The 144,179-nt window shown below is 41.2% G+C and overlaps 1 protein-coding gene across 2 annotated transcripts; it reads right to left on the reverse strand.

The window, feature by feature from the left end:
- Window positions 1-1,162: 1,162 nt before the first annotated feature.
- LOC138768152 (steryl-sulfatase-like) lies at window positions 1,163-113,903 on the reverse strand. Of its 2 annotated transcripts, none has more exons than XM_069946261.1 (10): window positions 113,860-113,903; window positions 86,316-86,454; window positions 85,943-86,064; window positions 79,649-79,771; window positions 72,537-72,960; window positions 58,422-58,558; window positions 45,165-45,302; window positions 42,890-43,049; window positions 35,551-35,672; window positions 1,163-2,221 (listed from the first exon to the last, which is right to left on the reverse strand). In XM_069946261.1, the coding sequence occupies exons 2-10, from the start codon at window positions 86,450-86,452 to the stop codon at window positions 1,854-1,856; spliced, it is 1,731 nt and encodes a 576-aa protein (XP_069802362.1). In that variant the 5' UTR covers window positions 86,453-86,454; window positions 113,860-113,903; the 3' UTR covers window positions 1,163-1,853. The 2 variants fall into 2 exon arrangements, with proteins under 2 accessions (XP_069802362.1, XP_069802361.1); XM_069946260.1 differs by lacking the exon at window positions 113,860-113,903 and adding an exon at window positions 109,895-110,134.
- Between the last annotated feature and the right edge of the window lie 30,276 nt (window positions 113,904-144,179).

Below are 144,179 nucleotides of genomic sequence, written 5' to 3' on the forward strand. Positions count from 1 at the left end.
ATCATATATCTGATATATAGTTTTGCTCTGCAATCTAAGGCTATGCTCACACAACAGTGATTCTATCCTGGAAAAGGGGGCAACTTAAACAAGCTAACACAACTTTCCATTACCAGGACATCAACATGTGATTGTACAAAATATCCAAATTCCTTTATTGCCTAATTGTTAGCAACGCAAGGTATAAAAAACACCCTCAGACACCCTACACTTGTGGGGGTCTGCCAGTGGGGTCACTTTTATATACTCCTCACCTGTCATAGTGACATAGTATTACACTGACAGGTATAGAAGAACAGATTCTGCCTCAAGGAGGAGCCTGATCATCTTCTTTAGCTGGCTTCCGAAGCCACTCCAGTTGCTGTGGCTACTATAGGCCCTTAATGATTGCATAGTGGGGTCTCAATAGTAAACAGGGGGAGATTTCTCGCCCTGCAACCCTGCTAGATGCTGCAGTCGCAGTGACCACATTCCTGATCCTGCAAAGGTGTGTAAATGCAAAAAATATCAAATTCCAATATTGCCTCTTTTTGGTCATGTTACAAACCAGAAAAAATGGGATAAAAGTGGTCAACAAGTTGCTTTCTTCTTTGTAATCATATCAATGAAAACTACAGACCATGGCACAAAAAATAAGCCCGAAAAATATAAAGTTACAGGGATCACTTTTTTCCCCCAAAGTTTTTGTTTTTTTATAGTAAACCAAAACAAAACTTAACAAAAGTTGATATAATTGGATTAGTACTGATTCATGGAATAAAGTCAGCATGCAGGTTTTACTGTCCAGTAAAGGGAAAAGAATGGTTCAAATGCAACAAGACTATTTACAATAGGAACTGTAAACTGTGAAATAGACAACCTCAAAGTTGGTTGGAGAACTAACAGTTGAGGGCTTCAAATATTTAAATGGTTTCTTAGAATAAAATAAGATCAATGCTTTTGTGCATTTATAGAATTCTTTTTGAATCTGTTTACTTGGAATCGGGAGGGAAATTTTTCTCTTTCAGGGCAGATTGCCCAATTCCTTTGGATTAATGAGGAAAGAACGTTCTTAGATTCTTTTCATCCACGTCATTGCCTATTTCTTGGTTGTACTTGATCGACATATGTCTTTTCAACTGTTGTATCTGTGTAACATCAGGAAATGAAATGGAGAGTAATATAAATGCCGATTGTTTTTATTGAAAGAAGACTCTAACATATGCTTACTTGATGTTTGAAATGCACCAGTGTGTTTTTAACGGTGTTAGAATAAAGGAATGACAATGACATATTTTCTGCTGCAGCCGTCTTTTGTTATGTAAAAGCCTCCGATTATTTTCCATTATTTTATAAAAGAAAAAAAAATATTGGAATATTTGCTGAGCTTTAATTTGTTCATTACTTTGGTCAAACTTGACTTACTTCCTAAAGTATAAAAGACATCTGGAAGATTGTTTTCCGGTTTAGTGTAGCAGAAAGAAAGTAATATTTTGTTCTCAAACATCACACACATTCAAAGAACGCTGATGTATGTCTTAGCATCTGATGTGCCAAAGTGAATCATATCCCTGACAGAAGGATGGTAACAAAATATAAGTGCACACGCTGCAGGGTAAATACATAAAACGGGCATGCGGTATTGTAAAACTGATGTATGTTAGTGGGTCTCACCAAGAAGAGAAAAATGTGATGAAATGTGTTAGTTACAGCCTGAGGTGTGTTTTTAAAATCAAAACACCACCTACAAAGTATGCAATCCATACATCTGAGAAGACAAAAGAAATAATGCTTTGACTTTTTATCTCAGGGACATGAAATCCAATATTTAAGATTGTATTCTCCATTCCTTTTTATTTATATATTAGGGTAGATCATTCCAAGACTAATTTTTCATCATAGTCACAGTAACAAAACTCAATCCAAGATGAGCAGCAAGCCTGAAGCCATGGTTTCCAAATAACATTCTTCACTGTCAGCTGATTATCAACCTCTGGAATATTTGCTCTATGATTCTTTGTTGCTTCTTCTATTGTCCTAAGAATATTATAAAAATTAGGTTCAGTCTGTGGTGTAAGAGGATTCTCCTCACCCGGGTCTCTGGACAAATCAAAAAGTAATGGAGGATTGTGTTGCATGATGTTCTGTCCGAAGCATGGACAGACGTGACTATTGAAACAGCCTTCGGATTCTTCTGGATTAAAGATCGGAGAAAAGAAAAAAGCCTTCCAAATAGATGAACCTAAAATGTCAAAAATAAATAAATAAATAACGTGAGAAGACTATTAAAAAAAAAGTAAAACATAAACCACAAAGTTGCAAAACTTGGCTTTACAGTTGGGTAATAAGATGACCACAATATCAAGAACATGATATGCAGCCGGAAGTAAACGAGTGCTGAGCCGGGGACGGCGCCATCTTGCAGCGGTCCCCGGCCGGTTTCAGAAACGGAGATCGCTCCTCCGAGATAACATCCCGGAGGAGCGATCTCCGCCACTAGACACCAGGGAACAGCTGAATCCGGTAATCGGATGCAGCTGTCATGTTTGACAGCTGCATCTGATTACTGTATTAGCGGGCACGGCGATCGGACCGTGCCCGCTAATACCTGCGGTCCCGGGCTACAAGCGGCACCCGGGACCGCCGCGGTTCAGAGCGGGGTCGCCGCGCGGCCCCGCTCTGAACGTCCTTACCGGCATCAGGGCGTAAATATACGCCCGATGTCGTTAAGGGGTTAATTGCAACAATAACGACCATCTTTTTAAAAAGAAAAAGTGGATGCCCTTTCTCTTTTTTTGACATTGAGTGAACATAGACATAATCTGTAATTTTATGTGCAATTTTGTGCCTGAATGAAAGTGTTCTGATTCATAAATTCTGCTACACATGGCAAAAGATGCTTTCCCTTCAGGTGTATTTAAAAATCGCACTAGTTGTGTAACTCAAAAAGCCACATATCTTTGCCCCATAAGGCCCCCATCACATGTCCGGAAAAACCACCTGGATTTCCTGACCCATAGACTTTAATTAGTCACGGACACCCTTCCGGCTGCACCGCTGGACCCCTGTTCTGCACCCTCCATCCACCCCGGACTTGAGCCACTGCTACCGGAACCCCCCACCCCCAAACCTCAGCTGCACCACCGCACCCCGTTCACCCCCACCCCCCCGGACCTGAGCAGCTGCTGCCCAACCAACCCCCACTCAGACCCCGGAACTCTGCTGCATCCGATCCCCTGAACATGTCGACCGAAGGCCCCCCTCAGCGTTTAGATGAATAAGTCTTAGAAAAATAGTTAAAAAATTTGTAAGAAGAATCGTTATTGCGATTGTTTTTAAGATCGCTTAAGCCCATCTTTTACATAGGGTGAATCTTTGAAACACTGTTTACATGAAGTGATCTGCGAATTTTTAGCAAACAACGATTTGAGAATATGTTAAAAGATCAAAATAAATGATTTCTCGCTTGTCGCTTGATTGTTTGCTGTGTTTACATGGAACGATTATCACTCAAATGCGATCGTTATTGCAAAAATTCGAACGGTAATCGTTCCGTGTAAAGGCCGCATAACAGTGTTAGCAATTAGCTGAGGAGTCGGAAAACTCCTGCTCATCATCTGATTGCATCTTTTGAGCAGCTTCAACATTTTAAGCTATTGGCCACACTTCTCCCGGTGTAAACAAGGAATGTGCGGCTGATAGCAATATATTTAAGTGGACGTGCAAATGATACAGTGATCGTTTGTGCGGCCTGGCCGCACAATTAATCATTCCTTCTGGAGGCACTGCAAATGAGCACTGATCTTGCTGATCGGTGCTCGCTTGAGTCCTTGCACAGCCCCATACAATAATGTGCAATCATGTGCAATCAAAGCCACACCCACACATGATGTCCAATAGCTGCACAGTGTCTCTGATGTCACAAAACAATGCCCACACACAATGGTCGGGGCTTAGACCAGCCTTTCCTCATCTCGAAAAGAGGATGGCAAAGTGAAAAACATTCTGCATCGGGAAACAGAAAGCTTTAACCATCTTCTCATTCAGCCCCTCTGCCCCTAAGTGCAGATGTTTATATCTGACAATGACCTGTATATTTCAAATACCTATGCCAGCTCCAGGTCTTTTGTTGGCCTCAGTGGGCCCTTCATCCATCCACACATCAATCTGCAATCACTTGAGACACCACTAATATACACAAATACACATTTCTGACACACACATTACTGACTGACACACATACACTGACACACACACATACACACATTACTGACTGACATACACATTCTGATTGACACACACAAAAACACACATTACTGACTGATACACACTTACTGACTTACACACAAAGACACACACACATGCACACAGCACTTACAGCTCTTCCCCCCTCTTCCTCTCTGTTGGGCTGCTTTTTACACTGTAGTACTGAGAACCTGCTGGTCATGTGATCAGGTCCTTCATCCCTCTCTCTCTCTGCAGGATGCTGGCAGTTCCTGCTCCTCTGTCTTCTGATGTTCAGCCCTCTCACCCTGCACTACAGTGAGCGGGCTGAACATCAGAACACCATGCCCCTGCTCTCTCTGGGTCCTTGGAGGAGCTGTCCTTGCCCAGGTAAGCCCTGTGCTTAGGAAAAACTGGGGAAAACTAATGAATACAGTTGATTCTTAATTAAGAGTCCATTTTATTCCCACAAAGTTGCTTTTGGCCCAGTGGCACTTATCAGTAGCCGTATTCTGCCTTTACATTGGGCACTATACAAAATTCAACGGAAAGATGCCTATTATAAAACGTATATTTTCAGTAGTTTTTATTTATTAAATGGTTACTAAGAAGAACCATCCACTAAATGATTACCACCAGTGTGCCAACATATACTGTGCCAATGACATTTAATGATGGTTATACTTTTTTTCCTTCTGTAGTTAGAAATCAAAGGCGTGAAATATGAGCTATGAAATATACTGTACACCCAGAAGAGGAGAGGCAGCAATGAATACAAAATGAACACTGCAAAAGAGATCTGAATTACACGTGTTGCATGAAAATACATTAGTTATTTAAATGATTTGAGGCAAGGAAAGATACTTGTGTTAATGCTTAAAACATTCAGATATTCAGTACTAGAAAATGTTTAAATACAATACAAAGATGTAAGAGAATATCTATAAAAGGATATCCGAACATTTATAACATTAAAAAGATTCTATTTTTATTTGTAGACAACTTTTTATAGTTTAGGCAATGTGCCCTGCCCTGGTAATCTACTGATAGTAAATTAGGGATAAAGCATCCCTAATTTACTGTCCCCATTGTCATTTCTACAGCACCCTATGCTAATAAAGTAGGTAGTCATGAATCCCTGCAAAGGAGTACTGAGATCTGACAAATGCAGATGTCCCTATTTCTTGTAAAACACTTTATGGTAATAGCATAGCATGGTTTAGTTCAGATGATAACGTGAAAACTATCATATTGAGGCTTACTACATCTGTATATATTGCTATGTCTTAAAAACTACTCACTGGCATAGCACCGGATACATTACATTGTAAAGCAAATAATAACAGTCCATGAAATAAAAAATAACGGACGTTATCTGCACAATGATGGCCGTTGTTATCAAAGACAAACATCCTTTTTACATATTGTAAACCTAGGAATATGCCCTACTGGATGATGGTTTGAATGAAACCACCCTTGGTGAAACCTTAGATTTGTTTGGGATAAGCAAAGCAAATCTGGCGAATCAAAATTTGCTGTGAATCGCACTAAATTTGCTTTGTTCTGAGAAATAAATTACTGCCACTTTGTTAAGGAAATTTGCAAAAAAAACCAAAATGGCGTCTGCACGTGGTGTCTGAGGAGTCACTGGGCGAGAGAAAGGGATAACTTATAATCCCTAGCACCTGTCCAATCAGCCGCAGGCCCCTCTGTGATGTCAGCACCTCCCCCTCACCTTCTATATAAGATGATTTGTTAAAAGAGGTGTCCAGTCGGCTGTGTGTGGAGGAGATAGCAGGATGGCAGCAGGCAGTTATAGCAGAGCAGGGAGAGACTAACAGAGTGATATAGGGACAGAGAGGAGAGGAATGGTTGAAATTGGATGACTGGCTGATCGACATTTTTTTTTTATTGTGATTTTCCGATTTTTTAAACTTGTACTTGTAATTGGCTGCAAGCTCGTCATTGTACTGTATTTTTGCATTTTTATATCAGTACTGTCTTTATGATGTGAATAGTGTCCAGTTCTATGTGATATTCTTACTTGAATATTTAGGTGGGAGTGTTGGCTCTTTATCATTGTATTTGGGTTGTCTCCTTTCCTCCTCACTTACAATTACTTGTCTTTTTTACATATTTGTGATGGATTCATTAAATAAAATATATTTTTATAAGATAAAACTTGGTATGATGTTTAGGAGTATCATGGTGTGTGAACATAGCCTTATTGTGATCATTATCCATCATGTCACATGACTAGCATTCAAGAACGAAAAAATAATTAAAAAAGAAAACAAAACATAAAATACAACCAACATAATATTTTTATTCAAAAGTTATTGGCCTAGATATATCAAAGAGTGCTAAGGTTGTGTACTCCTTATCTCCCATTTGCTTGCATGAGAGATAAGGAGTCCTAACATTAGCCCCCTTTGATAAATCTAGTTCTTTGAAGTTTAACTTCAGAGCGAGATTTCTTGTTCTAGCATTCATTTTTCTCTATCCCTGTTCCTCAGCGATAGCCGTGATTTATTTGAGAATTTTGATCACATTGTGATTACAGATTATGTATGGTTAAGAACTAGAACTCCAATTCAGACATTTGCAATTATTACTGAACCAGTCTCTGTTATACTATCAAGTGAAAACGCATTTATTCTTCTTAATTACATTACATTTTTGAACTTTTATCTATAATAAGCAGTATCATGTAGCTCATTCAAGCTCGACCCACAGGGTAAATTTCAAATGCAGTCCATCAGTAGTGGAGAAGTTGTAATTTGTCATTGTGGCTTGGATAGTCGAAGTCTTTGCATGTTTGCAAAGTGAAGTGCCATTAAAAAGAAGCCAAATTCAAATACAAAAAAAAAAAAAAAAGTTTTCCCTCCAAATTTTACATGTGCTGCTTGTGATGTTTATCTTTGAGACATCATGTGTGCCATGTCAGAAAATGTGTAATTTGGTATCTATTACTTTCCTCAGGTACAGTGTTAGGCTATTGTCATACTGCGTATGAGACCGGCCGTTCCGTGACCCGGCCAGGTCACGGAACGGCCGGTCTCTGAAAAGATCAGTTCTGATGCGGGCGCATCCAAGCGTGCCCGCATCAGAACTCCCCACAGCACACTATGGAGCGTGCAGCCGTAGCCGCTCGCTCCATAGTGTACACTGACAGGGTTTTCTGCGGCCACCATTCACTGAATAGCGGCCAAAGAAAACTGACATGTCAGTTTTATACGGCGCCGCTAGGGATCCTAGGTTTAACAAAAATTATGCTGTGAAAACAAGAAAAGGTATTTGCACTGTGAAATTGGAAAAAAAAGCTATTTTTTTAAATGTTATCTATATAACTTAAGTCTGTATGATTACAGCAATAATCAATTTATATAACTTATTTTACTACTTTAAAAAAAATGTCAACTTAAAAAAATAAATAAATGTTTTTGAGGTTATTTTCACGCTCTGTATGAACAACAGCCATTCCCTGAATTGCCATCGTTTAGCTCTACCTACGGTCAGAATTATTGACCATGATCATAAATTTGTAATTTATTAGATTTGTAATTTACTTCTGATAAAAAAAATCTCAAGTCTTACAAAACTTTTGTTGCTGAATGTCCTGCAGGAAGTGGTGTATTCTTTGCAGTCTTACACAGTGCTCTTTGCTACTACCTCTGTCCATGTCAGGAACTGTCCAGAGCAGTAGCATATCTCGATAGAAAACCTCTCCTGCTCTCCAGACTATAAAGAATACACCACTTCCTGTAGGACATACAGCAACAAAAGTTCTGGAAGACTTGCGATTTTTTAATAGAAGTAAATTACAAATCTTTGGCAATTTCTGGCACCAGCTGATATGAAAGATTTTTTTTTATTTTTGTTCCTACTAAATTATCCTTTTAATCAAACTTGAAATAAGGTAGGTGTGGATTTATGTATTCTTGAGATTTCATTACGCGTATGATAGAATAAAATTATAGAATGAAGGCTTCTATTGGCGATACCAGTGTCAATAATTTTGCTAATGGGACCAATGATTACATTACAGTCTCCCTTGGAGATCAGATGTTTCACCGATATCAGCAGTTCTACCTGCCAATGATATTGTGGGTGTACCAACAACATCCCTGAGAATTATAACAGTATACATTATGGTGCAGCAATCAACAGTAGTCCATGGCATACGTTTTTTGCATCAGTCAACAACCAGTTAAACTTTCTTGTTAAATGTTTTATGCAAATTAATATGTTATGTAAATGTAACGTATTTCCAAGAGGATTGTACGACAGTGAAAAACTTCTATGTAAGTCAACACGATCACCCACATAGTGATTCGTCATCACTTCCATATAAATATTATATATGTAGTTTGTGTATATTCAAGGTACACATGTAATTAAGGGATTCAGTTCACTAAATTATAACCTAGCAACCATATTTTTTATATCCACCATTCCCCAACAAAACCTAAATTGATTGAAACTATTAAATATATTGTGAGTCATAGAAGAGTAAGTTTAGATATGATAGTAAAGACCACCTAATGTGCAAAGAAAATGGTATAATTTTTCTTCTGTTTTATTCCATTTTCTGAAATGTATATTTGTTTGTAATATTATCTATATCCAATATGTTCTGTTCAATAATAAGTTTATCTTAACCTATTAATGAACATAATATTTTGGTTATAAATGGCCAGACAATTAAAAGGGAACTCCCTGATAGGAAAATAATTTTCAAAAATACATTAAAAGTTACTGGCATCACATAAAGTGGTGCTATACAAAACCAGGGATACAAGGCTATTAGAAATAAACCCTGATAAGCACAAAGGGCCACTGAGCCCACTAAAACCTAGATTATCCCCATTGAGGATAAAACATAACTTTTAATAATATAGCGTAGAATAAACAATAGTAAAATGTGGTTCTTAGAAACTTCTTCACTAAAGCCTTTGGATGCCAATCAAAAAGTATGCTAGGCGTCCACCAGCCGGTGGGTTATTATATCTCAGGTGTTCTGTGTTGGTAATTAGAGTAGCTGCAGTCTATCTAGATACCCTGTTTCCCCGAAAATAAGACATCCTCAGAAAATAAGGCATAGTTGGGGATTTACAGGATAGCTTAAAATAAGGACTCCCCCTGAAAATAAGGCATCCCCCGAAAGTAAGATCCCTCCGCCACCCTCTACCGCTAAGGGGAGGGAGGTGGTGGGTTGTCTGGTTATGCTTGTTTGTGATGACAACTACTTTAAAATATATCTACATATAATAAATGTTTATTTTTTTCTTGTTCAACAATAAGCGTTAATTCTTCTTCAAGGAAAAATTAGATATCTCCTGAAAATAAGACATATTTCATCTCTGGAAGCAAAAATTATTATAAGACACTCTTATTTTAAGGGAAACACAGTATACACTGTATAGGGCAATAGGACAGGTATTAAAAATTAGCCTCCACTGGAATATCTCCTTAATGACTGGCTCATTTTTATTGTTTATTATTATTATTTCCTGTTTTTGTTTTTTTCATACTCTTTTTCATTTTGTAAATTTTTTTATTAAATTTATTTTTTTATCCTAATAAAGGTTTTCTATTTATTAACTTTATTTTAACTTTAATTTTTTGGTTAACTTTTTTTTTATTAGATTTCTATTTAAAAACTTTATTTTAAAGTAATAATCTATTAACATACTCTTGTATACTAAAACATTATCTCTGTGTCTCTGTGACACGGGCTGCTGCTACAGCTACACTTACTGTACCCTAGGAGCAGGCAGAACAGACAGACAGACTGCCCTGTGGTCTTTTCTAGGACTGTGGAGCATTTTCCCAGGACTGTGGAGCATTTTCCCGATGTCTGATCGAGTCACTGGGGAAACCTAGAGACTTCATCAGAGCAGGGAATCCCCATTGATAATGCTGTTATCACAGATCACTCAAAGGGTTAAAGGGGCAGGTTATATTTTGGTTTGGTCTCAAACCCTCATCTTGAAACTATTTTCACCAGATTTTTGCTTCAAAAGTGTCGCACAGGACTTTTCTCTGGGCATGGCCTAATTTGCCCCAAAAATGCACCTGAATCTACATGAAAATTTTGGCGTACTTTAAGAAAAGTAATAGGTGGTGTAAATTACAAATCGACGATCCTTAAGTACAACAGATTTATATAAAAAAAAAACCTGATAAATCGGGCACATTTAAAGATTGTCATTGTGTGTTCCAAAACTGGTCAAAATTTTACCTTTCTACCTCACCCGCCATGGAATGCAAATATTATTTAGTGCCATTATCTAGTTAACAACAAAATGATGGCTATTAAAGCTAATATCAACTGCACACAGCAGACATTAATTTTATTTTCTGACTTTGGCCAAAAATGTGACAAATTTATTGAGTAGCCGTTTAATAAATTTGATGCACTTCACGCAAACAATTTTCTTCTTTAAACTGATATGGGAAACGCCAGTCTTAATAAATAGAAACTTAACTCTAATGGAATGAAAATTAAGTACCTTAGACATTCCCTTTAAGTAAATAAAGCAACACTGACATGTAATTTAAGCCATTCGGGTTGACAATGTTATTAGCTAAATTAGCTTACTCTTTTCATTTTCCAATATGAATACTTAATCCTCAGTCTATTTATCTATTGATTAGAAATGTATAGCTCTCTCACTTCCAGGACTGTTCCTTTCATTATACAGCTTTGCCTTAAATGGTCTATATTTTCACATAAATACTCCGATACAAACCCTATACCAGACTATATATAACATCTTAACATTTTCTGGGAAATTCTGAAAAATAATAATGGTAATTTGGATTATTATGCCAGTGCTTGACATACAGTAGTATTGATTTTTTTACAGTATATACTCATGCAAGCTACATATATATATATCTATACATATCATATTAAATCCTGACTGTTCATTCGCACAAGTTTACTTTGGTGCTATCACCAGTATAATACAAAATTGAAAATTAGTTATTTTTAGAAGTGGAATGCTCGAGGGATTCTAGCTCTAGTTTTTATGAGTGTCATTAAGCGGAAAGTCTGCTCAGCTTTGGGGGGGAGCGCATTTTCTTTCCTACATTTTGAGAGCTAATTTAGTATACCTGCTGTTCATTTCAGAATGTAATTTTTTTTTTTAAATATGTCCTCACTTACAGTTTGTTTTTGAAAATGTAGGCTGTAAATCCTATGAATTGCAGTTCCCTTAAGGCTTGTCTCTTAATGTTTTAGCTGTGTCAAGGTGTGACAATATTCCAATTACCATATGTTGAAATGGGATAGAATTACTCCCTTAAAGATTTCAAAGCTTCTGTAAAACCATTCAGAGCTGACATTTTGTCACAGTTCAATCAGGACGCCTCTAATTCCGGCAACTAATTTCCGACACAATAGAAACAGACACAAATAGATGGTTTGTTGGTTATAGGGAAGGGATGCTGAATAAGCTGTGCAGAGATTCTTTTGCAACACTTACATGTTAAAGCTGATGCCTGCAATTGTATCCTAGGTTAACTATACATACAAGAAGTAAAATGTCTATAATTGCACACTATACAGTAAGTAACCGAATGGTAAAGAGATCTTATATATACGTTATGTATAAATATTGATAGTTAATTACACATTACTTCCAAAGGGCTTCAATAAAGTGATTCAATCTGCAACAGATGTTGTTCTGATTAGACTCCTTGATAATAAACAATGTGCGTGTCATTCAATTATATCATTTGGCTGATGTCTGTACTTAGCATGAACCCAGACAGGAAGTTATACGTTTTTTAAAAAAAAAATACTGTTTAAAAGCTGTGGACAATCAAAATGTATGTTTTCTAAATGGTTTTGTGCTGTACCCTGCAATATTTAGAGGTATAATGCCTTTGTCTTGATTGTAATTTTTTTCTAGTGGTCCAGTGCGAGTGTTGCCTCTTGGTTAATATATTAGTATTGTGCCCTAGTCAATCCTTACATGAGCTCAGTACATAGGTACTGCATTGATCTATGTAATTGGCACTCGATTACTGTGGGTTGCTGGAGCCCATAGTAAGAGAATTCTGATCCGGGATCAGCGTCATTGCAGTGCTGACAGGTAGCACAGATCATCCCCCTGCAATCACTTTGGAGGAGGGTAGTATTTAAAAAAATAAAAATAAGCAACACGTTCATCATTAATGTATACTTGATTTTTTTTTTAACCCATGGTTAGGAATTCATTACTAAATTATCACTTATTTCCTTCAGTTTACTTTGGTTCATTTCAATACTTAGGCTTATTCAACATACACAGTGCACCGTTTCAAATCCCAATCAAGAATATGCTCCTGTTTTCATAAGGAATTTTAAATGTAGGGACCTGCTGGTCTTGAGTTTCTGTTAACAGGTAAGTTACCTTAATGAGCATAATACAATCCACTCCCTACCCTGTACCTGGAACCCCAGGAACCACTCAGCCCCCCCAATAACCAAGGGCAACAGGTTATCAAAACCAGGGCAGACACATGGGAGATTACCATGTCTGTGTATCTTAATCATTTTCAGAAATGCTTGTCCATTTGAAATATTTTATTTCACAAAATGCATCAGTTTATACCTAGTTTTCATAACAGCAAAACCCCTTTAAGGTCCGGACAAATTTTCACTTTAGCATTTTCTTTTTTTCCTGCTTTGAATCTGGAACTTCAAATCTGCTGCTGATCCTGTACGTGTGAATGCACCCTAACTTTGTACAGGGGCAATACAGGAGCAAGATTGTGCTTCATTAAATACTTTATTAGATGCCGTCCCCAATGCTAGAGAAATGCTAGAAATGCTAGAGATATGGCACCGCAGATTATAATGATGTTCTTGGACTTTAATAATAGAGATATGGCACCATAAACAACTGTCTGAGCAGTGCAGATAAACTACTGTTCTCTACTAGTGCTGCAGGGAATAGCAGAGTCATGCCTGCACAGGGTGCTCAGCTGTTTTTCGGGTCTCCCTACATAGCTTTCCATAATGCCTTATGGGTGCACATCTAGTAACATATTTAGAGATGCACAGCACCAGGAGTAGGGAGGGAGAGTGCAGCTGTGCTCCTATTTACAAAAACTGTGTAGGGGTTTAGCATACCAACACCTATTTAAGAGGGGGGGGGGGGGTTGCTGCATTTTCTTATAGAACCACCCTGAAGAGGTTAATAAAGGTTATTGAAGATACTTTTTAAAACGCACCTCGCTTCCTTGAATATAATTCCTTAGATGTTGCAATCACTAAAGGCTGAGAGGTATAAAGTTACTCTAAACTAATTTAACTGGTATTTTCCTATCTTGGCCATAACCATAGCAGGCCAACTGTCAATTATAGGCCTTGTACCCATGTCATCAATGTCCATTTCGTTCCTTTTAAAAGTGAGGCAAGGGGGCGTGGTTTGTGCACTGTGGTGTATGGCCGCTTAGAGAAGGAGCTCCGGTCCTACAGCGACGAATCTTAGCACTAGCCTGCCGCAAATCAGCTGGAAACTCAGCCACCTTACAGGGGAACGATGTCGGATCGCAGCGGCACCCTTAGAAAGGGGAAGGGGGATCAGAATCCACCAAAAATGATGGATTTCTTCTCACCGGCTTCCTCTCAAGATGGCGCCGCCGCGTCCAGCAGACACAGTGAGTGTACTGAACCTGCAGCAGCCCGCTCTGCAGCGGCGCCAAACAGAACATTAGAGGTCCCCCTGCAAAACAGATTTGAGGTACTCTCCCCCTTGTCACTCGGGGATGAGACCAGCAATGAAGAGGGAAGCCCGGCAGAAGCCCTGAATAATTCTCTGGTTCGAAGGCATAGAGAGGGAAACATAACAGACTCCCCTCCCCCCTCCCCTACCAGCAGGAGCCCAGTGAAACAATAGGCAAGGCAGACTGCAGCTGCTGACATAGAATGTGCTGACATTCCAACTGACCCTTCTATGTATATGGCAGACTTTCCAAATGATGACACCCCTGCTACTAATGCCTCTCTGAGGAAGATGATGTCTACATTGATCAGTCTCCATAACAATTACCAGGCATCTATCACACCTATAAAGTGAGCAGTACGTGCTTTGGAAACTACTGTGGAGAGACATGACCACAAACTGAAAGAACTAGTAGAATCCCAGAATACAGTGATTGACTCTCACAATAATCTTGAGGAAGAAGTCAAATACCTTAAAGGGAAGGTGATCGATTTGGAAGGCCGCTCCCGCCGCAACAATATAAAACTCAGAGGCATTCCAGAGTCGGTCACCCCAAAGGAACTGACCCATTATGTCCATCGCTTTGTTAAAGACATTCTTCCCGAGTACCCTCATAGGGAGATGGTTGTAGACAGGGCTCACAGAGTCCCTCGCCCCAGGCACTTGCCCTCAGACACCCCCAGAGACACGTTAGTCCGCCTCCACTTCTACCACGTGAAAGAGGCGTTCATGGCAGCTACACGCAATAGAGAATCGGTTCCTGAGAAATACAAAGAAATAGCCATGTTTGTTGACTTTTCGGCTGCCACACTACAATGGCGCAGGTCTCTGGGTCCCGTTACTAGAGCTTTGAGGGAGAACAAAATAATGTACAAATGGGGCTTCCCCAATAAACTGCTTGTCACTAGGAATGGCAAAGTGTCAATTATCCGCAACCTTGCAGAGGGTCAAGCATTGATGGACGCATGGGACATTCCGATTTCAAGCCCTTCTGCTGAGACGAACCAGAGATCGACCAAGATGCGTCGCCCCGACTAAAACTCTGACTCCACTAATCGCTAAGGCTACCAACATGACACATTGAATGGACCAACCTGCTCAATACCTGATGTTTATTTCTCCTGTTTCTCCCCAGCGGAAAAACAGACTTTTGAGCCCCTACTGTCCATTACGGGCTACTTTCTTTTCAATGCCCGACAGACTTTTGTTGTCTAAGTCCTTCGTGGACCCTTTTGTTGTTGTAGTTGTGTTAATCGCCATTATGTTTTGTGGTTATGGTTTTGCACAGGCATGAACACCACCTCATGGTTCTCCTATCCTTCTACATGGTACACCAGGATGTCACTGAGCTCAAGTCCTCTCCTTTCCATCTTCGGTAATGTATATTACACATACGCCTCTCAGCACTACATTATCCAACCATGGTTGTCAAACTTGTGACCTACAATGTGAGAGGCTTGAACTCGCCAGCACGCCGCTCACATTTATGGTCAGAGGCACGCAAATTGGATGCAGACATTCTATGTCTAGTGGAAACGCACCTTATAAGCAAAGACACACATAGATTGAAACATTTTTCGTACCCTGTACTCTTTCATTCTACTTATAAATCCAAGACAAGGGGAGTTTCTATAGCCGTGCATAATACTGTCGCCTTTTCTGTAGTAAAGGAAGTAATTGACCCTATGGGGCACTATATTATATTAATATGTAACATAAATAACGTTCTGTATACACTAGCTACCTTATACGCTCCAAATCATGGACAAAGCGGTTTCATTAGGAAGGTCCTGAGACTAGTCAAAAAACATAGACAAGATAAACTCCTCATCACAGGAGACTTTAACATAGTCCCAGACCTTAAACTTGATGCCTCCCAAAACTACACTCGCACACAACCCTCCCTTGACAAAATATTGTGGCAAGAGGAACTGATAGATGTTTGGCGAGCCCATAATAGTACAGAAATAGACTACAGCTATTATTCGGCTCCTCATAATAGTTACTCACGAATAGATCTCATCCTTGCCGAGTCCGACACATTATTGTTGACAGAGAAACCCAAAATAGAATTTAAGACTTGGTCTGACCACTGCCCTGTTACCTGTATACTAAAAGAAAAAGATCAGTCTCCCAGGTCATACTTATGGAGATGTAATTCTTACCTTATAACACAACCGCGGTATAAAGCGGAAGTTGAGAAGACTCTTATTGAGTATTTTCAACACAACACCACAGAACAGGTCAGTGCTGAGACCCTTTGGAACGCCCATAAGGCTGTAATTAGGGGCATATTGATCAAACTGGGTCTCAGAGCCAAGAAAGAAAGGGAAAAAACTGTGACCTCGCTGACTACTGAGATTAAAAAACTAGAAGCTGCCCATAAAAAATCCCCAACTGCCTTTCTGACTGACAAGCTCCGCAACCTCCGCATAGCTTTAAAAGATGCCCTTCTCATAGACTACGAGTTTAAACTCCGTAAATCTAAAGCCACATATTACACTTTAGGCGACAAAGCAGGAAGATTACTTGCCCAGAAATTAAAAGTGCAACACCATAAAGCTCGGATACCTTACCTCATAGACCCCAAATCTAAAGGGAAATTAGTAGCTCCCAGAGATATTGCCATATGCTTTAAAGAATTCTATGAATCCCTTTACAACCTAAATACTGATCCGGCCACTCCACAACCATCCCAACCTAACATAGATGCGTTTCTTAACAAGATAACTCTCCCAAAACTTTCCACTGACCAATCGGACTCCCTTAATGCTCCATTCACAGAATCTGAAATTTCTGAAGTCATAAAGACACTACCCCTGAATAAGTCCCCAGGCCCTGATGGCCTAACAAATTATTACTATAAAAATTTCTCCCATATACTCTCGCCACACATGCTCTCTTTCTTTCAATCAGCTAGTTCCTCAGGTTTACTTCCAGCAGAAACACAGGCTGCTATTGTTGTTACCCTTCCTAAACCGGGAAAGGACCCAGACTCACCAAAAAACTTTCGTCCGATCTCCTTGTTGAACTAGGACGCAAAGATTTACGCAAAACTCATAGCTAACCGGTTAGCCTCAGTCCTCCCCTCCCTGATCAACATGGATCAAACAGGATTTGTGCGCGTCAAGCATATGACAACACTAGAAGAGTTTTAGACTTAGTGCACCAAGTACATTCCCACAGAATACCATCTGTTTTAGTTTCTCTGGACGCCGAGAAGGCATTCGACCACATTTCCTGGGCCTACGTCTTCTCGGTGCTCCAGAGAATGGGAATAGAGGGCGCTATGCTTCAGTGCATCAAAGCCTTGTACTCAGCCCCTTCAGCGCAATTCTTCACTAATGGAACAATCTCCCCTCCCTTTAAAATAACTAATGGTACAAGACAAGGGTGTCCCCTTTCCCCCCTAATCTTTATAATTTCCCTAGAACCCCTTGCCCAGCTGCTGAGGACCCATCCCGAGGTTAAAGGAATAACAATAGGACCCAAGGAACATACCCTGTCATTATATGCGGACGACATAATACTGACGTTGACCTCCCCTATGACTTCATTAACTGCAGCCATTAACATTCTCGAAGAATTTAGCTCAATTTCATATTACAAATTAAATACACAAAAATCTGAAATCCTTCCAATTCATGTTCCTCCATCTCTTTTAACTGACATGAAAGCCAAATTTCCCTTGGACTGGCAAACAAAAGCGATTAAATATTTAGGCACCCAAATTACTGCCAATCCCGACCTCTTATTCCAGACTAACTACATTCCTCTACTAGCCGAGCTACAGAAACAAGCAGATCAGATGACCAAATTTGAAACAGCCTGGACAGGCCGCATTGCCGCCTTTAAGATGCTCTTACTGCCCAAGCTACTGTACTTGTTCAGGACCCTTCCTATAGTGATCCCAAAAAGCTATTTTAAATCCGTCAGGACATTAATCTCCAAGTTCATATGGGCAAGTCGACCGCCCCGCTTAGCCTACCATATCTTAACACGTCCCATAGCTCAAGGAGGCCTAGGAATACCGAACCCATATACCTATTACTCCTCTACAGTGATAGCTCAAGTGAGAGAATGGTGGAAAGGGACAACCCACAAGAATTGGTTACAAATAGAATCATACCTAGCTGCAGGAGACCTTACATTATTACTTTATGCCCAGGTGTGGTCGCCCACTCCTCTGAATGATTTCCCTCCCCCCATGGTCGCTGGACTAAAATGTTGGTGTCTGGCCCATGCCAATAAGGGTCTTACTCTTCACTTTTTGTCTGCTATTCTCCCTTTTAACATCTTCTTACATATCCTACCAGCTTCATCTCACCAAGCGGTGCTTAGGTGGCACTCCCTAGGAATTAATTATATTGCTGATCTATTAGATGGAAATACATTGCTAACCTTCTCCCAACTGGCAAAGGAATTTTCTCTCCCTTCGCAAGACTTCTTTTTATACTTACAACTTAGACATTCCCTATCTAAATTAATGTCCAAACAGGTTAAATGGAACTCCCAACTAATTATTCTATTTACTTTGAAAATTAAGGGGCTGAAACCTTTGTACCATAAGCTTGGTGGGTTAGAGGATTAAGAGAAGACCCCAGCAATGTTGGCTTGGGAATCCTCTCTCAATTCAACATACACTATGAAGCAATGGGAACAGGCCTGTATGAGATCACTTAAATCAGTGATCAGTACGTCTCAAAGAGAAGCAGTGCTAAAAACAAGATTGCATTGGTACTACACTCCCCAACGATTGCAACACATGTATCCATCCGCTAGCCCATTATGTTGGAGGGGGTGTGGACAAACAGGCTCTCTACACCACATACTTTGGGGCTGTCCCCTACTTAGGCTGTTTTGGGAGCAAGTACAACACACAGTAAACTCAATTTTCCACACACGCCTTAAATTAACCCCTGCCATGGCTTTACTATATCTCGACTTAGACTGTATCCCTAGGAAGCATATTCCTCTATTTTGCAAATTGATCACTATAGCACGTTTAGCCATTACGAGAAAATGGAAATCTCCCATACCTCCTGTAGCTTACCACCTACTTCCTGAAATCAGATGTATATACAATTTAGAGAGATATATAGCATTTGGAAGAGGGAACCTTAAGTCCTTTTCGTCTCAATGGTCTGCCTGGGAGAACAGCTTGTTCCATATACCCAATGTCCCACAAGCCCTTCCACTAAGTAGAACTCCTCCAGATGTAACATGACGTAAGGCCTCCGATTGACAATTATCATGTTAATGTTATTGATGTTATTAGCGGCAACTAGACCTCCATAAGTTTTTAGTTCTTGTCATCCTGGTGTCCCACAAACCCTACCAGTTACGACTCTAGAAGTTTTTCATCCATTAACCCTACGTGGATGTTTTAGCTCTCGATTGCCTGTACCACCTGTTTTATCTGCTTATTTGTTTATTGTTTATTTTTCTGATTGTTTATTTACTGTTTGTTTTGTTTATTGTCTTTTTGTTTACTTGTTGATATCACGTGGCTATTTGTGCCACCATGATCATAAAGGCTTACCACATATTATGTATCTCTATGTTCATTGCTCTTTATACCATTGTTTATTAACATTGATGCATACCTGCTTTCTATTTCTGATTAATACATGTTTGTATGAAAAATTTGAAAAATGTACAATAAAAATCTATTAAAACATTAAAAGTGAGGCAAAGGTCTTTAGGGAGTTAAACCCAACCTGTCTAAAGAGTAGTACATTGGTCCACACTGACTGGACACTACTGCTTTCTTCCTGACTGTTTCCAGTATGTTCTGCTTTACATAGCTCTATTATAAATGCTTAAAGGGAACCTGTAATCATGTAAATATCACCATCATGTTATAGAGCATGGGGAGCTGAACGGATTGATATATACCTTTATGGGGAAAAATTTATTAAATTGAAATCTCTGCTCTTTCTCTTGCTAAAGAGTCCAGTTCATTCAGTGACACCAACCACTGGACTCCTTTACATAGAATGAGCAGATATTTCAATCAATATGTTAGAAGTTATACTGAATCTTTTCCCACAAAGATATATATCAATCTGCTCAGTTCTTCCTGCTCTATAACATAATGGTGATAGATCTGATAGCCTTGTCTAGGCGACAGGTTCCCTTTAAGATAATTCATTACCAGTAACTGCACTAAATACATAATATATAAAAACTTTGAATAATTCTTCATCAAAAGAGAGATACTGATTGCTGCAATAAATAATTTTGTTTATTGTCTAGGTGACAAAGTTCGTATTCTTCCAAATAAAACTCGTACACGTAACATGGCGCCATTCATCTTCCTGCTAAATTTGTGAGATTTATGAATTCAAATGAGAAAGGATAGGTCTCTGAAAATAAGTCATCTATGGATTGGTGACACCTTTCTAATGCAATATCAAGGTTAGCATCTTTCATTACCATGCCGGCAATTTCAAGAACTGTTATTTTAAGTTAAATATTTAATGGCATTCAGACCTTAATACAAAAAACAGGCAGCTAATGTATTTATGCATGATTAATTATGCATTTCAAACTTTTCCCTACAAAGATATTTTCTTGGCATATAAAAAATGTTTAGAATACTCCTTAGGGCTACAACCGTTACTTTTATGCAAGTATTTTATATTACAAGTGTGACTAAACATGCTGCATTATTTATATAATATGTTCGCTCCCATATGAAACCATATATGACTGTATAAATTATGACCATAGTCTGGTTGTGCTGAATATTTGTTACAGAATATATAAAGCCTCTAGATAGAAAGGAGAGGTTACACCTTTAAAAATAATAACAATAATAACATACACTGTAGATTTAAGACGTATGTATACACCAACAAAAATGGCTTCTTTTCATGTGTATGTAGCTTATTTTTGAGATGCGAAAATAGGCAGAAAGGTGGAGAAACAATAAAGGGGTTGTCGGTCGGACAACCTTTTTTTAATATATTGCTGCTTGTTCATATAAAACAATAAACATGTTATTCTTACCTCTTCATGCTCCCTCTGTGTCCTCCTATTGTGCCACCGGTGTCCCCTGCTGACTATAGAGCCTTAAATTACAAGATGAACTTATCTGGGAAGTGACAGCCTGCTTAGCCCATCACTGGCTGTGGGGCTGTCCCGTCTTAGTCAGTGATTGGCTGGGCAGGCTGTCACTCCAGAGATGAGTTTTTTTTGGAAGTAGAGGCTCTGCGGTCAGCGGTGGACACCAGCGTCACAATAGTAGGACAATAGGGAGACAGATCACCAGCTGAACACCCTGTGCAGACACGACTCTGCTATTCCCTGCAGCAGCCTGTACTCATCAGTACAAACTGCAGTAGGGAACAGTAGTTCAGCTGCACTGCTCAAAAATACCCACCAAAGTGCAAGGTTCACAATTTTGGGTTACGTCAAATCTGTAAAAATTGTAATAAAAAGTGTTCAAAAAGTTGCACATATGCAAGCAAGATACCAATAGAAAGTACAGATTGAGGAACAAAATAAATATAAGACCCTGCCTTATTTTTGAGGAAAAAACAAGGTATTAGACCATCACCATCCTTCCCTTTAGGTGATTCTATATCTTAACATTAGGTGATTCCATAACTTTCCCTTCTATTTCACCTGTGCTTGAGCTATGTTTGTATATGTTTTTTTATGCTTTACACTGTAATCAAATTTTGTAATTGCTACACAAAGTGTATCTGTCATTGGTCATAAGGTCTCCATGCAACTTTATGAAGACACATTTATGAAGACTGACGTACGAGTATGCCAGCCTTAAATTATGCCCCGCCCCTAATTACCCCACTGGATTCACCAAGACCTGCGCCTGCCATTCGGCATAAATCAAGGTAAATCTGGCGCCTCCCCCATGCCTTGCTGCATCCTTCTGCCCTCCCATCAGGTAAGCAAGGGATAACTCTGGCATACGCCAGAGAGAAGGGGCTAATCTGCACCTTCTCCATAGTGTATGCCAGGGAGTGCAAAATTCATAAATCTACCCCCATATTTTTTAAATGTGTCACTATTTGACATAAACCTAAATTTACGTAATTCAGATTTTTTTACCAGTAGCATGTTACTTTGTATGGTATTTTCTAATAAATAGGAATTAAAAAGAAGTCACACGAAATTAAAATAAAAAAGCAGGAAAGCTGGGTCCAGCTGACAGCTTTCAGGCCTTCCAGCTGCAAGGTCACATACACGTCTGATCAATTACCCACTCAGCCAATCAGTGAGTAAGGGGGGACACCACACCTGTCACTGACTGGTTGAGTAGGCAATCAATCAGGTAGTTATGTTGCAGCTAGAAGTACCGAGATTCCAGACGAAAATGACAGCCAGCGGCCATTAGCGAGACCCAGGAGCACCGCTATGGAGAACTGGTAAAGTATACATTGTTTAGAAAGTTCCCACACACCCCTGCCGGCCTTTAAAAAAAAACTTTCATGGGACATCTCTTTTAAGGGTAGAACATTAAAAAAAGGGTAGAATTCAAATGGCAAATAGATTACACAGTAATGCCTCCCAAAATGTTGCCACTAAAGCTACCTTAACAAACAGACTGTATCTGGCGTTAGGCAGCAATTCCAAAGCTGATAACTTAACAGTAGATTTATTTTAAGAAGGTCTTTTCGCTTTGTTGCAAATGACTATGAGCATTTCATAGCCCATGTGCTCCTTGAAGCATATTGGTATAATGGTCACTGTTTTGTTGTGCGTTACCCATGCCTCATGCAGTTTAATTAAATTTTATTGGTGCTCAACTTAGCATGACATAAAAACACAAGTGGTCTCTTAGTTCATGATAAACTATAAGATGATATATGTAGAATACCCTTTTATTGTTCTTAATCATAAATTTAAATATTTTTTGTGAAAGATGAATACACATACAGTATTTCATAGTACTGCTGTATGTGTAAGCCTACGATAACCAAATAAAATCACCCAGAAATTCTTTAACCCCCTAAGGTCAATGCCTATTTTAGTTTTTACATTTTGCTTTTTCCTCTCCATGTTTATAAGGCCATAGCGCTTGCATTTTTTCACCTACAGACCCACATGAGCCCTTATTTTTTGCTGTCAATTAAAAAAAAAAGAATTTGTTTTTATTTCAGAGTTTCGTGTTTACATCATTCAACCTATGGTAAAACTGACATGTTATCTATGTTTATCAAAACAGTACGACTACAACAATATGTAACTTGTATAACTATTATTTTATTTGATGGCTTTTAAAAAATTTAAACCTTTTTATAAAAATAAACTAAAAATGGGGGAGATTTATGAAAGGGTGTAAATATACACCTGGTGTAAACTTCCCACAGCAACCAATCACAGCTCAGCTTTCAGCTCTGGTAAAATATAAAAGGAGCTGTGATTGGTTGCTGTGGGCAGTTTACACCAGGTGTATATTCACACCCTTTCATAAATCTCCCCCATTGTGTTTAAAATTGCTCTATTCCCATCTTTATAACGTTTTTCATTTTTAGTCTATGGTGCTACGGGAGGTGTCGTTTTTTGCACCATGATCTGTACTTTCTATCAGTTGTTAGATTACATATATGCGACTTTTTGATCACTTTTCATTTAAAATTTTCTGAATTTGATGTGACCAAAAATGTGCAATTTTACACTTTGGAATTTTTTTGCGCTTACAACTTTTCTCGTACAAGCAATCATAGGAATGTGATAATTGAATAGTTCTGGAAATCATGCACGCAATGATACAAAACATGTTTGTTTATTATTTATTCGTTTGTTTATATTTATAAAATGGAAAAGGGGGGGGTAATTCAGACTTTTATTAGGGGAGAGGATTTTTTATTAATAAAAGCACTTTTTTTAACACTAACTAGAAGTCCCCCTGGGGGACTTGAATATACACAGCATTGATCTCTCATAGAGAACAATGCTGTTTATATACACAGCACTGATCCATTAGATCAGCGCTTCTCAAACTTTTTCTACTGGAGCCTCACCCAACAGACAAAACGATGCCTGGGCCTCACCAGACTGACCAAGAGGATGCTGGGGCCTCATCTATGGTAGAAGTCCATGCAAATATAAAAACTAATGCTCAGTCTACCCTCCATTAGTCTCCTAATCTCTATATAACATAAAATAAGTACAAAATAAGTCAATAATGTTACTAAAGCAGATATTGTTGCAGTCAGGCAAAGGGATGGGCAGCTTATGGTCACTGTTGTGAGAACTACATCCCTAGCTGCGCCTCACCAGCAACTAGGGGGCGCCTCACTGGTGAGGCCCACCTCACAGTTTGAGAAGCACTGCATTAGATCATTGATACATTGGTTTGGGCTGCTGGAGGGTTGAAGAACGGTTCTGTCCCAATAGACACCAAGGACATCAGGTATAGAGCATTTAAAGATGATGTACTATCAGGTACATCCACGGATTGAACCCTGGCCCGGTTCCCGTGTACAGCATGGGTACCGGGCAAGGGCTGAAGCACAGGAGGCGGGAATCCCCCGCCCCTCTATGACGCGGCTCGATTAATTCAAATGGAGGTCATAGCGGGGCGGGGGATTCCTGTGCTTCAGCCCCGGCCTGGTACCCGAGCATAGAACGGCGCCGTACACGGGAACCAGCGGACCATGGCACCGGCTTCCCCATGAAGGTGCCTTTCTATCCGTGGGTCGGATTAAAGAGGATGGACCTGATAGTACATCGTCTTTAAATGCAGCTGCAGATAAATTCAAATGCAGCGATAATGGACGTCTTTTTAAAAAGTAAAAGCGGACACCTTTAAACTTTTTTTTTTTACTTAGTGTGAACAAACTACTGGACATGACTAGTTACATACTATTGGTTAAAACATGTACTTTATTTGTATGGATAGCTATGCTATTTACTATAACTACTATTACTACTATATTTCAGAAGACAAATCCTGAAGAAACGACAGATATGAATATTAGAAATAAAATATAGGAAATATTAGGAAAAAATAGCTAACTCACAGCCATAAAATGTTATGTTTTCTTCTGATCTGCTGCATCTCTAATAGAAAACTATAACTAGTTCTTTAAATAAAAACATTAAGTTGGCCACAAATGTCAAATTGTTCCATCTGTGTGCAATACAAGCACTAATATATAATATATAGCACAGGTATGTTGGATGCTTACAAAAGTCAATACTGAATTAAACCTATAATTTGCAGCTCTAACCAATAGAAAAGGTAATGCTTCATATGTAATCTAGCAAATACAGCTCGCTCTGATCTCAAGGTTATTACATCCTATTGTTCTTACAAAATGCTGTCCCGTATTAGTTATAACCTAAGTATTATTAAAGGCATTTATAACAAACAGTATATTATTTACTCCTGCAGCTGCTTAAAATTGTATTTAATATAAATGTCTTGTAGCTTAAAGGGTATTTCCATCTCATCTCTGGGACCTGCGCTTATCTCTAGAACTAGGTGCATATCCCTAAATGTTTGGCCTCCATTAATCGCTATAACAAAGGGAGAAAAGTGCATGTCTAAGAGTTGTGTCTTTTTGTTTTTAAACTCTGTTCTTAAAAGCAGAATAAGCAGTATATAAATTCAATGAATTTAAATCTGTATACCACTCACACTTTCATAAGCAGAAAAATCAAGGATGTCATGCTGAGCAATTCTGCCACTTCATTTTTTATTAATCCGTGGTGGTCTTAGCACCTGAACCTCCGCTGATCACAATTTCTGGCATGTTACTACGGCCCTAATGCTATATTTTGTTAAGACAGATATTAATAGTAGATATGCCCTCATTGTTGATCAGCAGAGGATCAAGATCCTAGCTACAAGTGAGCAAACCGAACTTCCCAATGAGATTCGTTCAGAAATTTGCAATTTTTTGAAAAGATGGCAGTGATACGTTCGGGGGAAAAAATGTTTTCTTTCAAATCAACTGGTATCAGAAAGTGCCAGAGATCTTATTTGTTTCTTTAAAAAAAAAAAATCAAAAGTCTTCCAATACTTATCAGCTGTTGAATGTCCTGCAGAAAGTGGTGTTGTATTTCCAGTCTGACACAGTGCTCTCTGCTGCCACCTCTGTCCATGTCAGGAACTGTCCAGAGCAGTATCAGACCCCCATAGAAAACCTATCCTGCTCTCTAGACTTTAAAGAATACAACTTCCTATAGGACAATCAGCAGCTGATAAGTACTAGAAGACCTGAGATTTTTTACTTTCTGGCACCAGTTGATTTGAAAGGTTTTTATTTATTTATTTATTTTGCAATAGCTATATTGCACTAAAACAGCTCTTCTAGACACCTTCTCTAGCCCCTCCCCCCTCCCCCCCCAAGTGCCACCTGATTGCCTAAAAACTTCCAAGATTACATTGCAAAGAGGGAGGGAGTGAATGACATACAGTAAGAGCCCCCACCCGATGATTTTGATGGGAAGGCACTATTGACTAAAGCATTTAAGCAGTTAAATAGCTGGAATCAAAGATATGTATCCTCATGGGATAAAAGATGATCAATACTTTCCATCTACACAAATATGATACAAATAAAATCTAGAGATGATGGCACAAAAAATGACGCACCATACAGCCCAATAGGTGAAAAAATAAAAACCTTATAAGAGTCACAACACGGCTATTGTAATTATACCTATTTGCAAAAAATAAAATTTTACTGTTAAAAAAAAAAAATTGGAAAACACTGGAAAAGCTACAGTATATAAACATGCATATCGCTGTATACAGACTGACCTATAGAATGAATATAAATATATCATATCAGTTTTACCATTAACTGCATTACGTAAACAAGAAACCCGCCATGATTTGCAGGATTGCATTTTTTCCCCAATTTCCCCACATAAATAATATTTAGGGGGTTTCGTCATTCATTTTATGGTAGATTAAAAGATGCCATGACAAAGTACACCTGTTCCTGAAAGAGGATGTACCATCAGGTAAACTCTTTAAAATTACGCATGAATCGGAAGGCGCTGGCATGGGGAAGCCAGAGCTGCGGTCCTTTTGTTGAACCGCAGCATGGTTCCAGCGTACGACACCTCTCTAATCATGGTTACTGGGCCGGGGGTGAAGCACTGGAGGCGGCCGCCCCCACTGGTAGGAAACCTCAACCCCCCTATGACAAAACTCCATTGATTCCCCGTAACCATGAATAGAGCAGTGCCACACGCGGGAATCGGGCCACAGTTCAAAAAAAGGACTGCGGCACTGGTTTCTCCATGCCGGTGCCGTTCAATTCATGTGTTATTTTAAAGAGAGTGTACCTGATGGTACATCCTCTTGAAAGCCCTCACATGGCCCTGTAGATGGAGAAATAAGAGTTATGGCTCTAAGAAGGCGAGGAGGAAAAAACAAAAATGCTAAATTGAAAATAGTCGTGATGATTAAGGTCATTTTAGGCGCTTTCCTTAAGGGGTTAATCCTTATTTACTTATCCAGGTATGTTTGGCTTTATAATATCTGTATAATGATGTAATAACTCACTTTCTAAATGAAGAAGAATGTATTATTAACTAAAAATTGCTTTTGGTTGTATTTTAGAACGCACTTTGTACACCCACTTACACAACAGGTAGTTTCAAGGAAATAAGGGAACCACCTTTTTTTAACACAACAAAACTTCATTTTTATGTATACTTTTTATTTATAGATGATAGAACGTGGTTTATAAAGCATTTCCTTCATTATATTTACTACTATATTATTATCCATGCTAAGTACAAGAAATTGCTGGCAGTAAAAACACCCACGTGTAGAAATATAGTGACTGTTAATACTTAGCAATATATTACCTAGTGTCAAGTATTCTAAAAAAAATATGTGGGAATGCACTTTAATACAGAGAAAGCATTTCAGCTGTTTAAATGGAAATTCAGGTTTTACCAATCTGTTCAACCTTTACTAGCAAATCCCTTTATTAAGCTAAGAGAACCAACTGCGCAAGATGGCATATTCCCACTGTTTAGGACTTTAGCCAGTACATTTCATAGTGTCCCACAGAGGAGAAGGGGCCCCGTCTGGGGATCTGAGAGTGTCAAAAGGACAAAGAAGATCTGTGAATGGATCAGTGTGAGAAGAAAGTATGTTTTTTTTCCCCCTCTCACATCGGGGCCTAACAGTATACAAAGGCACACAGGGTACCTGTGGGTGACTATGCTATATGGGGTACACAAAGGGGCCTAAACAATAAAGTGGCCTATACAGTGGACTATACAGGGGCCCAGTGGTGATATATACTATACAGTGAGACAGAGGGGTCCTATAGTATATGGAGAACAGAAAGGGCCTATACTAAGCAGAGGCAAAGAGGAGGCCTATGCTATATAGAGGCAGAAAGGGGGACAATACTTTACAGGGACACAGTGGGGAACTATACAATATGAGGTATACAGAGTAAGGCCTAATATTACGTGGAGTTATAGGAGGAGCCTAAAGCTATATGTCGCTGCAGAAGGCGTAAGCACAAAGACCAGCCAAAGAGCAAATTTTTAAAATTTAAAGTGACTCTGTACCCACAATCTGTCCCCCCAAACCGATTGTACCTTCGGATAGCTGCAAGATCTGTTATAAGGTTCGTTCAGCAGGTGATGCAGTTATTGTCCTAAAAAGCAGCCCTGTGACATACTGGCGTGGCCTAGAGTGACTATGCATTAGGCCTGCACCACCTCTCCGTTCCTCCTCCCTGCCCTCTTCTTTATTAGGAATGCTCCAGGCAGATTTTCTACTATTCATCACCTGTGTGAGCACGGCACATGGGCTGGATCGTTAAGGCACCTGTGCAGTGTTCACTGCAGAGGAATAGGAAAAATCCTGCCAGTGGTATTCCTTATTATGAAGAGGGTGGGGAGGAAGGACGGAGGGGTTGTGCAAGGTTAGGGCACAGATACTCTAGGCTACGGCAGTTTGGGCTGCAAGTTTAAAAGTTGTTTTTTAGGACAAAAACTGCCGAACGGACCCCAGGACAGATCTTGGATTAAAAGTAGCTATCTGAAGGTACAAGCGGTCTTGGGGGGGGGGGGGGGGGGGCAGATTCATAGTCGCTTTAATAAAAAATGATTAAAAAGTCACAAATACGCAAATGTGGTACCGATAAAAACTACAGTAAAATGTACAAACAGCAGCATTAAATTTCCTGTAATCTTTCTAGCACCTAGGTATTCACACATTCAAACAGACTAAATCTATTGCATATTTCACACTGTGGGTTGGATGCTGCTGATTACAGCACTATAAAGGAACATCTAAAATTCCCAGTATTAAATCCGGAGTGGATTAAGTACATGTGAACATAGCCTAATGAACGGCCACTACTTATGGGGCAGTGTGGTGTGCTTGTTTCCCAGGCAAAAAAATTTTCAGCCAGCCCCTGTTGACAAGTTAATATAATATATAGAGCAAAACACGTCTAATGCTATTTTCAAACAATCTATACAAGCAGCTTTGTTTGCTGAATGATTGAAGGAGGAACATCTGTTAGTTTTCATACATGATGCATCATATACTGTTTCATGCATTTTAAGGCTATGTTCACACTGCGTATGTTTCCGGCCGTAGTGCTAACCACGAATATACGCACGTAGTTTTCAGGTTGATGCGTTCGCTTGAAAGTATACGATATACGCCCGCACAGTGCACACTACGTATGAGCTTACGGCCGGATCGTATACGGCGCCGTGAAAAATGAACAAGACCATTGTTTGAGGACGGAAATGTTGAAACTAACCGCCGTGGATTTCCATGCGGTCCCGTACGAAGTACTTATTTCAGCCAAATTTAACTTGATTTTTCGATCCAAAAGGTTCTGTGGGGTTTATGGGGCTGGGAGAAGATTTCCAAGTAAATGACCTGCCTCAAGTCGCTTCGAAACAAGCTAGGGAAGCATAACTGTACTACGGGTGTATGTTCGCGGTTCGTACGCATCCGACCGCATGTGTACGGCGGCGTATGAAATGCGGCCGGACTCATACGCAGTGTGAACATAGCCTAAAGGGGTTTACTAGGGACAAAAATGTAAAAATGGGGGGAAAATAAAGTTCTCAACTTAAAATTGCTAAATTGTGGCAAAACTTACACAATCGCAATTGTGGCAAATGGGCAGGGAAAAACACATAAAGGCTATGTTCACTCAACGTCAAAAAAAAGAGAAAAGCCGTCCGCCTTTTTCTAATTAAGGGTGCGATCACACGCACAGGATCTGCAGCAGATTTGATGGTGCAGATACTGTAGGAAGTCACAAATTCAAAGAAAAGCAAATCTGGGCCATCAAATCTGCTGCGGATCTGCTGCAGATCCTGTACGTGTAAATGCACCCTAAAAAGATAAAAAGACGTTTTTGTGTAATTGACTTCAATGCAATGCACAAAGTCAATAGAATGACAGGTATCCAATGCACACAGTGTATTAAATAACGGGCGTTGTCTGGGCAGACATCAAAATAATGATCATTATTTTGGACGTTATTTTTAGTTGTTCACACACAGTAAAACCATCCTTTCAACAGTTTTATAATTAAATTCAATGGACTTTTCAATTAAAGACACATCCAAAGGCCAATTTGTCCACCTAAACTAGAATAATGTACCAAAAGTCATCATTGCACTGATGGACAGCCAAACGTGAAATGACGTCCGGCATTGTGAACTCAAAAACGTCCAGGAAAAAACATAGTGGGAACATAGCCTAAAGGCCACATTCTCTAAGGCTACTTTCTGTTAAATAATGGCTGCCAATTTTATTTAAATTAATGGCCCTTGTTTTCATCCTTCAATGATTCCCATTGTTCACAGCGGCCATCAAATTAATGATCAGGACGTTTTTTAACCTACATTAACTCCTATTTTAGGTACTCCAAACACAGATTTTTTTTTTTGCTGTCCTTTCATCATCTTTTAAACAATATTCAATGGACCTGTAAAAATAGCCACACCCAAAAGGATGTTGAAAGCGTCCATCATTGCAAGGACGGACGCCAAAGTATGTTACTTTGAGTATCAAATAACATCCATTGAAAATTGTTGTGTGAACAATGTCTGAAAATGCTATGCTGTGATGAAAGCGATGTGCTGGCACATTAAAATTTGGAATTTATTTTTGAGGATTTATGATGCTGCATTAGTTGCGCAAACTGCAAATATTCTCATAGTTTTTGCACAACTGCTAATGATGTGCAAATAGAATGTGAACATTTGTCATCTAGTCATCTAGAGAGTCATCTATCATCTGTCATCTAAAGAGACAGGGAGGCACGGCGCATTAGTCTCAGTCACATGCAGAGGGGCATGGCCTCTGAGTGCTCCATTTTTATAACAATTTAGGGTACATTGTTAGTGAAATCGACATCAACTCTGTGCGGAGGGTTTAAGACTGAAGCCGTTCTTGATATATCGCCCATTCTAATAACTAGAGATGAGCAAATTTACGGTAGGGACGAAGCGCCTTGTTCTTACTGGCATTCTGCTCATCAGTTTGTGGGGCTTTAAAGTGTTCTCTGCTCCATGCTGCTCCCCAGGTACTGGGAAAAGATGGATCCCATCCTCGGAAACTCCCACTTTACCAGGACTGGGTCCATCTTTTTTCCAGCACCTGGGGAGAAGCAGCACGGAGTGAAGCGCTCTTCAAAGCCCCGCAGCTAGATGAGCAGAATACAGATAGGAACAAAGCGCTTCGCTTCGTTCCTACTGTAAATTCGCTCATCCCTACTATTAACCATAGCACCTAAGCTGTTAAACGTGATCTTCCTATGCCACTTGGTTGACCCCTATCATGATGTAATTGTTGACTGCCAAGCACTTTCACTGCATTTATTTATACCCTGCTAGGGGAACTAACAGGAAGGGAAATAAAAAGGTAAAAAGTTGTTGTTTTTATAAGTATAATTTATTTAAAAACAATTTATTTATTTTTTTTGCATTTTGAAAACTCAAACCTATATTTAAAAAAAAAACTATAACAATTAACATAATTAACAGGTGATGATCCTAGATGGACCAGAGGACCAAGAAGATCTCTTTTTTGACCAGCGTTGGTGCTCAGGGTAACCAGATTGTTGGCATGCAAGTGTACCGGATAAAGTAACATGTAGATGCACTTCTTTACCATAAGGTGGTTTTTTCAATGCAACCCGTTTCGGCCCGACAGTAAAAAAAAATGGGCCTTACTCAAGCATAAACCCCCAGCTATAACATGCCCCTTTAAATGCAAAGCAAGTTTAGTGATTGACAGTTCACTTCCGGGTTGTTCGGCTCACGTCACAGGTGAGTAGTACAACAAGTCCCATAAGTGCATATGTATAACCTGTGACATGAGCCGAACAACCCGGAAGTGAACTGTCAATCACTAAACTTACTTTGCATTTAAAAGGGGCATGTTATAGCTGGGGGTTTATGCTTGAGAAAGGCCCATTCTTTCACTGTCGGGCTGAAACGCGTTGCATTGAATAAACCAGCTTATGGTAAAGAAGTGCATCTACATGTTACTTTATCCGGTACACTTGCACGGCAAGTTACCCTGAGCACCAGTGCCGGTCAGAAAGGAGATCTTCTTGGTCCTATGGTCCATCTTGGATCATCACCTCTTGTTCCACACACCAATTCATTGGTGCTCCTATCCTGGCTGCAATGACACCATCCTCAAACGCTTCATAGAGTTGTGCTTATCTCGCAGCACAACTCAATCAGGTGAGTGAGCTTCATTGCATAGAACTCACCTACATGTTACCCAGTTATTGAATTAGGAAGTGACCCGCTTCTCTGTTTTAATTAACATAATTGGCATGGTTTCATCTGTAAAAGTCCAAGCTAATATTACATTAATGAATGCTGCTTCTTAGAAATATGTCTTTAAATAGATACGTATTTGTGGCTTGTTTAGTTGTATTATTCTCTTGCTGTGTTATTATATATGACAGAATATAAAGGTTACAGATCCCTGTTCTACATAACCCTAAAATAACATTTAAAATCTTAAATCAAACCTTTCCTGAAGGTATGATGACTGTTATGGAGGCAAATAAAAGCATCCAACACAGCAAAACTGATTGCAAAGATTGTCCATCTTTAATCCATATGACAGACAACATGTCATATTTGCTCTTGGCCCTTTTCACAAATGGACATTTATATAGTTGAGTTTTTGGAAAGGACAGTGGGTTAAAAACATTCACTGTCACCAGTGAATGAAATGTACAAAAAAATACACTTTTGTAAAGATTGAAAGCACAATATTTCTAGACAGCAAAATTGGAGCGAAGAACATAACAATCATTTTAGACAGCTATAGCATTTAATGATGGGAAAACCAAGAGTATTGTGATAAAGCATGTGTTAAATATACTTGTATTGTACGTGCCAATATTTTTTATGCTGCAAGCTAGTTGAAGGCATAACCCTAAAATAAATGCATTCTTACATATACATAACAGCATATCAATGGTTTATTCTCATCGAAATTTGCATTCATCATCTGATCTGCTGTAAATAACAAAAAGAACAAGCAAATGTACAAATCTGAAGAAATACATGCGGCAAGACATTGGGAAGTAAAGGGTCAATAAAAGAGAAAAATAAAATAAAATTATTCTGTGGAATCTCATACATGATCACTAACAAATGTCACATAAAATGTTGAATCTTAAAGGTGCACTCCAACATCAGGTTAAAACAGCATCAGTGTGCAGAAGTATATTACATTGCTAACCACAAAATATATTTATTTTATGTTTGTGGATCTTTACTTAAGGCACCTTGGTACTAAAGTAGAATTCCCAGAATACATTGCTGTCTTGCAACTGTTAATAACAGCTATCCCACTCTGTTCACTTGCCTCTCACAGCCAGGCAGTTCCCTGCCCAAAGCTGCTGGAGGACATTGCTCGAAACAGAAGACTGAATTTGCTGAATTTACTGCCTTCTCCGCTGCTTGTGGCATTGTTCAGCACAAGACAGCATGCTGTAATTCCATGTGTATATAATGGGGAGATGGGGGTGAAGGCTAGTCATAGGCAATTATATTACTGAAAGGTTATGGCTTAAGCTCAGAGACAAGGGACAGACAAACCTCTTAAGACAAAGTCTTATGAGAAAGGGAGGAGCCCGAGAGTTGGATATAATGCCTAATAAAATATCCTGTCTAGGGATGGTCCGAACTTGCCGAGGTTCGGGTTCGTATGAACACGAATGCTCGGCAGCAGATTCCAGCTGTCTGCCCGCTCTGTGGAGCGGGCGGATACAGCGGGAGGAATGCCTGGAAAACTGGGATACAGCCTATGGCTATGGCTGTATCCCAGTTTTCCAGGCGGTCCTCCCGCTGGATCCGCCCGCTCCACAGAGCGGGCAGACAGCGGGAGTCATTACCGGGGGTTCGGGTTCGTACGGGTTCGGACCATCCCTAATCCTGTTGATTACCATTTGCAAATAGTGTAAACTATCCCACCAACAATAAGGTCCTTATGCTCGGGGCAGACCCTACACTATACTATGTCCTATCCATGGCATGTAATACACTTACTGTATGCTCTGGGCATGCAGGATCCATCATATACTGGCAAAAGTAATAACACACCTGGGTGGGATGGGTGGAGTGCACGACCAAGTAAAGGCAGCCACTCCCCCATTTGGAACACAGAAAAAAAGACAAATTTGGTCAGCTCTCCCAGAACACTATTCACACTAGGATGGGGCAACATGGTTTACACTATTTGCAAATGGTAACCAAGAGCCTCATTATTTTTATGAGATTTTTTTTAGCAGTTGGAGGGGCTGCTTTTAGTGATTTTCATATCTGTAGTGGGTCTGTATTTTGCCATTGTGGTGAGCTGTTGCATTTCTCTGTGTTTTTGTGTGTTTGATATTTCAGCCATAGCAATGTGCTCCTGCCTAGTGCAAATAGTTTTTTAGAAGAGCTAACTAAATTAGTTTTTTTTATTCTGTGTTCTAGATGAGGGGGAGTGGCTGCCTCTACTTGGTTGTGCACTCCACCCATCCCACCCAGGTGTGTTATTACTTTTGCCAGTATAAGATGGATCCTGCATGCCCAGAGCATAGGCGTATTACATGCCATGGAGAGGCTAGTACAGTGTAGGGCCATCCTGGCATAAGGCCATCTTATTGTTGGGGGGATGGTTTACACTATTTGCAAATGTTTGAACTTGTGAGCAATGATGAAGTGGCCACAATGTAGACCCATAGGAGTATCACACAGCCCTATAGTCCCAATAAAGGACCACTACAGTCCCAATAAAGTTGTTAAATCACTAAGGGTGAAAATAAATCTATTTATTTAACTTCAAAGGTGTGAACTTTCCAGTTTAGCATCTAGGGCAATGCCATACTAAAGAGTACTAACTGTCCGGAAATATTTCTGCCATCAGAGATTTAATATCACAAGTATATCCATTCACAAACAATAAGCCCACTGAAAAAAGGCAACCTTTTGTTGTGACTTTCACTCATATTTTAGTATTAATAATTTAGCAAGACCATGTAACTATAACACTGACAATGGGGCTTTAACACAAGAAAGAGTGATGTTTTCTTACTGTTTAAAGCATGTGCCATGACCATTTTATTTACTTAGGACATAAATGTTTTATATAGAAACATAAAAGTTGACTTACTGTTTTTTTGATTCCACCTTACTGCATTCAAATATGCATTACAGTAATGGAAGAGAAATTCATGATCGGATGTGACACTATTTCCATGAATTAAGGGCATCAAGTCCAAACCATCAATAATCCTGCATATAAAGGAAATAGAAAAAAAAACATATAATGGTAATGAACATAACGTCGAGTAAGGCATTAACACTACATTATCACAGAAAAGTTTGTAGTATCACCAGATATAATTCTAGTAGTTAAAATAATACAGTGGATTTGAACTAATGGCTGTTTTTATTGTTTGCAAACTAATGCAATCTTCAAAGAGTTTTCTGCCTCTTATTCACTCTTTCTCACCAAGAAGGAGTTGTAATGGAATAAAATGAATGTGTAAATGTAATGAAAATATACTGTATGTAGGGCATTACAATATTACAATGAAAGGATATAGTTAGAATAGGGGACTGGATGACAAAAGACAGGTGCAGCATTGACACTGCCACCCACCCCGCTGTCCCTGCCTATTTTCTTCAACTGCCCTAGGCGGCAGCAGACAACTGGGCGACAGTCCCCAACTTGAATAAGTGAACACAGGGAGCCTAGCCGGGGAGCAGCACGGCCCTGGCCGCGGCGTGATGCTAGCAATCGTCCGGGCCGGTTAGCTGGGACATCGTCCCTGACAGGCCGGCCTCCTGACAGATATATTTATTGAGGGAATCTGCTCCTCTTTGGACATCTCTAGACTGGATAAAAGATGGGATTCTGTAATGAATGAAGGAATACAGGTTGTGTTTGGCATATCTGCCCACAGATGCTGCAGAACACTTACCCACAGCTGTTGCAGTTAGGCCTGTAGATCCTGCACATAAAGTTGGTCTCATAAATGCTTGATAAATCTGGTGAAACCCTTCCAGTGTATGGGTAAACAATATCCTGCCTGCTGCACAGCAGAGACAGGACTCAAGTATTTGCTGTGAGACATTCAGACTTGAACCCAACCATTGTCAGATCCCAAACAGAAGTGTTGCAGACCAGGTTATTTGTTTACAACACCCTGGCAAAGGAAGGCAATAGTGGTCGCTTGTCATTGGCAGGATACACAATGGGTAGAATGACACTAAATTTCTTGGGGCTATGCACCTGGAAATGGTCCAGGCACTAACAAGAGACATAATGAAGGTGCCACCTTTGTCTTAGTGGTGGACAAGGAAACTGTGGAATCTGCTTGCATTCGTAAGTGAATGTAATGACCCACTCTACCTGTGGTCTCTCTGGGCCATCTACATCCTGTTCTGTGCAAACCCTCAAATCACTACTCCCAACTACATGATCAAAATTACCTAAATGATGGTAATTCAATAAAATGATCATCCTGATTTTCTAAGTCCAAGGATACCCATCCTCTCAAAGGCTGTAAAATGGCAAAAATATCTGTAAGTGCATCTTAGAGGCATGTCTAAGAGTCCACTTCAGCCCTCTCCGATCTTAGCTCTGAGAAATGGATTTTCATATATATGTGATTGTAGGGTGACTGGTTATAACCCCTCCTAAATCCATATTGGCCAAAGGAATATGCCAATATTTGTGTAAAACCTTCCTAATTTCTGGATTTTGTTGGTCATACATAACAATGCAACATATCAACTTACATATTGATTTGGGATTAGAGTTCCTCACATTTGAAGAGGAAGAAGAATTTCGGAGGTCTTGTCATGGAGTTGCCCAGGCATACGTGCAAAAGTGGGTACACATCTCTCCATCTGGATCCAGGGTGGCATCAAATCCAAAAGTACACAATGGAGACAGCATATCCAGTGAAACCCAGAACCAGGGCAGGGCATAGGTGTGAATCAAACTCTGGATTTTATTGCATGTGTACTCTCCATTGTGTACTATATACTACAATTCAACCCATTTAAAAAAGGAAATGGAGGGTTCTTAGATGGCAAGTCACATATTATATCTAAATCTTATCAAGAGTCTGTGCAAGAAATACCTCAAACAATACTGAATGGCTGGAACAAAAAATATTATGGAAGAGTAAAAAAAAAGGGGAAAACTATTTATCAAACTCAATGACAGAAATTGTCTGTATCCCAGTTTTCCAGGCGTTACTCCCGCTGGATCCGCCCGCTCCACGGAGCGGGCAAAGAGCGGGAATCTGCTGCCGAGCGTTCGGGTTCCTACGAACCGGAACGTCGGCAGGTTCGGACCATCCCTAGTTGGAGTCCCTCAAAAACCCCTTTGATTATATTTGACAGTATATAGAGGAGTAGGGTTAGTGAGTTCAAACTCACCCTAACCATGAAGTTAAAATTTACTGGGCCAAGCGGAGAGCTCAGAGCTCAGCAGTAGTGAGCAAATAACAATGCATAAAGCATTGCCACTAACCTTCACATAAAATGAACAGCGATCATATAGGATACCCTTTGTCATTCAGTGTACAGGAACAGGGATTTCTGCTTTTCAAAGGAGTCCCTGCTCCTATAAACCCTTTCTGTGGCACCCTACACTATCAGCATAGTTCACAAGGGCTAGATACCAAGGCTAGAGACAGACCACGTGTCTGCTATTGAGACCACTGTGAGAGGCCTCCATCTTGTTGCTTTCCTCTTGCTACTGGTAGTAAACTGCAGAACTCCTCTTGCCAGAGAACTGCGTTGTCAACAAATAAAGGGGTGGGGGTATTAAAAGGGAACTATCAGCAGGTTAGATGAATCTAACCTTCTGATATGTCCCTACTGCACAGGAGATGCGGAGGAGAGAAGTTATGTCCCTTATCTTTCTCCTTAGTGCTGTTTCGGTGCAGTTAGTTGTGTGCTCCATGGTTCAGTGAGACCATTAGGAGCACTAGGGCACCCAGGGTGCACTGCCCGTCCCCATAGCACTGATCAAACCTGCCCCCGACTGGCCTGCTCCATTGATTATCATTAGAAAGGGGTGGGGTGGTCCGTGGCGGGTCAGCACTAAGAGGGCGGGCAGTGCTCCTAACAAATGTCCTATTGCTACTAACAGTCTCACCGGACCATGGAGGACATGACTAACTGGACCAGCACTGCTCCAAAGAATAAGGTAAGAGACATATCAGCAAGTTAGACTTGTCTAAATTGCAGATAGTTTCCCTTTAATCTAAGGGTCTTAGAAAGCAAAGTAAAATAAACACCAGGCTTTACTTCCTTGGAGGGCTAAATCAGACACCATAATATGAAGCCCATTACGATCCTCCTTTTTTTCTGTGTACGTCACCGGTTGGACACAATGGGAATGGCCCACTACATATCCTAGCAAAAAGTGTTTAAAATCAATTTACTTATCTCTATTTAGCATATTATTGCATAGTTAAGGGACAACTCTGGTGTTTTTTCCCGTTAATTAAAACACATAACTTTTTAATGTGTTTTACTTACCATTCTATCCCCCTTCCCTTTCACCCCCCTCCCTCGACCGATGACATCTTGACAGTGGGCTGGCCCCCTGTAAAACATCAGCAGCTCCAATTGGCTAAGCAAGCTGTAAGTCACCTGATGCTCTCAAGCCCCCTGTGAGACGTCGTCAGGAGATGACTCACAACTTGCTCAGCTCTGATTGGCTGATTGGCTGAGTAAGCTGTCAGTCATCCAAAGCTGGCGGCCGAAGAACGAGGAAGTGCCGGAGAAGTGCCAATCGGTAGGAGATTCAAACAGCGATGGACCCAGGAGTGAGAGTGAGTATAGTTACAGCGTTTGCCATTGTTTTTTTATTGTTATTTTTTGCAACAGAGTTGTCCTTTAATTGTTATATTTATATGAACTGCACTTAAAGGGGTTATCCAGTGCTACAAAAACATGGCCACTTTCTTTCAGAGACAACACGAGTCTTGTCTCCAGTTTAGGTGCGGTTTGCAATTAAGCTCCATTCCCTTCAATGGAACTGAGCAGCAAAACCCTGCCCAAACTGGAGACAAGAGTGGGGCTGTCTCTGGAAGAAAGCAGCCATGTTTTTGTAGCGCTGGATAACTCCTTGAATTCTGTCACCAGGTTATGTGAAAAATCAATCGGTGTAAAGTCTAAACTGAAATTTATTTTTGGAATAAAAAACTAAAAATTATGAAATATTCTGCTTGTTTTATTATAGTTATCACTATAATTACTATTATATATTACTTTTATTACTACCATTTTTACAATTATTAGTAGTATTATCATCATATATGATAACAGCTTATCAAGGTATAAGTATTTAAAATGCCCATTTATCCATGACTTTCTACTTACAGTACATGAATAATAGGAGGAAAATAATCATACTTTGGGCTGATTATATTGTGTAATAATAATCTTGCATTTTTACATTTAGGCTGTGTGAAAGATTCTGTAGCATTAAAAATAAATGTTATGCAAAGTGAGAAGATTTGCTTTTAATTTGGCTGCATAATTCCAGCAGCATTTGTTAAAAAAAAAATAATAATTATATCCGAATAATGTGCTTACTGTTCCTTTGCATCTCCTTTCCTAAAAGCACTCAATAAATCATAAACTTTGGAGTGCCTCTTCAATGCACTTGGGCAAAAGTAACTGTCTGTCAGACGGTGCTCCATTCCGGCTGCACAAAATTAAAAGTGACCCTGCTGTTGATAGCAACTTAACATTTAGAATGCTAAGAAAATGCTCTAATGCACTTTGATGAACTAATTCAACTACAAATTAACTTAACTTTAAATTGGGAGGGTAAAGCAGGTCAAGTTATAAAGTGCTTGGCTTTCCTTTACCACTTGGCTGAGATGAAGACATAGATTAGAAAGTTACAAAAGTTACTCTTACACTTAAACAACTTTTAAATAAGTAATTGATTTATACCTTTGTTGGAAATGTTCTGCAATTTAAATAAAGCTTCACGTCTGAAAATATAGCGCTATCAAGCAAATGTTTTCTGAAAATGCATTTGTAGAGATCCTAACTGATAAAGAACCAGACAACTCGCTTCAATGGAGTTTAGCATATGCCATGCTCTTTAGAATGTATCCATAGTTATTAAAATTCCTGTAATGTACAATATAATTAGACTGATTTTAATCTGATACTTAATAGAATGTTTTTTTTTATATGGAACAATAAGCTAAATAAGTTACCGCCCAGCATTTCATATCACTGCAAGATCTTAATTTTCCCTGCTAGGCTGACTTTTAATAAATGGTTTTTAATTTATTTGAGTCTTTTAAAACACATACGGTAATAGGCTCGCTCTTTCTTGTTTTGATTTTACACTTATGAAAACATAATTATAGGGTGAGGGTTTATGTGGTCCTAGTGGAAGAATAAATAGAATAGAAAAATATTTAAAACGCTTAAATAGAAATCAATAAATAGGCCTAAAATTGCATGCGGATTATTTCCTTTAAATGCTTTTGATAGTTGCCTCTGACAGATATCTAAATCCACTTCACAGATAAAACTAAATAATATAATTCTGGCTCCCTGTAGCCACCACTAGAGGGAGCTCACTGCATACTGGTTTTATATTGATAACAAAAATTAAACAGTATACAGTAATCTCTTACGCTTATTCTAGTTGTGACTAAGGGCAGCCACGATTTAATGTTTTAAATTAATCTTGGCTACAGCAAGAAACATTGGCTGCATCTAGTAGCTACACAGCTGGATTTTTTTTTTGTTCTGCTTCCGCAATGTCCTCTGATGGCTGCACCTGCTTTCCTTTCTTTTTTAGGCTGCATCAGGTTGCCATGGTGACCAGCACCTCTAGAAAACATTTTCTGGACAGACTAAAGCCCCTATTACACAAGGCGACTGAGGAGCAAACAAGCGCTGTAAGCGCTTGTTTGCTCCTTATTACTCGCTCGCTGCAGCCAATACAGAGATCCAGGGGGCCGTGGAGAGGTGCGGGGGGGGGGGAGGGGAGCTGCCCGGATGATCGCTAGATCGTCCGGGCAGCCCATAGCATACAACAGTGTTCTTCTGCTGCTGCTTATATTCCACGGAGCAACGGCAACAGATCACTGCTATATGAGTCGTTTGTGAAAGACAAACGACTACAACGATCAGCCAACATCATTCATGTAATGGCCAATATCGCCTGAATACAGTCGATAATCGTTCAGTGTAATAGGGCCCTAAGGAGACTCTGGAATCACTTCCACCACTACAAATCAAGATATACTCTTTGCTTAAGCATTCCTTTTATACTGCATATTACTTTTTATATTTAGGACTCGTTCTCTTGACTATGATCATGGCTTGTTTTACCCAAATTTGTCTTTGTCTTGTCTGATACTTGGGGTTCCAGTACTGGTATCAACTCCTGGACACTCTTCTGAATGCTATTCTATTTTATCTTTTAGCCTTCTACTTCTACTATTCCATAGATGACCAGTGGCTATGTTACTAACTTCAGTACAGCATAACTGACAATGGCTATGTTCACACAACATAAAAAAAAAAAAAGAGAAAAGACATCCGTTATTGCCGTGATTTAGCTGACTTCAATGCAATGCATTGAAGTCAATAGACGTCCAATGCAAGTCATGTTGTTTATTTTTGGAGATCTTTTGCAAACAACGGACGTCATTTTTTAGTTGTTCACACACAGTTTTTCCTATTTCACCGTCCTTTCACCGCTTATACTATTAAATTCAATGGACTTTTCAATTAAAGACACAGCCAAAGGGCAATTAGTCCACCTAATGTTCCGTTTACACACAGCAATTCATCTGACAGATCTTTGAAGCCAAAGCCAGAAAAAGATTATTAACAGAGAACACATCATAAAGGAAAAACTGGGATCTATCCTCTTTTCAAATCCATTCCAGGCTTTGGCTTCAAAAATCTGTCAGACCTCTCTGTGTAAGCGCGCCGTAAACTAGAGTAATGTATCAACAGCCATTATTGACGGGCAGACAAATAGTGAATTTACGTCCATCATTTTAACCTCAAAGTGACTGACATCATTTTAAATGTAGAGGGAAAATGTTGTGTAAACATAGCCAATCAGTGACTATTCTGGGATCCACAAACAGAATCTGATTAGAAAAGTCCACATCTTCTTGCAGGGTTGGGAGTAAAGAATTATGGGATTCTGTAGCTCTGCATCATAAAAATTGAGTTTCAGCTGCTATAAAAACATACGAAGCAATTAATCATTACAGTATGTAGGACTTAAAAAGAAATCCCTCGCACAATGTAATATTTGTTTTATTTTACCGATTGGTATAAAACTCTGCTGGGGGGCAACCATTGAAAAAAACTAAGGAAAAAAAAAAACAATTGACTGACAACCATACTCTAATATATGTAATTGAAAAGGTTTGTGACACAAGAGCCATCATATTAAAAACAAATATTACATTATTGGCAATGATTACCTGTCCTGTGGAAGAGCGGCACCACTGAGCTTGACAACTGTGGGGAATATGTCCATGTTACTTGTCGGTTCATTAATAACAGTCTCAGGTTTTATAACCCTAGGCCAATAAAGAATTCCAGGGACACGTATTCCACCTTCCCAGTTTGTCGCTTTTCCTCCTTTAAAAACATCAATAAAAATTTTTTTTTTTTTACAGATCCCGGCTGCGTTCACACTACGTATATTTCAGTCAGTATATGTATATTTCAGTCAGTATATTTTAGTCAGTATTGCAACCAAAACCAGGAGTGGATTAAAAACACAGAAAGGATCTGTTCACACAATGTTGAAATTGAGTGGATGGCCGCCATATAACAGTAAATAACTGCCATTATTTCAATATAACAGCCGTTTTTCTAAAATAACAGTAAATATTTGCCATTAAATGGCGGCCATGCACTCAATTTCAACATTGTGTGAACAGATCCTTTCTGTGTTTTTAATCCACTCCTGGTTTTGGTTGCAATACTGACTGAAATATACTGACTGAAATATACAAATACTGACTGAAATATACGTAGTGTGAACCCAGTTAGGCTGTTGACACAGTGTTGAAATTGAGTGGATGGCCGCCATTTAATGGCAAATATTTGCTTTTATTTTAAAACAACGGCTGTTGTATTGAAATAATGGCAGTTATTTACTGTTATATGGCGGCCATCCACTCAATTTCAACATTGTGTGGACAGATCCTTTCTGTGTTTTTAATATACTCCTGGTTTTGGTTGCAATATGTGGACCACAATACTGACTGAAATATACGTAGTGTGAACCCAGCCTAAAGTATATTTATATATGTTATAAAAACATTTTTTTTTAAATCCCAAAACTGAAGATTGGCAACAGATAATATTTCTGCATATTTATTTATCCAAACTAAGGCTATGTTCACACTACGTAAAATAATGGCCATTGTTTTCAACGGCCGTTATTTTGAGGCCAAAACAACAGCTGTAGAATTACTATAGTACGGGCTAGTCGTGAAACTACGTTGTTTAATTTTGATTCCTAGCATGATTATAAACGGGATGAAACAGGTCATTTACTTTAAATACTGCGCCCAGCCCGAGAAACCACTCAGAAATTTTTTTACATCAAAATCAAGTTTAATTTGGCAGATATAAGTTTTACGTTCGCGGCCGCATTGAAATCCACGGCCGTTGTTGCAGTATTATGGCTGGAAATAACTGACATGTTCATTTTTGATGCGGCCGTATAAACAACGGCCGTTATCTGAAACGTAGTGTAAATTTAATGGCCCTAGTTACATTGCATTGCAGTCATTATAGGAAACCTCAAAACAATGGCGGTAGTTTTGCGGCGCGGACAACGGCCGTTAATTTACGTAGTGTGAACATAGCCTAAAGCTAAGTGAATTGAATTAAAATTTTTGATTTATGGGATATAAAATAGGATCATGCAGGTTCCAAAATACTTAAAAATAGCAATAATAATTTATTTCTTCAAGTCCCGATTCTGCACTGGTTCCTTGGTTCTCCAATGCATGATGACATGCAGTTGCCAAACACAACATTACTTGTACTTATATTGTATTATATGTCTGGCATTTTAAAGCCTCTTGGTAGATATTTTATATTGGATGGAAAAACTTTTATAATCTATTATCTTGTATAACATATTTCTCAAGGACATATCCACTCATTGGTAGTTTTACTAATTGAAACTTCATAAAATATCTTTAAGGGTAGCTTCACACGTACCGGATCCGCAGCGGATTTCGCACTGTGAGTTTGCGTGGTATGGTATACATCAGATTTGCTCTGATGTAGGGATAGTCCGAACCAAGTTCGGATCGGGTTCGTACGAACCCAAACCCTCGGTAATGATTCCCGCTGTCTGCCCGCTTTGTGTAGCGGGCGGATCCAGCGGGAGGACCGCCTGGAAAAATGGGATATAGCCATAGCCATAGGCTGTATCCCATTTTTCCAGGCGGTCCTCCCGCTGGATCCGCCCGCTGCACGTTGCGGGCAGACAGCGGAAATCCGATGTCGAGCGTTCGGGTTCATCCAAACTCGAACCTCGACTGGTTCGGACCATCCCTACTCTGAAGACATGTCCATACGTGTGTATGGGGCCGCAATTTGTGCCACAAATAATGCTAATGCGGACCCAACTTTGCAGCACGGATTTCCAATTTTAATGCACATTCTGCATTGTAGCCCAGGTCTTAGGCTATGACTAACTGCTACAGCATCTCCTTTTCTCATCATTACCTTTGAAGATTCCATTGTATCCTCCATGCATTTCACCAGAAGAGGAAACTTCCTCTAGATGTGCTCCATTATCAGATGTAAAATATATTATTGTGTTTTCTTGCAGTTTATTTTTGTTCAGCTCACTGACAATTTTTCCTTAAAAATATATAAATCAGTGTGTAAATATAATGTCATGTACGGTAACACACAGCAAAGCATGGACCATAGAATGTAAGCATACATAACTGAGTTAGTAAGGGCCTAAATGCTATCTACTGTACAGGGCCGGACTGGAACTGAAAATCAGCCCTGGCATTTCCGAGCACACAGGCCCACTCGCCGCGCGGTGATAAGTTATGAGACAATGTTGCGTGTGCAGCACGGCTACATGTTGTATCATCACGGACATGACTGGAATTACAGATAATAACACAGTAAATGGGGTCAGAAGCTTCTGTCTCTGTACTGTGTAGCTGAGCTGCAGTTACAGGTCCTCACCACTACACAGTGTACAGAAACGGACTGCTTCCGGCCCTGGTCACCGTGCTCAGTTTAACACCACCACCACATACCTCCACATACTGACTAATACCACCGCATACTGACTAATGCCACCGCATACTGACTAATGCCACCGCATACTGACTAGTCAGTGTGTGGTGGCATTAGTCAGTGTGTGGTGGCATTAGTCAGTGTGTGGTGATATTAATGTCACCACATACTGACTAATGTCACCACATACTGACTAATACCACCGCATACTGACTAACCCCACCGCTGCTACTGAATAAGATCCTCTGTACACAGATCACAGATCCTCTGTATCACCTCATCCAGTCATATAGAGGTGGACGCAGCTCTACACAGGTTCTGTACATCATATACATTACAGTGCAGTTATATCAGGTGATTCACAGGGGACGTCTTCTCTGATCGGAGTTCTTCCCTTTTCATCTTCTTCTCCATCTGTCCTGGGCCGTTAGAACTTCTCCGAGCCACGAATCCACAGAATTTGCCAGACAGACATATTAGGCTCCTCACTCTGGCACCATCCTCATCTCTCTACACACTGCACATCTGTATCGTCCCCTTTACACCCTCATTTAGTGGGTAGGCTGACTCTATGTGATCCCATTTTAGTATATGGCCCACCTCTCTGTCGCCCTCCTTATAGATGGCCCCCTATGTTGCCCCCCTATAGATGGCCCCTCCTATGTTGTCCTCTTATAGATGGCCCCCTCTCCCCCAATGTTGTCCCTTTATAATCCCCCTATGTTGTCTCCCTCTCCCCTATGTTGTGCCCTTATAGGCCCCCTCTCCCCCTATGTTGTCCCCTTATAGATGGCCCCCTCTCCCCCTATGTTGTTCCCCCCCTTATAGATGGCCCTCTTCCCCCCCCCTTCCTTATAGATGGCCCCTTCTTCCTCCCTTATAGATGTCCCCCTCTACCCCCTTCCTTATAGATGGCCTCTTCTCCCCCCTTATAGATGCCACCTTCTCCCTCCCTTATAGATGTCCCCTTCTCCCCCCTTCCTTAGAGATGGCCCCTTCTCCCCATCCCCCTTATAGATGCCACCTTCTCCCCCCCTTATAGATGCCATCTTCTCCCCCCCTTATAGATGCCATCTTCTCCCCATCCCCCCCCTTATAGATGGCCCCTTCTCCCCATCCCCCCTTATAGATGCCATCTTCTCCCCATCCCCCCTTCCTTATAGATGGCCTCTTCTCCCCATCCCCCCTTATAGATGCCCCCTTCTCCCTCCCTTATAGATGTCCCCCTCTCCCCCCCTTCCTTATAGATGGCCCCTTCTCCCCATCCCCCTTATAGATGCCACCTTCTCCCCCCCTTATAGATGCCATCTTCTCCCCCCCTTATAGATGCCATCTTCTCCCCATCCCCCCCCTTATAGATGGCCCCTTCTCCCCATCCCCCCTTATGGATGCCACCTTCTTTCCCCCCTTATAGATGCCACCTTCTCCCCCCCCTTATAGATGCCATCTTCTCCCCATCCTCCCCCCCTTATAGATGCCATCTTCTCCCCATCCTCCCCCCTATAGATGCCATCTTCTCCCCATCCCCCCCTTATAGATGCCATCTTCTCCCCCCCTTATAGATGCCATCTTCTCCCCATCCCCCCCTTATAGATGGCCCCTTCTCCCCATCCCCCCCTTATGGATGCCATCTTCTCCCCATCCTCCCCACTTATAGATGCCATCTTCTCCCCATCCTCCCCCCTTATAGATGCCATCTTCTACCCCCCCCTTATAGATGCCATCTTCTCCCCCCCTCCTTATAGATGCCATCTTCTCCCCATCCCCCCCTTATAGATGGCCCTTTCTCCCCATCCCCCCCCTTATGGATGCCACCTTCTCCCCCCCCCCCTTATAGATGCCACCTTCTCCCCCCCTTATAGATGCCATCTTCTCCCCATCCTCCCCCCCTTATAGATGCCATCTTCTCCCCATCCTCCCCCTCTTATAGATGCCATCTTCTCCCCATCCCCCCCCTTATAGATGCCATCTTCTCCCCATCCCCCCCCTTATAGATGCCATATTCTTCCCACCCCCCAACCCCCGCTTATAGATGCCATCTCCCCCCCCCCCTTCCTTATCGATGGCCGCTTCTCCCCACCCCCTTTCGTGGAAAGCAGGATAAAAAAAAACAAAAAAACCTCACCTAACAACCCGCTCCCCCGTCGAGCCTTTGTCCTGCAGCCTCCGTCTGATGCACGGCTGCCGGGGGTGTCGCATCCTATCCCCGGCAGCGTGTGTATCATAGAGCTCTCTGTGGGCTTGTGCTGCGGCCGCGACTTCTGGCACACGCCTCTGTGCTGGAAGTCGCGGCCGCAGCACAAGCCCACAGAGAGCTCTATGATACGCACGCTGCCGGGGATAGGATGCGACACCCCCGGCAGCCGCGCATCAGACGGGGGCCGGACGGATCACTGTGGGCCGGTCCCGTGCTCGTCGTGGCGCAGTGACTCCTTTTCCCTATGGTTGGGGAAAGGAGTCGCCGGGTCAGGAGGAGCACGGGACCGGCCCCCGAAGGCCACCGGCCCTTCTGGCATTTGCCAGAAGTGCCCTATGGCCAGTCCGGCCCTGCTACTGTACATAGTTGTAATCAAATTGTATTGTCCCAATAAGCCACTCTAAAATAGATGTTTTCCTATCATTTTTACAGCTCCTATGCATACTAAGCATCTCCATGATAATAGACGTAAAATTCTGGAGTTCACACTTCTTGCTTCTTGACATAGTTACAGGAACATTAGGATAACACATTCTGAGTGCAGTACAATAGCACAATGTGTTACACAAACTTAAGTTTAACATTACTTCTCATTTATTGGCTTTATTTGATCCCTGTTTGGATCCCTGATTGGATACTCTGATGCAACACATTGCTGTGTCGGGTTACCACACCTAAATTAACCATTGCTACATCCTCTAGTGAACACTTTCCATAGGATGACGCACCCTGTTATAACAGCAACAAACATCCTCCACTCCACAACTGGGTCCAACGGGCGCAGGTCCAGGTAAAAAAAACAAACAAGGCAAAGTGAAGTACTACAAATTTATTAAAAGAAACAACACAAGGCGTTTCAGGACTGCAGCGATCCCTTGGAGAAACGGATTGGTGCGATCCTGAAACCCGTTGTCTCATTTTTTATTAAAATTTTAGTACTTCATTTTGCCTTGCTTTTTTACCCGAACCTGTGCCCATTGGAACCAGTTGTGGAATGGAGGATTTTTGTTGCTGTTACAATGCCATTGTGGTTGCTTGGGAGTGGCCGCAGTTTGTATACCTGCTATGGTCGAATGTTGTACCTTGTATTTGCAGAACACCATCAGGTGAGACGCTCCCTTTTTTTTCTTTCTTTCCTGATGCCCTTCTGCCTGATTTCTACACTATGGGGTGCTGTTTTTGTATTGCATCCTGTTATAAAGCACATTTCATTGACCCATAATCAGGTTTCCAGAGGATGTCGATTTGAACTCTCATGGTAAATCGTGCTGTACATGAATGTGTAGATATCAAATCAGTAACTACTGAGCTTGTCAACTTGTACTGGAATTTCTAAAGAAAACCTTCCATACCTTGGTAAGTTCTTGAAACAAATTCAGGCAAAGGTAATGAATACTAACTAGGACTCAAAAAGTTTGGAGAAATGAAGGTGGCATGGTGGCAACTAGTAATCTTCAAAATACTTTTTGTTCTGCAAGTCTTAAACTAGTAAGCTTAAGGGTTTTCAGGTTTATAGGGTCTTACCACCAATATATATAAGGACAAGAAATATTTGGGAAAAAAATACAACTTTCTAGAACATATATTTAAAAATAACTTTCTTCTCGCTTACCAGAGTTTACCAGAGTGGCTTTTACCGTCAATCTTGTATTTTAACACATTTTCGCTAACCTATGAAATCCCAAATGATTCGATTTAGCTAATACTATATGACATTTACAGTAACACCTACAGCTTGTTTAGCATCATCAGAGAGGGAGAGAGACACAACCAATAAAGAAATATTCACTTCTTGTAATGTGGAGTAAAATCTAGGTCATGCTGTGTCTGTCTCTCTCTTGGGAATCCCACATTGAGGAAAGCAATCTTGATACTAATGTTATAAAGAATACCATGAAAACAATACTAATCATATTTTATTGTTATACCTCTTTATATATTTCAAAATGTGGAACTTTTATAGATAATTTTATATATTAATTTACTCCAAAAATTGACGTAAATGTCTATTTCATTGACCCTTTCAACAAAAATGGTCGAACAGTTATGTCCAAAAAATGACACGGGAATGAATAGAGTGTTCATGTCATCCACAAGGGCAACCAGCTGCCATATACAGCCAGTCTCACAACTGCCCCAGCTGTGTGACGATACTAGCAGTCAACACTTTAACCCTTTCACGACCGGGGATCATTGATGCCTCAATGCCAAGCTTGTTTTAGGATATCAGCTTATGGGATCATAATGATCCCATAGGCCGATGTCCCTATCTCTGCCCCCTCTCCTCTGTACCCTGCCCCTGTTACAAACTTGTGACAGCGGTAGAGGAGAGAGGGGAGGGGGCAGAGCTCACGGCCACCCACCTGGCGCGCGCCCTGCCTTCACTCCCTCGCCCTGCCGGCCTCTGTAACTACAAGCGGGGCTCTGCAATCACTTTGATCGTGATCACTGATGGACACCGGACAGAGAATTCTCCCTCTGACCGCAGTATCTATTGAGTTAACTCTCAGTACCGGAGCATGGCTCCGGTGTTGAGAGTTACAGCGGGTCCCCGGCTATCACTGATAGTCGGGACCCGCCGCGAATGACACAGGCGCAGATCATAAATTAAAGTCACTGCGCATCAGGCATAGGCTGCAGAGGAGGAGGTTAATTATCTGGGTTATATAACGTTCATACTATTAAACCAGTATGGTGAATACAAAAGCTAAATAGATAAAACAGATTTTTAATCCTGATGCCTTGTAAAAAAAAATTGTAAAAACATTTTAACTTTTGTTTTTTAACCCTTAGACGACCCTGGACGTAGGGTTACGTCATGGAAGTCTGTCCCCAGACGACCCATGACGTAACCTTACGTCCTGGGTGTTTCTCCCGCTATGAAGCGTGCTCCGGAGCGGAGCGCGCTTCATAGCAGGTGGGGGCCGGCTGCAATTAGCAGCCGGGACCTCACCGGCAATGACACGCTGCAGCGATCGCGCTGCCGCGTGTCATTAACCCCTTAAATGCCGCGATCACGGCGCGACCGCGGCGTTTAAGTGTAAGTGACAGGGGGAGTCCCCTGTCACTTACCGATCGGGACCCCCGCAGTGTGACTGCGGGGGTCCCGATCGTTGAAACGGACTGCTGGAGGTCTCTTACCTGCCTCCGTGCGGTCCGATCGGCGATCTGCTACACTGAGCCTGCACAGGCAGACTCAATGAGCAGAGCGCCGATAACACTGATCAATGCTATGCCTATGGCATAGCATTCATCAGTGTAGAAATCAAAGTATTGTATGTACAAGTCCCCCAAAGGGACTTTAAAAGTGTAAAAAAAAAAGTTCAAAACACTAACACACTACCCCAAAGCCCCTCCCCCAATAAAAGTCTAAATCACCCCCCTTTCCCATTATATAAATAAAACATATAAAAATGAATAAATAGATAAACATATAATATACCGTAGCGTGCGGAATTGTCCGATCTATTAAAATATAACAAGCGTCATTGTGACCGGTAAACGGCGTACACGAAAAGAGGGGAAAAAGTGCGCAGATTACCGATTTTATGTTACATTATATATTAAAAAAAATCAATAAAAAGTGATCAAAACGTCCGATCTTCACAAATATGGTATTAATAAAAACTAGAGATCATGGCGGAAAAAATGACACCACATACAGCCCCGTAGGTGAAAAAATAAAACCGTTATAAGCGTCACAATAAGCCCATTTTATTAATATTTAATTGGCAAAAAAAAGGATTTCATAAAAAAAAATATATATAACATTAGAGAATCTGTGTAACCTGCATATGGTTGTGTTCGGACTGACCTATAGAATAATAGTGTCATGTCGCTGTTACCATATAGTGCATTACGTAGACACAGGAACCCCCCAAACATTACCATATTGCATTCTTTTTTACGATTTCACCTATTTATATCTTCATAAATAATATATTTGGGATTCCATCCTACATGTTATGGTAAAATGAATGACGCCATTACAAAGTACAACTATTCCTGTAAAAAACAAGCACTTACATGGCCTGTAGATAGAAAACTGAGAGTGCTAGAGCTCTTAGAAGGGGAGGAGGGAAGAACGAAAACACTAAGATCAAAATTTGCGCGGTCCACTGGGTCATTTTGGGCCTGGTCCTCAAAGGGTTAAATAAAGTAATATGCTTAGGATTGTTCTATTCTGGCTCCTATAATACTGCTAAGAAGTCTAAGGAAGTGCATTGCCCAAAACAGCTGTAACGTTTCAGTGAAGATGCTGGTATCAATGCAGTCAATTGCTTTGAAATAAAAAAATAAAGTAACTGCTTTTATGGTGAGTGCTTTCTCATCATAACTTCAACTGTGTGGATTTGAAATGTGAACTATCTATTTGTCGAGATTGAGCACCTCCATACTATACCCAGTAGCCTCTGCACCCCGCATTGACACCACTTGGAGCCATCGTGACAATCTCTATTTCTCATGTTGCACAAACAGGGTTTATATTGGGCAAACCAGCTGTCTCAATGTAAGCCAGTTGGATCTTACTTTTGGACACATTGATGAATCTCCCCAAAGACGTATACATTTGTCTGAGCATTCAAAATATCAGAAGTAGAGATGAAAGAACTTACAGTACATTTGGTTTGCACAAACCCAAATGCTCGGCCTTTGAATCCCGCTGCCTGGGAAAGGTGGATGCAGACCCTAGGCATAATGTTCACGTTCATGAGAACCTAAACTTAGTGTGCTATTACATAGGGCAATGAAGGCCTGATCAATACTATAAAAAAGCGCGACCTTCTAGATTGGCGCTCATTTACTGGGCCTATTACATGGCCCAAAAATCGTTTAGGAAGGGCTGCACAGACATGGTTAGCAATGTCCGTGCTGCCCTTGTCTAAACAATTAATACATTACCTGTCCACGCTCCTGACCTTGTCCTGCACTCTGCATGCTTCTCAGTCCCGCGGCTGTAGCTTCAGAGCGATCACTGAACTGACAGATTACTCAACCAATCACTGGCAGCGGTGCCGGGACGCATGCAGAGCACGGGATCAAGACCGGGAGTGTAGACAGGTAATGTATTAACTGTTTGTTTAATCGTCAGCTGTCGGCCGCTCATCGCTATTACATGTAACAATGCACGTCCGATGCCAGATTATTTTAGGTCAGGGCCTAATGAAATGATCAGCTGATGATCATTTCATTGGCTGATCGATGTTTCTATTACATTGAACGATAATCGTCCCTATTTGTCTCATTATCACTCTGTGTAATAGGGCCCTTACTGTAAGTTCGCTCATCTCTAATCACAAGCTATGTGAAAAGTTAGCGTCCCCTCAGAAGTATGGACCTACTTTAAATGGATCGTTGTGAAGTAGCAACCGAGCGTATAAAGTTTGATCACAAAGTGTAGTAAGAACCTAATGTTCAGTTTTTGATGCTTAGCAACAATAGATCACTGTCAGCTGTTTGATATGCATACAGTACTTTGTCTTTTTTCCCCCCTCTTTTCATAGAGTCGCTGTTACTAAGAGTAAATGGTTATTGAGGAACTCATATATTAAGTATGCAAAATCTCTTAAATGTATCTTCATTCCATTTTGTCAATTACAATTGAGATAAGATTAACCATTACAAAGTCAATAACATTTATAACCAAGTATCTTCTCTCATTGCTAAGTTTAGAGAGATATAACATCATCATTTACCAAGTATGTTGTTTTTTTGTTTGTTTGTTTTTTTTAAATCCAGAATCCGTAATGGAAGAATGATAAATCCATCCCTACAATTTAACCCCCTTCAGCCAATTACTATGTAAATAATAGTTCACATAAAAGTTCTGACACCGCAGCCCTTTCTATGCATCATAATTACTCGTAAGTAGACAATAAAGCATCTCTGTTGACACCGGCCCAAATTGTCTCATTTTTTTCCGCATCAACATGTCACTAAGCAATCCAATTTGGTGACATGTCAGTCAAGCAGACAAGGTTAGATATATTTCTTCTGATTCACGTGTTCACTCATTCTTTCCTGTATTATCACCTGTATCATCTGCTTTCAGCTTTTGACAAGGTCAAATGTATGGTTTCATTTTTCCCACATCACAGTTCAATAATTTGACTTGTCTTACAGCTAACAAATGCACCTTTAAACACGTTCTTACAGGGCTGTCGAAGGGAACCCAGGGAAGAAAATATATATATATTTTTGTAGTAGGATAAATAATGTATAACAAATAGTATACACTTTTGTGATAATATGATATGCCTAACCCTGTGTATTAAAGATAGTGGTAAGATCTTCAAAAGAAATGTAACAAAATACGTAAAAGGGGAAAAGTGAACCCTATCCTATAAGAAGAACCAGAATTTCATTATTCGCCAATTATGAAGCAACATTAGCACATGATTAAATTTGGTTTCTCAACTCTGATATCAAGGACAAACACTGATGGACCACAAGGCCTTACGAGATGCAGCATTTTGAAAGCTCAAATTGCTTGTAAATTACAAGTAAATGGGGTCAGTGCTGCTCTATTCGGTCTTCACAAAGCTATTACATTATAGTCTGCCCAGGTAATGGCAGAATAGTGATTTGGAGTGCAACAAAGGGAGCCGTGAAGGAATCGTTCTAACTATATCAATTCAACATAATGGCATTTTAAAGATTTAAACTACAATGATGATAAGTATGTTGTAGGAAAAGTGTGAGGGGTAGCAGACAAGAGACTGTAGTCGTAGCAAGATACTTGGGAAAGGATCTTCTACTACATAAGGTAAGAGTTCTACCAATGTACAAATTACTAGTCAGACCACACATGGACTACTGTGAAGAATTTTTGGGCTCCAGTGTACGAGATAGACAAAGCCGAAACTGAGGTTGAAAGACTAATGGAATGGACCCAGAAAGAATTTCAAATTTCACATTGGCAAGTTTAGAAAAAAGATGGCTAAGATAAGAAAGATGTGGAATGTATGGAGAGGGGTCTCCTTAAGTACTAGCCATTTGTTTTGTCTAATTTATCCCCCCCCCCTCCCTTCTTTTTTTATGTTCCTGCTCTCCTTTGGGGTAGGGAGTTGGGGGTAGAAAAATAAAAAGAAAGTGGCTTCCTGGCCAGTATTTGGTTAATATGTCGTCGTATGGTGGCATTTTTCTTTTATGTTTTTTATTGTTAGGAAGAAAGTTTTCTGTATGTATAAATATATCAGAGGGCAGTACAAATATCTCTACTGTGATCTATTTATACCCAGGACTGTACCGATAACAACAAGGCATCTTCTACCCCTGGAGGAAAAGTAATTTTTATACCAACATAGAAGGAAATTGTTTACTGAGAAAACAGGGAGATTATGGTACTTGCGGACTCTCTGAGCTCATGGTGAGATCAAAATGGGCCTGGATGCATTTCTAAAGTGTAATAAAATTACAATTTACATCACTATGGTCTAGAAAATGGTCCTTGATCCACAGATTCTGATTTTAAATTCTAATTTGGCATCAAAAATAATTTCTTTCCCCTTAGGCTATATTCACACGCTGTACAAACAGAAGCTGTTCCGTTGTGAAGTTATTATTTAACGCTACAGTTGTTTAACACCGTAGGTAGTGTTTAACAACGGCCATTGATTGTACAACGAGTGAACTTAGCCTTAGGCTATGTACACCATATCTCAGTTGATACTCTATATATTGCCTATGCATGAAAAGGCAACAGGTAAGTATCATCTCCAGTACTGGGCCGTGGATACTGCAGTGAATATCTGTATACAGTACATGTATGTCCAATGATGTAACTGCATTTACTTACTACACAGCTTGAATTATTTTCCTTTGTCTTTTAGCAAGATCCTGACAGGCAGAATGTGTGTAACATTGTATATATATACATATATCTATCTATATATATAATTATTTTGAAAATAAAAGTGTTTTGGGCTTTCGATTTGCTCCTTGGCAAATTTTTGAATGGGAAAAAAACTGTGGCTGTTCTACTGTATGGGAACGTAGCTTGAGATGAAAAAAATAGCTTGTAAATTACCTTATGGGATTTTTTGCCTTTTGCCTCTGGATTAGAGGTGATCGAATATCGGAAAATCTTAGGTTCTATCGAACTCGAACCTTGTTGAACCTTCTGCATTTGATTCCCGATGCCTTCCCGGTCCATGGGTAAGGAGGACACAGTCTGAGTACTGCCTGGAATTCCGGGATAAAGCCTATTACCTAGGCTTAATCCCGGAATTCCAGGTGGTACCCGGGCTGTCTCCACCTTCCCCGTGGACCGGGAAGGCATCGGGAATCAAATGCGGAAGGTTCAATAAGGTTCGAGTTCGATAGAACCTAAGATTATCCGATGTTCGATCATCTCTACTCTGGATCAGCAATTCTGGATATTAGAATAAATATAAAGGCATTAGAATATCCCCACTCTCCTCCTTTGTGTGATATTGCAGCTCATATCTATTGAAGTGAATGAAAGAGTTTTAATACCAAACATAATCAGATGTGGTGCAACTATGTCTTTCTAATACTGGATAACCTCTTTTATGGAAGTATGTCTCTTAAGTATCTGTTATTATAGTAATATAAATGTGTGCTAGTTATTCAGCAATAGGTGAATTTCCTCGAACAAAACACATTTCCTTTCTATAAACAATGGAGACTGAAATCGGCGTCTGCAATTTACATATTAGTGAAACGTTAAGAAACAAGAATTTGAGATACCAACAGAATGTGTCTGGAAAGTCAAAGAATAAAAATAGGTAGGGAAGGAATAAGATGATAAAAGAAACAGTGCATACTATTCAATCAGACATCCCTAGCTAGTTAAACTGTCCATACAACCTCAAGACAAGAGCTGTTGGCTATAAAAACTTTAACTGCTATAATTTTTAATTTTTTTATATTTATTTTTAAAGTTGAGCGAAGTAAATTTTTGCAAACTTTAAAAAAAAATGGACATGCTCACCTGTCCGCACTCCCCTGGTGTCCTCTTCTGTGCCGCCTCCAGCCTGCTGAGCCAGTGACTGATTGAAATGGCACAGTGGTGGTCAGTTATTGACTGAGTGGGCTGTCACTCTTGAGACACTACAGTGACAGCCCGCTCAGGCAATCACTGCAGTGCTGTCCCATCTTAGTCAGTCACTGATTGGCTGAATGGGCTTTCACTGCAGAGATGAGAATGACAGCCCACTCAGCTATTCAGTGACTGACTGAGACAGAAGAGAACATGAGTGCTTGGCTGAGAAAGCTGTCACTCTTGTCTAGAGAGTGACAGCCCACTCAGCTATTCAGTGACGGACTGAGACAGAAGAGAACATGAGTCCTTGGCTGAGAAAGCTGTCACTCTTGTCTAGAGAGTGACAGCCCACTCAGCCAATCAGCAACCACAGTGCTGTCTCATCTCCGTTAGTAAATGGCTAAGAGGGCTAGAGTCAGTACAGAAGAGGACACCAGATACACAGGACACCGGAGACATAGAAGAGGATACTGGGGGAACACGGATGGGTAAGTATTGCACAAAAACTGCACCAAAAAAGCTAAACAATTGTCAAGCTGTTTATTGTGGTTTATTAAGGTTTAGTTCCCAAGTTTGCAAATTTTACACCAAAAATTCCCAAATCTGGTAAACCAAATTTTTTTATACTTTGCTCATCTCTAATTGTTTTATCTTTTAAAAGATTGAAGAATACATATTTTTAAAAACATAGAAAAAGACCGTTCTAGAAAAATAAACATAAATATCTGTCAACAAACTGCTATCATGTGCATGAGCATGTATTATGTAGTGATGAAAGGTGTTGCTATGTTTTCTGCAGATTTCTGTTTTATGCTTTTAGTTGATGTAACTTACTGAGCTGTTGCCCATAGACTAATGTTGCTGCATGAAATAGAAAGCACACATAACATTACTGGGAACCCTTCCAATGGTGCAGACTAAAGAAAAATTACTACAATACTGAATACTATTAATTTCTGCAAAAAGTATTGTAATATTGTGGAGTTTTTTGTGAAGTTGATTGTTTGCTTACAAATTATAAACAATGGGGGAGATTTATCAAACATGATGTAAAGTAAAACAGATTCCACCTTTCATTCCTTACAGACTCTTTGGAAAATGAAAGGTGGAATCTGATTGGTTGCTAGGGGCAACTGAGCCAGTTTCACTGTACACCATGGGGGAGATTTATCGGAGGGTGTAAAATTTAGACTGGTGCAAACTGCCCACAGCAACCAATCACAGCTCAGCTTTCCTGTCAGAACTGCCTAAAGCTGAGCTGTGATTGGTTGCTGTGGGTAGTTTGCACCAGTCTAAATTTTACACCCTTTGATAAATCTCCCCCTATGTGTGATAAATCTCCCTCAATGTTACTATATATACATATATTTCAGCATTATTTCTAGAGAGGGGTGAACTTACAGTAAGTGTGGGGGTCAAATGTTGCTCATTGGGGTTCAGACTTACTGTAAGTTCATTTATCCCTAATTATTACTAATGTTATTGGCTACCCTGCGTTTTAGGCAACTAGATAACTTACCTATGCTCCAGTCTACTTCTTCTACAGCATCTCCATAAATGCCATGTTTACTTTTCCCTCTAAATGCAGCAGAAGCATAAAGAGCTGTGTGAACTTGAATGTATGATATGTATAGGAGGAAGGGCTTGTTTTGGTTCCTGTTAAAAAAAAGATCAATTATTAAAATACTTTAAAAAAGATCGCACAGTTATTGACCATTCAATATCTATGTATTGTTTAGGGTAGCTTCCCACGTACCGTATCGCAGTGGATTTTCTGCTGCAGATCCGCAGCAGATATGACTAAATGAATGAACACGGCATCAAATCTGCACCATCAAATCCGCAGCACATTTTTCGGTGCGGATTTGAATATCAGCCGCAGAAAACTGAAATGTCAGTTATTTACGGTGCCGCTAGACATCCTGGCCGGGGTGCATATTATGTGTATACGCTCCGTCTAGGATTCCATAGACGGCAAGGTAACATATATTTTCATATTAATCACGGCTGTTGTTCCAATCGGCAACAACGGCCTCATTTTTATGAAAATATACGTTACGCGAACATGGCCTTACTGTGTCCCCAGGCTGAGAAAGCTAACTCTGTTATTCTTCTTCTGCCAATGGTGCAAGCCACACACCACTAACCCCAGCTCCCAAAATGTATCTCAAGATGTTGTAAATAGCTTTACTTAAGCTTATTTTATTAGAATGAGGATCTTGCATAATTTCGTCAATATTGTAAAAACATAAGATGGAGTTTAGATCAGACAATTGCTCCTTCTTTGAAAGTTCTTATTATGAATAACATGGATATTGCAGGAGAAGTTCCTAGCATTATAGTCTTTCTTGTACACAGGATCCCTCTGCCTCTACAGTATCACTTAAAGGAAGTTTTCCGTAGAGCATAAGCAGATGATCCTGCATCATTTGAGGTGCACTTAAAAAATCCCAATAGGTGTTGTTGATAAACGGGTCAGAGTTTTACAAAGTCAAACTCTTTAGTGAAGAGAATGCATTAGATTAAATTCAGAATTAATTTTATTTTCTATACAAACATTTATCTTAGGGTATAAAAAACAGGGTGACATTTATTCCATTAAAAAAAAATAAAAATAAAAAAAAGTACTGAATTTTCCATTTCTCTATTTCCTACCTACCCGTAAAATATCAAAATGACCTTTTTAGTTAGTAGCTAATGCCATGAAATAAAATATTTAAATGAATAAATAACTTTACAGTAAAACATCAAATATTACAATAAAACATCCAGCACAAAAGTCCAAGGATTTATGCTACTGAGATCTCATATTCACTTGTCTGATGTGTGACCTTTTATGGTGTATTAGGTTCTTGATTGATAGTCATAAATAACTTTGCTTATACATGCCTGCACATGCTAGAGGCTGTTGTCTACAATATATGGAAATTAGTTTCAATGTTTCTCCCTATGTTCAAATAATCACTGTGAATTGGTTAGGCAGTGGTGAAGAATTACTTATTTACAGCTATATTGTGAAATACAGGAAAGTAATCTAGAATACGTAAAGAGGCACTTATGGCATACAGTCAGAATGTCCTACTACCTTACCTGTCAAATTTAGGCAATAAAAAATAATGAACTTTTTTCTTTAAACAAAAGCCACGTAAAATATTAGGATTTCCTAACTAGACTTTGTTTATATTTAAGTAACAATTGAAATGTTACTGATATTGTAACGATCGTGCAAGCGATAGTTACGAAGTTACATAGTTAATACGGTTGAAAAAAGACACATGTCCATCAAGTTCAACCAAGGAGGGGATGGATGCAGGGAAGGGGGATATACAAGCAGGGGATGGATACAGGGAAGTAGGACAGATAAAAAAGATAGAGTAAACTGAACCAGGGAGAGGGGTCTTCACCAGAGCCCGACAGAAGGTAGCACAGGCTTGCTGCGACCGTCGACCTACATGTTGCTACCCCGTGCCTGGCCTGTTTACGGTGGTGGGCATTTCTGGCAGGAGACACTTTAATGGGTCAGGGTCTCAGGCTGGGACCACGGTACTTAGGGAAAGCACACAGAGACTCCAATAAAGGAGTCATACTGGAGTGACTATTTATATACATCTGCTGCAGACAATTAGCGGCGCATTGGCCCTTTAAATCCCACAGAGCCAGTGAGAGCCCTAGGAAGCAGGGAAGTGCACTGTCGAGGAGGACACAGACAAAAAAATCAGAACCGGTAAGGCTTCCCTAGAAGGGTCCAAACTACTACTAACCCTAGCATGTGGGCTGTGGCATGAGAGAAGCAGGTAGGATGAACTCCTGCCTCATATGTGTCAAATATACAGTTGATATTATATATGAAGGCCATCTTCTTTCCATCCAGGTGTGTCCTTCCTTATATTCAAGCACTTGCACGCTCCTGTCATTTACATCTCAAAAACATCTCTAGAATCCACCCATTTCTCACCACTGACACAGCTCAGACTCCTACTGTCGCCCTGATCCACTCCTGTCTTGACTATTGTAACTCCCTACCAATTGCCTTCCTTTCTCTAAGCTCTCCCCTCTCCAGTCTATCCTGAATGCAGCAGCCAGACAGACTGGTTACCCATTAAATCCAGAATACAGTTTAAACTCCTCACCCTCACCCATAAAGTTCTCCGCAACTCTGCCCCTCCATACATCTCCTCCCTCATCTTCACCTACCATCCTTCCCGTGCTCTGCATTCTGCTAATGATCTTACACTAACATCTTCCATAATCAAAACCTCCCACTCTCACCTCCAAGACTTCTCCCGTGCTGCACCAGTTTTCTGGAACTCCCTACCCAAAGACCTCAGACTTATTTCCAACACCCACAGTTTCAAGCGTGCCCTTAAGACTCATCTCTTCAGGTGCGCTTATAACGTTCCCTAATCTCTCTCGTCCCTCTCTCTGCTATCCCTTCTCCATCCTCTCTATAACCTCTTCGGTGCCATCTACATTGTACTTGCTACCTGAACACAATGGCATGTGACTGGCTCGCCCAATCACCTATAGGCACTTTGAGAATTTATGCACAATGACTGGAACACTGGCAAATAAAGCACTTGTTGCCTCTCATATCACCCCCAGTCCTCCTAGTCTTTACACTCTCGCAAGCAGGTGTCTAATTATGTATTATTTTTATTTTTATTTATTTATTGTATAATTTAAAATAAATATAACCTGTATTGCACTTATGTATTTAAAAAAATAAAAAGCGCTGCAGAATCTGTTGGCACTATACAAATAAATAAATATTATTATTATATTATTATTACTAAGAAACAGCAGTGCATTTTTATCTATTGCGTAATCTACAGATAGTGAAGGAGACACTGCTAGCACTAGTACCATAGCGTAGCAAGATGGCTATTATTTCTCATTAGACTAATGTGTACAAGTGTCAAATTAATGACTGTTGAATTAATAATTGTGAAAGTCATTATGAAGAATTCATGTGCAGATCTAGAACTCTGAAACCCATTAAGCTTAACTACTAATGTGTATATGAACTAACAACAAAAAGTCATAGGAGTCATTTAATAAAAGAATATAAATAAGCAAAGACAATAGTGCTAAGTAACACAAACCATATGCTAAATGACTACTTGTAAGCTGCTTTCTTCCTACTAGGGCTAAACAAATAAAATATAAGTAATGCTGCACAGTGATCTGAAGTTGGTAGGGCCACTAATTTCTGGGCACTAGGTGATAGCTATGTGTGACAGGAATAACCTGAGTTCACATTGTCCTCCATTCATTACTGAAGCAGCTGTGGGATTAGTCTTCACAGGTTATTCCAGCCACATACTGTATATCTATCACCTAGTACTAAGAAATTAGTGGCACTACAGATCCCAGAACACTGTGCAGCACTGATCATATATTATCCATTTATGCTATTTGGTTAGATAGTAAAAAGAGAGCAGCTTATCAACACAGAAATTTGCAACAACAAATGGGAATGTTTCCTGTGGTGCACAGCTATTTGATGTGTTCAGTGTGCTGTCTATGGTGCTGAACACAGAGCAGAAAGCGACTCTGTACCCACAATCTGACCCTCCCCCCCCCTAAACCATTTGTACCTTCAGATAGCTGCTTTTAATTCAAGATCTGACCTGCGGTTCGTTCGGCAGGTGATGCAGTTATTGTCCTAAAAAACAGCTTTTAAGCTTGCAGCCCTGTGTCAAACTGCTGTGGCCTAGAGTGTCAGTGCTTTAGGTTGGAACAACCTCTCTGTCCCTCCTCCCCGCCCTCTTTATCATTAGGAATGCTCCAGGCAGATTGTCTCCTATTCATCAGCTGTGTGAGGACGGCACATGTGCTGGATCGTTAAGGCACCTGTGCAGTGTTCCCTGCAGAGGAATAGGAAAAATCCTGCCAGTGGCATTCCTAATGATGAAGAGGGTGGGGAGGAGGGACGGAGGGGTGGTGCAAGGTTAGGGCACAGATACTCCACAGGGCACAGGGCTGCAAGTTTAAAAGTTTTTTTTTTAAGGACAATAACTGCATCCCCTGCCGAACGGACCCCAGGACAGATCTTGGATTAAAAGCAGCTATCCGAAGGTACAAGTGGTTTGGGGGGGACAGATTGTGGGTACAAAGTCGCTTGAAGCTGAACCCAAAGCAAATTTATGTGTTGATAACTTTTGAACCAGGAAATATTGCAAACCTGATTGGAGTAATTGATTTCTGAGACAATTCTGGTCATTGATTTGCTACAAGATCACCTTCCCATTGGAAAAAAAAAAACCTTGCCCTTGATCCAATATTACAGCTTTCAATAAGGGGTCTAACAATTAAAAACAGTGCAAACCTATGCATGTGACCAATGCACTAAACCAGCCCAGAAGAAAGGAACATGCATATAACCCGGTTGCACATCAAAAAGTATTTTTATTCAATGACAATCCTTATAAGGCTATGTTAAAACTGAGGAATCCGGGCGGATAATCCGCTGCGGATTCCGTCAATCGCCCCATGCTGTGCCATAGACTCCATTCTATGGTCGGCCAGATTCCGCCATCCGCCGAGTGAATAGACATGTCAATTCTTTAGGCGGGTGGCGGAATCTGCTCAACAATAGAATGGAGTCTATGGCACTGATGGAGATGTACGAGTGACGGAATCCACCTCTATTCCGTAGTGTGAACCCACCCGAATAATACAATGGCAGACATGAAAACAAGTTGAACATATACATGCCTGCATAAAAACTATTAAAAAGCAAAAAGGTACCTTGCCCTGCTATAAACAAATTAAGAGGCGCCGCATGTAAACTAAGCGCGACAACAGTGTACAGTATGGAAGGACACTGCAGGATAATGCTATATCTGTGAGACATGTAGTCAAACACACAAAATAACCAGATCCTACCACATATAGCAAGAAAATATCAGGTGTATGGGGATGTAGCACCCCATGTGTTCTGCAAAATCCCCCCCCTTAAAAAAAATAAATAAATACATACATACATGCACCCTCACTCATACATGCACCCTCACACACACACACACACACACACACACACATACTAACATGCATGCACCCTCACACACATACTGTACATACATACACCCTCATTTACACATACTGTACATACAAGCACCCACACTCACACATACATACATGCATGCACTGTCACTCGCTCATACATACATACATACATACATACATACATACATGCACCCTCACTCACACACATGCACCCTGACTTACTCATACTGTACATACACACACATACATGCACCCTCACTCACACATACATACATGCACACAAATAGTGAGAAAGAAAGCTGAAGGCACTCACCGATCTGATGCGGAGTTACTTTATTTCATAGCAGGTAAAAACATAGACATAAGTCTTGCGGGACGGCAGATGCCACGATCCTTACCAAACAACATCATGCCATCATGAGTATGTTGTTTGTGTAGGAGACACTTCTTGTTTTCTGACAGTTTTTTTTTCTCAAAACACAGGAAACTGTCAGAAAACTGAAAGTCCTGTGTATCCCAGGCCATCTGAGCGCTCACAGAGAGAAGGCAGTCATGTGACTGATGGACACATTGAGCCGTGACTCTCTGTACTGGCCGGAATTCCTGGGTTTAATCTGTTTTTTTTCAACCAGCACAAGTCTAAAAATCTGATTTCAGGAGACTGCACCTGGATTTCTGGTAAGTTCAGCTTTGTTTTATAGCAGGATAACAACAAAAATAATAACGAATGTATATTGCAAACTTGCTTTATATGACATCTACTGTTGATTTAGATTTTTAAAGTTATAACGACAGGGACACTTAAAATCAGGTTCTTCTTCTGCAGTACTGGGTATGATAGCCTAAGGTTTAAACCGCAATAAATAGATTTATTATTAGCTCCTTTCTAATTGATAGAGATTGATATTTTCCATTAATGACTCTTTGGGTTCCTGGTCCTGATGGACACGAATAATGATTACTATAGACAATGAAAACCAATGGGAACTCATCTCTTAACACTATTCAATAGTATATAGCATACTGAAGTTTTCCCAAAGGAAATGTTAAGGGCATCAATAGCTATGTTACTAAAACTAGGGAAATCTCCTGACAATCCAGAAATATTTAACCCTTTCAATACTAAATTGGAATTACATGAATTGTGGATTAATTGCCTAATCCTCAGCACAGCACATGTACTGCTCTGAAAGTAGGATGGCGCCGTGGGGGTGCTCTGGGCCAGGGGGGACAGCAGCAGAACGGCAATTAGGGAAAGTGCTAATGAGAGCGGGGGAGACCAGGAGGAGAGAGCACTGTGCGATCGGCGCCGTCACAGTGCTCTCCCGGACTAAGCAGGGGGCGGACAGGGACGCTGTGGTGACCGGGGCCGGGGGCGGCAGTAGAGCGGAGGAGACCAGGAGGAGAGAGCACTGTGCGATCGGTGCCTGCACAGTGCTCTCCCGGACTAAGCAGGGGGTGGACTCGGACGCGGTGGTGGCCGGGGGTGACGGCAGTAGAGGGGGGAGAAGAACAGGAGCAGAGAGCACAGTGCTCTCCCGTCCCCCTATGTCATGTGATTATGGCACATAAACTAAATACCGCAACGGCTGAGAGGCAGTGCTCTCCCGTTCTGTTGTGCTTTGTAGTAGACATGCGAGGATACTTGAACACAGGGGGAAGGGAGAGCACTGTGCAGGCGCCGAATGCTGTGCGCACTGGATGCTGGGAGGCAGTGGACGGGCTGATGATCACATGCCCCTCCATGGACTGACTTCCGGGGGACGGAGAGGGAGCACAGTGTGGACGCCCACTATGTAATGTATGGCTGGAGCACCTTGCCAGAAGGGCAAGATAGGCGTAATCCTTCAAGGCACCATAGGGATATGTAATAACCTCTTTCAGAATAGGTCTGAATGGGTTATTGTGTTTAAGAAGTGGCCAACCCCTTTAAATAGACAGCTATAGACAAATATGCCATTATCTGTATTCAAAAAGGCCTTCCCCAGGTCCCCCCCCCCCCTCTGTCTCATCCACTGCTCATTATTAGGAAATCTCCACTAATTTACATCAGTCGGACCCTGTCTGTTTTATGAAAAGGGAAGGGGGGAGAAGGGAGATTAGTCGCCAGCAGAGAGGAGAGAACAAAGTATTACACAGCAGGGAGCTGTGTGAAGCTGGTATTCAGAGGTCAGAGAGGTCAGTGCTGACGTCAGAGGAGATAGCCCTGTGATGTAGCTGTAAATTGACTCTGTGTTGTCCTGTTTTGGTGCCTCATCTCCCTCAACCCCTCCCTTCTCCATAGACAATCATGAAGACAGGGGGAAGAGCTTCAAACTGCTTTTTCATTATAAAAATGCATTTTTCTGCTAATAAACCCAATTACAAAGTTTCTTAAAATCGCCTGTAATATTGATTTCTGCAAAAAAGGAATTTAATGACAGTGACACTTTAACCCTTTGAGGACCAGGCCCAAAATGACCCAGTGGACCGCGCAAATTTTGATCTTAGTGCTTTCGTTTTTCCCTCCTCCCCTTCTAAGAGCTCTAGCACTCTCAGTTTTCTATCTACAGGCCATGTAAGTGCTTGTTTGTTACAGGAATAGTTGTACTGTGTAATGGCGTCATTCATTTTACCATAACATGTATGATGGAATTCCAAATATATTATTTATGAAGATATAAATAGGTGAAATCGTAAGAAAGAATGCAATATGGTAACGTTTGGGGGGTTCCTGTGTCTACGTAATGCACTATATGGTAACAGCGACATGACACTATTATTCTATAGGTCAGTCCGAACACAACCATATGCAGGTTACACAGATTCTCTAATGTTATATATTTTTTTTTTTATGAAATCCTTTTTTTTGGCAATTAAATATTAATAAAATGGGCCTATTGTGACGCTTATAACGGTTTTATTTTTCACCTATGGGGCTGTATGGGGTGTCATTTTTTCCGCCATGATCTCTAGTTTTTATTAATACCATATTTGTGAAGATCAGACGTTTTAATCACTTTTTATTGATTTTTTTAAATATATAATGTAACATAAAATCGGTAATCTGCGCACTTTTTCCCCTCTTTTCGTGTACGCCGTTTACCGGTCACAATGACACTTGTTATATTTTAATAGATCGGACAATTACGCACGCTACGGTATATTATATGTTTATCTATTTATTCATTTTTATATGTTTTATTTATATAATGGGAAAGGGGGGTGATTTAGACTTTTATTGGGGGAGGGGTTTTGGGGTAGTGTGTTAGTGTTTTGAACTTTGGGGGACTTGTACATACAATACTTAGATTTCTACACTGATGAATGCTATGCCATAGGCATAGCATTGATCAGTGTTATCGGCGATCTGCTCATTGAGTCTGCCTGTGCAGGCTCAGTGTAGCAGATCGCCGATCGGACCGCACGGTGGCAGGTAAGAGACCTCCGGCAGTGCGTTCCAACGATCGGGACCCCCGCAGTCACACTGCGGGGGTCCCGATCGGTAAGTGACAGGGGACTCCCCCTGTCACTTACACTTAAACGCCGCGATCGCGGTGTTTAAGGGGTTAATGACGCGCGGCAGCGCGATCGCTGCAGCGTGTCATTACCGGTGAGGTCCTGGCTGCTGATTGCAGCCGGCCCCCACCTGCTATGAAGCGCGCTCTGCTCCGGAGCGCGCTTCATAGCGGGAAAAACACCCAGGACGTAAGGTTACGTCATGGGTCGTCTAAGGACAGACTTCCATGACGTAACCCTACGTCCAGGGTCGTCTAGGGGTTAAATCACAAAAAAAAAAAAAAAAAGAGAAAGGAGAAAGAAGAGAAAAAATAATAATTTTGCACTGTCAGGAGCCGGTCGTCAGTGTATGGCCGGCCTTCCACAATCTTACGCCAGAGCATACAGCCGGTTTCGAAGAGCACGCCGACTGTATCCCCAACAATTGCCCAGTTTCTAGGGACACATCAGCATCACATTTGTTGTTGCCGCAGCAGGGGCTTCACCACCGCAGCCCATCGGCCCAGGTGTAATGTTTTTTCATTTAGTGACAGGCGGTCAGCACCTCCAGTGAGCTTTGCATGGAGGTTTGGGGCTGGGACTCCAGCCTCCATAAATATCCTCCCCTGTGTGTCCTTCCTTGCTTGTGATAGAGCCTCAGTACTTGAGTATCCCTTGACCTAACATTTGTACCCTGATTGTATTTCCAGGTTGCCTGGCTTGGCTTGTGATGTTTCTTCTGGCTCCCATTTTGTACTGCATCAACTGTTTGTTTTTGACCCAGACCATTTACCCTGCGACTATTGTGTTTTGTCCACGTTATTTGCCATACTCTTTACAGGTTAGGGACCATCGCCCAGTTGTCCTCTGCCGTCTAGGGCAGTTGTGGTTAGTAGTCAGGGACAGCGGGCGGGTGTCAGCGCAAGGGCCTCACCTGTCTTGTGTCCTGTCCTATAACCTGACATGCAAATTTAATTTCTTATCACCTTTCCTGCCTTGAACTACAATTGACAAAATATAAATCTTTGTCCCAAATCAGCCATCCCCCTCATTCTTCCTGTCCTGTGTCTGGTTAACGCTATTATAAATTGAACTTCTTTGCACTATCCTGGCCTGTGATGTTGATGGCTGCAGGGATTTTATGGAGAAATGGATGAACTAAAGTAGCAGAAGTGCAGCATCACATGCTCTTAATTATTGTGATTGAGCTTTTATGGCAAGGGAATAAGGAAGGATGTGAAGAAGGAGTCAGCCCTATAGAAGGCGGCACAGCAAGGAAGCCGGGACTACTCTGTCATCAGGTTGGTGTAGTGCAGCTGCCCTTAACGCTCTACCGATAAACCAGGCCTGAGCACAGTGAATGAGATAAGGAGATGATGCTGCATGTAAATTATGGACGCTTCATGAATTAAAAGGTCAAAATCTTTGGTGTTTTACCATTTTCTCCAGTCCGTCAGGTTACTATAATTCACGATGTACATAACCCAGTAGAATAAAATCCCATAAAAACAATTAATTAAACTTTTGTCGTAAGAACAAAATCGTCCTCACAAAGAATTATGAAAATCTGGCTTAAGAAGAATGAAAATGTGATTTTTATACGCTTTATTCCAAAGCATTTCATTACTTCAATTCTGCACTGCATTAAAAATGATGATTAGTAAGCCTGCCATAGCCAATGAGCTTTAATAGCCTCTCATAACTGGAAAATAAAGCCCTTTGACTTTGAAGAAAGCACCGTTTTTAAATGAACAAGTGCATGCTACATGCTTTGCTAATTCTAAAGGTTAAGCATGGCATTTCCTGACCTTTATGAAATCTGAAGTGTCTGCAAATTAGGCCATTTATTGTGAATACTTAAGCAATAAATGTATTAAAATTTAAAGTACACTAATTACTATCCATTCCCATTTTATATTATTGTAAAACTCCTAGAGAGTAAATTAATGGAAGTAACATGGTTGGGTAATTGCGAGCAGTACAACCCCTAACTAAGCTGTCAGTCAAGCCATTTCCCAGTATTTCACTGCTATACGCTACCTGCGGTGCATGATATTTCCACTTTATTTTGTAAATATGTATAAAAGAGACCGGACAGCTTAAGGAATGTATATTGATTTTCCTTTTCTCTGTGCGACAGCAAAAAAAGGAGAACACTTAATCTATTTACAATTAACGGGAAGACAAAATTGCTCATTTAATTCCAGTGGTCATTGAGCTGTGTGAGTCTTCATCAGAGTCTTACAGATTGATGTCTTTGTACATAGCTTTGCTTATTTGTTTGATAACTTAAATGATAATGAAAAACTAAACTGTTTGCTCTTGAAAGCAAATTGAATTGATAAGACTAAGAGGTGACCTATTTAAAAGTATGGCTGAAATACATCTTTCAACTAGGAGTAGACCTTTTAGCTCTAGCTGGTAATATTTGCATACAAATTATTGGAAATTGGCGAGTGATAGATTAACTTAAAGGGGCTATTTACTTTGGACAGTCCTTTTTTTGCTAAATGAATTACCTGAAAAGATTATTACAAGCTGTCGCTCTAGTGTGATAGTTATTGATCAGCTGTAATCTGTGAGAGAATGTGGTAACAAATCATGCGGCACCACTGGATAGGGAAATAGAATTGCATCGTCCTCAGGAAGGAGTGGTGCTACTTGCAGGTGCTCTCTGTTGGATTAAGACTAGTGATGAGCAAATATCCCGATGTTCGGTTCGTATCCCGAACGCGAACATAAAAAATAAAAATTGATCGTAATCGGTTCATGTTAATGTTTGTCAAACATTTATAAACAAATAACGAACATACAGTAGAAGCGTACTTTTTGGTCTGCGTACAGATTATCAGTTGCAAAGCATAAATTACGCAGTTGCGTGCGCAGTTGCATTGGCAGTTGCGTCCAGATTGTGTAAATTTCTAAAGAGAGGTGACTTTCTGCACCAGGATATACAGTTACTCCAACAGCTGAGACTTCAATGCAAGCAGCAATTGACCCCTTAAAGCAGTGTACACCAGCAATTGATGTAATTGGCGGATCAGTAAGGATCCACTGATTACAGTGCATTTACATGCAAATAAATGTTCCTGATCCAGTAAATTCTGAGACCCCAGGCAAAAGAAAATAGTTGTGGCACTCACTGATAAAGGATAAAAATGACATTTATTCCATGGCTGGGTCTGAAAGGGAAGACTCAGTCGACAGAACGTTTCACGCGATCCTTGACAAGGGCCTTTACAAAGCACACAGGTGTTGTGTGAAACAGTTCTTCGCCTGAGTTTCCCCTCTCAGACCCAGCAATGAAATAAAGGTTGTTTTTATCCTCTATTGGTGAGTGTCACAACTATGTTCTTTTGCATGGGATTTTGACCTGTTACACACTGAGCACCACTCAAGGAATTGTTGTGGAGCTGCTATATGTGGACTAGTTAAACTGAGTTAGCAGTGAGCATGATGTCCCTCGTTTAGACGCCCCATAGTACATAGTTACATAGTTACAGGTCCCACATGACTGACGATGGACCAATAATGGCGGTCCATAGCTAATGATTGCATTTCCAGCTTGCATCTTTTCAGGAACTTGGGAAAGCCTTGACTCTTTGTAACAGAGAATAAAAGCATTTTTCTGCATTCTGAAAGCACAGCTGCATATATGAAAGGTACCATGTGTCTCCTTGTCCTAATAGCTATCTAACAATGTCAGCAGTTTGGAATGTGAACAATAGCTGTTAAATTCCTTTAAAGAGTTATTACTATTGATATTTTATCCACAGGATAGCCATCAGTTGTTTTCAAATGGACTACCCCTTTAAGGTGCTCTCCTTTAGTGAACAGAGCTCCCTGCATTGACTGCTTTCCAGGCCTCTTGTATATTATTGACAGCTCTAGCATTCAATCATAAGACCACAAGAGCTGGGAATCATAGCTGAGGGCAAAGGGGAGGAAAGCTCTTAATGCTCTTAAGAGAAGAACCCATCTATTTGACACTTGCTGTGGTGATGGCAGTGGCTGGGACATAAAAGAGCATATTTTTTGGTACCGCAAAGTACATGACCAAGACCCAAGGTTAGATTTGTCTCCCCTTCCTGAATTTATAGATTCCTACTGAAGTATATTTACAACTGATATAGAAATTTCTTCAGCTAAAAGTCAGTCCAATCTGTATGGGATAGTTACATTAAAGGTTACCTGTCATTAGAAAAAACGTTTGACATGTCAAAAGTCTTGATCGGTCAGGGTCTAAATGTGTTCAGACCTTTACCAATCAGTAGAACCAGCAAAAAAATGTCTACACTGCCCATCTGATCTGGACAGCTCCATAGACTTATGATGTGCGGCCTACCAGGTCACATAACAGAGCCAGGAGTGTATTGCATACATATCGCCCAGTTAAGCACTGTGTACATACTTTAGCCTAACACATAACTCATTGCAATGCTGTCACATAGTATTATCTTGACTTTTTCCATTACTTTTTCAATTACTTTCATTGTCAAGACATCACTCTACAGTGGTAATATAAAAGGGACAGGTGATGCAGCCAGAGGAACATTAAAGGTGTACTCCAGAGGGGATTTTTTTTTTTTTAAAAAATCAGCTCGTATCAGAAAGTTATGGACATTTGTAAATTACATATTCTGTCTAGTCTGACACACTGCCCTCTGCTGCCACCACTGTCCGTGACAGGAACTGTTCAGAGCAGTAGCAAATCCCCATAGAAAACCTCTCCTGCTCTGGACAGTTCCTGTCACAGACAGAGGTGGCAGCAGAGAGCACTGTGTCAACCTGGAAAGTAGAAGTAATTTACAAATCTATATAACTTTTTGACACCAGTATATTAAAAAATGTTGTTGTTTTTTTCCCTTCGGAGTACCTCTCTAATGCCTTGGCCACACCTTAATGGCACTTTGGACAACTGAATAAAAGTACTTATTTATGTTTTGGAACAAAATACATACAAAAAATATGTATCATTACTATGCGTCTGCACTTTCACATGACATTTTCTCTCTAATACTAGTTCAATGGCAAAGAAAACAGGACTGAGCACTAAATATCTATGTATTTTCCTGAGCAATATGAAGTATAGTTTGTTCAAAAGCCAATGACAGTTCCATTACATACATGACATAGTATAAATACATACCCAAGTATAAACTTGACAGCTTCACTTGTCATCCGTTGGGTTAGATTCTCATATACTGGCGGTTGTTGGATAACCTTGTAATTTCTCATCAAAAAACAATTCAAATACTGAAATTTCCAAAAAAAGAAAACAATTGGTGCAACAAAAATGATGAGGCATAAAAGAACATATCCAAAAAGTTTCCTGGGTATTTTGAGGGACACGATGTAGTTGAGAAAAAGAAGTGTGAAGAATGTTATAACAGCAATTACAAGTGTCTGCTTCAAATAAGGAGCCGCTCCAGCTAGAAATACACTGCCATTTCCTGGGATGCAGTCTCGTAAATGTGTCACTGTTATTCCATAAAAATAATCGAACCCATGATTAAGAGGATGGTGGTAAAAGTCATCTCTGTGATCCTTATTCAGCCCAAGATGCCATTTTCCTGGATGAACATACAAAGAACTATTATTAGATTTCCCTATTTCAATATGGTCTAGAATCCACTCATTTGTTTTGCTCAGTTTCCTCTATAAGTATACTGCCACTTTGCATCCCGTCTTCAGCCAATTATTTGTCACATTTTTGTAAACTATTGTGAAAGGGAAATTTACAACATCATAACTGACAAGAACAACCCAAAATGAGGCCGAGATTCCAGCTTACCCTAATTATCTCTACAGGTTATTGAGTAGATGAAGTAAAATTGAATACAGGTTTAAAGGGGATTGTCAGCATTTGTGTTTTATGTTTTCTTATGCTTTGGTCATAAGGCACAAAAACAAGAAAACTCATTTATAATTTAAAGAACGCTTTCAGGAAAATGCCTTCCGGCAGTGATCCCAGGGCCTATGACACAGCGCTTTGCGGGCATGGGGGGAGGTAAGTAGTGATTGTTTATTATGTTCCCCCCCTGCCCCTGCCAGCTGACAAATTTTTAAAGAAGTCGTCTAAGGAAATTGTTTATTAAAGTATTGTATTGCCCCCTAAAAGTTATACAAATCTTCAATATTACGGGAAATGCACATAAAGTGCCTTTTCCCTGCACTTACTACTGCATCAAGGCTTCACTTCCTGGAAAAAAAGGTGATGTCACGACCCGACTCCCAGAGCTGTGTGGGCTGTGGCTGCTGGAGAGGATGATGGCAGGGGGACACTGAGGGACACAGGGCACTGGAGGGACACTGAGCATCCCTCTACCATCATCCTCCCCAGCAGCCACAGCCTGCACAGCTCTTAGAGTCGGGGCGTGACATCACCATTTTATCCAGGAAGTGAAGCCTTGATGCAGTAGTAAGGGCAGGGAAAAAAGCACTTTATAAGCATTTCCCATAATAAGTGTATATTGGAGATTTGTATAACTTTTGGGGGACAATCCAATACTTTAATAAAAATTTTCACTGGACTTCTCCTTTAAAATTGCTGAACTTTAATTTTATTAAAATTTCACTTATATGTCAAAAAATCCCATGGTTGTAAGCATTAAAACCATTGCTTTTTAATTGCTGAGCTTAGATCCTCCTGCACCTGTTAGGGCAGCCTTGGAGATGTGTGACCTGAGAGGTCAGACAAGGCACATGAGCTTCCTCTGATGAAGAGGATAACAAGACAGCCTAGCATCTTAACATGAATTGTGAACATAAGATTTGGAACTGCACTGTGCCAGTAAATCATAGGAAATACACAAGTTAACCAGCTGCTTGTTCATTTTTACTGCTTAAAGGGATTTAGTAGTGTTTCGTGCTTTATTACAGAGTTTATAAATAGAGATGAGTGAGCACACTTGTTCAAGTACAGTATTTCTTGAGTATCAGGCAAGTCAAAAGTACTTAAGACTCCACTAGTCCTTGCGGCTGTTCCGGTGCTCGGTAAAAAAAAAAAAAAAAAAACAAACTTGTTGAAGGGATACTGGGAAGCCTCCCAACAAGCTTTAAAGGACAAGTGCCATGAAAAACTTTTTCCCAGTAATTGAAGCACATTACAAAGTTATATAACTCTGTAATATGCTTCAATCACCTATCTGCCTCCCTTCCCTGTCTTTTCCCCCCTCCACCCCCCACCAGGAAGTGTCCTAACTCACACAGACCTAATAACTGCCATCACCGTCACCAGGCAGCTCCATCTTGTGAGGATGAGTCATCAGCAGGAGGGCTGGTCTAGGTTCTGTTACAGCAGCCTCCCCTCCCCAGTCCAAGTGATGGCTTGCAGTTGTTCAGCCAATGGGAGCTGAGCAAGCTGAGTCACCTGACAAGGCAGGGCAGGGGGGAGGCTAGTGTAACAGGAGAAGGAGCTGAGAGAAGAGCTTGGTGACGGTGACGACAGTAATTAGGTCTGTGTGAGTTAGGACACTTCCTGGTGGGGGGGTGGAGGGGGGAAAAGACAGGGAAGGGAGGCAGATAGGTGATTGAAGCATATTACAGAGTTATATAACTTTGTAATGTGCTTCAATTACTGGGAAAAAGTTTTTCATGGCACTTGTCATTTAAGATGCCCCCACCCTTTAGTATTTAACTAGGTGCCCCTCGCTCGGAAGAGCGGAGGGTACCTGGTAAAGTGACAGTCTGGTCCCCAGTGGGTTAAGACTGTTTTTCCTTTGTAAATGAAAAAAAAAAATAATAATAATAAATTAGAATGAAAATATGCTGTGTAAAGTAAATATATAGTAAAAAAGCTAGCAGTTATTATGCAATAGACAGGCAGGGGACTGTCTCTATTGTATTATAGCCGCCAGCTTCTTTACAGTATATTAACTTAATACGGCATATTTTCATTCTAATTTAGCTATTTTTTGTTTACAAAAAGAAAAATTAAAATGAAATTATGCTGTTTTAAGTTAATATACTTTTAAGAAGCTAGCGGGCATAATGTGATCCTCAATCTTAACAATGGTAAGTATAATCCCACCCCCTTCCTCAACAGAGCAAAGGGGGCCAGACTGATACTTTCACATTAACCAGGTACCCTCTGTTCTGCCAGTGGGGGGCTGATCAAATACTTTAGTCATTTCAATGGAGCTTGCTACTCGAATCAAGCACTTGAGTATTGAAAAATACTGGACTTCAGTAACAAACATTTGATTATTTTGGTGCTCGCTCTTTCCATTTATAAATTAAAACAAATCTGTCACTCCTGACTACTTACTGGCTCGATATCAATGAAAAAATACAGGACATACATGTGTTGCCTTTGTCTGTGTTTTTATTTTCGTATGGACAGCCTTTATTTAGGCTGTCAATAGTGTCAAGAAAATGTTCACACTACGTAAAAGTACCCTTGTTGTTGCTATCGGCAACAACGTCTGTACTTTGTACAGGGTGGAGCACTGCCTATTCTTGTATGGGATCCCGGGCGGGATGGGATCCCATGCGGCGCCGCAAAGAACTGTCATGTCAGTTTTCTGTGGCCGCAATTCACTAAATTGCTGCCGTAGAAACCCATGTTAGTTCACACAATGAAGCGAGCGGCTCCGGCCGCTTGCTTCATTGTGCGCTATGGGAAGTTCTGATGCGGGCACGCGCTGATGCACCTGCATCAGAACACTGAGATCACTGAAAGATCATCCGGCCGGGTCACAGAACGGCCGGTCTCTTACGCAGTGTCTCTTACGCACATAGCCTGTGTTTTTTGCACAGTGCAAGTTGCTGATTATGCAAAGGGGGTGTACAATGTTATAATTGTTATTTTAAAGCCACCTTGATTCCAGATCACTATACAAATACATGGTACATAGGCAAAGAGAACCCTTTCACTTTAGGACAACCAGGAGTTCCCTAGCAAGCCAATCTATTTAATAATGAGCTAGTACTACAATATTCAGGGCCGTTTTAACAGCTGTTGCCGCCCTAGGCACTAAACCTGAAGACGCCCCATTTCACTCAGCAATTAGCATCATGACTTTCTAGTCTCTGAACATAATATTGATATCTGATCAGTCTTAGGCCGCGTTCCCACATTTACTGATCGTCACCACATGCTGCCGAAACCAGACCCTTATGCGATAACCAATAAGTGTATGGCCAATAATCTTGGTAACAGCACAGGACTACTGGGGAAGGAATGGGAGCCTGGTTTCGGCCACATAAATTTCTCTACATGTAGTAACATAGGGGGACATTTATGAAGTCCGGCCTTCTTTTACGCCAGGCTTACAAATATCTCCGCAGCTCCGGAGCTCAGAGAATTTATGTAGAGGCGAGTAATCTGAAACCTTAGCCAGCTCAGAGCTGTCATAGGTTTAAGTATCATAACACCCCCCCGAAAAATGATAAATGCGGCGCAGGCAGAAGCCGTGCCCCCTCTGTGTGCTACCGCAAACGTCCCCCCCCCCCCCCCCCGTAACGCCCCCTCTCCGCCCCACTGGCGAAGGTGGTGCAGATCAGCCCAATGCAAATAAAATATTTGCAAAAAGACCTTTTGCGAAGATTTTTCCGCCGATCTGCACCTTTTAATACACGTCCCCCATTGTCTGAATCCAGTTTATCGTGGATTTTAACTGTTTAAAACATAAACAAATTTTCACATTGAATCAATGATAAGAGGAGTCTGCATACTGTCTGAAGGAATTCTCAACACAGGATTGGTAGATTGGTAGGTAATAGCTCCAGGCGTCACATTTAATACCACCACACCAGACCTGGACAGTACCGCCACTGTAACTGGATAACACAGTCGTACCAGACCTGACCAATACCACCATACTGTGAGTGGATAACACCGCCACACCAGACCTTAGCAATACCGCCATACTGTGACTGGATAACTGGATAACATCGCCAGACCTGACCAATACCGCCATACTGTGACTGACTAACACAGACACACCAGACCTGACCAACACCACCATACTGTGACTGACTAACACAGCCACACAAGACTTGACCAATACCACCATACTGTGACTGACTAACACAGCTACACCTGACCAATACCACCATAACACCCCCCCCCCCTCGAAAAGACAGATTTACTGGCAAGTCTAAACGGAGGTGGAAGACTAATAAAAATAAAACAAAAAAAAAAGGTGTTCCCTGCCCTGGGGCTGCGCCCCTAAGAGGTGCTGCCCTAGGCACAGGACCACGGGTGCCTAAATACGGCCCTGACAATATTATAAGCAATGTTCAAGAGTTGAACCTAACATGTCTTTACAAGTAGAGCACTGCAACATCTAAATACAACCCATATCAACATAAAGAGATCATACTTTCTCAAGTTAAATAATATCATACATATTCAAAAGCAGCTTTCAAATCATGATGAACAGTATCATGCATATGCAAGAGTGAATTTTTAAATTACTAAATATAAAATTGTTATTTTGTCAGCACTCTACCTTGCAAATAAAATCAATCTGAATCAGAAGCAGTCTGTATTTAATCACATAAAAAGAATGACAAATTATTGACAAGAGTGTGAAATCTGCTGTAAACATTGAACCTGTGCTTTCTAACAAACATATATTGAAAAACAGCAAAACAGTTATCAGTAGAAGTAGTGAAATCTACTCGTCATGTCTGAGAAGTGTAGTAAAGCTCTGTTCACACATTCCTAAAGTCTACTTGTCATTTGAAAAACCTTTGATATGTCACATATGAGATATCATGAGTTATCATTTTATCTGCGGCGGTCAGACTTTTGAAACCCCTTTCAAGCAGAAGAAAGAGCAGTGTCTTCTCTCCTGGCTCTGTGTCATGCCATTTTGGGCTTGTAGACAGAGAGCAGGGAGTTAAAGGGGTTGTCCAGCGAAAATCTTTTTCTTTCAAATCAACTGGTGTAAGAAAATTATATGGATTTTTAATTTACGTCTAATAAAAAGTCACAAATCTTCCCATACTTATCAGCTGCTGTATGTCCTGCAGGAAATGTTCTTTTATTTTCACAGTGCTCTATGCTGACATCTCTGGCCGAGATAGGAATTGTCCGAAGTAGGAGAGGTTTTTTATGGGGATCCATAGAAAACCAAGACAGAGTTCATGTCTCGGCGAGAGATGTCAGCAAAGAGCAGTGTCAGACTGAAAATAAAAGAACATTTCCTGCAGGACATACAGCAGCTAATAAGTATGGAAAGACTTGAGATTTTATAGAAGTAAATTATAAATCTATATAACTTTCTGATATCAGTTGATTTGAAAGAAGAAGATTTTCGCTGGATTAAGTGTCCGGCAGCGCCTGTTCCCGCTTACTTATCTACTGAGCCGGCAGAACTGCTAGATAGATCCTATATTAATAAAATGATTCAGAAGACACATGTGTTGCCTGTATCTGTGTTGTTGTTTTTTTTTTTTTTATAAAAAAAACCCCAAACTTTATTTGGACCATGAATAATGTCAACATTTTGGGTTCCCTTGGCTCTAGCACTGCTCTGCCTTGCTCTATCATATGTCCATTTCTGGGCCAAGCAATGAGCATGCAAAAAAGCGAAGCATAATGGTGCTTGGATCCATGGAACCTTATGCCCTCTCTCCTTTACACTATTCTTGGTCCAAATGTAGTTTTTTTTATATATTAATAAAAATAAAAACACTGACACAGGCAACAAAGGTATGAATGCCTTAATGATATCTATTGTAACATGACAAATGATACACTTTGTTGATGGCTCCATGCAGACCCTGCAGCTGCTCACCATCGCTGCCCTGTCTGCTCCTCTCCTGTACTCCATGCGTATCTTGGGGCTCCTTCTTTCCACTGGCAACCTCATATCTTCTGGAGCCTTTTTCCTCTGATTCCTGATGCAATGATACCTCTGGCCACTAGGGTGCGTTTGTGGAGACCTGCTCTGGATTTATAGCGGCACCTTGTCGCCACCCATTACTGCGATCTGCCAATCCAGGCCCACCAGCACCTATTTAAACTGGCCCTATCTGTTCTGCCTTTCCTGAGCATTGTTGCATTCCTGCATAGGTGTCTGTCTGCTATTTTTGTGGAGAGACCTGGTGTCCTGTAGCTGAAGAGGTCCAGCTTCCACATCCTGGAGCTGGATAAAGGGTGAAGACCTAGGGACACTTAGACTCTGCTCCCTGGTTTGGCCCAAAGCCAAATGTTGGAACTGTTATTCCTGGATGTTTCCAGTCTCTGTGCCATCTAGTAATATTTTAACGATAAATATTAGAATTCAAAGATATACATATATTTACCTATAATTCCAGTAGAATAACCTTCCTTTTTCAAGATTTCAGCAAAAGTAATTTCATTCTTTGGAAGTCCGCCAGAAGATGCTGAAAATACGAAAGCTCCAAATATTGACTCAGCGGCCAAACCTAAATGATAATAACATATAAAGAGAATGAAGGAATGGAGAGAATGTCGTTCTAAACCTGCGATAATGTGTCCCTGTCTCTTAGTTTGAATGGATGTACAATGTGTTCTCGGCATTGCTTTGTTCCGATCATCTATTCTTCTACCCCTGACCCCTGACAAATCAGTAAACACAGGAAAAGGTCACATAATGGACAGTGTGTAACTTTCTAACTTATTATATCAAAGTAACATACTCATCAGGAACATACAACACACCACTCAAATGCAACAACAAAGGATGGTCGAAATTTATGCTCTAGTCCTTCTGTGTGCTGACTGGGAAGTCTCTTTCAAGTCACAGGTGGATCAGGTGTATAAGCCTTTATTATTAAAGCATTTTATCGAGCGTCCACCACTTGTTCCCTACAGCAAAATTGGAGGCAATAATGAGAAATTTCACAAGTGTGTTAGATGTACAAACTAAAAATGATCCTCTACAATCAGTCATATGACACATTTGTTTTTGTAAGTATGTATGTATGTATGTATGTATGTGAGTGTATTTTTGTGTGCCTACATGTGTATGGACAGTATATATGAGTGCAGGTGCTCATCTGTAGTGAGTGCAGAAGTAGCAGTTCAATCCAGTTGTATTATTAGAGTTGACCCAGAAGCCCCGCTAACATTCAAAAAGGCACCAGTATTAGGCTATGTTCACACTTCGTATGAGACTGACCATTCCGTGACCCGTCTGGGTCATGGAACGGCCGGTCCCTGAAAAGATCATCCTGGCTGGTACTGCAGTAACGGCCAGATGATCTTTAGCACCGCTAGGTTCTGATGCAGGTGCATCCGTGCGCGCCCACATCAGAACTCCCCACTGCACACTATGGAGCGTGCGTCGGGAGCCGCTCGCTCCATAGTGTGCACTGACAGGGTTTTCTGTGGCTGCTATTCACAGAATAGCAGACGCAGAAAACTGACATGCCGTTGTAACAACGGACGACATTCCAATGGAACTTGTGTGAACATAGCCTTATACAGTACATGAAACCTGATAAAGTTTACAATGGGACAACGTGGCCTCAAATTAGATTTGTTTTTTTTAGAAATGTATGTGTATGTCACAGCTCCATTGGAGTGGAGTAAGCAAGTGGCCTCAGGTGACAGCGTGCAGTATCTCAAAGGGTGGAGCTACTACAGCTAAACCATGGCTTGCTGAGCACCTTTGTGGAACTGTTTCTCCTCTTTCATCTTCTTAAGTGATGCTACAGCTGTTTTCTTCTGAGACGTATATTTATATCCTTCTGTGTTGATGCTTTTATCATTGGCGGCACCAGGCAGCCATCGAGCAGTAGAGCTGAACAGTCCAGGAGCCGTGCAGCGCATGCGCAGTGTGAACACTATAGGACTCAGTAGCGTATGTGCAGCTTTCCCATTTTTCTAAAAAGGCAAGAGCCGATGTCACCGTACCCATAATCAGCCGGAAGTCTCATGGAAGTGGGATGTCAGCGGAAGCTCTGAAATCGTAGCCAGGCGAGTCATGTGACACTGCTGAAATCATTTTTCCCTGGAGTACCCCTTTAACAAACCTCTCTGTATTTCCTTCTCATGGCCTTGAGGAAAGCTGTGAATTATGTAACTGATGCTGGCCTGTGCATTTGTTTACCTGCAATAAATATCTGAGATATTTATCTTGCATTCTTTGGTTAGTGCTACGGATTCTTCTTTATGGTTTATAGTTTATAGCCCTGATAGCGATGAAAGACACTTCAGAGATAGACAACATCTCAACACTCCTGAGCTTAAAGGGAATCTGTCACTAGGGTTATGCCACCTTAAATTAGGGCAGCATAAACTACTGATAGAAATGCTGAACACTGATGTGTTCAGCCGTTCTTCTAATATGCAGGAGAATAGGATTCTTGTCACACTCCTCCCCCTGCCCTTAAGCTGCTGATTGACAGTTGCTTGCCTATACACAGCATGGATAGATAACTGCCAATCAGCAGCTGGTGGACAAGAGTTTTTGGCTTCTCATGAATATCCAGGACTACTGGGCTCATGCACATAATGGAGAGGACTACTTATTGTCCATGTTATTCAGGAGGATATCTCTGGATCAGCTGCACAGAATAATGTAAGTGATACATCATTCTGTTCAGCTTCTCTGTCACTAGTTAATGTTACCCTGAGATAGGACAACATAAACCTACTGAGTCTCTTATAACTTTGAAAAAGGGCATAAAGGACTGGTAATATGGGACTGTGGATAATACAGTATCTTCCTAGGATTTATCTAGTTTTTCTTCAGTATTTACCTCCGGAGTGGATATTTCAGCACACAATGGTTGTCAGTATATGACAAACATATATGATTCTGTAATGCAGGAGTGTGATAGAAAGCGATGACAGGCGACAGCGGTTTATGTGCTGACCAGGAATCATGACAAATTACAGAAAGTTGCCCTTATGATACCCAGTCAACACTCACTCATCAGATCCCTTTTCCCTGAGATAGAATACCAGTTGCATAGTATAGCAGTGTACTGTTGGATTTTATGTAGAACAGCAGAGTTTTAACCATTATCAAAGCTATTTTGTGACTTAAACCTAAATTATTCTGATTATTCCTGCTATTTTCCACATTTTGTTATCTAATCAGCAGGCTTAATTATTGAGAAAGGTCACATTAAATATGAATTTTAAATGAAATCTGGCAATTTAGGTGGTTCCATATTTAGTAAACGATAGGTAAGGTGGCGCAAGACATGACAGGTAAAGGCATGTTCTGAAATCTTATTTTATAGCACAACAATATGGCTTTTAAAGGGGTAATCCAGCAGAAAAAAAATTATTTCCAATCAATTGGTTTCAAAAAGTTATATAGATTTATGAATTACTTCTATTTAAAAATCTACAGTCTTCCAGTACCTGCAGGAAGTGGTGTATTCTTTCCAGTCTGATGGAGTGCTCTCTGCTGCCACCTCTGTCCAAGTCAGAGCAGTAGCACATCCCCATTTAAACCTCTCCTGTTCTGGACAGTTCCTGACATGGACAGAGATGGCAGCAGAGAGCACTATGTCAGACTGGAAAGAATACATCCCCTAATAACAGCAGCTGATAAGTACTGGAAGACTGGAGATTTTTCTATAGAAGTTACAAATAACTTATATTAACCCCTTCCCGCAGATGAACGTGCCGGCACGTCAGAGGGATGACACGGGTGCAGGAGCTGTGATAGCCGGGCACCCGCCACAACTGCCGAGATCCAGGCCGAGCCCAGATCTCGGCAGTTAACCCTATAGGTGCTGCGATCAGTGCGATTGCAGCCCCTATAGTGCTGCAAGAAGGAAGGATCCTCCCTTCGTCCCCCATTGGGGCTGTGCTGTGAGATCGCACAGTCCCGATAGAGCTGTGACGTCAGGTGGCTTCCCCGAAGCCTAAGGCTGAGTCTGATCAGCTTTGCCTATTACAGGCACTGATTAGCACTGCAATGCAATATGCCTGTAATCAGGCAATAGTACAGTAAAGTCCCCATGGTGTGAAAATGAAATAAAGTGTGTGTGTGGGGGGGGGGGGGGAACCACACAAAAATATTAATAATAAATAAAAAAAATTACATATACTCCCCATAGCCCCCAATGCAATAATAAAAGTTGGAAAAAAAAAACTAAAATAAAAAAAATACACATATATAGTATCGTTGCATGCGTAATGACACTGGCAATAAATTTATTACATAATTAAACCTGTACGGTGACCGCAGAAAATTTAACATGAGTAAAATGCTAATTTTGTCATTTTTTTCATGAAAAAATTGCATCATTTACATTTTTTTTTTACATATCGGCCATATCTCAGAATCTGAAAAAAAAAAAAGTTATAGCATCACGTAGCTATAACGGCATAAAGTGAGACAGGTTGGATTTAAAAAAAATGGGCTCTGGTCCTGAAGGCCAACATCAGCCCAGTCCTGAAGGGGTTAACACCTGCTGACGGAAAGTCATAATAAGACAGGCGACATCACGTCGTAAACCGTTAACTTTCAATACATCTATTTATTATGGTAAATAAAAAACAAGCCTTGTTTGTGAATAGAATTGTGAATAATATTTTCCGGCCCTGAAAAGTGTGAGTTGCCGTCTATTAGAACGGTAATAAATAATCCTATTTTTAGCGACCTGTCGGCGAGGCTTCTACATAACAACCAATCTCTTCCCGCAGTTACCAAGAATGCTAATATAACTAATGACTTTGTTATTTCAAGCGATGAATCACTCACCAACTAAAGTTACAGTGGGAACGATCTGTGAATCATCTGTCTTGATAAATCCTGCAAATAAATTTTCTATAACACCTTCCAATCCAACTGTGAGGAGTTTTTGTTATATAGCCGGGGGGACAGAAGATATCTCTTATTTTCAGCCGATACCAGCTGTAATGAATCCTTCTCTGAGAGAATCCGGAGACTTTTATCCATGTGACTATCAAAGTCTTAGCGCCATCAAGAAGAATTATTACCAATGCTGTCACACCGCCTACATCAATGGCTTGGACAGATGACCTCTATCTGGAAGACCTTGTGATGGGATATGGAGCTGATAACAGAACAATATGTAGAAATATAGTATATCATATGGATCACATGTACTGTGACACAAGGGGGGAATTTAGCATCAAAAGTGGCAGCTGCCTGAACTCTGCCGAGGTGTTTTGTGCTGACAAATATGGAGGTATAGAAGTTAATAACCAAGTACTGAAACATGTTCGTTATTTCTAATTGGTTTCTATTTTCTATTACTATTTTAAAGGGGTTATCCAGTGGGGAAAAAAATCTTTTAAATTAACTGGTTTCTGAAGTTACATGAAAGTTACAAATTTACAAATCTCAAGTCTTCCTATACTCATCAGCTGCTGTATGTCCTGCAGCAAATCCCCATAGAAAACCTTTCCTGCTCTGGGCAGTTCCTGTCTCGGACAGAAATGTCAGCAGAAAGTACTGCGTTAGACTGAAAAGAAAACATTTTCTGCAGGACATACTACAGCTGATAAGTATAGGAAGACTTGAGATTTTCGAATAGACGTAAATTACAAATCTATATAACTTTCAGAAACCAGTTGATTTGAAGGAAAAAAGATTTTCGCTGGATAATCCCTTTAACAGCATATGGATATATGTGTTACAGAACGCATTATGGACCACAGGCAAAGATGGGCAGGACCTATCCTATTCAGATGAATGAGGAAGGCTTTTGGACATGTGCAGTGACCTTTATTGAAGTAATTGTAGAGGGAGTGGATGCTGAATTGTGAGCAACAGCTATTGAGTGTACCTCTGTTATCTTTATACTAGAGTCAACTTTTTTTGTACTCCCGTTTATATTTATAAGGAGGGCACTGCAGGGAAATTAGCTATATAAAACAGGCTTAGTGGCCAGAATGGAAACTGTAAAATTTCGGAAAAATAAATAAATAAATAACAATAAATTTATTTAAAGGAGTACTATCATCAGGTTTGTGTATAAGAACTAGCAGTTCCTAGTAGCCCCCTACCACCTCTATCTATCTGCTCTTTTGATCCTTCTAAACCCAACAATTGTTGAGAAATTTGATCCGGTAAAACTATGTAAATAAATATGTAAATAGTTTGCTGTAAAACACTATGTGTAACATTTGAGCTCATTGAATAGCAGCCGCACAACACTGACAGCTCACACAATGGAGAGTGCAATAGTGAATTGGGATACGGGCACACACAGGGATGCGCCTGCATCCCAATTCAATAGAAATTAAGTTTTTCCGTCCGCTACTGCAGTACCGTCAGGGATTAACTTCACTGACACCGGCCGTTCTGTGACACGACTAGGTCACAGAACGGCCAGTGTCTCATGTAGAGTGAACCCGGCCTAATATAGCTTGTCTGAATGTCAGGCTGCATCTGATGATACATCATTTCTTACGGCTGTTCCGACCTGACAGCCTTTCTCAACAGCAGCTTTATTCACATGAATTAATAAATATATAATTGCAGCAAGACGTGAGCGCCGAGATTTTCCTACAACTTGCTATTGTCTTATCCACAAGCACCACGGTACGAGGATTAAGGGTGGAGTGCCGGTACACAGACTTTGATTTACTTCTTATAATATGATTATTTTAGGGAATGTACAGTAAATATTGCATTATACCTGATCTCACGGCATATCTGCCCGTCATGAATGCCGCTCGGCTAGGTGTACATAATGGAGATGCTGCTATATGTTGTGTAAGCTTGGCCCCTTCTGCAGCTAATCTGTCAATGTTTGGTGTTCTGAAAAATAAATGAAAGAATCATTTTCATAAGCTCTTTCCAGAATGATACTAAACCCTTACTTCATTATTCAACTACTTTATGAGTGGCATGGAGCCATTTCTTCTATTAGAATGCATCTTTATTTTAACGGAGAATGGCTAGAGCAAAAAAAAAAAAAAAAAACATCATTATTTTTTATAATGTAGGCTTCGGGTTTCTGTAGAGTACGCTTTGCAAAGGTGACATAGATTATCAAAATAGTCGCGAACCTGAGTGTTCGGTTCCCGTAACATCCCACATCTCCAATTCCAAGGTCGTCAACCATTATCAGGACAAAGTTGGGTTTTGTCTTCATAGCACGAACATTCACAGAGGAGAAGATTGCTAGTAGTAACAGAATCTTCATCCCTATGGATAGAAATGTCAATAAGCTTAATAGAAAACAAAAGCAAACACTGAAAAACGGGAAGGTAGTCAGACACACACACTGAATAGACAATAGATGGATGCATAGATAGATTAGTACACTCATTATTGTATTAATTCATGCTGCTTGTCCATGTGTGTCATTGTTGTCTTCTTGTTGTCTCATATCTTGTATATGTTATTCCTGGAAGAACCTGTAAGTCATATGATATGGTTTACCCAATTGATGTTAGCACATGCACAGGTGATACATGATAGGTGTTAACCCCTTAAGGACGGGGCCCATTTTTGTTTTTGCGTTTTCGTTTTTTCCTCCTTGTGTTTAAAAGGCCATAGCACTTGCATTTTCCACCTAGAAACCCATATAAGCCCTTATTTTTTGCGTCACTAATTTTACTTTGCAATGACAGGCTGAATTTTTGCATTTGGTACACTACGAAACCAGAAAAAAATTCAAAGTGTGGTGAAATTGAAAAAAAAAAACACATTTCTTTTATTTGGGGGGAATGTGTTTTTACGCCATTCGCCCTGGGGTAAAACTGACTTGTTATGCATGTCCCTCAAGTCATTACGATTAAAACAATATATAACATGTATAACTTATATTGTATCTGATGACCTATAAAAATTTAAACCATTGTTAACAAATATACGTTCCTTAAAACCGCTCCATTCCCAGGCTTATAGCGCTTTTATCCTTTGGTCTATGGGGCTGTGCGAGGTGTCATTTTTTGCGCCATGATGTGTTCTTTCTATCGGTACCTTGATTGCGCATATACAACTTTTTGATTGCTTTTTATTATATTTCTTCTGGATTTGATGCGACCAAAAATGCACAATTTTGCACTTTGGGATTTTTTTGCGCTGACGCAGTTTACCGTGCGAGATCAGGATTGTGATTTATTTTTTAGTTGTCAAGAAGAACACGACACTTCCTGTTTTCTGACTTCTTTTCTCAAAAAACAGGAAACAGTCAGAAAACAGGAAGTCCAGTGTATCCCAGGCCATCAGAGCACTCACAGAGAGAAGGCAGTCATGTCATTGCTGGACACATTCTCTGATTTTCTGTACTGGCCGGAATCCTGTGTATCGGGTGCTAACACACACGACCGATGCGCAGCAGATAAGCAGCAGATTTGATGGTGCAGATTTGAGGCTGTGTTCAGTTATTTACATCAAATCTGCTGCGTATCTGCTGCGTATCGCAGCAGAAAATTTACTGCAATACGGTGTGTGTGAAGCTACCCTTACTCTATTTTTCAACCAGCACAAGTCAGAAAATCTGCCTTCAGGAGACTGGACCTGGATTTCTGGTAAGTTTAGCTTTGTTTTACAGCATGGTAACAACAAAAAAATTAATGAATGTAAATTGCAAATTTGCTTTATTTCACATCTACTGTTGATTTTGAAAGTTATAACGAAAGTGACACTTTGGGGCTTTTAAATTTTATGGCTTCAGTGTTATCAAGCATACCATGATTAAGTGAAACGCGTTGGAATGGGTCTCCCATGTGTAGTAAAACTTTTTTTTATCTGTTATGAAATAAAGGACTGCCCTTATAGTCCATCTCCTAACACCTTGGTCCGAGGAGCCTAGATGGCTGGCAAGCTGTTAAAACAACTATCCTGGTTCTCCCAGTTCGAGGGATTTAGTACTGTTCTTTAAACCCTTCATGACTGAGGTCATTGATGCCAGGATGTCCGGGTTAAATTGAAGCAGTGTCGCCTCCTCATCTTCTAAGAGCCATAGCGCTTTTATTTTTCCACCTACAGGGCTGGTTTGGGTGTCAATTTTTGCACCATGATCTCTAGTTTTTATTGGTATCATATTGCTATTGGTATCATGAATATTGGTATCATGAATATTGCTATTCATTTACAACTTTCACAGAGCAGAAACATATATATTTATTTGTATAATGGAAAATAGGGTAATATAAATATTTATTGGGGCATTTTATTAGGATTATTGTTCTTAAATATGTTTTAAAACTTTTTTTATTTATTTTTTTACACACTTTGCATTGCATATATAAGTCCCTTAGGGGACTTATTTATGCAAAGCACTGATTGCATATAATGTACTGATGAATGCTTCTCTTTAGCGTTCATCAGTATTATCGGTGATCTGTACAGTCTGTAAAGGAAGGGCACTTCCTTGCTGGTGCAGGTTCAGTGCCAGAACAGTCTGACTCCCAGGGGGTTAAGTCCCTGGGAGCCAGACTGTAACTCCCATGCCTATGCTGGAGGTAACCCAGCTTTCCCAGCATCCTCTAAGGGTTAACCTTACAGGATGCTGGGAAAGCTGGGTGACCTCCAGCATGGGCATGGGAGTTACAGTCTGGCTCCTAGGGACTTAACCCCTTACTTGCTGTTTTGTTTTTGCTTGTGTTTTTAGTTTTTGTTTTTCAGATACCGGTATGCAAAGGATTACGTCGGATTCGCTTGGACTACATCAATGACCAGCGGACTTTAATGTACAATAAAATGGTCAACGAGGGGTGTGGGGGTGTTTTTATTTGAATAAAAAAAATTTCTAGGTGTGTTGTGTTTTCTTTCATTAATTTACAGACTTAGTAGTGGAAGCTGTGCGATAGACGGAATCCATTACTAAGTCGGGACTTAGTGTCAGCTGGTATAAAATGGCTAACACTAACCCCCCCCCCCCATTATTACCCCAGTACCCAATGCCACCAGGTGTACTGGAAAGAGCCGGGTGCCAGTAGTCATGGAGCGTCAAAAATTGGCGCTTCTGGACTAGGCGGTAGCAGGCTAGTATTAATAAGCTGGGGAGGGCCAAAATAAATGGCCACCCTGGCACTACTAGGCTGCTGCTTCTTGGTTTTTAACCTGGCTGGTTATGAAAGGGGGGGGGGGGATCCTATGCGTTTTTTTTTTTTAAATAAATAATAAAATAAAATAAAAAAAAACGCATAGGATTTCCCCTCTTTCCAGGCAGCAGTCTAGTAGTGCCAGGCTGGGAAGGGCCACTTATTTCGGCCCTCCCCAGCCTAATAATACTAGCCTGCTACCGCCTAGTCCAGAAGCGCCAATTTTTGATGCTTCGGGACTACTGGCACCTGGCTATTCCCAGTACCCCTGGTTGTATTGGGTACTGGGGTAATAATGGGGGGGGGGGGTTGTGTTAGCCATTTCCCGACTTAGTAATGGATTCTGTCCTCCACTACTAAGTCTGTAAATTAATAAAATAAAACACAACACACCTAGAATTTTTTTTATTTAAATAAAAACACCCCAACACCCCTCATTGACCATTTTATTGAACATTACAGTCCGCTAGTCATCGAGGTAGTCCTCTGCATGCCGGTATCTGAAAAAGAAAGGGAAAACAAAATGCTCATTACCTAGGAGGCAAACAAGGGCCAATGAGACTATTTAGAGACAATTCTGAGACAAACAAATCAGCACCACAGAAAATAGACCAGGCTTATCCCTGATAGTAAATTGCGCTTTAAATAGACCAGTGTATTCATGCCAAAGCAGAAATAGACCACACCTAGAAAAATCCCCTGTTGATAAATCTTCCCCAATAAGCGTACATTGTTTTTTTTTTCAGATGAGCTCCTTTACATTTCATTCACATGTACAGGATCTGTTGCAGATTTGATGCTGTTTTCCATCACTCAGGTACATTGACTCTGCAGCTTCATATCTGTAACAACAAATCTGCAGTAGATCCTGTACATGTCAATGGACCCTTAAATGGGAACTCCAGAAAAAAATCAACTGGTGTCAGAAAGTTTCACATATTTGTATATTACTGCTATTTAAAAATCTCAAATCTTCCAGTACTTATCAGCTGCTGTATGTCCTTCAAGAAGTGTCCTGCGAGAAGCTTTCTGCTGTCACCTTTGTGCATGTCAGGTACTGTCCAGAGCAGTAGCAAATCCCCTTAGAAATCCTTTCCTGCTTTGGACAGTTCCTGATGGAAAAAGTACATTTTGAACATGTCAAAGACTTGACCAGTATTTTTTTGTATGTACAAGAAGTCTTAGGATTTTCCACTATACAGCACATTCATAAAGGCTCAAACAAGAGCGACCCAGGATGGCACAGTGAAAAGAGCACCACAACTTACAGGTACACTTGGCCATCTGACCTTAACTAATACAACTGGTACACAACCACTATACAACATACAGTATATTTATGGAAGTTGGAAAAGAACTAAATACTGCATTTTTTAACTATTTAGTGGCATCCCACTACTTATATGCAAAGTTATATAGTAGATTTTCAGTACTCGGATCCACTATGTGGGGGTGGATGAACTTAGAGTGTACGCCAGAGGCGTACTCTCTGGAGAAGGTGCAGATTCGCCCCTTCTCCTTGGTGTACGCCTCCGGTACACCCGGCTCGCCTGAGACGTGGGCTCCTGCCGTGTCTCATTTATCATGATTTAAGCCTGCTCGCAAGCGTAAATCATGACGCAAATCTACACCTGCTGGAAGCGTACGCCTCTTAGTGAATCATGCCGTATGCCGGTCTTCGTAAATCCCCCCCCCAAGACTATTTCCGTCTACACGAAGAAGCAAATGGTGCCATACAATAGCTGCTAAGACCAGCTAATACAAGCAGTATATGTATTTCCGGAAACATTTTACAGCCTTACATGTCTCTCATTAGCTAAGGTATTTCCTTATAGTGGATGTGTCTTTGTAATATTTACTTTACTGAGTGCAATTGATAATACTGGTTACAAATGATAAATTATAATGGATAAGGTCCAGCAAAGTGATAATCTTTTAGCTTTAAGAGACACAGGAAAATTGAAAGAACCCAAAACAATCCCCAGTGTATTTTTCTAGTCTATTTTTTACTCTTGTATTTTATACCGTTGAGGTTATGTTCACACATAGAAAAATAAAAGACGAGCATGATAGTTGAATACAACATGGACTTATATATGGAAAAACAGCTGTCTGTGTACTCACAATGATCCAGACTTAACAATCTGTGCCAGGGTATGTGCACACTATGGAACCCTGGCAGATCACACGCAGCAGATTCCACAGCTCGCCCCCGCTTGCGGCCACGCTCATATCCACCTGTACTGTAGCACTCAATTTTATGGTCAGGCAGATTCTGCCGTCCGCACGAACAATGAACCCATTCATTTTTTGCACGGACGGCGGAATCTGGCTGTGCATAGAATGGAGTCTATGGCACAGACGGATATGTGCACAGCCGCGAGCAGAGGCGAACTGTGGAATCCGCCACGGGTGATCTGCCAGGATTCCGTAGTGTGCATTCCGGGAACATTATATGCCCAGTGAGAGATCCTACTCTGAGACTTACATTTATCTGCATATACACTCTCAGGCTATGTTCACACTATGTATATGTCCGGCCGTAGTTCATACGCGGCCGGAAATGTGCGGCTGAAAATACGGCCGTGTGAAAAATAGACAGGCGGGCGAACCGCGAACATATGCCCGTAGTATAGTTATGCTTCCTAGCTTGTTTCAAAGCGATCTCAGGCAGGTCATTTACTTGGAAATCTTTGCCCAGCCCAGTAAACCACACAGAACCTTTTTAATATAAAAATCAAGTTCGATTTGGCTGAAAAAAGTATTCCGTACGGGGCCGCATTGAAATCCACAGCCATGAGTTGGAACAGTTCCGGCTGCACAGTTTTTCATGGCGCCGTATACGATCCGGCCGTAGGCTTATACGTTGTGTGCATTGTGCGGGCGGATATCGTATACTTTCAAGCGTGCGCATCAACCTCAAAACTACGGGCGTATATTCGCGGTTCGCACTACGGCCGGAAATATACGTAGTGTGAACATAGCCTCAAACAGGAGAGGTTTTCACTCACAGGGTTACTCCACCCACTAGACACCAATTACCAGAATGGGCAAGGATTTAAAACAAAAACCTACAGGGTATAGCAAATAATTTCCCACTAAACTTTAGATCTGCTCAATTGTCCTTGTTCAATAAAGATGTGTTTAGAATAGGCTCACTTTAAGGGAAATCTCTCCCAAGGTATATGCTGCCCTGTCTGACAGCAGAAAAATCTAGTGACAAAGATGTTGAGCAGAATAATATATTCCTTACACGTGCGGCCATTCTCCTGATATGCAGGAGAATCCATGCTGTGCTGCGCTTACTTCTTCTACGCACCAGCCATTGAGTGACAGCTGCCTGCCAACACACAGTATGCTGCCAATCAACAACCAGTGGGAGTGGGTACAGGTCTTCATGAATATCAGAGAACTACCAAGCAGGTGCACATAACGGAATGGACCATTGAAATTTGTTCAGCGTCCTTAAGACTTATAAGTGTATCTTAAAAACAGCTGCACACTATGATGTCAGTAATGCATTTTTCTGATCAGCATCTCCGCCTCTAGGTTACGCTGATCTCAGGTAGGGCAGCATAAACCCAGTCACAGAGTCTCTTTAACCTTCTATTAAAATAGCTGGGGTTATTATCTACAATTTGTACTAGTTCCGGCTTTTTTTACTTTCCGCAACGCTCCTTTTTACCCACTATGATCCATGACTTGCCAGCTCTGATCTCAAATTAAAAAGAACTCCATGTTCCAAATGCACAGTCTGTAATAAAATCCTGTTACGTTACAGAAGAACATATTTTTCTTCTTCTTTCTCTTCTTTTTTTTTTTTTTTTTTTTCTTTAAAACATTTTATTAGGCAGCCGCTTTAAGGACAAGTTAATCATTACTGAATAAATGAATAAAAGGTTGCGCACGCAGGACCTTCAAGTTAGGGACAAAGCTTTTACAGGTTCTTTAAAGAATCATTTCAATAACTTTAATGAGTCATTGACAATTTCTCTTTTTTCGAGATTGCTTTTCGCAAATTTGTTTACTACATAGAAACCCAATAAGTATAGCTTTTGAGTTGAAAATGATAGCAGACCATCTGACCGGACAAAATGATAGCCAATCATTCTAAAGTCCTTTTCAAGTCAGTAAAATAAAGTGTTTAACTACTAAACAATCACTAAATTGGCCCGCTTAATGAAGAAAGAAGAGTATTAAGCTTTACAGTTCAGGTTCTACAGGGCTGACACTTTATTATGCAGTTACAAAAATAATTAGCCCCTCTCGAGTCCAACAAATCTTCTTTTCCAGGGAAATATAGAACAAACATGACAATTCATTAGCGAGAACAGCAATCAATCAGCTGCCGAATCAAGGTCACAGCTCATTTCATATACTGAAAATAACCACCTGAGTTCATGGTAATGGCTTTTAACATTCACAAAGAAGAGCCAAGTTTACTAACTGGAATGCATCATCAATATAAATGGCTGTACTGAAGGCTGCTGTATGGAAGAAGCAGGAATTAGTGTGATGAAATATAACATGGGAGCTAATGGATAAAAAAAAAAACATTTTTTTTTCCTGGTGTGGGTATTCAACGGGGAAATAAATTATATAATTAAATGAAAATATATGAATTACATTACTTGACATAATTCAATACTATTAAAATGCTCGCAGGCCATACAACATTTTTATGTTGTTTATTTGTTGCAGGATACTGTGGTGGATTTCACTATCCGCCATGAAAAAACTCTGCTACAGGCACAATGGTAGGTGTTATGTAAAAATGCTGTAAGTAACCCTAAAATGTGAAGGGATGATAAAAAGGGAAGGTGGGGAGAGTCTCATTTGTTATACAGTACATGGAATATAAGTACAGTGGTACCTCTTGAACTTAATTGGTTCCGGAAGGCAGTTTGAGAACCGAGCAGTGTTTTCCCATAGGAAATAATGTAAGCGTGTTTAATTGGTTCCAGCTAGGGATGGTCCGAAACTGCTGAGGTTCAGGTTCGTATGAACCCAAACGCTCGGCATCAGATTCCCGCTGTCTGCCAGCTCCATGCAGCGGGTGGATACAGCGGGAGGACCACCTGGAAAACTGGGATACAGCCTATGGCTATGGCTGTATCCCAGTTTTCCAGGCGATCCTCCCGCTGTATCCACCCTCTCCACGGAGAGGGCAGACAGCGGGAATCATTGCCGAGAGTTCGGGTTTGAACTCGGTTTGGACCATCCCTAGTTTCAGCACACACCAATAATTACCTACAGTACTCATTTATTACATTGAAAAGTGCTGAGTATAATCACTACAGAACAGGACAGAGCAGCACTATACTGTACAGTATATTATACACAAGAAACATTCAACAAAACCAGCAATTATAGTACAGTAGTCCCTAATTCCTCACTCATCCTTTACTGTGTAGAGTCCCCGTCCCCCCCCATCCCAGGACTGTAATGTATAGGAGATGGCAATGCACTGACTGTACTACTGTACTGTATATGCAATTGGAGATGGTGGTGCACTGACTGTACTACTACTATACTGTATATGCACTCCAACAGTCTTATACAGCACTGTAAAGCAGTGCTTCTAAAACTTTTTCTACAAGAGCCTCACCCAACAGACCAAGGCGATACCTGGGCCTCACCAGACTGACCAAGAGGGTGCCTGGGCCTCACCATCTGTGGTGAAAGTCCATTTAAAAGCTGAAACTAATGCTAGGGCTACCTTTCATCTGTCTCCCAAACTCTATATGCTAATAAAGCAAGTACAAAATAAATTAATAATGTTGCTAAAATAGAGATTTTTGAAAACAGCAAAAGGTCTGTGCAGATGACAGTTACTTTTGTGAAAACTGCCCGCCTCACAGTTCGAGAAGCACTGCTGTAAAGGATGGGAGATGGTGGTGCACTGACTGTACTACTACTGTACTGTATACGCACTCCAGCAGTCTTATAAAGTACCGTACTGTATGTAAAGCTTCACCAGTGCTAAACTCACCAGGTACAACCCACCATCCACGCTTACAAAACCTTCAGATACCAAGTACTTCAAGACTGGGTGCCCGAAAAGTGTTTGAGAACCAAGCAAGAGTTAGAGAACCAAAGCAAACTTTCCTTGAAAATACAGTTTGAGTCCCAAGCAGTTTGAGAACCGAGGTACCACTGTATTTTGACAATGACATAATTTTCAGAATTCAGTCCCGGTACACCACAATTTATTCAAAATGTGGACATTAACATGTGTAAGTGCAGACTTTCGGCTTTAGGGTGGGTTCACAAGTACCTTATCTGCAGCGGATTTCACGCTGCTAGATCATAATCTGCTGCAGATACTTTCCCTGTCACTTCAATGAGATTCCATACTCATAGAGGTATTGTCATGTAGTATGTTAGTACTGTTTGTAGTATTTTAGTATGTAAATGCTGCCCCCCTTAAAATGCCACTGCTTGGAGCACACTTTACCTGGTCTGAACTCCTGCTGCATCGGAGGCTCCCAGAAGTCCCGCCCAGCCAATCAGTGAATAAGGTAGGGCTGTGCACTGATTGGCTGAGCGGGATCTACGGGGACTGGGAGCGTCAAATGTGTCCGTAATGTGGACCAGGTGAAGTATGCTCTGGGCGGCGGTGGGTTAAGGAAGCTGGCATTTACATACTCAAAGCGGGATGACAATCCCGATGCAAGTGTGGAATCTCATAGAAGTGACAGGGAAGGTATCCGCTGCGGATTCCGTTTCAAACTTGCAGCATGAAATCCGCTGCGGATACGGTATCTGTGAACCCACTCTTAAAGGCTATTAAATTTTTTTTTTTTTCACGAATGCAAAATGAGGCAACTTTCGAAACAGTCTTCATTTCAATGTCCCTGTCTCTAACATAAATAAATCTTTTAGCAAGTCTTATATACAGTACAGTAATAGTGTTCAGATCCCCACTGATCATTAATTACAACAGGGAGAAGCACTTGGCTAAGCCCTTCTCTCCCGGGCTTTGCAATTACTGTTTTGCAGTAGACCAATGACTTACAATGGATACCATTTCCTAAAGCTTTACGAAAAATTAAGCACTCCTCTTTGTAAGACCCATGTAACCCCAATCTGCAGGAAGCACCTGTGCACACATGGCAAGTACCTCCTATTCTTCCCATTCTACCTGCAGGAGCAATGGTGAGTAGTTAGACCATGTTCACACTTGTGTTGCTTAGTGGCAGCTTCCTCCGCCGGCGGCGCCTGCTGGCTTTGGTGGGGCCCTTGGGGTTTGATCCTGTGACAATGGGGTTGCAGGGCCATTCTATGGCCTCCCTTTCCTGCCTGCGCTCGCTTTGCAGGGTTGGCGGTCGCTGACCGACACAGTGGGGAGTTAGTGTAGGGACCTGCACGTGGCACAAGAGGCAATATGGTTTGATCAAATTATATACCAACATCCTGGCGTTCATTTTTAAATGTAGCCATGAGGTATTAGTGTCAGCCATAGGTGTGAGGTGCAGCAGCTCTTTTCTCTCTCCATGTCGTATTTTACGAAAAAGGAATTTAACTGTTCACCTCTCTGGCTCAATCTAACGGTTAGTGGAAGTCTGAACATCCAGACTCTGACTAATTAAAACTTTAGCCAGGTAATAGAAAATGTATCCACTTAAAGGAGAAGTCCGGGCAAATCAATTTTTTTTAAACAAAATCGATTTTGTTTGGGAGGATAAAAGAAATAACGTTCTCTTACCTGCTCTGGTCTCCGGGTCCCTGACCATTGTAGCAGTAACCACTCTCTGCTGATTTCTTACTGTCCACATGACACTATATAGTCCTGTAGTGTGCATCGATGTAGACACTTACTTAGGGTAGCATAAACTGCTCTCCGATTCACTGCTGGGTGGGTGGTACAGCGTGCATCTTTCTCCCCCAACCCCACCCCTCAAAAGGTTAAAGTGGGAAACAGTACGCTCTCACCATCTAATCAATTACCATATAACTATAAGATGTGCCTGACTATAAAGCACATCCCTGGCTAAGATAACTGGAAACAATAAAAAAAAAATTCACACCACTTGGAGGTACAAGGAAGGTCTGTTAGCTTAGGTTCATCATCTACTAAACACTGAGACAAACTGCAATGTTGTATGTAGTTACAGCATTATGTTTAGCTACCCAACTTAGGCAGGCATTACATAAGAATAATAGGAATAATAGGTCTCCATCCCAACTGTGGCTCTATTCACTCAAACTGACAGCATCAAAGATCCAGAAATGGGCTAGTTTTACAGTTATGAGAAAAGTTCTGATCAATCAGAGTCTGGACCCCTACGAACCTCTAGAACAAAAAAGGCAGAGGTGCCCAGCTAGGGGCTTCTGTATACTCACTGCAAGAGACCACTTACATACACTTTTTTAATGCATCTCTTTAAACACTTTCCCCTGCTTGTTCCTAAGATTGGTGGGGGTCTTATCATCCAGACTTATGCTACGTTTACACGGAACGATTATCGCACGAATTTGCACGATAACGATCGAATTCGAACAATAATCGTACGTGTAAACGCAGCGAACGATCAAGCAACGAGCGAGAAATTGTTCATTTTGATCTTACAACATGTTCTAAAATTGTCGTTCGCAAAAAATTCACAGATCGTTCCGTGTCAACAGTCGTTCAACGATTTAACCAACGTGCGAGATAGACTTAAGCGATCGCAAAACGTTTTTTCCGTACAATATATCGTTCCGTCTAAACGCTGATCGTTGTAAAAAAAAAATTGTTACTTCGAAATCGTTAATCGTATGATTGGGGCGAATTATCGCTCCGTGTAAACGCAGCATAATTCTTAAAGTGTTGGCATTGTTATAACTTTCAAAATCTAAATCAACAGTAGATGTGATATAAGGCAAGTTTGCAATATACATTCATTATTATTTTTATTTTTTTTTGTTATCTACCTGTGTTCTGGCCTTTTTTTTTTTTCCCTAAAAGTCTAAACACATTTATGAAGTCCAACGTTTTTTTTACGCCAGGCTTACAAATGTCCTCGCAGCTCCGCAGCTCAGAGGATTTATGTAGAGGCGAATCGCCTCTACTTAAATCCCAATCGCACGGAGCCAGAGTAGGGATGGTCCGAACCTGCCGAACGCTCTGCATCAGATTCCCGCTGTGTGCCCGCTCTGTGGAGCGGGTGGATACAGCGGGAGGAACGCCTATAAAACTGGGATACAGCCTATGGCTATGGCTGTATCCCAGTTTTCCAGGCGGTCCTCCCGCTGGATCCGCCCGCTGCACGGAACTGGCAGACAGTGGGAATCATTACCGAGGGTTCGGGTTCGTACGAACCCGAACCGAACTCGGTTCGGACCATCCCTAAATAAGAGTTTAAAGGAACTGCCTTATAAAGACAAGCCATTTTTTAAAGAAATGCTGTTATGAGGATTTGATGATCTCTGTTATTCCTGCTCTACTCAACCAAGGTGAACAATTATTACAGTATATCAGGGGGGAGAAAAAAGTAACAGCTTCCAGGCGGATTCAAAGTGCAAAAAAAGTGATATTTATTACCTCATGGTACATACAATACAGCAACGTTTCGACCTACATGGTCTTCCTCAAGCTGAGGAAGCCATGTAGGTCGAAACGTTGCTGTATTGTATGTACCATGAGGTAATAAATAGCACTTTTTTTGCACTTTGAATCCGCCTGGAAGCTGTTACTTTTTTCTCTTTTTATGGACTTTTGGTTCTTTTTGGATTACGGAACCTGTAACTTTGCTTCATTTCATTACTAACTACATTTTAATGTTGTGAAAGTCTCTTTTGACTAACAGGAGTGCTTTGGTCTTTATACAATTTTTTAGTATATCAGGGGGAACATAGCATTACATGGCAGCTTTTAAAAAAATGACTACCTATGTATGTAATGAATGGATGTAGCAAATCTGGCACACCTCTTCATTCTGGCATGCAAAAGAGGTTTCTAAATGATGACCATTTGGCCTAAAATGTAATGGTATGAAAGAATTCTTCATAAGAAGGACCTTACTGTATACAGTACATATGCTGTATCCCTCTTTTCCAGGACTTCCCAGGGAGCCACAGGGCTTCTGCAGCCACAGGGAATCACAGAGTGTCTGGGTTCAGATAATGTCGCCGAACCCGACATTTTGACAGGTTCGTTTAACACTACTCATGGCTCCAAAGTAAAAGTAAAAGAACTATTTTTTTCCCTGTAGTATATTAGTGTTTTTTGCAAGTAAGTTTAACCCTTTCAGGACTGGTCCAGATAGTGCCTTGAGGACCAGAGCCCATTTTTTAAATCTGAGTAGTCTCACTTTATGTGGTTATACCTCTGTGATATTACAACTTATCCTAGCAATTCTAGGATTCTAACAATTTCTCGTGAAATATTGTACTTTAGGTTAGTGGTAAAATTTGGCTGATATCTGGAAAAAAATGCCCATGAGCATGTTTAGTTATGTGATAATTTTACTGCCAGTGTCATTACGCACGCGGCAATACTGAATATGTGTACTTTTTTATGTATTTAATTTTTTCATTATTGCATTGGGGGCTATGGGGTTTTTATGTGTTGTGTACTTTATTATTATTATTTTTTTTTTTTTAATTGTGTGTATGTTTTTTATTTACTGTTGTACTTTATTTTACTGTCCCACCATGGGGACATCACTATTTGATTGCCTGATTACAGGCACATTACATTGCAATGCAGATCTGCATTTCATTGTAATGTTCCTGTAATAGACAAATGTCAGGACGTGGAGATAGAGACAAAACGAGACAGTGGACCCTAAGGCTAAATCCACCCGCTGTCCCTACCTACTTGCCACAGTCGGCCCTAGGAGGCCGCGGACAACCAGGAAGACGTGCCCTACACATGATAAGTGTAACACCAAACAAGACAGACAAACACAACAAAGCAGAGTCGAACAAGCTAAGTCAGAACCAAACGGGTAACGCAGTACAAAATCGGGAATCAAACGGAAAGTCAAAAGGTCAAGCGGAAGGTCAGGTAACAGGTAAAGCAAACGAAGGAATTAGGAACGGAGATTGCAGGAGTAGACAGGGGGAGCTGGGATCAGCCAGCAAGGAATAACTGGCTTTGCTTTCATTTATGAGGATCCCCGTCCGGATCCCAATTGGACTGACGCTCTGATCTGGTTCCGGACAGATAGGGGCATCTGTCAATCAAAAACACTACTCAGCTGCAGCGATCAAGGCTAGCAGTGAGCAGTGTAACTCCTGCATTGCAGGGAGGCTAAAAGGAAAGCGGTTGTGTCAGACAAAAGGTAAAAACAAGCCCAGTTCACACCAGGCTCACTGCACATTCCTGACAACAAAGCTGACTAAGGGTCCATTTACACAGAAAGATTATCTCATAGATTATCTGCCAAAAATTTTAAGCCAAAGCCAGAAACAGACTATAAACAAAGATCAGGTCATACAGGAAAGCCTGAGAGATTTTTCTCTTCAAATCCATTCTGGCTTTGGCTTCAAATTTTTGGCAGATAATCTGAATTTCTTTGTAAATGAACCCTAAAGCTGCCTAACACAAATAGACAAAGATGCCTAAGGCTGAGCCTGATCAGCCACCGTAGTTATGACACAGGAAGCTTCAGTGAAGCCTCGTAGTGTCATAGCAACTAGGCATGGTCCGAACCTGCTGAGGTTTGGGTTCGTACAAACCCGAACTCTCGGCAATGATTCCCGCTGTCTTTCTCCTCCGTGAAGAGGGTTGATACAGCGGGAGGACCGCCTGGAAAACTGGGATACAGCCATAGCCATAGGCTGTATCCCAGTTTTCCAGGCGGTCCTCCCGCTATATCCACCGGCTGCACGGAGCGGCCAGACAGCGGGTATCTGATGCCGAGCGTTCGGGTGCAGATGCAGCTCCTGCGCCCGTTTCATCCCAGGATGTAACTGTACGTCCTTGAGCGGTAACTCACCACAAAAAAGGACGTACAGTTATGTCCTTAGTCCTGAACGGGTTAATCCCTGTTTGTAAAAATAAATGTAGCTTGTTATTTTTATTTTCATAAATACAGAAAAAAATATTTCTAATAAAGAACTGTAGCACTATTACACGTCACTTGTTATAATGTAACTACATGAGATGTTACCTCAGTAACAAATGTTGTTACTTAGGAAACCATATACGTATTAAACAAAAAGAATGCAAGCAAACAAAAAAAAACTGTATTGCAAAGCAACAATACAGCTTAACTATGATCAGTGCTCAAGTAGATACACTAGAATGCTTGACATATAATTAGTGGATCAAACAACTTTGCTCCTACATTGCCTTCAGAAACATTCAAGTGGGGTTTCTTAGGCTTCAAGGGTCAAGGGAAATTAATGAGTAGAGGCACTTTGTTAAAATGAGAACAACTTAAAAACACTCATCCATTATGCTCTCGACGATCTTTGAAGCCACATGTTGATGGCAAAATAAGTACCCAAACAGAAAAAGCCTAAAATTAGACAAACAATAACAGGCAAAATGTACAAATATTTATTTGCCATAGTTATACACATCAAAGGTGGAAAGTGACTCACTAAATGAAACTCTGCATAGAATTAACATAATGTTGTGTTTGACACAGAAATAATAACATTATGAAGGAAACAAGTATATGCCGCAAGAAAAATCTTTGTAAAAAGAGAGCTGTACATAAAAACCATTTAAAAAAAAAACATTGAATCAATTTTTTTTTTAGTCATAGTAAAACACACACACACAACCCATTGTTTAAAGGGAAGCTATTAGAGATAAGCAAAGGAGACAAAAATCTGTTTTCTGAGCTTCGAGAATCTTAATAAATTTCCTTAAAACAGCCAAATCTATAGTAGCTACAATACTGGGACTATTACAGAAGGACACATTTGTTAAAGCATGTTGTTGTAAAAGTGTCAAAAATCTGAAAATCACAATTAAAAAAAATGTCAGTCAGTCAGTCATTCAATTTCTGCTGTTCCTCTTCTCTCTGTCCCTATATCACTCTGTTAGTCTCTCCCTGTTCTGCTCTGCCTGCTGCCATCACCCACATTTAGCCCTCCTCTCCTATCTGTCCCTAAATTGGGTGGGTATGTCCACAATACACGGGGACGACCGGTGGAATCCACAGCAAGTTATCTGCGTGATTTTCATAGTGCGCACATACCCTTAGTCTCTCCCTGCTCTGCTGTAACTGCCTGCTGCCATCCTGCTCTCTCCTCCACACACAGCCGACTGGCCACTTCCATTACCAAACCACCTTATATAGAGGGTGAGGGAGAGGTGCTGACATCACAGAGGGGCCTGCAGCTAATTGGACGGGTGCTAGGGATTATGGTTAATCCATTTCTCCCACCCAGTGATGCTGGACACCACATGATGCCGGACACCACATGCAGCCGCCATTTTGTTTTTGTGAATTTCCTTAACAAATTGGCGGGAATTGGCTTCGCAGGAAGATGCAAATACCGCAATTCAAGTGTACATCTACTGACTGACTATTGTGCTGCACTGTGAATTTTGATGTGAATAGGCTTCTAAAACACCCTTTCTTTATGCACCCCACTGCATACACCTATACCTTATGAGACAGAGCATCCTGCTGCATCTCCATAGCTTCTGTCTCCAGTGAGAGAACAAGAATAATGTAAGCCCACAGAGCTTTGAGGAGCTATTAAGACACAGCTCTGTGTCATAAGGTACAGTTGTATGTGGCTGGGATAACAAATCAAAAATAGATGTGTATGAGAATGGCAGTCTTTGAGACATTGGGGGAGATTTATCAAACTGGTGTAAAGTAGAATTGTCTTACTTGCCCATAGTAACCAATCAGATTCCACCTTTCATTCCTCACAGATTCTTTGAAAAATGAAAGGTGGAATCTGATTGGTTGCTAGGGACAACTAAGACAATTACACCAGATTTGTATGCCAGTTACCAGTTTTACCATCTTTTGCTCTGTTGCAAGAAGCATTATCATCCGGAAGTTCTTCATAACTAAAACCATTTTTGATTGATGGAACAAGAAAATTGTCAAAAAGTTCTATGTACAGCTGTGCATTGACTGTTGAGGGAATGATATTATAAATGAAACTGAAAAATGTGTGTTTAATTCAGGAATTTTTAGATTATTAGTAGAGATGAGCGAACCGGGTTCGGGTTCGAGTCGATCCGAACCCGAACGTTCGGTATTTGATTAGCGGGGGCTGCTGAACTTGGATAAAGCTCTAAGGTTGTCTGGAAAACATGGATACAGCCAATGACTATATCCATGTTTTCCACACAGCCTTAGGGCTTTATCCAAGTTCAGCAGCCACCACAAATTAAATGCCGAACGTTCGGGTTCGGACCGACTCGAGCATGCTCCAGGTTCGCTCATCTCTAATTATTAGTTCATAAGTTTAGTTCATTAGGCCCAGACAAAAGTTCCAGCAGCATCTGATCTTGGCCAATGTAGATTCAGGGTACCTTCATACGTACCACATAGTGCTGCAAGTTTTTCACTGAAATCTGTTGTGATGTTAAATACCAGTGGATTTTCATTCCATTATGAGAATGGAATCCATAACCTTGTAAAAAAAAAAAAAAAAAAAAAAGATACAGTGCTGCTGGTATAGTAAAAAAAAAAAAGCATTGTGCTTATCAGTCTGAACTCCCCCAATGCCCCATAGCGCCAGCCTCAGTCCCTCGCTTAGTGACAGCTCACTAAGCCAATGACTGTCTGCGGTGGGACAGTGCAGTGACTGGCTGAGTGGGCCGTCACTAAGCGGGGACCAGAGCCAGTGCCGGGTGCCATGAAGAGAGCGCGGACAGGTAAGTATGGCTGCTTTATTGTACGTGTGAAGGTACCCTCAAAAAGATTTATTACAGAATTTCACTTCATTCAGTCCTTTATACTCCATGCCTTCTTCTCTTTAGCCTACTGTAATCTTGTTTTTACTGTTTAGGTCATTACCGCAGCATACCACTAATCTGGGCTTTAACACAGAGTGGCCAAAAACAAGCCTTTCCTCAGTTAAGGGTAACAGTAGGTTTGATGAACCTAACCTGCTGGTAGTCTCTTACTGCGCAGTAGACACCAAGGATGAAGGTATGTCTTTTACCCTCATCCTCCGCACCATTCCAGTGCACTTAAATGTTGTTTACTCCACAGTCCGTTAAGACTGTTAGGAGCACTGGGGCCCCATTGGGAGCACTGCCCTTCCCCCTGGCCAGCTTGCCCCTTCTAATGATAAGCAATGGAGTGGGCCAGCCAGGGTTGGCTGGATCGTCACTATGGGGACAAAAGCAGTGCTCCAAACGGTCTTACCAGACCCAAAGTAAATGACTACTTTCTTCCTTGGCATTTGCTGCGCAATAGGGAGCTATCAGCAAGTTAGATTTGTCTAACCTGATGATAGTTCCCCTTTAAAGACACAAGAACGCCCACCTGGAGTTTGCAAAAATAAAAAAGCACCCAAAGGACTCTCAGACTGTAAGATGATGATGAAACCAAGATTGAATTTTTGGCTCCAATTCAGTGTTATGTCTTTAAAAAAAAATAGCCACTGCTCTTTATCTGTCCAATACCATACCCACAGTGAAGCGCGGTAGTGGCAGCATCATGGTGTTTGGCTGTTTATCAGTGACTGGGACTGGGACAAGTACAGAGATCTTCTTAATCCAAAAAAACCTAATCCAGAGTGCTCTAGACCTCAGTGAGGGCCAAAGGTTTACCTTCTAAAATGAAAATTAACAAAACACAACAATCACTGAACTCAGGGAGAACAGTGAAAAATTCCAATGGAGTACTCATTTACGAGTCTCCATTGATTGTCCCATACAAAATTTAAATATGAAAAAAAGGGGTCCGTGGAGCCTTAGTTACGAGTCTCAAAACACGGGAATAGCCAGATATCCCTCTCTCCAGAGAAGGAAGCCCATTGCCAAGGGGTGCCTCCTAGTGGGGAGAGCACCAAACATCCCTGATACGTAGTCCCTCAGGTCCTCACTCTGTTGCGAGCTTTGGGACCTAAATAGGGAAACACCAGAGTGGCCCCTGTAAGTCAAATTCTAACTCTGTGGTGAGTATAACGACATAAGACAAGGGTTACCAAGGCTAGGCATCCATCCACAGACTGCAGTTTCGGGGTATTTGCCCCTCGTCAGTGTGGAGCAGGATTCTGGCTACTGGGGCAATGATAAATAGACCAACAAAACACAACAATCACTGAACTCAGGGAGAACAGTGAAAAATTCCAATGGAGTACTCATTTACGAGTCTCCATTGATTGTCCCATACAAAATTTAAGGCTGCGTTCACACTACGTATATTTCAGTCAGTATATGTATATTTCAGTCAGTATATTTCAGTCAGTATTGCAACCAAAACCAGGAGTGGATTAAAAACACAGAAAGGATCTGTTCACACAATGTTGAAGTTGAGTGCATGGCCGCCATTTAATGGCAAATATTTGCTGTTATTTTAAAACAACGGCTGTTATATTGAAATAATGGCCGTTATTTACTGTTATATGGCGGCCATCCACTCAATTTCATCATTGTGTGAACAGATCCTTTCTGTGTTTTTAATCCACTCCTGGTTTTGGTTGCAATACTGACTGAAATATAAGTAGTGTGAACGCAGCCTCAATATGCAAAAAAGGGGTCCGTGGAGCCTCAGTTACGAGTCTCAAAACACGGGAATTGCCACAGAGTTAGACTTTGACTTACAGGGGCCACTCTGGTGTTTCCCTATTTAGGTCCCAAAGCTTGCAACAGAGTGAGGACCTGAGGGACTACGTATCAGGGTGGTTTGGTGCTCTCCCCATTAGGAGGCACCCCTTGGCAATGGGCTTCCTTCTCTGGAGAGAGTGATATCTGGCTATTCCCGTGTTTTGAGACTCGTAACTGAGGCTCCACCAACCCCTTTTTTGCATATTTAAAATGAAAATTACCCTAAGCACACATTCAATACAACTAGAGATTAGCGAACCTCGAGCATGCTCGAGTTGATCTGAACCCGGACTTTCGGCATTTGATTAGCGGTGGCTGCTGAAGTTGGATAAAGCCCTAAGGCTATGTGGAAAACATGAATATAGTCATTGGCTGTATCCATGTTTTCCAGACAACCTTAGAACTTTATCCAAGTTCAGCAGCCCCAGCTAATCAAATACCGAACGTTCGGGTTCCGATCGACTCGAACCCGAAGCCGGTTCGCTCATCTCTAAATACAACACATAAGTGGCTTAGGGACTGGTCTGAATGTCATTAAGTAGCCCAGCCAATTCAAAAATAACTGTCCACTGACGGTCCCTATCTAACTTTCCTCTGTAGAGAAGAATGGCATAAAATCCTCAAATTAAAGTGTACCTGTCATTCTAAAAAACTTTTGACATGTCATAGAGATATGTCAAAAGTTTTGATCGGTCAAGGTCTGAGGGGCTATGGAGCCCGACTTTTTTTCTGGCTCAGAGCAGTTGTCGCCATTGGTATGGGTGTGAACACTCAGAACTGTACCAACCAAATTTTTGGATGTGTCTCTATGACATGTCAAAAGTTTTTTTATGATGACAGGTACACTTTAAGGAGTACAAATCTTGCAACATCATACACAAGTAGACCGGAGGCTGCAATCGCTGCCAATGGCACTTTGTCTAAGTAAGTAAAAAGTCTGAATAGTTAGGTCAATGCAATATTTCAATAAATAAGTAAAGATTTCTAACATTCAGTTGTCACTTTGTCATTATGAGGAATTAAATGCAGAAAAATTTTAGCACAAGGCCGAAACATAACAAAATATGAAAAAAGTGAAAATGTATGAAGACATTCTATATGCATTGTATATCCATTGTGATCTTGATAAGTAGTAGAAATTATGGTTATGGACACATGAATGAGACCGTTGAATTTATTGCAAACCATGGAGTGATATTAAATATTGCTGTGGTATCAGTGGCTAAAAGTTCTTGAGGATAAACAGAAAGGCATGAAACAGGATCCACAACAAAGTCCTATGATAAACATCCACTCATTATACCAGCCACTCGTGGGTGCAGACTTTATGACAAGTACTCTTTCATGCTGTGTTCACACAACGGTTTTCAACAGCCGTTATTTGACATGCAAAATAACGTACGTTATAAAATCTGACTGCCTTTATTTTACTTTTTTTTAAAAAGTGTGTGGAAATGGCCTAAAGGGGTAAAAAAAAAGGTTTGTTTTTTTTTTCTCCAAATCAACTGCTGTCAGAAAGTTAGACAAATTTTTAAATGACTTCTATAAAACAAATATCAATCTTTCAAGTAATCAGCTGCTGTGTACCCTACAGGAAGTGGTGTATGCCTTCCAGCCTGGTATGGTGCTCTCTGCTGCCACCTCTGTCCATGACAGGAACTGTTCAAAGCAGGAAAGGTTTCCTATGGGGATTTGCTCCTGCTCTGGACAGTTCCTGTCATGGACAGAGGTGGCAGCAGAGAGCACTGTGTCAGTACGGAAATAATACACCACTTCCTGCGGGACAAACAGCAGCTGATAACCACTTGAAGGATTGAGATTTTTAAATAGAAGTTATTTATGCTACGTTTACACGAAACGATTATCGGGCGAATTTTCGCAATAACGATCAAATTCGAACGATAATCGTATGTGTAAACGCGGCGAACGATCGAAAAATCGTTCATTTTGATCTTTTAACACGTTCATAAATCGTCGTTCTTTGATTGTTCCCTGTAAACAGTCGTCGCGCGATAGTCCGGCCGCTCGCAGCCCGGCCTCCCGCTCATCCGCAGCCCCCTGCGCCAGCTCTAACGCCACCCCCACCGCCGCCGCTCCGATCGCCCCCCGACGCGACCATATGTTACCTGCTTCGCGTAGCAGGTCTTCGACATCCCCGACTTCGCTCTTCAGTGCACTGATTGGCTGAAGAGGGGAGCCGGGAATTTCAAACGGCTCCTCTTCAGCCAATCAGTGCTCCTCTTCAGCACTGCGGGTGCGCGATCGCAAAACGATCGCAAAACAATTTTTCCGTACGATATATCGTACCGTCTAACCGCTGATCGTTATAAAAAAGAAAAATCGTTACTTCGAAATCGTTAATCGTGCGATCGGGCCAATTATCGCTCTGTGTAAACTTAGCATTAGGGTGCATTTACACAGAAAGATTATCTAACAGATTATCTGCCAAAGATTTGAAGCCAAAGCCAGGAATGGATTTGAAAAGAGGAGAAATCTCAGGCTTTCCTTTATGACCTGTTCCCTGTTTATAGTCTTATAGTTTATAGTTTCTGGCTTTGGCTATAAAATTGAAGCAGATAATCTGTCAGATAATCTTTCTGTGTAAATGGACCCTTTCAAATCTGTGTAACTTTCTAACACCAGTTGATTTAAAAACATTTTTTTTCGCCAGTGTACCCCTTTAATCTATACAGCCTACATCTCAACATAAATTAGGTAAAGTCTGCAAATTAGCTAAAGATTTGTAAAGTGTTATGGTGCGTTTACACAGAGAGATTTATCTGACAGATTTTTGAAGCCAAAGCCAGGAACAGTCTATAAACAGAGTGCATATCATAAAGGAAAGACTGAGATTCCCTGTCTTTTCAAGTCCATTCCTGACTTTGGCTTCTATAATTGGTCAGATAAATCTGCCTGTGTAAACGCACCATTATGGTGCGTTTACACAGACAGATTTATCTGGCAGATTTTGGAAGTTAAAGCCAGGAATGGATTTGAAAAGAGGAAAAATTGCAGGTCTTTCCTTTAAGACATGTTCCCTGTTTATAGTCTGTTTCTGGCTTTGGCTTCAAAAATCTGTCAGATAAATCTGTCTGTGTACACACACCATCAGACTTTTGTAAACCAGACTCTTTGGGGGCAATTTATCAAACATGGTGTAAAGTGAAACGGGCTCAGTTGCCCCTAGCAACCAATCAGATTCCACCTTTCATTTTCCAAAGAGTCTGTGAGGAATGAAAGGTGGAATCTGATTGGTTGCTAGGGGCAACTGAGCCAGTTTCACTTTATACCATGTTGATAAATCTCTCTATATATCTCTGTTCAGTATCTCCTATTCATTTCAATGGAGTGTGACACTTCTTTGATAAGAACCGAATTTGACTCCTTCTTGGCGTCTCCAGTGGCCTCTCACCTGCTGACATTTCATTTGGCATTACATCTTAACAACCAAATAAACTATGATCTATTTATTCGGGGATTAGTGATCTGGGGTCAGATAAATGATTGTCGCACATATGTAGCACAAATGTTCATAAACTGCATAGCAACCAAACACAATCTACAACTGCCCTGCGGCTATTCTTCTGCATGCATATATATATATATATATATATATATATATATATATATATATATATATATATATATACACTCCATTTACCAACCACTTCCTCCAATCAATTAGCACTGGTTTCTTGCAGACATAAAGCGATATAAAGGGCAATATAAAATACACGGCACAAAATATATCCTTTCACTAAATGTAATACAGATTTCATATTACTATAATTCACACTGAAGAGAAAGCCCAGATAACAATAATATGAGCGGCAGAGTTTGACAGCAAGCATTTTCCCCAGTATTGCACACACACCCCTCTCTTAGATCACATTACACTTACCAGCGAGTCACTGATTCACAGGCCGGTTACCAAAGAGACAGCTTCACAAATGATCTCGGACTGCCGCAGTTATTCTCAGGCTCTCATTTAGCTCCTGGAACTAGTTTGCTTTATTTTTTTTTTTTTCTCTTATTGATTCATTGCAACGCAGGGAAGAATGTGCTGAAAATTTCAGGCTGAAACAACACACAGCAATATCGCTTCCTGCCTCATGTTGCTAATGGTTTAATAGCTGTGATTGGTGGAACCTTGCAGGAAAAGCAAGACAGCCGACTAAAGTTACAACACACTTAACTGGTTGCTCCTGGAGTTATTTGTAACTGGAAATGCTGCACTCTGCCTCGCCAGGGTTATGACTGCAAAGAAATCTAGGCAAAGCATTTTGTGTTTGCTGTAAAACTTGGATATATTCTTCGATATCTTACAAAGCTTTATGTTTTCCCATGTTATTTGCTCACTTTAGATCTCTAGGTTACTTGATCATTTAAAGATTTTATTTTATTGCGGGAAATTCCTTTTCCCACTGGTCTCTTACTTTCTTTCACCCATGAATGGCACTATAAGGGTATCCCGGCAGATCACCCGCCAAGGATTCTGCAGCTCGCCCCTACTTGCGGACTCATGCACCTCCGCTGATCCCATAGGTTTCATTGTATGGTTGACAGATTACGACTAGGGATGGCCTGAACCCGCTGAGGTTCGGGTTCGTATGAACCCGAACGCTCGGCATCAGATTCCCGCTGTCTGCCCGCTCCGTGCAGCGGGTGGATACAGCGGGAGGACCACCTGGAAAACTGGGATATAGCCTATGGTTATGACTGTATCCCAGTTTTCCAGGCGGTCCTCCTGCTGTATCCACCCTCTCCACGGAGCGTGAACCATTTCCGAGAGTTCGGGTTCGTACGAACCCAAACCAGAATGAGCGGGTTCATTCTTCGGGCAGACGGCGGAATCTGGCAAACCATAAAATGAAGCCTATGGGATCAGCGGAGAGGATCAGGGGCGAGCTGTGGAATACGCAGCACGTGATTCTGTAGTGTGGACATACCCTTAGGCTATGTTCACACAGTAATATGCCAAACAGATCACTGATCTCTCAGGGACACCAGCCAAAGAAAACACTGTTGGCTGCTTGTTAAAGCGCTCAATACAGTGGAATCCTAGGTGTATTGCCTCCTGGGAGAGATCAATATGTACAGGAAAGTCTGTGGAGCCTCAGTTACGAGTCTGAAAGCACTGGGCTAGCCAGATAATCCTCCAGGAAAGGACCTAGCAAAGGCATGGCTCCTGTACGGAGACCATGTACCGGCCAGATGATCTTTAGCGCCGCTGAGTTCTGATGCGGGCGCATCCGTGCACACCCGCATCAGAACTCTCCATTGCACACAATGGAGCAGGCGGCCGATATTCAATGAATAGTGGCCGCAGAAAACTGACATGTACCATGTGTATACGCTCCGGCCGGGATTCCATAGATGGCAAGGTAACGTATATTTTCGTATTAATCACGGCCGTTGCAATCGGCAACAACGGCAGTACTTTTACGAAAATATACGTTGTGTGAACATGGCCTTACGGTGTTTTTACACAGACAAATTATCTCACAAATTTATTTCAATGACTTTTGAAGCGAAAGCTAGGAATAGGCTATAAACAGAGAACAGGTCATAAAGGAAAGGTTGAAATTTCTCCTCTTTTCAAATCCATTCCTGGTTTTGGCTTCAAACTTCTATTAGATATTGTATCTGTGTAAACACACCATGAAGCAGCATGGGCTCAATGGGTTTCAGAAGAGAAATCTCTTCTCATGCTTATTCTTCTACTTAAACGTTTTTTATGTTTTTGTATTTATTTATTCATTAATTTTTTTGGCAGAATTTTGAGATTTCCTACAATAATGGATACTGAAAAAAAAAGATATTCATTGCAAAAATGAAAGTTTTGAAAAGCTAAGACAGTGATAGAAGTTTAACCCCTTAAGGTCAAAGCCAATTTTCGTTTTTGCGCTTTTGCTTTTTCCATTTTATGTTTAAAAGTCCATAGCGCTTGCATTTTTTCACCTAGAGACCTACATAAGCCCTTATTTTTTGCGAAACCAATTGTACTTTGCAATGACAGGCATTATTTTTCCATAAAATATGCTGCAAAACCAGAAAAAAAATCATTTGTGCTGTCAAATTGAAAAAAACAAAACAAATTTGTTTTGATTTCGGGGAGTTTTGCATTTACGCCGTTCGCCCTATGGTAAAACTGACTTGTTATGCATGTTCCTCAAGTCGTTACGATTACAATGATATATAACATGTATAACTTTTATATTATGTGATGGCTTTTAGAAAATTCCAACCATTGTTAACAAATATATGTTCCTTAAAACCGCTCCATTCCCAGGCTTATAGCGCTTTTATTCTTTGGTCTATGGGGCTGTGTCAGGTGTATTTTTTTGCGCCATGATGTGTTCTTTCTATCGGTACCTTGATTGCGCATATACGACTTTTTGATCACTTTTTATTACATTTTTTCTGGATTTGATGCGACCAAAAATGCGCAATTTCGCACTTTGGAATTTTTTTGCGCTTACGCCGTTTACCGTGCAAGATCAGGAATGTGATTAATTAATAGTTCGGGCGATTACGTGCGCGGCGATACCAAATATGTTTATTTATTTATTTGTTTATTTATTCATTTATATTTATAAAATGGGAAAAGGGGGGATTTGGACTTTTAATAGAGGAGGGGATTTTTTATTAATAAAAAAACATTTTTACTTTTTTTTTTTACATAAACTAGAAGTCCCCCTGGGGGACTTGTATATACACAGCACTGATCTCTCATAGAGATCAATGCTGTGTATATACACAGCAAAGATCGATTAGATTGGTCATAGATTGCTTTGGCCTGCTGCAGGCCACAGCAATCTATTGCCAAGCTGGGATCAGCGTCATTGCGACGCTGAGGCCTGGCACGGCCAGAAGAATGGATCTCCCTCCCGTGATCGCATCACGGGGGGGAGATCCGTCCCACTAGACACCAGGGATGTGAGTAATAAAGCACTTCAATGCAGCTGTCAGGTTTGACAGCTGCATTGAAGTGCTTAATTAGCCGGCGAGGCAACGGGACCTGCGCTGGCTAATAGAGGCACTGCAGATTGCAGCCGGGAGCGGTGCCGCTCTGAACACCCCCTGCGCCACCATGACGTACCAGGTACGTCATGGGTTGCTAAGGGGTTAAATAGGGTTATGGGCACTGTGAACAAATCATGAAAAAAAAAAAAAAAAACACTTTTTTTTTCTGTCAGTTTTTCCACTTCAATTTTTTTTAAAAAATTGGGCCAATAAGAAAAGTATTACAGAAGAGGCGAGTTATGCCCGCTTAAGATAATGTCTAATGTACTGTCTCAGTATGGGACAAAAATGTGTTGGGAAAAGTATACAGAAATTAATATACAATAATAACGTGCTCAGTGTGGAGTTTGACCTCAGTGGTTAATCTTTACTGTCTGGATGTAAGCCAAAGCATACACCATTCTTGCTTCAATGGTGGCATGCTATATGAAACAGAAAACTAAATCTATACCAGATATTATATGTTTACCTGACCTGGTGTGCAGGACCAGATTAAATGAGATTACATTTACAATACTGGGGTATGGAGCAGTATGAATATGCAGACCTCCCCCTCCCCCACCCCCACTATACTGGCATGTGGCCAACAGCAATTCTACTCCAGAGAAAAAAAAATCAGTCAGACTGTACTGCATTTCTTTTATTTAAATTTTAAACAAAACAATAACTAAATAACACACCATATCTAACCAGAACAAAACAATAACTAAATAACACACCATATCTAACCAGAACAAAACAATAACTAAATAACACACCATATCTAACCAGAACAAAACAATAAATAGAAAAATTACCAAAACAAAATGAAATCACAACATAAAACTGTACTGTACTTACTTTCCTTGCTCCCACACAACCTCCATTTTTAATGCACCCGTTCTTCTCTGTGCAGCATTTCCTGATGCTAAGGTCCGCACAAGATGTTGCCACTCAGCCAATCACTGGCTGCGCAGCAATGTCTTGTGCCGAACTTAGCAACAAGAGCTGCACACTGAGACAAGGGTGTACATTTATCAAATTCACCAAATTTATCATGATTTAGGGTATGTTCACGCTGAGTAAATCAGGCGGAATTACTGCCTACCTCAGTGTGTCATAGCCTGTCTAAGGGCCCTTTTACACAGAAAGATTATCTGACAGATTATCTGCCAAAGATTTGAAGCCAAAGCCAGGACTGGATTTGAAAAGAGGGGAAATCTCAGGCTTTCCTGCATGACCTGATATCTGTTTATAGTCTGTTCCTGGTTTTGGCTTCAAATCTTTGGCAGATAATCTGTCAGATAATCTTTCTGTGTAAAAGGGCCCTAAGGGGGAGCTTGCACCCCTCTGCTGCTGCCGCTCTCCGCTCAAAGAATTGACATGTCAAATCTCCGAGCAGAGAGCGCCGACAGAGGCGCGCAAGCTCTCCCACAGACAGGCTATGACACACTGAGGCAGGCGGTATTCTGCGACGGAGAGTTCTACCACGGAATTCCACCTGATTTAGTGTGAACATACCCTTACACTGGAAACAAGCGTAAACCACGGCAGAAATCTACACCTGCTATGGAGCATGCACCTCTTAGTAATTCCAGCAGGATAACATTAAAGGGTTTATCCAGGTAAAAAAGACAATATTCTAAAACAATCACCCATCCCAATACTACTCTATGTCTAATATACATGTATAACCTATGTTGCACCCTTTCCCTGTTTTTTTCTCATTCTTATTCGCTCTGGACATGTAAAATCCTCTACTCTGGGTCCACTCTGACCACGCTCAGCTCCCTCTTCCCCCTCCCTTTGTAGTCACAGGACATGTGATCTCTTCTCTGGGGGTCGGGTTAGCTGTCTATTGCCTTGGTAACCCGACCCCCAGGAGACAATATCTGCATAATCTCCATGCACCTGTGCTGCTTCCATAGACTTACATGTGTCCCTGGGCCTAAGTTTCTGTAATCTAAAAAGTTATAGTTTAATCTATGCTTGCTGTCAGTGAATGCTGGCATGTGTACCTGTCTTTGTGTCACAGCCCTGTATATTGTAAGTGTTATAGATATTCTTAGAGTCTGGATGGAACTAGAATGTTTTCATTCACAGTCAGCAAACAGATATCTAAACCTACACTACAACTTCTACCCCGGTAAACAGATGCCTGTTATGCAGCACATAGCTACACCATGAGCGCATCAGCTCTGCTACATCATCAGCTAGTATGAAAAACATATTGGGGTGATGTGATGCAAAAACAGTCCTGTGTTTACTGTTCAATAGTAATGACAGCAGTGGACAGGAAAGAAAGCTCAGGGGGCCAGTACGCAAATGGACTAATTAGGGAAATGCATGATGGGAAATGTAGTTTTCTATCTTGGATATAGATCGGCTTTTAGAAAAACTTGTAACTCAGGAACGGCAGCAGTTAAAAGATGGGAGTTGGCTCAAAATTCTCAGGGGGACTTGGTGAGTAAGACCAGCAAGTAATTAATTTTTTTTGCTCTTAGGTGGATAACCCCTTTAATAAAAGTCACCCAGGTGTTGTGGAGGCTGTAAGGAGGGTAAGTACTTTTTCTTTTACAAATTAGCCTGGGCATATATAAAAAACACATGGACAACTGCTTTAAACAATAATACATTTAAATCAAGTTTTAGGGCCCGATCTTGAGTTGGGGAATTCTGGAGTTGGAGCTCTAACAAATTCAATGGCATTATAGTCATGTTGGTGTATCACACAATGTATCTTACATTGGTCAAGTAGTGTTTAGCTTGTACGCTAAAAGTCCTGCACTCATTGCTATTCATCCCATCAGCAAAAAGCCATAGAGCAATATTATCAATCATCAACTGACCTTATAACAATCACTGTTGTTGTCTCTTGCTGGAAAATGAAATGTTGCTTTGCACACTGCTATTCAAAATGCCACAGGTTATTCATGTTCGTCTTAATCCCTATTAGATTGTTTGCTTGTTGTGTTTCATAGTTTTTTGCTCATAACGTTAACCGTGGACATGAACCCATGACTACAAAATATTCTTACCAGTTATTTTATTCTATTTTATATTATTTGTAGTATGGTTTGGGTACAAAATCAGTCGTCACCAGTTTGACCTGCTACTCTTAACCTCTTATGGACAATTTCCGTATTCTCTTTTTTTTTTTCCTCCTTCTGGCAATATAGCCATATGAGGGCTTGTTTTTCGCAGAATGAGCTGTGTTATTTATACATTGAACCATATATTAGAAAATATAAATATGTTGGAAGGTTTTTAGAAAAAAATATTTTTGGAAAGGGAAAACTGCAATTCTGTCAAGCATTGTTGGATTTTATTTTTACGGTGTTTACCGTGCAGAAAAAAAAAAATCTTAAAGAGGTTTTCAAGTTTCATGTGAAAATGTTGAAGAAGCATATAACATTGCTTATCCGTGTCCTCCATTTCTGAATCTACCTACTCCTCTTTTCCTATGTCAGATAACTATTGTACGTCCTGGTTAAAGGGAATGTACCATAAGACCCGGGCTAAAGCACTGGAGGCGGGCCAACCCACCCCCAGTGGGAGGAAATCCCCGCCCCCTATGACACAGTTCCATTAAAATCAATGGACCAGCATCATAGAGAGGAGGAGGTTTCCTCCCACTGGAGGTGGGTCAGCCTGCCCCCAATGCTTCAGCCCGGGTCTGATGGTATATTCCCTTTAAGCAGCTGCTTACTCCCAACCCACAGCACACCTTCCAGTTTCCAGTCCACAGCTGATGAAAAAAATTTCTCTATACAACAGACACTCTCCACACAGCTAGTCAGTCTGCACCAGCTACTTTATTCATTCCTGCCTGGTCCTCTGCCTGTGGCACTGTTTAACACAAGGTGCCATTCTGTAAGCACACCTCGTTCTTCCACAATTATGCAATTAGGATATATATGTATATTTGTTCATGAGGGGGAACAACATAATTCAGGGGATGTGGTTTAAGCTCAGAGACAAAACAGGACCCGATCCGGCCAAGCCTCCTGTTGCAACACTATATTAATTGTATACTTTGTCATAACTTTCCCCCAAGTCTTGACGTCATCACAACTCAGGGGAAAATGCCTGTCACTGCTGATGGACTGTTCGCTCAATCAGTGACTGGAGCGGCGTCCCGCCCCAGTCACTGACTGGCTTATCGGCCAGTCTATCAGCCGGGTTGTGACGTTTTAGCACCAGAGATCCCGGAGCCCAACAGGGGCCCCGCGGCCGGTTTTGCCACTCACCCTGGATATGTAGAGAGGTAAGTTCATACTCCTGATTAAATTCCCCTGCTTCTGCCAGATTTTTTTTTAAAAATGTGGACTTCTCCTTTAATAAGGTTTTCCCACAAATGACCTTATCACCTATCTGCAGGATATATGGGAAAAGCACTTTAAAGTCATACTGTCATATATATACTGTATATATATATATATATTTTTTTTTGCAGAAATCAATAGTACAGGTGATTTTAAGAAACTTTGTAATTGGGTTTATTAGGCAAATATGCCATTATCTGCATTCAAAAACTTTTTCCAGGTCCCCCCCCTCTCTCATTCACTGCTCATTATCAGGAAATTGTGTCTTGTTGCATCAGACATGCCCTTGTCTGTTCTATGGAGAGGGAAAAGGGGAGGAGAAAGGAGGGAGGTTAGTCAGCAGCAGAGAGCAGAGAACAAAGGATTACACAAAGAGAGCTGTGTGAAAGCCACTATTCAGAGGTCAGAGACATCAGTGCTGACTTAAGAGAAGATAGCCAAGTGATGTAGCTGTAAATCAACTCTTTGTTGTCCTGTTTTGGTGTCTCATCTCCCTCCACCCCTCCCCTCTCCATAGAGAACAATGAAGACAGGGGGAGAGCTTCAAGTTGCTTTCTCGTGATAAAAATGCATTTTTTCGGTTAATAAACCCAATTACAAAGTTTCTAGGAATCCCCTGAACTATTCATTTCTGCAAAAAAAATAAAATAAATAAAAATTAAAAAAATAAATAAATAAACAACGGGTACACTTTAACAAGCATTTTCAGGAACACACATGTCTTTTTCTTACACTATAGCTTACCAGTCATGTTTGTTTTTTTCAGTAATTGAAAGGGAGCCAGCACTGCATGATAGAAAGGATCCAAACTTTATTCCAGGCAATTGAAAATCATTAGTATGCTTACATATTTCAATCCCAAAGATTCTTAGCCCTAGCATGCCTCATGTAGTATTCATCTTTGCTATGCACCAGGGAAAGGCTGTTATACAATTTGCTTTTCTGTTTTTGCTTCTCTCTGATAACAAGGTGATCCCCAAACAAAAGTTGTATGAACTTCTTAGAATACATCAAAACAATTGAATTGCACATTAATGGTTTCCACTTCTGTTGTTATTGACTTCTAAAGAACCCACCCCCAAAGAACCCAAGAATTTGTCATCAATCACAATAAACTTAAATAACTTACACTTGAATAGAGAAGAAAGCCAGATACCAAGGGGTAGATACCTGTCATGTCCGTATCTGATCACATGGTCAACTACTGTACGTGATCAACCACATGACATGACGGGGGAAATCACTCATCACACAAATGTTACAGAGACCCAGCAGTTACCAAAACACTCCACTGGATGGCAATAAACTTTGCTAAACAATTGAAATACTTTAATATGTTAATAGCCAAGACAAGTGAAACAAATACAATAATGTGAAAATAGTAACACACTCATAAACATACATATATGTGTGTGTAAAAACACAAAGGTAAAAAAGAGGGAAGTGAAAATGAATAATAGATAATAAATGAAAGGAATGAAAGATATGAAAAGTAAAAATATAACAAATAAAAAAGATTAAAAAATAATGAAAAAAAAGGAATAAACGTTAAAAGCCTGTTATTGCATTTTAACTCCCTGGTGTCGCTAGAGGAGTTTAAGGGGGCCACGCTGCAACCCCGCTCTAAACTGCCGTGATCCCTGGTGCCAATATCTGCAATAGGACCGTACCCACTAATTAGCGATTTAAATGCAGCTGTCAAAGTTGACAGCTGCGTTTAAATTGCTGTTTTCCCCATCGGTGGTGGTCTAATGGCGGGATCCTCCCCCCCCTCGCGACGCATTCACAGAGGAGCGGTTTCTGCTACCTATCTGGCCGGGGGTCTGTGCCGTAATGGCGCTGATCCCAGCTCGGCAGTCTATTTACTTCTAGTAAGTGTGTAAATGTAAAAAGTAAAAAGTTTTTTTTATTAATAAAAAATCCCCTACTCTAATAAAAGTTTAAATCACCCCCCTTTTCCCATTTCATAAAAACTAAATAAATAAACAGACATATTTGGTATCGCCACGTGCTTAATCGCCCAAACTATTAAATTATCCCATTCCTGATCTCACATGGTAAACAGTGTAAGCGCAAAAAAATTGCACATTTTTGGTCAAACAAGGCACCGATAAAAGGACAGATCATGGCGCAAAAAATTACACCATATACAGCCCCATAGACTAAAAAATAAAGGTGTTATAAGGACGGGAATAGAGCAGTTTTAAGGAACATTCAATTTTTAAAAAAGGTTTTAATTTTTAAAAGTCACCAAAGACTGTGGACTACTCTGTACGCCTAATGGGCCCTGCACTAAGCGTACGGAATGTGGGGGGCTACCAACCAGAGAAGATCATCCAACTAGGCGGGGACAGTGGGTTCAGTATAAGGCTGACTATTTCCCTATGGGCATGACAGAATTGTTTTCTTCTAAAGACTAGGGACAAATTAGAATGCAAATCCCATAAAGTGTTCCTTATTGAGAAATTTATTAGACCAGGCTCATATATAAAAAAATAAATAAATAAATACAAGAGTCTTAGCATGATGTCTTAGCACAAAAAGAAAGAAAAAACTAGAAAGACATATGAGAAGGATAGAAAATCAAATAAACTCACTAATTTGATGACGGAACTTTCTGAACCTAAACTCTACAAAAATCTATCACAAATCACAATTGAAGCATTCTGCACATGGTGACAAGTGGAACCAATTTATGATCTCCCAAATCAAACAATGGAAAGCTATAGCTTTTATTAACTCAAGCTGTCCTTCTGGAGTTTTATTAGATGCTTTACATCCTCTACTTGGAGACACCATTCAGCCTAAAAACAATCGGTCTTTAGTAATGTCTTTAGCAATTATAAGCAAACTTTCATTACTCAATTATGATCTTAAAAAAATGTGTAAAATTATTAGTGCTCAGATTGCAACATAATTTATTGCTTAACCCCTTGATAACCGCTCACTGCCTTTTGATGACAGATCATCAGTCTGCAGCAATGTCCTTTAGTGTCCATGGGGTATAGGGGGTTGGGTTTGTGGATCTGTTGCTGCTCCGGACCTGTCACTTACAGCTCCAATTCTTAGGCAGCTTCCAGACCACTTTAGGCACTATACATTTTGGGATAGGTTAAATATCCTATTCTTTTGTATCTAGGTTGAGATAGATATATATTATTTTATTTTATTGTTTTGTAAAGTAAACCCTTTTTGGTGGGTTGTATTAATAATTTAATTTGAAGGAATCTAAGAATAAAAGTTGTGTTATATTTAGTTTTTAAAGGGGTGCTCCAGTGTGGGGGCACTTTTGTTGGGGGACCGGGAAGGAGGTGGCTCAAATAAAAGACGTCCACTTACCTCCCCGGTTCAAGCGGTGGGTCCCGCATCACGACGCTCCGGTGCCCGGTTCCCGGCCGCTTCCGGGTGTCTGACACCGCCCGAGATGCTACGTCTCAGGGCCGCTCAGCCACTCAGTGAAGGAGGCGGGATCCGTTTGAAGTCCGCTTGGATCCCGCCTCCTTCACTGAGTGGCTGAGCGGCCCTGAGACGTAGCGTCTCGGGCGGCGTCAGACACCCGGAAGCGGCCGGGAACCGGGGACCAGAGCGCCGTGATGCGGGACCCGCCGCTGGAACCCCCCAAAAAAGTGCCCCCACACTGGAGCACCCCTTTAAATTGCGGCTACTGGCGTTCAATGAAGATCACAACTTGATTTTGTAAAGTGAAAATAAATAATAAGTAGAGAGGTGAGAGGGTAATAGAAAGGGTAGCTTATAAATGGGGATAGGGACATTTTACTCTTATGAAATGCAGTATTGTGCACATTTTGTAGGGAGGGGTTAATAAAAAGGCTGCAAACTAAGAGGCCACCCATCAGGGAGGCATCTTTTTGACTCCAAAGTTTTTCTTATTGGCTCCTAACATTTATAATAGAACAATAACTCCAATGAAAACCAGTATCACGGGTGGATTTTCAGTATCAGGGGTGAATAAAGAAAATGATATCCACTTACCTCTCTGGTTTCAGCCCTGGGGCCATTAACATGCTGCTCTATCATAAGACATGACATTGGAAGCCCGCTTGCCATTCAGTGATTGTAGTGGTTTCCCACTCCTGCTGCTGAATGGCTGAGTGGACTTGCCGACATCTCGTAATCGATAGGTCAGAGCAGCGTGATTCGGGACCTAGTGCTGGAGTCGAGCAGGTAGGTGTATGTCATTGTCTCCATCCATACCCTCCTTGGCAATAATGGAAAAAAACACCTCCTGCCCAGAGCACCACTTTAAGAACAATCTCTGGTGTAAAGAATCACAAGAAGTCCTCGAAGCAATGATACTGTATGTCCCTGTTGGGTCCTGATCTTTATATCATCATGTCTACATTAAAATACAACAAAAAAGAGGGAACTCACCTCACAATTTAATATCAATGGGGGTGCAGCTTGTTGTCCAAATAAGTCAAACCAAACCAAAAAACAAACAAGCTAAACACCATAATAGCGCACACCTCCAAAATAGAGTATATAATGAAATTTTATTTATACATGATTCCAAAGAAAAACAAGACAAAGAAAGCACCATAACAATCATGATTAAAAACAATTAAAAAACCATATAGGTGTGTAAACAATCCAAAGAGTGACAGGATATAAGAGTCCTCTCACTACATCAGGACATCACCAGAAAAAACAAATCACTTCTCATGGTCAGAACAAAATATATATATATATATATATATATATATATATATATATATATATATATTATATATTGATATACAAAGACTCTATCTTATTGTGCAGTATAGTAAAATACACAGACTGGCGTTATAAATATATGATTAAACTCAAACGTCACAACTGATTCTTTAAATATCTTCTACCCGCCTCCTTAAATGAGTTGCTGAGCGGCCCTGAGACGTAGCGTCAGACATCCGGAAGTGGAGGGGAACCGGGCACTGGAGCGCCGTGATGCGGGACCCGCCGCTGGAACCGGGGAGGTAAGTGGACGTCTTTTATTTCAGCCACCTCCTCCCCGGTTTCCAAAAAAAAGTGCCCCCACGCTCGATAACCCCTTTAAGTACATTCGTTGAAATGGGAAAACCCCTTTAAAACAAAACTACCATCAGGTACATCGCTTTAAGTTTTTTACATCCCGATTCCCGCACACAGCGTCGGTCTATTACCGAGCACTGGCCAGGCATGAAGCACTAGAGGCGTGACAAAACCCTTGCCTCTGTGATGCAGCTCCTTTAGAATCAAAGGAGCCGCGTCACAGAGAAAAGGGGGTTTCATCACACTGACCCGCCGCCCCCAATGCTTCAGGCCAGGCCGGTGCTCAGGAATAGACTCGTGGGGATCGGACTGCGGTTAAAAAAAAAAGGACCATGGCATCGGCATTCCCGTGATGGTCTATTCAAGGAAAAAAATTAAAGCAATGTACCCAATGGTACTTCCACTTTATAGGGGTTTTCCCACTTACCCACCTTACCCCTTTAAATATATTATCCCTTTAATCCAATGTATACCATCTGGCTTGTCTCCAAATAGATTTATAAATCTCTGTAATATATTCCTTGCAGATATGACTGTGATTGTAAAAAAAAAAAATCCAGATTTTATGAGGAAGACATAACTAATGTTTGTAAGCAGATAAAACTGAAATAAACAAGTAAATAAACTGTGAAGCGGGCCAGAGATGAGGCAGTAGATTATTTCTGTTTACACAGATTGGTTGAACAAATATTTAAAACATGTGGAGAAAACATTATGGGAAAGTTAATCAATTATACAGACGGCACCTACAGTAATTCCACAATAACATGGACTCAGCAATTAAGTCTTGTTTTTTTTCTCTCTCAATATTTATGGAACTACTGCTGTGTCACTTCTTGCCTTTATACTTTGCCACCGCATTTCTATTATTCGCTATTCATAAATGAAGCCGTTTTCTTTCTACAGCAAAGTTTACGTGAAGAAATAATGTGTTTTAATTCCATAATTACTGAACGATTGGGCTATTGTAGAGCTCGAGTTTTCTGTGTGTGATTGGAAGACAGGAAGCACAAGGTGAGAATTGCACGCTTCTGAAAGTGACAGGTTACCTTGAAGCGTGTACTAATTATGACATGTACGCAGGAAGAACACAGACGTGTAATTCTGGCAATATTTACGAAATACTTTTCGGCTATTTGCTTCTCTAACTGACTTCAATCTTACAGTACATGCACAGCAGGTCCGGATTTAACCTTTGAGCGGGAATAAACTATGAATCGGATAATTTTTCAAGAACAAAAATTGTCCATAAGGCTACGATGACATTTGGTTGAGAGAAATTGAGGTAAAATTACAGGTTACAGAGAATGCCGCATAACCTCAATGTTTCCCTATAGGAGGAAAAGTCAAGGGCGACGTACGACAACTGCAAGTACTGTAATCATGGGATTTTAGAGCGACTCTAGCATGACCGAGAGTTGCAGTGAAGCCCTAGCAGTACAGTGCTTAATTATCTCATATAGGGTTGATGTTGGCTCCCTATGGTCTTTTTGTTTCTTTTCATTTTGTTATTTTATTTTTTAGAGTTTCATACATCTTTTACTGTAAAGGATTTCTTGTGATTGTTGAGTCACAGCCACATTTGGGTCACAACTAGAGATCAGCAAAGCTGATCCGGCGAATCAAAATTCGCTCCGAATGGGCCGTGAATTCTTAACAATTTGTTAAGGAAATTAAAAAAAAAAAAAATGGCGGCTGCATATGCTGTCTGGAGTGTCACTGGGTGGGAGAAAGGGATTAACCATAATCCCTAGCACCCATCCAATCAGTTGCAGGCCCCTCTGTGATGTCAGCACTTCCCCCTTCCCCTCTATATAAGGCGGAGGTAACGGAGATGGCCAGTTGGCTGTGTGTGGAGAAGGGAGCAGGATGGAAGCAGGCAGTTAGAGCAGAGCAGGGAGAGACTAACAGAGCGATATAGGGACAGAGAGGAGAGGAAACGATAGGAGAGCTGGTTGTGGAAGATTTTTTTGTTGTAGCTGACAACCAGGTGTCCAGTTTACCAAGTAACTAAGTGTCTATAGGAATTCACTGGGACCAGTGAAGACACAGTCCATATTATTCACTCACTGGGCACTGAAAACTCCTATTATTACGAATTTACTGGGATCAGTGAATAGAGCGTGCACCTTATATAATTAGTGCTCGCACTCCACTCCTACTGTGTTAAACAAATTTGGTTTAATTACTGAACTGAGCGTGTGCTTTACATGATCAGTGCTCGCGCTCCCCTCCTGTCCTTGGCATTACGCTGCTGATCCACCAAGGTCCACTGCTGTCCATGGCGGAAATTTAATGATTGATTTTTTTTTTTTTTTTTTTTTAATTGTGATTTTCCGATTTTTGACACTTTTACAACAATATGCTTTAACAAATTTCTCCTTCTGTAATAGTCCCAGTATTGTATCTACTATAGTTCGATTTGTGAACCTTTACGAGTTTGACTAAAAATGGACTAAGCTCATAAAACAAATTTCAAGCTTCTTTGTACATGTCTACACATGGTGATTTTTCATTGCACAACCTATTTCTTGGCCAAGAATGTTGTATAGCCCTTGCCTTATTCGTAGATATTTATAGTGGATAAAGCTATGGCTATTGTTTACCTCTGTGGCTACATGGGCATCCAAAATTTCCAGATTATATCAAAGATCAGGGGTGTCACACTGACACCCACCAGCTGTTTCAAAACTACAATTCCCATCACACCTGGACAGCTAAATCTTTGGCTGCCCAGGCATGATGGGAATTGTAGTTTTGCAACAGCTGAAGGGCAATGAGTTTGACACCTGTTTCATAGTTGAAAGCTAAACCATAAAAAGTCATCAGTCTGTCAGCTCTCCTTGGTAGAATGTGTAAAAAACATGGTGGAGTAAGCAACCAGATAGTATGATCAATAATGTTCTAGCACTTTTGGTTTAAAGGTCAAATGAGTATTTTGTATATTTTACAACATACTGTACATTTCTTGATATATAGTTGCATATTCTTACATACATCATAGTAATATAGCATATTTGAAGGATCTTGAGTGATCTTATATTTTTATTTAAAAATTCTGAACAACCACTTAAAAAATATTATATTTCCATTTCAGGAATTTCAGGAATATTACATTTCCATTAAAATTTTTTTGAATGATTCATAAAAAAAACTCAGTCAGGCTACTTTCCTCTAGGGATCTGGCAGTGCTCATTGAGTCTGGGCATTAAGCCAAGGCCTCCAGATTTTTAGGACAATTTTTGGAGTTACCCTTGTGTAATGTTAGTTCATATTAGACCAGATGGATTCTATCTGACAATTGTGTCGAACGTAACAATAGAAACTTTCTTGGGTAAAATATTTTAAGTGTCACAAGTATCTTGAATATTTAGTAAGTAATACACGTGGGAATCTAATCTCTGGAAAAATTATTATGTGAACTTTACAGCAAAATGTTTGCATACTGATTAAAGCCCAAGCCATGTGTATGAAAATCCTCCATGATACATCATACGTAAGAGGTGCTGGCAGTGGCATAGCTATAGAGGTCAAAACTGTGACCTCGATGCCCTAGCGAGGAGGCCCCGTTACCACTTCACTGGATCCTGCCTGCCCTCTCATAGCTTTGGCTGCTGGGTCACACAGACTCATCGATGCAACCTTGTATGGCCGGTAAGGAGAAGTGCTGAAGTGCCCGAAGGGAGGATGAAAGGTGAGCTAGGGATTCAGCATATACATTCTGCCCCTCCAGGCATCTGACCGTTTACACCTTGCATTCTGACTGTAAGTCACTCTTATTATACAGGGAGGTCCAAAAGTAGGTGGACAGTGGGGGGGATTTATCAAACTGGTGTAAAGTAGAATTGTCTTAGTTGCCCCTAGCAACCAATCAGATTCCACCTTTCATTTTCCAAATAATCTGTGAGGAATGAAAAGTGTGATCTGATTGGTTGCTAGGGGCAACTGAGACAATTCTACTTTACACCAGTTTGATAAATCTTCCCCAGTATGTGTAATAGGGTTATGAAGGGGGGAGATTTATCAAACATGGTGTAAAGTGAAACTGGCTCAGTTGCCCCTAGCAACCAATCAGATTCCACCTTTCATTCCTTACAGACTCATTGGAAAATGAAAGATGGAATCTGAATCCGCAACGCGTCGGCGTGATTTTAACCAGTTTTTAATTTCACCGTATATGTACCAATAAAGAATTCGCACTATCTTAAGGAGCTGTGGAAAATCTCTTTCTACGATGGAATCTGATTGGTTGCTAGGGGCAACTGAGCCAGTTTCACAGATAAATCTCCCCCTTCATAACCCTATTACACATACTGTCCACCTACTTTTGGACCACCTTGCATGTCAGCAACTCTCTATCCCTTTCCCTCTAGTGTAGGGTGCTGGGTGAGCAAAGATGCAAGAAACAGCAGCAGCGATAAAGGGTGACACTAACTGCTGTTGTTGAGAGGCTGAAGTGGAGGGCAAGGTTACACTGTAGCACTGTGGACATATAACAGTGGCTACATTGGTACTGACACAAAGGACAACTGCCCTGAGCTTTCCATTGGTGGTCAGAGATGAGAGTGAAGTTTTGATTTACCTTTATGGGACATTTTTAGCAGGCAGACTGGCTCAGCTTGCCCAAGCTTTTTCAGGTCCCCCCCCCCCCCTCTTCTCCACAGAACTACAGAGCTATATGAGAGCTTAGTTTTTGGCAGATCAATTGTACTTTATAATGACACTTTATAATGACACTTTTCATATACTGTGAAACAAAAAATTATTTTAAGAAATTGAAAAAAAACTAAAAAAAGGTAAATATTTTATATTATGATTGATGTAAAACTACAGTATTATATTGATCAGTGCAATCTGGGAACTGCTGTTATATTCTGTAAAAGCAGACCAGGGGTGGCAGCCACAGAGGCCTAGTACAGGCTCCGGGCTGCTATGACAATAGTCTGTCCCCCTATCCCACTTACAATGTGCATTTAGGGGCCTATTAGACAAAGCGATTTTTAACTATTAACAATTATAAATGAGATTGTTTATTGTAAACCTGAAATCATTCACCATATTACACAGAACGATAGTCATTAGTTACGACTGTAACAATGTTACACTGTTAAATACCACTGTAAACCTTGACAGTGACAGTTAAAGGAGAAGTCCAGTTAAAATATTTATTAAAGTATTGTATTGCCCCTCAGAAGTTATACAAATCACCAATATACACTTATTATGGGAAATACACATAAAGGGGGAGATTTATCAAAGGGTGTAAAATTTAGACTGGTGCACAGCAACCAATCACACCTCAGCTTTCCTTTCAGCACTGCCTAGAGCTGAGCTGTGATTGGTTGCTGTGGGTAGTTTGCACCAGTTTAAATTTTACACCCTTTGATAAATCTCCCCCAAAGTGTTTTTTTCCCTGCACTTACTACTGCATCAAGGCTTCACTTCCTGGATAAAATGGTGATGTCACGACCCAACTCCCAGAGCTGTGCGGGCTGTGGCTGCTGGAGAGGATGATGGCAGATGGATGCTCAGTGTCCCTCCAGTGCCCTGTGTCCCTCAGTGGCCCCCTGCCATCACCCTCTCCAGCAGCCACAGCCCACACAGTTCTGGGAGTCGGGTCGTGACATCACCATATACAAATAAATATGTTAGGCTCAGATAGAGGGAACAATGGTCATTTTACTGGTATTTTCAGCTCGTCTTTAGTGCTATTATAGACCATGGTGTGGTGTCCGCGTTCGCATTATGATCATTTTTGAAGCTGGATTGTCTCCTTTACATTACTCAGCCACTATTTTAGAGGTGGTACAGCACATCCTAGTTCTAGATTCTATAATTCAAATAGATTTAACATGCCTGACAAGAATTGTAAATATCCTTAAGGGAAAGCTATAAGGAATAATGATGTTGCCTTGAGAGACTGGCTTCAGAAAACCCTAATGAATACCATTGTAATAGATTATCCCATTTTCATGCCATATTCAAGACTGGAATGTGAAAACGCTCTTTATGTGCATAGGGACCTAATTCTCCCCTGTTCATTGACACGAGACATGAAAATTCCACAGAGAGTTTGGGTGATGTGGAATCTATGATACATGGTTTGTACATTTACAGTTGTTTTATTGGATTAATAGAACCATGTGGATGTTAATAATTAAGTATTGTTTGCTTCTATATTTAGGCTATATAATTTATGACATTAATTTAATTGCTATTCAACCAGACAGAACATTACAGATGAACACAAATACCTCATTAATACTGGTAAATAGAACTTAAAGAACACTCATATATGTATGATGGAATGCAAATACTCGTGTATGATGGAAGGCAAATACTCGTGTATAATGGAAAGCAAATGAGTAAATAGAGTGTCACTCACAACCCTCTAGCTCTTGCATGACTCCACATGAACACTATGTGAGGCTCCAGGAACATGCTAAAATAATCCAGCAATCAACAATTGTAATGAGAAAGTATGTGAATCCTTTTATCATTGAGGATGGATGAATAAACATTTCACATGCTTTCCCAGTACAATTTTTGCTGGCTAATTTTCATGAAGGAAAAAAATAAATTTCCGTATTTTCCGGCAAATGAGACGACTTTTTAACCCTGAAAAATCTTCTCAGAAGTCGGGGGTTGTCTTACACGCCGGGTATGGTCGCCGCATAGGGTGGGGGAGCTAAAAAATGGCTGCATCCCCGCCGTATGGGGTGACCACTAAATAAAAAAAAAAAATAAATGTTAACTTACCTGTGACCCATTTCCGGCAGCCGTGCGTCTCCTCTCCCTTTTCCGGCACAGTCAGTGTGACACTGCTTGTGCCGGAGGTCCCCGAAGCTCTCCCGGCAGCCAAGCTTCTCATCAGCGAAGCTTGGAGATGCTCAGCACTATATTGTAATCTGTATTCTTCTTCTTCTTCCGTTTCTTTTTCCAGCCATTTTTCTGCATTTCATACAGCCCGAAACACTTTGCGCACAGACGCCATTCAAACTGCGTTTCGAAGCCCTCAGCAATGTGAGGTGTGCTATTTTTCATTTCGATCAGATTTGGCGTTTTTAAGAAATTTACGTTTAAAGACCCTGAATTTCCCATAGAAAATAATGGCCCATTGGAAATAATGGCCACACTGTAACCGCTAACAGTCAATCACAGCACATATGCAAATAGCTGAAATATAGCAGCCAATAGAAATTCTAAGGTCTTGTCAGTCAATGTATCACAACTTCCACACAGTCACATGTCCACTATTGGCCAATAGAAGATGCAATATATGGAAGGTCCTTAACTATTTTGTCTCACTGATATGAGTAAGATTGTCATGGTAACCGAGCAATGATAAGTACCTAAGTCGCTCTTAAAGGGACCCATGTCGCTCTTCATGGGACCCAAGTCCCTCTTAAAGGGACAGGACCTATGTCACTCTTAAAGGGACCCTTGTCGCTCATAAAGGGACCCAAGTCGCTCTTAAAGGGACCAAGGTCACTCTTAAAGGGACCCAAGTTGCTCTAAAAGGGACCCAAGTCGCTCCAAAAGGTACAGGACCCATGTCGCTCTTAAAGGGACCCATGTCGCTCTTAAAGGGACCCAGGTCGCTCTTAAAGGGACCCAGTTCGCTCTTAAAGGGACCCATGTCGCTCTTAAAGGGACCCAGTTCGCTCTTAAAGGGACCCATGTCGCTCTTAAAGGGACCCAGGTCGCTCTTAAAGGGACCCAGGTCGCTCCTAAAGGGACCCAGGTCGCTCTTAAAGGGACCCAGGTCGCTCTTAAAGGGACCCAGGTCGCTCTTAAAGGGACCCAGGTCGCTCTTTAAGAGACCCAGGTCGCGCTTTAAGGGACCCAGGTGGCTCTTAAAAGGACCCAAGTCGCTCTTAAAGGGACCCATGTCGCTCTTAAAGGGACAGCACCAAGGGTCAAAGTTTTGCTTAAAAGGAAGTCACTGGTAAAGGGGCGCTCTTTTTAAGCACTATGTATTTCCCTGGAAATGCAAATCTAGTTTTTTTTTTTCTTTTGTTCCTGTCTGGTCACTATTAAAAAGGGATCCAGAACAATGAATTACCCCTCCAAATGCTAAATCACTATGTGCCATGACCAAGACATTCAAGACTTCTAAACTCATTTTATCTTATAAAGTGTCTCCCTCACCTGACATATATATATATATATATATATATATATATATATATATATATACAGCGTCGGACTGGGCCACCGGGGAGCCGGGGGATCCCCCGGTGGGCCCCACCCCCTCCTCCCTCTTGCAGGGCCCTTCCCCTAAGCCAGAGAGGGGCCTCCGTTTGGAAGCTGCCTAGTGTCGGCACTCAAGGGGCCCCCTGCTGGCTCCCACACTGCTGGGGTGAGTTCAGCACAGCATCAGGGCCCGTTCTTTGTATAATGATTGGCCCTCCCCTCCCCCCTGCTCACCTGGCTCCTTACATCAGCTCTGGGCCTCAGCGCTGACCTCTTCCTGCCTGTCAGGAGAGCGGCAGCAGCAGCAGGGCCTCCTCCATCCCCCTCCCCTCTGCAATCATGTGACTCTCCTGTTGCTGTGTGTGCAGTCGGTGCACAGGAGATGGGGAGAGGCTGCAGGCTGCCCGGCCTGCCTGGGAGAAGAAAAGATGGAGACAAGAAGACTGAAGCTTCCTGCCCTGCTGAACATGTGAGTGTGTGTGTATATACTTGTCTATCTGTCATCCGTGTGTGTCTGTACATGTGTCATGTGTTTATGCATGGGAGTGATATATGTGTGTGTTTTCTATCATGTATATAGTGTATATATTATGTAATGTAGTTCTATAGATGGTTTATATGTGTAATCTGCATGCTTTTGTATCTGTGTATCCATGTTGGTGAGTCTGTGTGTGTTATTATGATTAGATGTATATATGTAAGGTGTGTTGTGTCTGCATGTTTGTGTATGTCTGCAGTATGTCTATTTGTGTATATATGTATACTGTATGTATGGCTGCAGTAGGTCTATTTGTGTATATATGTATACAGTGTGTATGTCTGCAGTATGTCTATTTGTGTATATATGTATACAGTGTGTATGGCTGCAGTATGTCTATTTGTGTATATATGTATACAGTATGTATGTCTGCAGTATGTCTATTTGTGTATATATGTATACTGTATGTATGTGATGAGAAGTTCACACTTTGGAGGTCCAGTTGTGCCGGAGATCCGTGAGGCTTGGGCTCTGATCAGCTGAGGATTCTCACATCACAGATGATAGGTGTTGTAGTTGATATCACAGTAAGACTTTAATCAATGGATGACGGGTTTCATCAGATGAGATCATCAGATCTATTGAGGATTCCCTTAGAAACGCCTCATCCATTGATTTAAATCTTACTCCTACGTCTAATACGACACTTATCATCTTTAATGTAAGAATCCTGAATCAGCTGATCAGCGCCCAAGCCTCACAGATCTCCTGCACAACTGGGACCTCCAGAGTGTGAACTTCTTCTCAACTATTGTACCGACTCAAGAATAAAGATATAAGCAGCAGACACAGACACAAGTGGGATAATGCCCCCCTCACCAGACTGCACCCCCTCCGGAGCAGTAGTATCAGTGATAGGTAGGATAATGCCCCCCTCACCAGACTGCACCCCCTCCGGAGCAGCAGTATCAGTGATAGGTAGGATTATGCACCCCTCATCTGACTGCACCCCCTCCGGAGCAGCAGCAGCAGTATCAGTGATAGGTAGGATAATGCCCCCCTCATCTGACTGCACCCCCTCCGGAGCAGTAGTATCAGTGATAGGTAGGATTATGCCCCCTCCTCATCGGCCTTCACCCCCTCCAGAGCAGCAGTATCAGTGATAGGTAGGATTATGCCCCCTAACCAGACTGCACCCCCTCCGGAGCAGCAGTATCAGTGATAGGTAGGATTATGCCCCCTCACCAGACTGCACCCCCTCCGGAGCAGTAGTATCAGTGATAGGTAGGATTATGCCCCCTCCTCATCGGCCTTCACCCCCTCCGGAGCAGCAGTATCAGTGATAGGTAGGATTATGCCCCCTAACCAGACTGCACCCCCTCCGGAGCAGCAGTATCAGTGATAGGTAGGATTATGCCCCCTCACCAGACTGCACCTCCTCCGGAGCAGCAGTAGTATCAGTGATAGGTAGGATTATGCCCCCCTCACCAGACTGCACCCCCTCCGGAGCAGCAGCAGTAGTATCAGTGATAGGTAGGATTATGCCCCCCTCACCAGACTGCACCCCCTCCGGAGCAGTAGTATCAGTGATAGGTAGGATTATGCACCCCTCATCTGACTGCACCCCCTCCGGAGCAGCAGCAGAGGCAGCACTAAAGTAGTAAAAATTCTTCGTTTTAGCTCTGAGAAAGGCAAAACATTGCACAAGAGGGAGTGAATAAAGTCACAAGATTTTTTACTACTTTGGTGCTATCTTCGCTGCTGAATTATTGTACCAAGTCTCCTGGTTCCGTTGAAAGGGCTGCAAGCGGCATCAAGGTGTACAAACCACCGCTAAAGTGACTGGCGGTGTTGGGCTTGTAGCATGACCGCCCAAGGTGAGCAGCAAGTTTAGCCACTTACACACATTTGTTCTGCAGTAATACGCTATGTGCGCCGCATGGTGTTCTCTCTCTTCTACTAGTAGATCTATAAAATGGCAGATTACATCTTAAAGCCATGTTCACACAACATATGTTTTGCATAAATCTTAGCTGTTGTTGCAATTTGCAATAACAGCCGCGATTTATGCAAAACATACGTTGTATTGGAATGAATGGAATCCCAGACGGGGCGTATACAAACATAGTATACGCTCCAGCCGCACGAAAAACTGACATGTCATTTTTCTGCGGCCGTACAGATATGGCAGTTCACACAATGGAGTGTGCGGCTCCGGCCACACGCTCCGTTGTGTGCAGTGGTGAATTCGGATGCGGGTGCACACTGGTGCACCTGCATCCGAATTCAGCAGAAATGAAGATCATCCGGCCAGTACTGCAGTACTATCCGGGATGATCTCCAGTAACACCGGCTGCTCTGTGACCCAGCTGCGTCACAAAACAGCCGGTGTTATATGTGGTGTGAACCCAGCCTAAATCTAGGTTTACACACAGTATTTTTGCTCAGTATTTTGCAACCAAAACCAGGAGTAGATTGAAAACACAGAAAGGCTATGTTCCCACACTGTAGAAATTTAGTGGATGGCCGCCATTTAATGGCAAATAATTGGTGTTATTTTAAATTTCAACAGCGTGTGAACAGAGCCTTTCTGTGTTTCAGATCCACTCCCGGTTTTGGTTACAAAAAAAATGACCAAACTACTGTGTGAACCTAGCTGTGTGACACCATGCTTACCGCTTTCTTTCCACTGGTGCACTCCTGCTGCTTCTACTGGTCCTGACTCGCTGACAACCCGCTCAGCCAATCACTGCAATGACCTGCTGCAGCCATTGATTGTGAATATTTGCAGTCTTTAAAGTGTTAACTGTTATTTGAATGAACTTTTGACATATGAGAGGTTTAGCTTGGTCGGGGTCTCTCTGATAGTAACAGCCAGGTGAAGCATCACTCCCAGACCTTGTGCGCAGTCCGGCTGATTACAGGTCACTGTCTCCACTATATTATATAAAGTTTGTTTCCTGTAATCAGCAGAACCCCTAAGAAATACATGTTATTAAATGGCCCAGATTGCACCCGGGCTGCATAGACTTGGGCAGCGCGCGGTTATGGACGGTGCATTTATGGAGGTATACACGGATGTGTGCAAGAGCCTGGACTGTCCATCATGCAGACGTGTGAAATGTTTCGATCAGTCGGGGTGTCAGTGCTGAGACCTCATCTGGGGGCTAGATCATCACTCCATCAGTCATGTTACACATGACGGGCCCATAGACTATAATGGAACCCATCTCCTATAATGAGTGCTCAGCCCCTCACTTGCATTATGATGGACTGAGTGACATTCTGGCCATTGTTGGGTGTCTCACCCCTGAGACAGATTAAACTTTTAATCACGTCTGTCTGACATTTTGTATTGACCTTAAAGGGGTACTCCAGTGAAAAATATTTTTTTAAACTAACTGGTGTGAGGAAGTTATACAAATTTATTTATTACTTCTAATTAAAAATCTCCAGTCTTCCCGTACTTATCAGCTGCTGTATGTCTTGCAGGAAGTGGTGTATTGTTTCCAGTATGACACAGTGCTTTCTGCTGCCACCTCTCTCCATGTCAGGAACTGTCCAGAGCAGGAGAGGTTTTCTATGGGGATTTTCTGCTGCTCTGGACAGTTCCTGACATGGACAGAGGTGGCAGCAGAGAGCACTGTGTCAGATTAATAAGAATACACCACTTCCTGCAGGACATACAGTAGCTGATAAGTACTGAAAGACTGAAGATTTTTAATTAGAAGTAATTTACTAATCTGTAACTTCTGACATCAGATTAAAAAAAATATATATATTTTTTTTTTTACCAGAGTACCCCTTTAACGCTTTAATGACCACTGATGTGCTTTTCATGATGGTCCTTTAAAGTTTTATTCCAGCCCAACAGCTTGTGGTGAGGCTAGAATAAACCATCATGGGTCTCCTCTGCTGGAGATTGTAATAGAGGAGCAGACTAGATGGTCATTTTTTCCTTCATCTTCTGAGGCTGTGTTCACACACAACATTTTTGATGTGTTTTTACAGCAATATTGTTGGAATTTCATTAAAGTTTCTACATAAATGGTGCAGTTTTACCACAACTGCATAAATCAGTAACAACTGTATAAGTGACTGGCAGTGCACTAGTATCACTGGTCACATACACAGCTCTATGCAAAGTCGCTGTACTAACGTGAAAGGTTTGGCGCTGATTATGTCTTTATATGTTGGGTGGGCCCCAAGAATCAATTTTCCTGGTGGGCCAAGGTACCCCAGTCCGACACTGTATATATATATAATTAAAATGAAAGTCTGTCTGTCTGTCCTTCTGTCTGTCTGTCTGTCCTCTATAGACTTCCAAACGCATGAACCGTTTGACCCCAAATTTGGCACACAGATACATTGGGTGCCCGGGAAGGTTATTGCGAAGGTCCCGTCCCCGCCAGATGTACAGGAGGGGAGGGGGAGGGGAAAGAGAGGCGCCCCATAGAGATGAATGGGAAAATCTCCTCACTGCAAACACAGGTGATATAATTAGCTGCAGCAGACACGGCAGTTGGAGCCTTAGCAACCAATAGGATTACTGCTTTCATTTTCACAGGGAGCAATGGTTGCTAGGGAAGCTGCCTCACAACATCCACAGTAATAACTGGTAGACCCCCTAGTCCATCTATACAGTACATGTATATACAGGGCCCCCTACTCTATCTATACAGTACATGTATATACAGGACCCCCTACTCCATCTATACAGTACATGTATATACAGGACCCCCTACTCCATCTATACAGTATATGTATATACAGGACCCCCTACTCCATCTATACAGTACATGTATATACAGGGCCCCCTACTTCACCTATACAGTACATGTATATACAGGACCTCCTACTCCATCTATACAGTACATGTATACAGGACCCCCTACTCCATCTATACAGTACATGTATATACAGGACCACCTACTCCACCTATACAGTACATGTATATACAGGGCCCCCTACTCCATCTATACAGTACATGTATATACAGGACCCCCTACTCCACCTATACAGTACATGTATATACAGGGCCCCCTACTCCATCTATACAGTACATGTATATACAGGACCCCCTACTCCATCTATACAGTACATGTATATACAGGACCCCCTACTCCACCTATACAGTACATGTATATACAGGGCCCCCTACTCCATCTATACAGTACATGTATATACAGGACCCCCTACTCCATCTATACAGTACATGTATACACAGGACCCCCTACTCCACCTATACAGTACATGTATATACAGGGCCCCCTACTCCATCTATACAGTACATGTATATACAGGACCCCCTACTCCATCCATACAGTACATGTATATACAGGGCACAACAGGTATACCAAACTGTGACTGGGTAACACTGCTACACCAGACCTGACCAATACCGCCATACTGTGCTGGATAACACTGTCATACCAGACCTGACCAATACCGCCATACTGTGACTGGATAACACTGCCAGACCTGACCAATACCGCAATACTGTGACTGGATAACACCTCCATACCAAACCTGACCAATACCGCCATACTGTGACTGGATAACACCTCCATACCAGACCTGACCAATACCGCCATACTGTGACTGGGTAACACCGCCACACCAGACCTGACCAATACCGCCATACTGTGACTGGATAACACCTCCATACCAGACCTGACCAATACCGCCATACTGTGACTGGATAACACCTCTATACCAGACCTGACCAATACCACCATACTGTGACTGGGTAACACTGCCACACCAGACCTGACCAATACCGCCATACTGTGACTGGATAACACTGCCACACCAGACCTGACCAATACCGCCATACTGTGACTGGATAACACTGCCACACCAGACCTGACCAATACCGCCATACTGTGACTGGATAACACTGTCATACCAGACCTGACCAATACCGCCATACTGTGACTGGATAACACTGTCATATAAGACCTGACCAATACCGCCATACTGTGAATGGATAACACCGCCACACCAGACCTGACCAATACCGCTATACTGTGCTGGATAACACTGTCATACCAGACCTGACCAATACCGCCATACTGTGACTGGATAACCCTGCCATACCAGACCTGACCAATACCGTCAAACTGTGACTGGGTAACACCGCCACACCAGTCCTGACCAATACTGCCATACTGTGACTGGATAACACCGCTATACCAGACATGACCAATACCACCATAACGTGACTGGATAACACCGCCACACCAGACCTGACCAATACCGCCATACTGTGACTGGATAACACCCCCATACCAGACATGACCAATACCGACATACTGTGACTGGATAACACCCCCATACCAGACATGACCAATACCGACACACTGTGACTGAATAACACTGCCATACGGGTAAATACAACCCTGCAGGTATACAGGACACTACAGGTATACAGGACCCCAAAACTATACACTACAAGTGCATGGGACCTCCACAAAACTATATACAACAGGTATACAGGACCCCAAACTTTACACTACAGGTATACAGGACCCCAAAACTATATACTACAGGTATACCACCTCCACCAACTATATACTTCAGGTATACAGGACCTCCACCAACTATATACTACAGGTATACAGGACCCCAAACTATACACTACAGGTATACAGGACCCCAAAACTATACACTACAGGTATACAGGACCTGCACCAACTCTATACTACAGTTATACAGGACCCTCAAACTATTTACTACAGGTATACAGGACCCCCGAACTATATACTACAGGTATACAAGACCTCCACCAGTTATACACTACAGGTATCCAGGACCCTCAAACTATAAACTACAGGTATACAAGACCTCCACCAACTATACATTACAGGTATACAGCACCAACTATATACTACAGGTATACAGGACCCCCAAACTATACAGTACAGGTATACAGGACCTTCACCAACTGTACACTGCAGGTATACAGGACCTCCCTCAACTATACACTATAGGTATACAGCCCCCCCAACTATGCACTACAGATATGCGAGACCCCTAAAAACTATACATTGTGGGTATACAGAACTCCTCCAACTATGCACTACAGGTATACACTAATTCCACTGATTAACTCAGATGAAATAATACCTTTAGCTTGGCCTCCTGGACACCTTAGAACAAATCTAATTAACACACTGACACTTTATACCCGGGCAGCGCCGGGTACATTTTCTAGTACTCTCTATATACTCTCCTTTATTCTGCACCAGTGAACAATTGAAAGAGAAGATGTGTCCATTAGTTATGCAAATCCTCTTATTAGATCTCAGCCAACAGCTCTCCCGTCATGCAATGGAAAAGAGGGTTAACTGTGCAAAGCAATTCCATTGTGCAACAATATCAAGGAATTAACCTGATCTGTACAGACATCCGTCATTGGCAAATATCAGACATCTCTTTGACTGCCACCAGCAATAAAGACCGAAAAATCGCATAGTGGGAACTTAGCCTACATGAGCACCCCCTTTTTCTCTACACTATAACTATTACCCCTTCCCCACCACATAATATTCGCATATTTACCCTCACTTTGTGTAAGTCTAGGACATCAGTTGAAAGGATAACATGAAGTCCTCCATACCTTAAACAGCAGGGCCGGCCATAGCATAAATAGCGCCCTATTGCGAAATGGGAAACCTATTTTGCGGCGCTCCCCCCACCCCTTAAGGTAACATAAAAACATAAAGCTCCTTCAGCCTCCCATCCCCTCCAGACAACCCCCCCCGCCATACACACAACTACCCCCCCCCAGACATTTACACAGCTACCACCCCAGCTCCCCACACAACTACCACCCCCAGCCCCTCCCAAACTACAGCCCCCACCCAACTACAGCTCCCCACACAACTACAGCCCCCCCAAACAACTACCACCCCCAGCTCCCCACCCAACTACAGCTCCCCACACAACTAACAAACCCCAGCCCTAATGTATATAGAGGATAACACTCCACATGTGTGGAAGAAACTAAAGAGCCTCGTAATATGTGAATAAAAAAAAAAAACTACCACCTCAGCCCCCCAAAAAACTACAGCCCCCAGCCCCCCACACAACTACAGCCCTCACACAACTACCACCTCAGCCCCCCCACAACTACCACCCCAGCCCCCCTCCCACACAACTAGAGGCCCCCCAAAACTACCACCCCCAGCCCCCTACACAATTACAGCCCCCACCCAACTACAGCCACACACAACTACCACCCCCGTTGAGAGTTCTCTTACTAGAGCGCTGGCGTGGCATGACTTCACATGGACTTGCGGTCCAAGTGACGTCATGCTACAGCGCTGCGCAGGGGAGGAGAGGTGATAAGCACTGCGGGAGGAGGGCGGCCAGGGACGCTCCGGTTAAGAGCTGTACTGCACATCTAACTAGAAACAGAAGTTACATGTGCTGTGTGTCAAAGTCAGGTAAGCAGTGCAGCTCTCTGCCTGCAAATGCTCATATAACTACTTAGACCGGTACCACCAAGGTAAATTTTTTGCTTCAAATTATATTTAGGCAATTCAATAATATACAGCTCGACACTACTGAATATTGTCTAGCATAAGGTTGATAGTGACACAAAAAAATGACTAAAGAATAAGGAATCAGCTAATGTCGCTGCAATAAGCATAGACACTAATAGTCTCCAAATTGTACTAAACAATCAACATGTAATCATTTTAACTTCCAACGCACAAAGCTTTCAACTAGCATTTGTAAAGACACTGAACTGACCATCCATCGCTTCTCCAAAGAACTAGATACTGTTGTTTAATCACATTTATAACCTTACAGCAAACAGAAGACGCCTCCAAGGATTGCTTCCACAGTGTCGCTACAAAGAACTTTAAACTGCAAGTTTACTTTTGAGAGAAGTAAATACTGTTGATGAAACATTGATCTTGTACGTTTTTTTTATTAACTCACTTCAGGGCACATTGCTTTTCAAAAATTCAGTTTCTTCCCAAGAAATCGGATACACGGTTCTACCAAATGAGTTTAGAAATATACAATTAAGTTTTTTGTTACCTTGCGATCTCATTGTTGCCTGCAGTCTACAGAGCATCTTCATGTTATAACTATTATTGATATTAGCTGACCATTAAATGGCTTGACTCACTAGCAGCATTTTCCATCACTAATCCACAGGGTATTCCAACAAGCTAATAAAGCCGAATAACTGGGCCCAAAACGTATCAAGTAGGGTGGTTCGGTACTACACTCAGCGGGTTACACTTCACTTGGTGATCTCTTATTACTGACTCTTATTAGCTCTGTCTCTTTATTCACAGCTGTGATTTATGGGTAATCTGGTTTTTTTTTTTTTTATTCACATATTACGAGGCTCTTTAGTTTCTTCCACACATGTGGAGTGTTATCCTCTATATACATTAGGTTGAGTGTTGGTTGTAGGGACCTTATATATTGCTTTGGTCTCCCATGTGATGTATTTCCTTTTTCAGTGTTTTCATGGGATCAGGATCTTGTGTTTTTTTTATTTTTAACTGTTGAACAACAGATATATCTGTACATTTTTACATCCATGGTGGTGTGCCTGTGTTGTATGAAATACACTTTCCTTTTTTCTTCTAAACTGTTATTCACAGGATATGATGAGTAATCACTGGGAGTTTGACCCCAGGGTCCCCCAACATTTTCAAGAATAGAGGACCCTGAGTTTTTTTGTAAGTGGTAATGTGTTTGTGTGGTCACTAGAGATGAGCAAATTGGTCATGTAAACGAAGCTCTGCTCATCAAACCAACTGCCTTTCAGCGATGCTCTGCTCCCTGCCACTCGGGTGCTGGGGAAAAACTGGATCCAATCCTGGGAAACTGGGAGATTGGATTGGATTGGATCTAGCTTTTCCCAGCATCCTGGGAGGAGTGGCACGGAGCAAAGCAGCACGGTAAGGCAGTCGCTTTGATGAGCAGAGCTTTGTTTAGGTGAGCGATTCACTCATCTCTAGTGGTCAATGCTCTATTTAATGTCATAGGACTGATGGAGATCTACTGTATCTCTGCTATAGGTGACAGTTCTGTATCAGTGAATAGAACAGTGGTTGTGCATTACCATTACATTCTAAAGGGTCACTCAGGGTCCTCCATTTTTAAATTCTCTTGAACCCCCAGTAATCCCACATCTATAGGCAATGACTGCTATAAGTGGTCAACACCTTTTAAGTAAAAAGAGAATATGGTCATTATGGTATTGTATAGAAATGTCCAAGAAGCATTTCATGATATCTTTGGTTTATTTAGGAGTTTATGAAACATGTTGCATTAATTGTACAAGTACTATAATCAATGTGTTTTAAGGAAATCCTAAATGTGGCATAGACTATAAAGGGATTCCATTCCCTTGAAGCTCCCATTTGTCTCTCTCTGGTCCCTCGATTTTCTTGTTCTTTCTTCCAAGAATAGTACTCGGACCAGGGCCTGACTGTTAAACCATTGTTGGTAATGGGATACCGCTGCAGCCAGTGATTGGCTAGGCAGGCTAGTACTGAACTCGGAGTGAAAGAAAACAGAACATTGGCGTACTGGGTAGAGCCAACCTAAAGCTGTAGAGGACCAGGAGTTCTACTTCATCTCAGCTTCCTATTTTTTGTGCTAGAAATTCCTATGTTGGGAATATGGGGACTATTAAGGTCTGTATTGTACCTCATCTGCAGTACAGACGGACAGGCTTGCTGCAGATGGGCATGACATCGTGCAAAGGGGGTGTGGCCACTTCTCAGCTCCAAAATTACTGCACTTTATGCCTGCTAGGTTTAATATATAGTAGTTCTGAGGCTGCTGCCTAACTAACCTCAGATGTGCCTGGAGATGTCTCTGCACTCTGTAATGCCAGGAGGGTTAATCACAGTGAGGTCACCAGCAACTTGACCTCAGATTAACCCTCCCAGCATTACAGAGTGCAGAGACAGCCTGCCAGGGACACTGTTTACATGAGCTGTCTCAGAAGAGAAGGGGGAGGAGGGAGATCAAAATAGAGATGGAGTGAACAACTCATACACTTTTTGGGTCTTCAGCAGAAAGCAGCAGACTTAGAACTGGAGGAAGGAAACATAATAACAAGTATGAACAAAAATTTTAGTCTCTAGGAGGGGGAATGATTCAACATTTTATTTTGCTTGAGCAGAACACCACTTTAACTACACTCAAGGAAAGGTAAAGGTAGACACACACATAATTTTAATGTACCTATGTCATTTCATGTTTCTAGGAGAGAATATGGAGTATGCAAAAGAAAATTTAATCGAAATGGAATTTAACAGAAAATAAATTATATATATGTATCGCAGCACAACCAAAGTTCGTGCAAAGAACAACTGGTTTATTCCATATCAGGTGACATAAACGTTACAGCAAAACAAAAAAAGCAGGTTACAGTGCGACGTCTCGGTGGTCTCCACCACCTCTCTTAAGCATAGCCCCCTAAGTACAAAAATCCCCTCTTATACAAGTGCATGTAAAAACAAAGAAACATGATAGGCAGGTTCAACTGTCAATCATTAATGAAATTCAGCTGTCTGCATAATTGTGAATGATAAGGTACGCCAACAAGGGCGTACATAGAGATTCTTAGTGTATACAAAGTGTCCATCTGATGTATTTATAGTGTCCATATAGTGTTCGTGACATGAACTTTAGAAATACACGGGTAAGAGTGTCAAGGTGGCGTGTGTCTCCCATTCAGTTTGGTCCATGGTCAAGACCATTCCCACTGGCACCCCCTTTTTTTGCGGTTGTGCTGCACACACATACATATTATATATATATATATATATATATATATATATATATATATACACTCCAAGAAGTAACATCACTCCCTCCCATACTAGGGCCTGCTTGGCACTCAGCTTTGACTTTTTGTACCAGAGAATAAAAGCATTTCTCTACATCCTGAAAAACAGCTGTATATATGAAAGGTACCATGTCTTTACTTGTCCTAACAGCTACAGTGTTTCCCCAAAAATAAGACAGTGCCTTATATTTATTTTTACTCAAAAACAGACACTTTGGGGGAGATTTATCAAACATGGTGTACAGTAAAACTGGCTCAGTTGCCCCTAGCAACCAATCAGATTCCACCTTTGATTTCCCAAAGAGTCTGTGAGGAATGAAAGGTGTAATCTGATTGGTTGCTAGAGGCAACTGAGCCAGTTTCACTTTACACCATGTTTGATAAATCTCCCCCTTTGTCTTATTATCAGGGTAGGCTGGGGGGAGAGTTAAGACATCCAGAATACTCTTGCGGGACCGGCGGCGTTGTGTGTCTCGGCCTGCATTGAGACTAGGGATGAGTGAACCGGCTGAGGTTCGGGTTCGTATGAACCTTAACTATCGGTTTCTGATTCCCACTGTCTGTCCACTCTGTGGAGAGGGTGGATACAGCCTGAGGACCGCCTAGAAAACTGGGATACAGCCTATGGCTATGGCTGTATCCCAGTTTTCCAGGCGGTCCTCAAGGTTGTATACACCCTCTCCACGGAGCGGGCAGACAGCGGCAATCAAAAGCCGATAGTTCAGGTTCATACGAACCCGAACCTCAGTCGGTTCGCTCATCCCTAACTAGGACGTGCCTCGCGACATGTGGAGGATGTGGAGGCCATGGGCCAAGCTGCCTGTATGAGGGGACTAGTTGAGTCCTGGGTGGCGGTGGGTGGCAACGGCAGCCTTACTTTTGGCGGGCACCTTACTAGTTTCCTAGTTTAGGGTAGGGAGTGCCTTATTTTCGGGAGGATGCCTTACTTTAGGCTATAAGGTAGGGTAGTTAGGTGCCTTATTTCAGAAGGTCATCTTATTTTCAGGGAAACACAGCATTTAAAGAGTCACTGTCGTATTTTTTTTTTTTTTTTTTTTTGCAGAAATCAATAGTCCAGGCGATTTTAAGAAACTTTGTAATTGGGTTTATTAGCCAAGACTGCCGTTATCTGCATGTAAAAAGCCTTTTCCCAGGTCCCCCCCCCTCCTCTTTTTCATCCACTCCAAAAAATCTGAAAATTGTGACTTGTTGCAGGAGTCGTACCCAGTCTGCTCTAGGAAGAGGGGAGGGGGGAGGAGGAAGGAGGGAGTTAGCCGGCAGCAGAAAGCAGATAACAGAGGATTACAGGCAC

Source organism: Dendropsophus ebraccatus, chromosome 11 (genome assembly GCF_027789765.1).
Source record: "Dendropsophus ebraccatus isolate aDenEbr1 chromosome 11, aDenEbr1.pat, whole genome shotgun sequence".
NCBI lineage: Eukaryota > Metazoa > Chordata > Amphibia > Anura > Hylidae > Dendropsophus > Dendropsophus ebraccatus.

Excerpts from the sequence above, each read along its gene's own strand:
- LOC138768152 (XM_069946261.1), bottom strand. The coding sequence starts at position 86,452 with ATGAAGATTCTGTTACTACTAGCAATCTTCTCCTCTGTGAATGTTCGT. Across the intron at positions 58,559-72,536 it reads GCTGTCAAGTTTATACTTGG|GAACCAAAACAAGCCCTTCC; the intron begins GTATGTATTTAT and ends TTTTTTTAACAG. Across the intron at positions 43,050-45,164 it reads ATACAATGGAATCTTCAAAG|GAGGAAAAGCGACAAACTGG; the intron begins GTAATGATGAGA and ends ATGTTTTTAAAG.